Source organism: Salmo salar, chromosome ssa09 (assembly GCF_905237065.1).
Source record: "Salmo salar chromosome ssa09, Ssal_v3.1, whole genome shotgun sequence".
NCBI classification, from domain to species: domain Eukaryota; kingdom Metazoa; phylum Chordata; class Actinopteri; order Salmoniformes; family Salmonidae; genus Salmo; species Salmo salar.
In genome coordinates, this window is record NC_059450.1 from 21,827,994 (window position 1) to 21,972,172 (window position 144,179).

The 144,179-nt window shown below is 42.3% G+C and overlaps 3 protein-coding genes across 10 annotated transcripts; 1 reads left to right on the forward strand and 2 right to left on the reverse strand.

The window, feature by feature from the left end:
• Nucleotides 1-755: 755 nt before the first annotated feature.
• LOC106611026 (calcium permeable stress-gated cation channel 1) lies at nucleotides 756-86,001 on the reverse strand. 8 transcript variants are annotated; one of them, XM_014210834.2, is made up of 25 exons: nucleotides 85,828-86,001; nucleotides 74,347-74,511; nucleotides 72,967-73,112; nucleotides 20,171-20,428; nucleotides 17,532-17,611; nucleotides 15,162-15,249; nucleotides 14,600-14,637; nucleotides 13,790-13,932; nucleotides 12,964-13,015; nucleotides 12,729-12,837; nucleotides 12,529-12,602; nucleotides 12,335-12,415; nucleotides 12,135-12,255; nucleotides 11,787-11,920; nucleotides 11,469-11,591; nucleotides 7,061-7,214; nucleotides 6,817-6,923; nucleotides 6,060-6,146; nucleotides 5,865-5,930; nucleotides 5,593-5,755; nucleotides 5,395-5,500; nucleotides 4,003-4,109; nucleotides 3,683-3,795; nucleotides 3,291-3,380; nucleotides 756-3,172 (listed from the first exon to the last, which is right to left on the reverse strand). In XM_014210834.2, exons 2-25 carry the CDS (start codon nucleotides 74,441-74,443, stop codon nucleotides 3,136-3,138), a joined length of 2,574 nt encoding a protein of 857 aa, XP_014066309.1. In that variant the 5' UTR covers nucleotides 74,444-74,511; nucleotides 85,828-86,001; the 3' UTR covers nucleotides 756-3,135. The 8 variants fall into 8 exon arrangements, 7 of the variants coding, with proteins under 7 accessions (XP_014066309.1, XP_014066303.1, XP_014066304.1 ...); XM_014210828.2 differs by having other exon boundaries at nucleotides 3,942-4,109; XM_014210829.2 differs by lacking the exon at nucleotides 74,347-74,511 and having other exon boundaries at nucleotides 3,942-4,109.
• On the forward strand, nucleotides 61,518-64,512 carry zdhhc22 (zDHHC palmitoyltransferase 22). The gene is made up of 3 exons (XM_045723479.1): nucleotides 61,518-61,722; nucleotides 62,845-63,402; nucleotides 63,509-64,512. The coding sequence occupies exons 2-3, from the start codon at nucleotides 62,847-62,849 to the stop codon at nucleotides 63,790-63,792; spliced, it is 840 nt and encodes a 279-aa protein (XP_045579435.1). The 5' UTR covers nucleotides 61,518-61,722; nucleotides 62,845-62,846; the 3' UTR covers nucleotides 63,793-64,512.
• Nucleotides 86,002-86,611: 610 nt separating the features above from the next.
• Nucleotides 86,612-117,718, reverse strand: pgfb (placental growth factor b). Its single transcript, XM_045723480.1, has 7 exons — nucleotides 117,106-117,718; nucleotides 92,229-92,265; nucleotides 88,845-89,041; nucleotides 88,624-88,703; nucleotides 88,455-88,484; nucleotides 88,280-88,342; nucleotides 86,612-88,157 (listed from the first exon to the last, which is right to left on the reverse strand). Exons 1-7 carry the CDS (start codon nucleotides 117,172-117,174, stop codon nucleotides 88,136-88,138), a joined length of 498 nt encoding a protein of 165 aa, XP_045579436.1. The 5' UTR covers nucleotides 117,175-117,718; the 3' UTR covers nucleotides 86,612-88,135.
• Nucleotides 117,719-144,179: the final 26,461 nt, after the last annotated feature.

A 144,179-nucleotide genomic window follows, 5' to 3' on the forward strand; every position in this document is an offset into this window, starting at 1 on the left:
GGAAAAAACAAAAACCACAATATATGAATGATGACAAACATACAGTACCAGTCAAAAGTTTGGACACACCTACTCATTCAAGGGTTTTTCTATATTTTTATTATTTTCTACATTGTAGAATAATAGTGAAGACATCAAAACTGTGAAATAAATGGAATCATGCAGTAACCAAAAAAAAGGGTTAAACAAAATCAAAATATATTTCATATTTGAGATTCTTCAAAGTAGCCACCCTTTGCCTTGATGTCATGTGGTTCCCACCGTGAAGCATGGAAGTGGTGATGTGATGGTGCTTTGCTGGTGACACTGATTTATTTAGAATTTAAAGGCACAATTAAACCAGCATGGCTACCACAGCATTCTGCAGCGATACGCCATCCCATCTGGTTTGCGCTTTGTGGGACTATCATTTGTTTTTCAACAAGACAATGACCCAACACACCTCCAGTTTGTGTAAGGTCTATTTGAAGGAGTGATGGAGTTCTGCATCAGATGACCTGGCCTCCACAATCACCAGACCTCAACCCAATTGAGATGGTTTGGGATGAGTTGGACCACAGAGTGAAGGAAAAGCAGCCAACAAGTGCTCTGCATATATGGGAATTCCTTCAAGACTGTTGGAAAAGCATTCCTCATGAAGCTGGTTGAGAGAATGCCAAGATTGTGCAAAGCTGTCATCAAGGCAAAGGGTGGCTACTTTGAAGAATTTGTTTAACACTTATGGTTACTACATGATTCCATGTGTTATTTCATAGTTTTTATGTCTTCACTATTATTCTACAATGTAGAAAATAATAAAAACAAAGAAAAACTCTTGAATGAGTAGGTGTGTCCAAACTTGACGGGTACTGTAACTACAGGTAATCATCAAATCATAGGAAGGGAAAAGACAGAATCATCTTTCGAATCCCATTATATCATCTACAAAGAGCATGAATATATGATCACAGAATACAGCAGTTAGAAACGGCAAAGACACCGACAACAAGGCACCTTAAGCCACAATCCAAATGCTTCCATTGAAAAACCCCATCAGACTAGCAAATACAGTCTGCACATGAGTCAACATCATTAGCTCAGTGGTCTGTGGAGCACACTGCTCGTCAGACCTGGGTTCAAATACCATTTCAATTACTTTCAAAGACATTTTGAAGCAAGTATGTTGATGTGTTTTCCTTGAAAATAAGTAGTTCAATATTATAATGTATTTGGAAGTATTGGCATGTACTTGAAAATCCTTAAATACACAGACAAGTGCATTTAAATACTCCATGCATTCGAACCTTGTCCTGTAGGTTTACATTTTTTGTTGTTGAAATAAATGTATTTGGAAATAAGCATTTGAAAATAGTACGATATTTAGAGGAAACTAACAAAGAAAATACTTTCTAATACTTCAAATATATGTAGTTAAATTCTGCTACATTAGAAAATACTCAAACACAGAAAATAAGACTTTTACTAAATACTTACATGCATGTAATGTATTGAACCCAGGTCTGCTGCTTGTCTATTGGTTGAAGGAACTGTATGACACACAATACATAGGAAGATGGCTGCTCACACAAAGTAGGGACTAGGATAATAGCTATCCATTGCGTTGAATAGAACTATGGCCAGAATGTGTACATACAGTATGCGTGTTTGTTTTGAGTCTGTCTCCCGCTTTTCCCTGCTCTTCAGTTCAGTCCATGCAACATAGTGAGTTTTTCTTCAAGGCACAGCAAGAGAACACAATTACAAACCACAATCAATCAGTTTCCATTCAGTTTGGCATGGAAACCTCTCCCTCGAGCAGCAAAACACTCGCAATACAAAACTAGCAATGGTTACTGTATGACTGAGTCAAACAGTGAGATCAGCCGAGTCTTCAGTTTGATGGGTGGACATGGAGTATAACAATGTGTACGTTCGCAACATGCAGTGGAGCGGGCGACTGGTTTGGACTACTGAAACCATGATGCAATAGGGTACTACTAGTATCTTTTCAAGACTATTTTTGCGGCCGGACCTTTACGCACAACGTTTTAAAACCCAAGTAAATTGGAGATAATGTTCTGGTTCTACCTGAACTTGTCCAATAAGAGTACTCCTTTTTGTTTTCTGTTCTGAAATCTTTTTTTCCCCATTTCCTCCAACTGAACACAACTATGTTCTCTTCATAATAACAGTCATTGATAAACAATAAAAGGGATGGCACTATACATAAATTGTTATTAAACAATACACACAGCCCGCCCCTCAGCACAATAATATCCCATACAACTGACAGTACAGAAGGGCAAAAACAAGAACCTTGACAATAAATGCAATAGTATCAGACCCGTTGCACCTTCTCCTCCATAGGGTGTTAGAGCTCGGAGTTCCACTCTGCCTTCCCTCCGTCTGTCCTGTTCTCTCACTGCAGATGGCTCGATCCCGACCCGCTACCCTGCCTCGCAGAGCTCTACCACACCAGAGCCAGGTCCCCCAGAGCCAAGACCACTCTGTCTAGTAGGGTCATTGGGTTAAAACCCCCTGAACTGGTGAAATTCATCCCTACTCCTTTCCCAGTGGCACACAAAGATAGTGTCCTTCTTCGCTACACAGTCACTCCCAGTCAGGTCACATACAGTATGGTAAAGTTCATTCACTTATAGAGAGGAAAAAAGGGAGACATGAAGTAGTCAGAAAACTACAGATGACCTTTTGTTTGAAGTATCCTCCGTATTGTTTATTTATGATGACAGCTTTAAGATGAAGCCCCCACATCCCCGCCACTGGGCTGGGGAAGAACCTATTTCAGCCTTTGGTTCCAAACAACCTCCAAAGACAAAATCCAAAAGGGTCCCTCACACACATGGTCCAGTCAGAGGGGCTTGGATGTGGAAGAGGGTAAAACAAGGCTTTAAAAAAAAAACACATCTTTCTCTCTTATAAATAGGAGAAGGTATGGAGGTTAGGGAAGGGGGGTGAGTCACTGGTAGCCCACTGGGCTGTCCATGAGGGGGCTGGAGTAACAGGGGTTTGGAGGGTCCTGGAGCTCTGTCTCGACAGTCTCAACCTGGTCTTCCTCCTCCTCTTGCTCCTCCCGGTCCTGGGAGCTGGCCATGGTCCCGTAGCTCTGGTGAGCAGGGGAGGGCATGGGGGTCAGGCCTAGCTCCGGCTCCAGCAACACAGATGCCACAAACAGCTGAGGGGAGAGACACAGAGAAAGAAGTGACTAATACCTAAAACTGAAATGACTCATACATAGTTATGCGCTTATTGTACAGGGATTGAGAGCGGTGTGAATGAAGAAAGGCAGGTACATTGGAGGGGGTGGTGGAGGGGGTGGAGCTTCTCTCTGCATCAGCGAAGGCACCTTCTGCTGGCTGGTCAGCAGACATCTGGTCAAACATCTGAAACACATTGGGACAGTGATAATTAAGCCATTGAGGGCCAGTGCTCTACACCCAACGAGGGGGGAGGGGTCAATAATAATAATAATAATAACTCACTGTGAAATTATAGGGATTTATCTCAAGAGCATAGCTGCACTGCCACAGCAGATGCTTAAATACCACATCTCATAAAGACATAGCCCATGGTCGAGGTACTTAGGCTTAATAAATTACATTACATATAGTTTGTCAAAAACTACGGCTCTGCTAGCCCTAACACCAGTACAGCACTATGTCCCATTGTTCATACTATCGCTGACCTGGTAGCTTGATGACTTGTCAGGCTGTTTCCTAAGGCATAGGCCAAAGAGGGAGAAGACAAGGCAGGAGACCAGCGACACAAAGGTGAAGAGGGTGATGGGATGCATTGGGCCTGGAGCACAAGAGAAGAACCACAATCAAGGCCACATCACCATATATGACGACTCTAGCAGCCACTAAGTTATGTCTGACTAACAGTGGGTAACCCACATGTATCGGTCTGTTTGATAGGCTATGGTAACAGGAACCAGGAAGTACCCAGCCTGAGCACAGAGAAGAACAGGAGCCAGAACATGCAGAGGATGGGCGCCACGATGACCTGGCTGATGGCTGCAGTGTGGATGCGCTGGTTGAGGTTGGTGGGCACGTAGGCATAGTAGATGTTGTAACGGTCCACCATGTGTTTCAGGATCAGGTAGAGCAGCCCTGAGAGACAGACATACACAGAGCTGACTGATGAGGACATACGCAGCCAATCACCTATTGTAAAACGCTAACTTCAGTCTAAAGCACAGTTGAGGTCAATTAAACTCCCATTCCTGTCGGCTGACTTCGGAATTTACAAGAATTTAGATGGAATTGACCCCAACTCTGGGCTACAAAGTGAATAACAGGTTAAAGACAGCATGCAGCAGAGCCCAGGCCTGGTACAATGTGGAAGGCAGGTGTCAAGGCATGGAGAGTAGCAGTAAATAAAGGAGAGCAGCGGCAGCAGTAAATAAAGGAGAGCAGCGGCAGCAGTAAATAAAGGAGAGCAGCGGTAAATAAAGGAGAGCAGCGGTAAATAAAGGAGAGCAGCGGTAAATAAAGGAGAGCAGCGGCAGCAGTAAATAAAGGAGAGCAGCGGCAGCAGTAAATAAAGGAGAGCAGCGGCAGCAGTAAATAAAGGAGAGCAGCGGCAGCAGTAAATAAAGGAGAGCAGCGGCAGCGGTAAATAAAGGAGAGTAGCAGCGGTAAATAAAGGAGAGTAGCAGCGGTAAATAAAGGAGAGCAGCGGTAAATAAAGGAGAGCAGCGGTAAATAAAAGAGAGGAGCAGCGGTAAATAAAGGAAGGAGCAGCGGTAAATAAAAGAGAGTAGCAGCGGTAAATAAAGGAGAGTAGCAGCGGTAAATAAAGGAGAGTAGCAGCGGTAAATAAAGGAGAGTAGCAGCGGTAAATAAAGGAGAGTAGCAGCGGTAAATAAAGGAGAGTAGCAGCGGTAAATAAAGGAGAGTAGCAGCGGTAAATAAAGGAGAGTAGCAGCGGTAAATAAAGGAGAGTAGCAGCGGTAAATAAAGGAGAGTAGCAGCGGTAAATAAAGGAGAGTAGCAGCGGTAAATAAAGGAGAGTAGCAGCGGTAAATAAAGGAGAGTAGCAGCGGTAAATAAAGGAGAGTAGCAGCGGTAAATAAAGGAGAGTAGCAGCGGTAAATAAAGGAGAGTAGCAGCGGTAAATAAAGGAGAGTAGCGGCTCTGGGCAGAGACAGAAGTGGAGTGGGCGTCTGGCTCACAACTCGCTGTGCCTGAGCGTCTGGAACTACAGCACATACACTTCAGTCTGCACCAGGCTGGGAGCAGAGGTCACCAAGGTTACAGTAGCAGGAGAGAGGCTCCCACTGAGCACACACACAGGAAGCAGACACACACACACACACACACACACACACACACACAGGAAGGAGGTGAGAAGCAAAGACAAACGTGCTTCTTTAGCCTACACACACGCACTCACCAAAGGGCATGATGATGGGACAGGTGATACTGTAAGTCATGCTAACAGCATAGATGCACATGGTCCAGGCGTACTCCAGACCAAACTGGAACTCATAGGCCTGGCTCTGGAGATAAAAAAAAATATATATAAAAAAAATGGTTATTTGACAAATCAAAGATGCACACAAATAATACAGTCAAATACTGCTCCTGTCACCCGTTTGACGTGGATGCGCTCGGCCCCGGGCTTGGCCAAACAGAGACGCAGAGCATACACCATCAGAGCTGGGATACGCAGCAGCTCCATGGCCGTGCCGATCAGGCTGGACGTGATCACGTAGTTCACGAAGAACGCGCCGTTATCAGGCAGGAACACACACCTGTACACAGAGGAGACATATCTTAGAAGTGTGTTTGCCATGGTAGTTCTGTCAGAGCTAGCTAAGCAGATGGTACCATAGCAGTAGAGGGCTGGACAATTAGACTTACTCCAATTTAACATCCTTGTCTTCCAGGAAGTTGACATCAAACAGCCACCTGAAGAACAGATCCAGACTAGGGCAAAAAGAGAGGAAAGAAGCACAAGTACATTAGAGCAGAAGCACAGGATCATACGCAATCTCTGTAATGATCATAGCAGTGAGCGATAAGTGGTCTGTTACATGCATGTTCCTATATCCATACCTGGAGAGACCCAGCGAGGGCAGGATGATCACCATGAACACCAGCAGCACAAAGCACTTGTGCATGGTGATCTGGTTCTCACTGGATCTAAAGGAGACCACAACATGGACCACATCACAACAGAGGACATGCAGTTACAAAGCACATGTTTTGGACACTTAGTACATGTTAGAATATGAAATCATTTCAGGAGACAGAACACTAACGACAGAAGCTCACGCAAACACAATCACACACACGACATTCAAAAAGCAACATCTCACATAAATAATGATTCCATTTCAAATGCAAACAACTTAGTGGGCTCATTACCACGAGCAGCACCTTTCACAATAACAGTAAACATTTGATTTGAATTAAGTCCTTCACAATATATGGGTGGGTGGTGGGGGTGGTTATGTAAAGAGACGGTGCTCATAGGTGCAGTGTGAGGTTGTCTCCTCCGGATGCAGATCTATTCTGCTCCTCAGTGCATCGTGACCACTTTGCATGTCATTATCTCCACAGAAAATCGCTATGACAACCTGACTAGAGAAGTAATGCAGGCAAACAGAGCACACATACAGTGAGACAGAGAGAGCGACAGAGGGAGAACAAGAAAAACAGTGAGAGGTGTGTAATTGTGTCGAGAAGACAGACAAAAAACACATGAAGAGGGTCTGAGGAAGATGAATAAAGTGTTTTGTCTTTTCAGGGAGAGAAGTGGGCCTTGGGTTGAGCAGTATCTGCTCGGGCCTGCAGCAGTGCAATACTCTACCTGGTCCAGTGACACTCGAAGAAGGCTGAGTAATAGACTATGAAGGGCAGCAGGACAGAGAACGCCCAGAGCAAGAGAGTAGGGAAGAACTGAGTGATGATCGGGCTCTATGGGGAGAAACCAAAACCTCATGAGTTCCTCATGCTATACATGTCATTCTGGAAATACTGAGTTTATTTGCTTTTGTACAGCAAAACCACCCCATTAGGACCATTCAAGCACTGTAATTCAGGAATTAACTGACTCTCAGGCTGTCCACAGGCCGGGTGACGTTGAACTTGTCCATGGTGTTGACGATGATGGCGGGAGTGGTGAGGAAGAAGAGGATGAGGAAGAGGAGGATGTTGAGCAGGACGCAGCGGAGCCACCAGCGGGAGCCACACACTGAGAGGTTCTCCCTGTAGACACAAAGGTAAAAACATGGAGGTCACTGATCTATCCTGATGGACGGCTGACATGACAGACCTCTCCACGTCATGTCTCTGCTAATCTGTACTACTGTTTATATCCACAAAGTATAAATACAACAAAAACAACCCTTAACGTGGGAGGGAATAACAAACACCACACTGGAGTGGATAACAGGTTGGATACAGCACACTCGAGTGCTCCGTTTTAATGAAGGAAAACACAGTCAGTTAGTCAGTCAATCACTGGTCGACCCCACAGCCTGTGACACCACTAGGGAGCACTCCCTCCGCACAAACAGCCAATGCGGCATGAAGCACAGTGAGCACCGCTTGGCAGGGCTGTCTCATTGGCTAATCCCCCCATACATACAGTTGAAGTCGGAAGTTTACATACACCTTAGTCAAATACATTTAAACTTACTTTTTCACAATTCCTGACATTTAATCCTAGTAAAAATTGTCTTAGGTCAGTTAGGATCACCACTTCATTTTAAGAATGTGAAATGTCAGAATAATAGTAGAGTGATTTATTTCAGCTTTTATTTCTTTCATCACATTCCCAGTGGGTCAGAAGTTCACATAAACTCAATTAGTATTTGGTAGCATTGCCTTTAAATTGTTTAAATTGGGTCAAACGTTGTGGGTAACAAGCTTCCCACAATAAGTTGGGTGAATTTTGGCCAATTCCTCCTGACAGAGCTGGTGTAACAGTCAGGTTTGTAGGCCTCCTTGCTCGCACACACTTTTTCAGTTCTGCCCACAAATGTTCTATAGGATTGAGGTCTGGGCTTTGTGATGGCCACTCCAACACCTTGACTTTGTTGTCCTTAAGCCATTTTGCCATAACTTTGGAAGTATGCTGGTGTCATTGTCCATTTAGAAGACCCATTTGCGACCAAGCTTTAACTTCCTGACTGATGTCTTGAGATGTTGCTTCAATATAACCATATAATTTTCCTCCCTCATGATGCCATCTATTTTGTGAAGTGAAGTGCACCAGTCCCTCCTGCAGCAAAGCACCCCCACAACATGATGCTGCCACCACCGTGCTTCACGGTTGGAATGGTGTTCTTCGGCTTGCAAGCCTCCCCCTTTTTCCTCCAAACATAACGATGGTCATTAAGGCCAAACATTTCTATTTTTGTTTCATCAGACCAGAGGACATTTGTAAAGGAGAGTAGCAGCAGTAAATAAAGGAGAGTAGCAGCAGTGTGCAGTTGCAAGCCGTAGTCTGGCTTTTTTTGTGGCGGTTTTGGAGCAGTGGCTTCTTCCTTGCTGAGCGGCCTTTCAGGTTTTTTTAATTTCACCTTTATTTAACCAGGTAGGCTAGTTGAGAACAAGTTATCATTTGCAACTGCGACCTGGCCAAGATAAAGCATAGCAGTTCCACATATACAACAGCAGAGAGTTACACATGGAATAAACAAAACATACAGTTAATAATACAGAAGAAAAAAAAGAAAACAAAAAGTCTATATACAGTGAGTGCAAATGAAGTAAGGGAGTTAAGGCAATAAATAGGCCATGGTGGCAAAGTAATTACAATATAGCAATTAAACACTGGAATGGTAGATGTGCAAGTAGAGATACTGGAGTGCAAAGGAGCAAGATAAATACAGTATGGGGATGAGGTAGTTGGATGGGCTGTTTACAGATTGGCTATGTACAGGTGCAGTGATCTGTGAGCTGCTCTGACAGCTGGTGCTTAAAGCTAGTGAGGGAGATAGGAGTCTCCAGCTTCAGAGATTTTTGCAGTTCGTTCCAGTCATTGGCAGCAGAGAACTGGAAGGAAAGGCGGCCAAAGGATGAATTGGCTTTGGGAGTGACCAGTGAGATATACCTGCTGGAGTGCGTGCTACGAGTGGGTGCTGCTATGGTGACCAGTGAGCTGAGATAAGGCGGGGCTTTACCTAGCAGAGACTTGTAGATGACCTGAAGCCATTGGGTTTGGCGACGAGAGTGAAGCGAGGGCCAGCCAACGAGAGCGTACAGGTTGCAGTGGTAGGTAGTATATGGGGCTTTGGTGACAAAACGGATGGCACTGTGATAGACTGCATGCATCCAATTTGCTGAGTAGAGTGTTGGAGGCTGTTTAGTAAATGACATCGCCGAAGTCGAGGATCGGTAGGATGGTCAGTTTTACGAGGGTATGTTTGGCAGCATGAGTGAAGGATGCTCTGTTGCGAAATAGGAAGCCGAGTCTAGATTTAATTTTGGATTGGAGATGCTTAATGTGAGTCTGGAAGGAGAGTTTACAGTCTAACCAGACACCTAGGTATTTGTAGTTATCCACATATTCTAAGTCAGAGCCGTCCAGAGTATTGACGCTGGACGGGCGGGCAGGTGCAGGCAGTGATCGGTTGAATAGCATGCATTTAGTTTTACTTGCATTTAAGAGCAGTTGGAAGCCACGGAAGGAGAATTGTATGGCATTGAAGCTCGTCTGGAGGTTTGTTAACACAGTGTCCAACGAAGGGCCAGAAGTATACAGAATGGTGTCGTCTGCGTAGAGGTGGACCAGAGAATCACCAGCAGCAAGAGCGACATCATTGATGTATACAGAGAAGAGAATCGGCCCAAGAATTGAACCCTGTGGCACCCCCATAGAGACTGCCAGAGGTCCGGACAACAGGCCCTCCGATTTGACACACTGAACTCTATCAGAAAAGTAGTTGGTAAACCAGGCAAGGCAATCATTTGAGAAACCAAGGCTGTTGAGTCTGCCAATAAGAATGTGGTGATTGACAGAGTCGAAAGCCTTGGCACGGCTGCACAGTAATGTCCCTTATTGACGACGGTTATGATATCATTTAGGACCTTGAGCGTGGCTGAGATGCACCCATGACCAGCTCTGAAACCAGATTGCAAAGCGGAGAAGGTACGGTGGGATTCGAAATGGTCGGTAATCTGTTTGTTAACTTGGCTTTCGAAGACCTTAGAAGGTTATGTCGATATAGGACTCGTTTTACTGTGGATATAGATAGTTTCCTCCAGCATCTTCACAAGGTCCTTTGATGTTGTTCTGGGATTGATTTGCACTTTTTGCACCAAAGTATGTTATCTCTAGAAGACAGAACGCGTCTCCTTCCTGAGCGGTATGACGGCTGCGTGGTCCCATGGTAGTTATACTTCCATACTATTGTTTGTACAGATGAACGTGGTACCTTCAGGCGTTTGGAAATTGCTCCCAAGGATGAACCAAACTTGTGGAGGTCACCAATTTGTTTTTCTGAGGTCTTGGCTGATTTCTTTAGATTTTCCCATGATGTCACGCAAAGAGGCACTGAGTTTGAAGGTAGGCCTTGAAATACATCCACACCTCCAATTGACTCAAATTATGTAAATTAGCCTAACAGAAGCTTCTAAAGCCATGACATCATTTTCTGGAATTTTCCATGCTGTTTGAAGGCACAGTCAACTTAGTGTATGTAAACTTCTGACCCACTGGAATTGTGATACAGTGAATTATAAGTGAAATGATCTGTTTGTAAACATTTGTTGGAAAAATCACTTGTGTCATGCACCAAGTATATGTCCTAATCGACTTGCCAAAACTATAGTTTGTTAACAAGAAATTTGTGGAGTGGTTGAAAAATGAGTTTTAATGACTCCAACCTAAGTGTATGTAAACTTCTGACTTCAACTGTATGTGACCTCATAGGGGCTGATGGTTATCACTTCATTTTATATCTCGAATGGACTTTAAAACACGTTCTAAGACATCCCACACAACTATCATTCTAAAATCCATCTAATTGGTTAAATTGTTGAATGTCCCTCTTGTAAGAGTAAGTAAAGTAACACAGATTAACGACCTGCGCACTGCAATTGATTTTCAAAGGTGATTTACAGTATGCTTGAGCCGTCAAACGGTGAGCTCAATCTGTGCAAACGTCTTTGGAAGCCTGTTACTAGCGCTGACCTTACTGATAGCTACTTATTGAGGGAAAAAATAGCTTACTATGACTGGGATACGCCGTTGTCTCTCTTTGCTACTGACTGTAATACTAATTGCTAACGCACTAACTAAGTCGCTCTGGATAATAGTGTCTTCTAAATGACAAATATAAATATAAAAATGCAGGGCAATGCTCGTTAACATGCGTCAGTTTCAAATCCCGTACGGTATATTTTAACTCACCTATCAGGTAAGATAAAGCTACTAAATAGTTTGGTTAAGTTATCAATGGGAGGGAGTTTCTAGTCATTATCTGCTTTAGATAACCTCCCTCACTCACTCACCAGATGATGTCACTTGGTGCCGGGGCGTAGTCTACACCCCACCTGTGAGACTGAACTACCGTGGTGATGCTTGACTGCTGGGGTTTCTGACGGCAACGGACCCGGCTATAGTCCTTGACAATACTGCGGAGATAAACAACACACAGACACAAAGTCATCACACAAAACAGGCAGACACACACTCATGAACATATTCAATCAAACCCTGTAATGGGAAAGTAAAACATATAATTTGGCACTCCAGGCATGCACTGCAGGAAACTGCAGTACAGTGCATTACCATGGTCACTCAGAGGTCAGGGGTCATAGTTTACTCACACATCAGTCATCCTTTCATCCCGAAAGGTCACAAAGGCTATGCCCAGCCTCATGAGCGAGATGCGATGCTTCTCTGCATTAAACTCATCAGTCAGTTTCTCCTCTAACTCACTGTAGTACTGCTCTGCATCCACCTGCAAAGAGTTGAAAATATAGATTAGCTACATACCGGTATTATTAATCAAGTCTTGTTGTATCCCTTATTGTATTTCAATTCAGACAGACGAGGAATCCCGTTGCTACTCAAATCTAGTTTAGTTTTTTAGTGCCATCCAGTGGCAAAATGCAATCAATGCAACATAATTACTATGACCAAGATTCACTGTAATATTTCTGTTACAAATGCACCTGCTCAAAGCCACACACGTCACAGCAGAAGATGGTAGAACAGGGGTGGGTCTTAATCATGATCTTCCCCTCCTTCTGGGACATAGTGGCAAAATACAGCCTTCCTTTCATCGCCTTCCGTCTGAAACACAACAACTAAAATCTGCACAAAACCACAAAAAAAGGTAACTAATTTCTCCATATTGTCATAGTTACTGTACCTCTCAGAGTCCAGCCTCATCAGTTTGTGTACGTTGAAGCAGAAGCGGAGGTCGATGACAGTACAGCTGGGGTAGGCCTCACTAGAGTGGATCGAAGAGGGAACAGAGTTAAACCACCTATCCACACCAGGTGTATTAGTATCAGCTGTATCTTGAAAGAGTAAGGAAAGTGGGAAGTAAACATTTAAGATTACTGGAAGTGTTTGGTGATGAGGCCTGGGTCTGAGATCTCTCTGGGGATGCAGGTGATCATGAGAGTCCTGGCCACCTGACAAGATGGTAACAATAAAATGACAGACACCAAACGGTGTCTCTTTCAGTTTTCAGAGACAGTAACCTGACCATGCTGTAATCATTATACATTTGGCTAGGTTTGAGGAGCAGTCACACACACCTTCTCGTCCTCTCTGTACTCCAGGCGTGAGGAGTGGTGGGCCATACACAGCACTGTGATGATGAAGTAGAGCAGAGCAAAGATACTGTGGAGCCACAGGAAGCTGTCCCTAAGAGGAAAGAAAAGGTTTCCACATGACTGTTGGATAACCATGATGGTCTCAAGATATTCTTGAACATTTCCTGAATTATTATGAATCCTCCGCAAAAAGAGAAGCCATAGCCCTTTGACCTACTTCGCAGGAAGATTAGCCACAGTCGTTCTTCCAAAATTTTCAGGATTATCCCCTATAGAAAAGACAACATACGACAGTTGTGTGTGTAACAGTTACTTTTATAAAGTAAACACCCACACCACTAGAAATCCACTTTTTCCAATGGGGTTGCACAAAGTATGATATATCTGGGCTTGAAGTGACAAATCTGAACTGCCCATCTCGTGCAAATTCCTATGACATAGAAATGATTTTCATTCTACGTTTTGTTTCAGGGCTGGGTTTAATTTGAATGTTACCGTCCAGTAGCATGGCATTGCTTATTAAATCATAAACAACTGCTATATTCTTCCTCTTGGTGACTGAGATGAGCCAAACAGCCTCGAGCCGCCTGAGCTATGGAGCAAATAAAGATAGGGGGTGCACCTCTACTTTCATTTACCAGAAAATTAGCAAAATCACTTAGTTTTGCGCTAGTCTGTATTACAAATATATCTGACCATTTTATAAATGGTATCATTGCATGATATGATAGCATTTTGCAAACCCGCTCATGATCATGAACAAAGTCATTGTAGCCTATCATTTCACTTCCACAGTGTGTCATTTCACTCTGTCTGTGTTTGGATCTGTGGTGTGTGTGGCCTACATTTAAGATATCCCTGGGCAGACTTTGTCCATTTGTGTTTATAACTGGTGTGTGTGCATGCATGCTAGCCCACCCCTGTATGTGTTTGCATATGCATGTGTGGCCTGGTCTCTCCCAGCGAGGTGTCCCTCTACCTCCCCTGGCATCTAGGATATCCTTGGGTCTCCCAACATGGGCCAAGGCATCCTTCTAAATTACCTAGGAGGTTTCCGGAAAAGTTGACAGGCAGGATGATGGCCAAAGACAGCAGGCAGACCACAGTCATGAGCAGGATGATGTGGCGCTGGAAGGACAGGTAGGTCGTAGCATCGACACCACACTTACTCCTGATCTCATCATCCCTGGAGACGCAACACAGAGAGAGAGGTTCTGAAACTGGAAAGGGAAGAGAGGATCTTTCCAGGGTGGCAGGATTCAAACTAAGGAGACTAAGCACAGAGTTACAAAGCAGCAGTGTGCAGTTGAGAAGGGAAACAGCATGTACTAGACACATGGGTGTAATAGGAATGTAGTGGGAAGAGCAGAATCCTTCTCTTCTATGGGGAGACAGAGTCTGGTGCTCCGTGGTAGTGATATTGTGGGGCCTGCTCCTCATACCTCACTGCACTCCTGGAGGGTCAGAAAAACCACTTGTCTCATAAAAGAAAAGAAACAAGAGTTGCCTGCTGGTTCCATGGCAGGCAGGCCAGGCCACACAGAGAGCTTTCAGGGTGGGTTAGCACTTTCCCAGGGTGAGGTATTACAGTCAGCCACTAACACGAGAGCTAAAAACAGCATCCAGAAGAACCCAAACTCCACCATAATAATACAGATCTAAATCCATTGAGTGGAGTCAGACTCAAGCAAGTGCAAATACTCTATGGTAAACCAGGGCACAAACAATCCCATGAGCACACAGTCATTTGCTTTTCGCTGCTTAATGGGATGACAACATTGAAGAGAAGGGCAATAAAAATGATAGAAGTGAGGACAGGTAAAGGGTTAAACGGGCCACTGGTTTACACTTACTTCATATGGTAAAGTGTTGTAAGCCAAGAGCAGAAGCCCTAAAGGAGGAAAGACATAAAACATTCAGTGGATCATTTATCAAATACAAAATCGATACCACAAATGTGGTAGGCAGTGCCAAGCACGCCTGGCCCGCGGTGCATGTCATTTGCATAACATTAAGGCCTACACGCTGAGAGAGTGATGGGGTTTAAATAGATCTAGTCTGAGGCCTAAACCACTTCACTGCTGTCAAACTCTGGGAGAAGACTCCATCATAAACATAGTGTGTTACATCGATGGTGGTGTTCTTACCGAGTCACGCAGGTAGGTAGGTAGGTAGGTAGGTAGGTATATATATATATATATATATAAAAGTCATTCTCTAAATAATCTGCCTTTTCTTAATTTTTTGGTTTTTGTTTGTGCAGCTGGATGTTTCATCAACTCAATTAAGGAAAAGTGCTTTGATCAGGGTCACAAAAAAAGTGGAATCACACTCAAACAGTGTCACCCTTTATCAGCTATACCTCCAGACCTATCCTACTGTCTGGACTTGGATCCATAATAAAGTTGGACTTACCAAGTCCTTGGTGTCGGAGTCTGACGGGCTGGACTCTGACGGGGACTTCTCCTTCTCACTCTGCTCTCCGTAGAACAGGGACGTGAGGCTGAGCAACAGAAGACATACCAGGATTATCATTATGGTGCACGTGTCTCTTCCTACATAATAGGAAGGAAGGAAGCTCATCACATAGATCACATCACAAGAAGGAAGACGCTATACTGCACGAGCAACAAGACTGCACAATATGAGACTACAGCCGTTAAACACATTCTTGGAAGAATGATTTTTAGTGGCCTGGACAGCATCCTAAAATGATATAGCAACCGTGAACCCATTTTGCAATGAGTGACTGTGGGAAGTTAATATCCTCTCTTTCCAACAGACGATCAGACACAGAGCCTGCAGACAGCATGAGTGCTAATTGTGTTGTCTGGGTCTAATAGCTATTCCATGCAGGACGCTGTCCTCCCCTTAGAACTCCAGTCAATCTGAGATCATATCAATGATGGGAGGGATGGACAGTGTTCCTGGAATCCAATGAAGCATTGTGATGATTGAGTTTGGTGATGTTTCTTTCAAGTTGACGTTGCTGACAGCTCTACAGCGTGCCACTTTAAGCGTAATAATTGAATTAGCGCGATGGCCGCCCGCTCCGCAGAACAAACAGATGTCACTGCCCGGGGTGGCAGAGAGCCGCTGCTGGTCAGGCAGAACTAAATCAACCCCACACTCACACCGGAGTGGCTCCAGGTCAGGCAGAAGTAAGCTGTTGCAGAGCCTCACTCTGCAGACCCACACAGAGGACTGACTGGACCTCACGTCACTTTAAAAGCTAACGAGGTCCTAAGATTCAGGAAAATCAGAGCTACTATGAGTGTGCCATTATTGCCTTCTGCATATTATGGTATCAAGGCTTGAAAAAATATATATAAATTGTACTCACAGATTGTGATAGTGTAAAAAGTGATTAAATTGTATGCATGTATACAATACTGAATAAAAATAGTATGTAAAGTGTGTCCCATGTTTCAAAAGCTGACATAAAAGACCCCAGAAATGTTTCATATGCACAAAAAGCTTATTTCGCTCGAATTTTGTGCACAAATGTGTTTACATGATCATACCGTTTAATCAGCTTCTTGATATGCCACACCTGTCAGGTGGATGGATTATCTTGGCAAACAGCATGATCATTACACAGGTGCACCTTGTCCTGGGGACAATAAAAGGCCACTCTAAAGTGTGCAGTTGTCACACAACACAATGCCACAGACGTCTCATGGTTTGAGGGCGTGTGCAATTGGCATGCCCACCAGACCTGTTGCCAGATAATATACATTTCTCTACCATAAGCCGTTTTAGAGAATTTGTCAGTACATCCAACCGGCCTCACAACTGCTGACCACATGTATGGTGTTGTGTGGTGGGTGGTTTGCTGATGTCAACATTGTGAAGAGAGTGCCCCATGGTGGCGGTGGGATTATGGTATGGCCATGCATAAGCTACGGACAACGAACAATTGTATTTTATCAATGGCAATTTCAATGCACAGAGACACCGTGACGAGATCCTGAGGCCTGTTGTCGAGCCATTCATCCGTCGCCATCACCTCATATTTCAGCATTATAATGCACGGCCCTATGTCGCAAGGATCTGTCCACAATTCCTGGAAGCTGAAAATGTCCCGGTTCTTCCATGGCCTGCATACTCACCAGACATGTGACCCATTGAGCATGTTTGGGATGCTCTGGATAGACGTACTACAGCGTGTTCCAGTTCCTGCCAATATCCAGCAACTTCACACAGAAATTGAAGAGGAGTGGGACAACATTCCACAGCCCACAATCAAAAGCCTGATCAACTCTATGCGAAAGAGATGTGTCACGCTGCATGAGGCAAGTGGTACACACACCAGATACTAACCGGTTTTCTTCTCCACGCCCCTACCTTCTTTTTTAAAAAAGGGATCTGTGACCAACAGATGCATATCTGTATTCCCAGTCATGTGAAATCAATAGATTAGGGCCTAACTACTTTATTTAAATTGACTGATTTCCTTATATGAACTATAACTCTTCTTTTAAATTGTTGCATGTTGCGTTTATATTTTGTTAGGCATAGTTATATTAAAGCAATGTAATAGTGTAACACGAGCTCCATCAAAGCAAGAGAGACAGGAAAACAAAGTATTTCATGAGTATGAGAATGACTGGGCAGTACCATTTCTTCTCAGGAGGGGGAGCCAATCTCAAGTAGCACAGTGTCAATCAGTCATGAATTATGCTTTCGATACGGATTTCTCCATCTTGAGTGTTGCCTCTACTTCTAAACCAGACTTAAAATACAGTGAGTATGAAGAAGCTGTGGTGAAAGGCTTTACTGTACCTGTCATTCTCCATCAATAGAGCCAGACGGCCATAGTCCCATGCAGCCTTCCTCAAAAAGGAAAAGATCAGCAAAAAAAACTGCAATACAAAGAACGAGTTATAAGACACACAGAGCTCATCAACCACCACCTCCCTGCGCCTCCCTACTGGTCTAAAGCCATGCATGGGCAACCAGGACAATGTTTAACAAGGTATTGGACGAAGATGAATAATACATTCTGCTTTTATAGTCATGGCCTAATGCAATTCCTAAGCTCTCTGCATAAATAATATCCCCTTGTTGTATACCCTTTCTCTCTGCCTGTCTCGAATGTCTTCTATTTCTTGTCCCTGCGTGGGTGTCCACGTTCCGCTGATGCCCCACAGATGATTATTGTGTGTGATGTTAGGAATGGTGCAGAGGCGGTACGCTGTCACATGGGGGAAATCAAGGTTTAAACAGACTTGAACTCGTCATTAAGACACTGCTATTAACCTTCTGTGTTGTCCTGACTACCAGGGAACAATCGCAGTGAAACAATTAAACATGAGCTGGTAGACAGACATAACCAGAGAGGAAATCTAGTTTGACAAGACCTGACAGCGGAACAAAAGTGTACATTCCCAAATTTGGAGACAGATGGATTTCTATAATTATCCTGGAGTGGGAAGAGTAATCTTTCTGCATATTATTAAACACACCGTATGTTGTAGAGAAGAGGAGAATGGAGTAGTGTTTATCATAAAACAATGAATGTGAAGGCTTGTAAGCAGATCCAGTATTATGGGCGGGCCTTAGGGGGCCTAGCCTGCCCCACCTTCTTGCCCGTCCAAATAAAATATTGAAATATTGATCATTTATTTGACCGAGACGCACGCCGACGGAAAGACGCATCGATCTCAGTTAAAGCATCCGAGCGAGCAAAACAGCGCCCCTCTGTCTCAGTATGTGTACACCATGTATCTGATGCTGCCTGGACCAAAATAGTATGACATGTCATACTATTTCTGACCAGACAGCATCAGATACATGGGCTACATATAGAGGGGCGCTGTTTCGCTCACTCGGATGCTTTCTCCGGTGATATAATTTCAGCAGAGAGGAAGAGGCGAAACTAGAGGGCTGACTCTCGGCAAAATCTCTCCAGAATAAGCCCAATGCGTTTCTATGGGCCTAAGATGCAGACCTAAACTTGTCGCCTGCCTTTGGAACTCTTATTGTTAGGGCCGAGACATGACCATCTCGTCATTATACAGATCTCTGGTTTCAGCCTCTTGCGAATTGGAAAGGAAAATTGGCGGGTGCAGAGAGCACTGTTAGGATGCTGGATTCTCCTAAAGTAAATTGATGTTTTGCCAAAATTGGCTATAATTACGTGTCTAAATTAAATCATTCAAAATAATTCACCAGGGCGCATGACTTAGCCACAGAGGATCATTCGCTTATTTAAAAAAGGTTTTGCTGCGGATTGATTCAAATCACAAGCGTGTAGGCCTATGCCTATTTGGGAAGCCCGCAATTTGGGTAGTGCGAGTGGCAAAAGGTCTAGCTGACTGAGTCACGTCTGTCAGTAATAAGCATATAAAATGCATGAAGATAATGTGTTGAGTGTAATTTAAAATGTTGCAAGAAGAAGAAGGGAGGGGTGTCTGGTAAAGACATAGCATGTCTCTCTCCAGAATCCGTTCAGCTGTCTCCCGCCAATTCTTGTGCATTCATTGTTTAATTGTGTGAATTGTTTTCCCTTTGTTAATTTTCTATCAATTCCCCATTACAGGTCACCAGTAGGCCTAGTAAATGTACCATTAATTCCCCGTCATTTGGTTACATTCATTTATGTTAATGCCTGTACTGTATTAATTACAGTCATTTACTGCTCTCATTCTTGGACTGGAAACGTTGTTTGAGGAGGTTACAACCTGCTACACTTGTGAGAAACAAGTTTGTTTATTTCATAACCATGAGTTTTGTAAATGTTTTCATTGTCTTTTGTTTGGAGTAATCCATGTCAGCAATGAGCATGTGTCTGGTTTCTCTGTCCTGATAAAGTAGAGGGAGAGAGAGCACCTGAGTACACACAGAAGTAGGCCTACCTGGCCTGCTGAATGCAAAAGTAAGAAAGCGCCCATTTGGCAATGTCTGTCATAACTCACCACATCCACCACTAATAAGCTGAGCTTCTCGGTAATCTTTTCTTCACCTCACACAGTAAGTCAACAATGTCTGTTTTTTTAAAACATCCATTTCTAATGATAGTTCCTCAGTATTTGAAGTCTTTCCAACACTCCCAGCTTCGATAATCACCAAGCCTTGGTGTGAAAGAGCAAAATATCATGATCTGATGATTCCAAACAGCCAGTGGGATCGTCATTAAAAAACAACAACTGTCTGTCCCGAGCTCACTTGCTCAGGAAACACTGACAGCCCGGAATAAGCTAGTTGATATAATTTTACAAGTTCGCGAGGGACAGTTTTGGGTCGATTTGGTTGATGATTTGATACAATGTTGCACTTTACGTGAAGGATGTTTCTTTGGGGAAAATGTCTCACTGGTACCAGCGATAAGACGAGAGGTTGAGATTGCTGTAGCACTGTAGTGTGTGCGCTTGTGAGTGTGTATACATGCATGTATCTGTGCGTCTGTGTAAGCAACATACCAGCCACAGGCCAACATTGATGGCGAGGACCGTGGGCACCCCTCCAAAAGGCAGGCCCTGCAGGACACTGCTGCGGGAGTGGGAGCGGTAGCACCTCTCGGCTGCTGTGGTGTTGTCCTCTCCCAGAGAGTCCAGGAAGCCCAGCACATCCAGCTCCATATCCCTCCCATCCAGAGGGGGCACCCTCATCACAAACTCAGAATCCACCATGAGTGAGCCAAGGCCTAAGTCCCAGGGGCTGAAGTCATGCAACCATAACTGAGGAAATAGAAAAAGGAAGTGATTAATATTGAACAGTATGACATATCCCATGCCATGCTTTTTATGTCTGCACTCAATCGCTATCAAAGTATGTCACATCACTACTTCACAGGAGAGGCATTTGAACATTTTTACTTTCATCAAAATGCATTTTTGGGACAGAAATGCCTTCTGAAACATGTGAACTTTCATGTGCCTTAATAATAAACTTGTATGCCATCTGTAAATACAATTGTTAAATTACAAGCCTAGTTGGTTTAGCCATGGAAAAAGAGAGGAACCTTCTTGCTAGCTATGATTGGCTGAGATAATGGATGGGCTGGACATGCTGAGAGATGAGTTCAGATTGGTCTGCCATGTAGCACACTTCTGTCTATAACATGAGCTGCTTAGTATGTGTAGATAATCCTTGCTACCACAGCTTTTTTTGAAAGATATAACGTTAGCCATGGAGAACTCTGCTGAACAACATTGCTGCCCTGAATTTAGCAGGCGCTTTCGACAAACATCAATGGGAAGAAGTTGTGATGGACTACTTTCTGCACACAGTCAGTGTGAACCAGAGTGACTTGACGCCATGCCGGGCCAAACAAGCTGTACAGTAGCTAGCTATAAACTATCAAGAGAGTGGAATTGCAAGCATGTTATTCTTGCATTTCCAAATCAGTGAAAACTGCTAAATTATGGTTTACTATCCCTTGTCAAATATAGCATTGGTATCCGACCGTCCTTGGCATGCTACTATTTAGGACTAAGGGATGGATTCCCTATGGGCCACACTATGCCTTTTTCTGTACAGGCACAAAGAGGATCTCTCCAACGCCTTCAGGCCCAGGTGATATGGGCTTGATGGTATATCTACGCACAATACATTTCATCTGGAGGTCACAAAGGACCCAGTGAAATTCAAAACCTCCATCAATCCAACTGTTTGCTGAGATAATGTTTGCCATGTGCTTCCTTCATGTCGCCATATTACTTTGTCTTTTCCATTCACCCCAACACTGCAAAGTACAAAGGCATATTTGTAAGTCTGATTTCAGAGAATTTCCCCCCCAGTCCAATTATAATGGCTGCCATTGTCCTTAAAGTTGAGGATGAGGGAATGAATGCCATTTAAACAAGAAGTGACTCCTGTATCCCAATGCCCTCTCTAGAGTGATCTCTCTCTCCCTGGGGATATTGCAGGAAGTGTTAATATCCAATAGACTGGATTTTTAAATTTAACTAGGCAAGTCATTTAAGAACAAATTCTTATTTACAATGATGGCCTAACAAAAGGCCTCCTGCGGGGACGGAGGCTGGGATTAAAAATAAAAAAAAATACAATATAGGACAACACTATATAAAGAGAGACCATAGACAACAACATAGCTAGGCAGCAACACAGCATGGTAGCAACAGGATTGTAGCAGCACAAAACATGGTACAAACATTATTGGGCACAGACAACGGCACAAAGGACATTAAGATAGAGACAACAATACATCACTCAAAGCAGCCACAACTGTCGGTAAGTGTCTATGATTGAGTCTTTGAATGAAGAGATTGAGATAAAACTGTCCAGTTTGAGTGTTTGTTGCAGCTCGTTCCAGTCTCTAGCTGCAGCGAACTGAAAAGACGAGCGACCCAGGGATGTGTGAGCTTTGGGGACCTTTAACAGAATGTGACTGGCAGAATGGGTGCTGTATGTGGAGGATGAGGGCTGCAGTAGATATCTCAGAAAGGGGGGAGTGAGGCCTAAGAGGGTTTTATAAATAAGCATCAACCAGTGGGTCTTGCGATGGGTATACAAAGATGACCAGTTTACAGAGGAGTATTGAGTGCAGTGATGTGCCCTATCAGGAGCATTGGTGGCAAATCTGATGGCCGAATGGTAAAGAACATCTAGCCGCTCGAGAGCACACTTACCTGCCGATCTATAAATTAGGTCTCCTTAATCTAGCATGGGTAGGATGGTCATCTGAATCAGGGTTAGTTTGGCAGCTGCGGTGAAAGAGGATCGATTACGATAGAGGAAACCAAGTCTAGAATTAACTTTAACCTGCAGCTTTGATATGTGCTGAGAGAGGGACAGTCTAACGTCTAGCCATACTCCCAAGTACTTGTATGAGATGACTACCTCCAGCTCTAAACCCTCAGAGGTAGTACACGACACTGGTGGGGAGAGGGGCATTCTTCTTACCAAACCACATGACCTTTGTTTTGGAGGTGTTCAGAACAAGGTTAAGGGCAGCGAAAGCTTGTTGGACACTAAGAAAGCTTTGTTGTAGAGCGTTTAACACAAAATCCGGGGAGGGGCCAGCTGAGTATAAGACTGTATCATCTGCATATAAATGGATGAGAGAGCTTTCTACTGCCTGAGCTATGTTGTTGATGTAAATTGAGAAGAGCGTAGAGTCTAGGATTGAGCCTTGGGATACTCCCTTGGTGACAGGCAGTGGCTGAGACGGCAGATGTTCGGACTTTATAAACTGCACTCAGAGAGGTAGTTAGCAAACCAGGCCAAAGACCCCTCAGAGACACCAATACTCTTTAGCCGGCCCACAAGAATGGAATGGTCTACCGTATCAAAAGCTTTGGCCAAGTCAATAAAAATAGCAGCCCAACATTTCTTACAATCAAGGGCAATGGTGACACCATTGAACACCTTTAAGGTTGAAGTGACACATCCATAAACTGAGTGGAAACCAGATCGCATAGCAGAGAGAATACTGTAGTCATCAAGAAAGCCAGTCAGTTGCTTATTGACAGGTTTTTCCAATACTTTTGATAAACTTTGCAAAATAGAAATAGGCCTATAACAGTTAGGGTCAGTTTGATCTCTCCTTTAAATAAAGGATGAACTGTGGCTGCCTTCCAAGCAATGGGAACCTCCCCAGAAAGGAGAGACAGGTTAAAAAGGTTGGAGATAGGCTTGGCGATGATAGGGGCAGAAGCTTAAAGAAGAAAGGGTCCAGATGATCCAGATGGTTTTTTGGGGTCAAGTTTCAGGAGCTTCTTTAGCACCTCGGACTCAGTGACTGCATGTAGCGGGGCAGGGGAAAAAGAGGGAGAAGCATTGGGATAGTCACATTAGAAGGGGTGGGAGATGAGGAAGTGTTGGACGGCCAAGGCTGAGTCAAATAGGAATCCTGACATAATGAAGTGGTGATTAATAAGCTCAGCCATGTGCTTCTTGTAAGTAACAACCACATCATCAACATTAAGAGACATGGGCAGCTGTGAGTAGGAGGGTTTATTCTCCAGGTCTTTAACCGTTTTCCAGAACTTCTTGGGGTTAGACCCACATAGAGAGAACAACTCCTTAAAGTAACTAACTTCGGCCTTCCGGATAGCCGGAGACCACTTTTTTATTTTACCTTTATTTAACTAGGCAAGTCAGTTAAGAACAAATTCTTATTTTCAATGAACAGTGGGTTAACTGCCTTGTTCAGGGGCAGAACGACAGATTTTTACCTTGTCATCTTGGGGATTCGATCTGGCAACCTTTCGGTTACAAGTCCAACGCTCTAACCACTAGGCTACCTGCCGCCACTTATTTCTCATTTGCCTGAACGAGCGCCAGCCAGCCTGACTATGCGTGTGCCAAGCCTTTCGCCAAATGCAATTCTTGAGGTGGAGTAACTCTGCGAGATCCCGGCCGAACCAGAGGCTGAACCTGTTTTTAATTCTCATTTTTCTTTACGGGGGCGTGTTCGTTAACAATACCACTGAAAATATTTTAAAAAGAAGGTCCAAGCGTCTTCGACAGAGGGGATCAAGTTGATTCTATACAAATTTTACAGAGGCCAGTTAAAATGTTTTAGCAAGCGTCTATGATAAATTACAGTAAAACAGGTACAGCCATCTGAAGAATCTTCCCAGTGAAAAAAACAGATAGCTTACAGCCCATTGACCGGCTCTCATCTCATCATATCTAGGCCTATTATTTAAACATACTGGTTACAGTAGATCTTAACTAGGATAGGCGTTGTGTGCTCCTGCTATTTTTCACCCCATCAACACTCATTTATGTCTGGTGAAGCACCCACTGAGTGATATTCCCTGGTCTTGTCAGCATGGTATGGCAGAGTGAAGGCAGTCCTAGTAACAGGCTTCCCTCATTCACCATGAGCTGACAGGAGGAAGACATAGGTTTATTAAAAAGCCATGGCTGGCTTATATAAAGCCATGTGAATAACAGAGTAGCAGTGGACTGGAGCGCCATGTGGAGATAACGAGCGGCCGTCAATCTTCACTGGCCCACAGAGACAGGAAGTGGACTAGTTACGTGGCTTGGCTGCTATGAACAGTTAAGTGTGAGGTAGCATGCAGATAAAGCTATGTATTAAAGAAACGCAAATCATGATCAGGAGATTAAACGTTTGACCACAGGAGCAGGTCGTTATTGTAAAAGAGAATGTGTTCTCAATGACGTACCTGGTTAAATAAAACATTCAGAAAACATTACATAGCATGCACCTCTACCAATACTTGAGGTGATGTACAGTTAATTGGTATTGTAAAAGTTAAGCATATCATGATACTATGCATCTTAGAGGCTTTTCACTGTGTACTCAACTGATCCAAGAGCAGCTTGCTGAGGTTCAAAGTTTGTCGGTATACAATGCATTCGGAAAGTATTCAGACCCCTTCCCTTTTTCCACTTTGTTACGTTACAGCCTTATTCTAAAATGGATTAAATAAAAATCCTCAATCTACACACAATACCTCATAACGACAAAGTGAAAACCATTTTTTAGAAATGTTTGAAATGTTCAATTGATTGGACATGATTTGGAAAGGCACACACCAGTCTATATAAGGTCCCACAGTTGACAGTGCATGTCAAAGCAAAAACCAAGCAATGAGGTTGAAGGAATTGTCCGTAGAGCTTTGAGACAGGATTGTGTCAAGGCACAGATCTGGGGAAGGGTACCAAACAATTTCTGTAGCATTGAAGAGCCAAGAACACAGTGCCCTCCATCATTCTTAAATGGAAGAAGTTTGGAAGCACCAAGACTCTTCATAGAGCTGGCCGCCCGGCCAAACTGAGCAATCGGGGGAGAAGTGCCTTGGTCAGGGAGGTGACCAAGAACCCAATGGTCATTCGGACGGAACTCCAGAGTTCCTCTGTGGAAATGGGAGAACCTTCCAGAAGGACACCCATCTCTGCAGCACTCCACCAATCAGGCCTTTATGGTAGAGTGGCCAGATGGAAGCCACTCCTCAGTAAAAGGCATGACAGCCCACTTGGAGTTTGCCAAAAGGCACCTAAAGGACTCAGACCATAAGAAACAAGATTCTCTGGTCTGATGAAACCAAGATTGAACTCTTTGGCCTGAATGCCAAGCATCACGTCTGGAGGAAACCTGGCACCATCCCTATTGCGAAGCATGGTGGTGGCAGCAACATGATGTGGGGATGTTTTTCAGAGGTAGGGACTGGGAGACTAGTTAGGATCGAGGGAAAGTACAGAGAGATTCTTGATGAAAACCTGCTCCAGAGCGCTAAGCACACAGCCTGACAGAGTTTGAGAGGATCTGCAGAGAATAATTGGAGAAACTCCCCAAATACAGCTGTGCCAAGCTTGTAGCGTCATACCCAAGAAGACTCAAGGCTGTAATCGCTGCCAAAGGTGCTTCAACAAAGTTCTGAGTAAAGGATCTGAAATCTGATAGCAGTTTATTTTTAATACATTTGCAAAAATGTCTAAAAAAACTGTTTTTGCTTTGTCATTATGGGTTATTGTGTGTAGATTGATGAGGGGAAAAATGAAATGTAATCCATTTTAGAATAAGGCTGTAACATAATTTTGAAAAAGTAAAGGGGTCTGAATACTTTCCGAATGCACTGTTGTCCCCTGGGCCTGGATGAGAACACAGAGGGTATGAACACATCACTCACACTGCTGTGACCTCAGTCAGGGCCTGAGCAAAGCTAACTGCAGCTACGTACACTCCCAAGCTCTCTGACCAATCAATACAAGACCATTTCTTAGAACAACAGTATTTGTATACACTTTTCACTGAGCAAATTGCCACAGGAAAGTCAATATGATCTGAGCCCTATCTGAACCTTGCTGTACTGCAAACTAATACTAGTAGGAGACACGTTGAGCAAGGTCATGTTTTAATTTTAAGGTTCCTCAAACCTTGAGTCATTTTTTGCAGCAGCAACAGTAAAAGGCAGCCAAAACTCCATCACAATGCTGTCCAACAACTGCTGTCCAACTATTAGCTTTTAGGAGATAAGAAAGAGACAGCAACTAGAGTGATAGCGAGGTTAGAGAGAGATAAGAAAGAGAAAGCTATTAGGCATGCAAAATGTCAAACATTACTGGACTCCACTTTGGTGGGATTTCACTGCATCAATGATGTCACTTCTTGTGACTCTAGGGCACCTTACAGTATGTGATGTCAGAGGACACCATGAGGGGCTCACTGTGCAGCTGGAGAGCTGGTGCAACAACAGGATATTTCATGCAGGCATCAATGGGCGAGCTGATGAACTGATAGCAGTGGCAAACAGACTGGGACAATACATTTAAGCTATAAAACCATTAGGCCTATCTTTCACACTGGGCTAATCTTGTGAAGAGATTGGTTTTCAGATCATTGTGTTTCAACTGTCTGCTGCCAGCAGCATCTGGAAATTTCCCTGAGGACAACAGGAAGTCCCCATGGATCAAATCAGACCCAACATAGCTCTCTGAGGAGATGTTTCTTTCTATTCTACCCACCTAGCACATGCAGTTCTGAGAACCATATATTTCTTAGAGCTTGGTGAAAGCATGTTTGTAATGTTATTTAATTGGTCAGAGAACCTTAGGAAAAATTGTCCATAAAAAAACACGAAAAAGTTTAACGTTCAGAGAACGTTTAAAAACATATACATTCCGTTCTCAGTATCAACAAAAAAAACGGACTATCCTCCATCTTGTTAATTGTGTTCAGGTGTGTCGGCCGAGCCCGCTAATTGGCCACACCTGATCTTAATAGGTGCTTGCTTCCTTTGAAATGGGGTCTGTTTCAATAGACTAAAATGAACAGCTTTGTAGGAGTTAAAAAAAAACATAGCATGCTAGCTCAATCCTGGTGGCGCAGTGGACTAATTACATGGATAGAGAACAGAAGCTCAGGCTCGAATCTCACTGACAATAAACGTGTTTGCATGATTAATGCCTAAGCAAATTAATTTCCATGTTTCCTGTCTCTTAATGGAGTAGAAAACCGTTAACCCAAGCTAAGCTAGCCTCTATGGGCTAGGTGGGACCCGTGGTGCACTCCATCAACAGCAGGTGCATTTCAAGAGCGGCAAATTTGAATCCAAATAAATGTCAAAATTCAAATTTTTCAAACATACAACTATTTTACACCCTTTGAAAGATAAACATCTCCTTAATCTAACCACGTTTTACGATTTCAAAAAGGTTTTACGGCGAAAGCATAAATTTAGAGTATGTTAGGACAGTACATTTACAAGAGTTGTGTGTAATGTTTTGTCAATTCAAAGACAGGGTCACCAAAACCATAAAACCAGCTAAAATGATGCACTAACCTTTTACAATCTCCATCAGATGACACTCCTAGGACATTATGTTAGACAATGCATGCATTTTTAGTTCTATCAAGTTCATATTTATATCCAAAAACAGCGTTTTACTATGGCATTGATGTTGAGGAAATCGTTTCCCTCCAATAACCGGCAGTCAAGTCAACACCACAAATAAAATAATTAAAATTAGAAAACATTGGTAAAATATTATATTGTCATTTAAAGAATTATAGATTTACATCTCTTGAACGCAATCAACTTGCCAGATTTAAAAATAACCTTACTGGGAAATCACACTTTGCAATAATCTGAGCACTGCGCCCAGAAAAATACGGCGTTGCGATACAGACTAGACGTCATGTTGGGGAGATCTAAAATCGAAAATACTATGTAAATAATCCATTACCTTTGATTCTCTTCATCAGATGTCACTTCCAGGTATCACAGGTCCATAACGAATGTAGTTTTGTTCAAAAAAGATCATCATTTATGTCCAAAAATCTCCGTCTTGTTAGCACATGATCTAAGCCAGCCGGACTTCTCGTCATGAACGAGGGGAAAAAATATATTTACGTTCGTTCAAACATGTCAAACGTTGTATAGCATAAATCATTAGGGCCTTTTTAACCAGAACATGAATAATATTCAAGGTGGACGAATGCATACTCTTTTATAACGTATTGGAACGAGGGTACCCAACATGAACTCGCGCGCCAGGTGTCTAATGGGCCATCATCGTTCCATGGCTCTTGTTCGGTCAGATCTCCCTCCAGAAGACTCAAAACACTTTGTAAAGGCTGGTGACATCTAGTGGAAGCAATAGGAAGTGCCAAAATATTCCTCAGCCCCTGTGTTTTTCAATGGGATAGGTTTAAAGGTAATACAACACATCAGGTATCCACTTCCTGTCAGAAAATGTCTCAGGGTTTTGCCTGCCAAATGAGTTCTGTTATACTCACAGACACCATTCAAACAGTTTTAGAAAATGTAGGGTGTTTTCTATCCATATGTAATAAGTATATGCATATTCTAGTTACTGGGTAGGAGTGGTAACCAGATTAAATCGGGTATGTTTTTTATCCAGCCGTGTCAATACTGCCCCCTAGCCCTAACAGGCTAGCAGTGTTATTAAAAGCATGATTGAAACATGTTATCAGAACGTTATTTAATTACCTTCAAATAAGCTATAATTTCCATTCTCAGAACGTTAATAAAATCGCCCAGGAAAACTTAGGGAACCATTGTAAAACATTCTTAGAACCTCCCAGCAACCTAAAAATTAAGGTCCCCAGAACAGGCTAAATGTTCACTTCCATTCTTGGAATGTTTTAAAAAAAGGAAACATATGGCTTCCTTCCCAGGAATAATGGCAAACCAAAAACGTACGTTCCCACAACTTCCAAGGAACCAAATGTCCCAGCTGGGTAGTGATTGAGATTGCCCTCCTCACTGTCCCAGCATGCCATAGTACCTTCCTTATCTGTTAAATGAGGGTTCACTTTCCATAAGGGTTATTAACACTTAACTACAGTACAGCCTTGCACAGTACAAAAATAAGCTTACTGCAGAGTTTAAGGAAAAGCTCTCTACCAACAAGCAATACTGCCAGATGTACAGTAATGTGATAGAGGGTTATTAAGTTACCCAACCGTGAACACTGCTGTTTGTGAAAAAACAATGATGAAATAAAACAAATGCCCCACCTATCAGTAACAAAAAGCACAAGAGACTTGCATGACAACGCATTCAATTCTATGTCCTATTACTTTACTGTAGAATGGACATCTCTATATCATAGTAGTTCTAGATAAAATGATAAGGATGGAGAGGGGAGGGTGAATATTTCATAAATGAACCATAACCAAGAAGCATTCACTAACAGCAGCAATTACATCATTTAGTGAGCAAGCGTGGACAACAAAACTAAACATCTGTGCGCAGGGAGAACTATACAATAGTGCCCTATCACACAGGGAAACAGCCAGACAATCTATTGAGAGAGATACTTCCTCTCCAACTAATAAGAGCTTAACATAAGTAGTTCAGACAGACCTGCATCCGCTCAGAGTTGTCCGTCCATAGTCACTCCTCGCTAACTATAGCATCCCTCCACCATCAGAGGGCTGAGGTGGATCCTGCTCCTGATGTGAAGTGGGACTTTTCTACTGTACAGGAACTCCACACTGCAGGGCAGGACGCTGTGGGCTACCCACTCTGCCGGGTCATGAGGCACTACAACCAGTGCCACCGTCCCAAGCAACGTGACTCAACTGAATACTGTACTCTCTCTCTCTCTCACTCACACACACACTTATGATTCCCACCTCTAAAAAAGCAGCCTGGTATAAATAAGAGGCAATCAAATTAAATCTATAAACACTAATGTTTCTCATCCTCTTAAAAGTCCTGATTCTATTGACTGCTGTGGGAATATTAGAGCCTTGAACTGCCTTTCCCCCCCATGAGTGGCAGGAAGACATTACCAGGAGCAGAGAGTCCACTGGCCAGAGCATCAAAAAGCTGCTAAAGTGGATGGGCAAAGAGATGATCATGACGACACCTCAGCTTAAGGCAAATGGGCAGAAAAGTGGATATTTTGAAAAGAGCAAATTGTAGTTCAAGCCAGTTAATCTGCTCAACGCACCAGAAAAACAGCTGAGGTAGATGTGTGTGTGTGCGCCTGACTGAGGTTTTGCTGCCCTGAAAAATACTTTATATACAAACAAACTCTGAAAAAGGTAAATCTGTAACACTAAACCTGCAATGTAAACAGTTCAATGGATCTGCCTTGGCCCATTACTCACAACCAATTCAGTAAAATAATTCTCTGAAATTACATCTGGCTAAGGTGGTTACTACACAATCCGTTATCTGCATCCCTGACCAACAGCTGTGCCATCCCAGTTAGAGTACCCCTTCAATTAGAGGGTCAAATGTAGGTCATTGTGTAACACAATCAAGCCAGCAAACAGTACATTGTGTTACATAGGCCTATTGAGGAAGGCCTAGTCCATGTTATTACTAGGCTTGGGCGATATACCATTTACCCAGGTAATTCTTATTTTTTTGGATAAACATACACAAACCAAAACCACAACAGTCCATGAACACACAGTAGCCTCCCCTTTCAATACACAGTGTACATATCAAATTCAAAACATGATTATGTCTGTTGGCAAATGTCACACTCCTCAAGATGATCAATGTAAAGTTTCCAGAGTTGATTAAAAACATAGTTTAGCCCTCCAGTTTGTTATTTGTGGTGAGTAAGATGCTTTACAATTGATATCTATAAAAACTATTTGCAGTAATTAGACCCAAGTTACAAACGTATTTGATATTGGTCACCAATATTTCCATATTTCCAAGCAGACATAATTGTGGAGCTAGATGGATGTAAATTCCTAGACAATATGATAGCACAGACATTATCCCAAAATGATGTCAGTTTGTCACAAGACCAATATAACAATTTCAGATATTTTACTGAGTTACAGTTCATAGAAGGAACAGTCAATTAAAATAAATTCATTAGGCCCTCATCTATGGATTTTACATGACTGGGAATACAGATAAGCCTCTGTTTTTCACAGATACCTTAAAAGAAAAGTAGGGGCGTGGATCAGAACCAGTCAGTATCTGGTGTGCCCACCATTTGCCTCATGCAGCGCGACATCTCCTTTGCATAGGGTTGATCAGGCTGTTAATTAATGGAATGTGGAATGTTGTCACACTCCTCTTCAATTCCTGTGGATATTGGCGGGAACTGGAACACACGGTCATACACGTTGATCCAGAGCATCCCAAACATGCTCAATGGGTCACATGTCTGGTGAGTATGCAGGCCGTGGAAGAACAGTGATATTTTCAGCTTCCAGGAATTGTGTACAGATCCTTGTGACACGGGGGCCGTGCATTATCATGCTGAAACATGAGGTGATGGCAGCGAATGAATGGCACGACAATGGGCCTCAGGATTTCGTCATGGTATCTGTGTGCATTCAAATTGCCTTCGATAAAATGCAATCGTGTTCGTTGTCCGGAACCCATACTATAACCCCACCGCCATGGGCACTTTGTTCACATCAGCAAATCGCGTGCCCACACAACGCCATACACGCAGTCTGCCATCTGTCCAGTACAGTTGAAACCAGGATTAAATCGGTGAAGAGCACACTTGTCCAGCATGCCAGTGGCCATCGAAGTTGAGCATTTGCCCACTGAAGCCAGTTACAACGCAAAACTGCGGTCAGTTCAAGACCCTGGTGAGGACGATCAGAACACAAATGAGTTTCCCTGAGACAGTGACAGCTTGTGCAAAAATTATTTGGTTGTGCAAACCCACAGTTTATTCAGCTGTCCAGGTGACTGGTCTCAGACGATGCCGCCGGTGAAGAAGCCGGATGTGGAGGTCCTGGGCTGGCGGTTACACGTGGTCAGCGTTTGTGAGGCCGGTTGGACGTTCTGTCAAATTCTCAAAAACGACGTTGAATACGGCTTATGGTAATTAACAATCAATTATCTGGCAACAGCTCTGAGACATCTGTGGCATTGTCTAGTGTGAGAAAATGGCACATTTTAGAGTGGTCTTTTATTGTCCCAAGCACAAGGTGCACCTGTGTAATGATCATGTTTAAACAGCATCTTGATATACCACACCTGTCAGGTGGATGGATTATCTTGGCAAAGGAGAAATTCTCACTAACAGGGATGTACAGAAAACAAATTTGTGCACAAAATGAGAAATAAGCTTTTTGAGCATACGGAACATTTCTGGGACCTTTTCGGCTCATGAAACCAAGACTTTACATGTTGTGCTTATACACTGCTCAAAAAAATAAAGGGAACACTAAAATAACACATCCTAGATCTGAATGAAAGAAATAATCTTATTAAATACTTTTTTCTTTGCATAGTTGAATGTGCTGACAACAAAATCACACAAAAATAATTAATGGAAATCCAATGTATCAACCCATGGAGGTCTGGATTTGGAGTCACACTCAAAATGAAAGTGGAAAACCACACTACAGGCTGATCCAACTTTGATGTAATGTCCTTAAAACAAGTCAAAATGAGGCTCAGTAGTGTGTGTGGCCTCCACGTGCCTGTATGACCTCCCTACAACGCCTGGGCATGCTCCTGATGAGGTGGCGGATGGTCTCCTGAGGGATCTCCTCCCAGACCTGGACTAAAGCATCCGCCAACTCCTGGACAGTCTGTGGTGCAACGTGGCATTGGTGGATGGAGCGAGACATGATGTCCCAGATGTGCTCAATTGGATTCAGGTCTGGGTGTAACAGTGTAGGTTCCGTCCCTCTCTTCGCCCCAACCCGGGCTCGAACCAGTGACCCTTGCACACATCAACAACTGACACCCACGAAGCATCGTTACCCATCGCGCCACAAAAGCCACGGCCCTTGCAACGCAAGGGGAAACCCTACTTCAAGTCTCAGAGCGAGTGACGTCACTGATTGAAATGCTATTAGCGCGCACCACCGCTAACTAACTAGCCATTTCACATCGGTTACATGGGGAACGGGCAGGCCAGTCCATAGCATCAATGCCTTCCTCTTGCAGGAACTGCTGATACACACCAGCCACATGAGGTCTAGCATTGTCTTGCATTAGGAGGAACCCAGGGCCAACCGCACCAGCATATGGTCTCACAAGGGGTCTGAGGATCTCATCTCGGTACCTAATGGCAGTCAGGCTACCTCTGGCGAGCACATGGAGGGCTGTGTGGCCCCCCAAAGAAATGCCACCCCACACCATGACTGACCCACCGCCAAACCGGTCATGCTGGAGGATGTTGCAGGCAGCAGAACGTTCTCCACGGCGTCTCCAGACTGTCACGTCTGTCACATGTGCTCAGTGTGAACCTGCTTTCATCTGTGAAGAGCACAGGGCGCCAGTGGCGAATTTGCTAATCTTGGTGTTCTCTGGCAAATGCCAAACGTCCTGCACGGTGTTTTGCTGTAAGCACAACCCCCACCTGTGGACGTCGGGCCCTCATGCCACCCTCATGGAGTCTGTTTCTGACCGTTTGAGCAGACACATGCACATTTGTGGCCTGCTGGAGGTCATTTTGCAGGGCTCTGGCAGTGCTCCTCCTGCTCCTCCTTGCACAAAGGCGGAGGTAGCGGTCCTGCTGCTGGGTTGTTGCCCTCCTACGGCCTCCTCCACGTCTCCTGATGTACTGGCCTGTCTCCTGGTAGCGCCTCCATGCTCTGGACACTATGCTGACAGACACAGCAAACCTTCTTGCCACAGCTCGCATTGATGTGCCATCCTGGATGAGCTGCACTACCTGAGCCACTTGTGTGGGTTGTAGACTCCGTCTCATGCTACCACTAGAGTGAAAGCACCGCCAGCATTCAAAAGTGACCAAAACATCAGCCAGGAAGCATAGGAACTGAGAAGTGGTCTGTGGTCACCACCTGCAGAACCACTCCTTTATTGGGGGTGTCTTGCTAATTGCCTATAATTTCCACCTGTTGTCTATTCCATTTGCACAACAGCATGTGAAATTTATTGTCAATCAGTGTTGCTTCCTAAGTGGACAGTTTGATTTCACAGAAGTGTGGTTGACTTGGAGTTACATTGTGTTGTTTAAGTGTTCCCTTTATTTTTTTGAGCAGTGTATTTTGTTAAGTATAATAGGGTTCCTTTTTGGTTTTCGCATCTCCAACAGAGATATTACATTCATGGGTGCATTACATGCATTCTGGCAGGAGTGTAGTAATTGAATTTATATGTTGCAATAATGTATATGTTTAAGGTTGTAGTTGCAAACATTTCTCACATATCAGTGGCCAATAGTTCTCATCAATTTCTTGAGATTTGTTTCCCCATTTTTTGCTTTGTGTCGGACCCCAGTAAGACTAGCTGTCGCCATTGGCGTCGGCTAATGGGGATCCTAATCAATCAAATTTCCACTGAAATCTATTTTTCATATTTGAATTTTTTTGGGAAATTAGCATTATCAGTTGTTTTTTCCCGTTTCACTTTGAATCCTGATATAGCACCATAACAGTGCATTTGGAAAGTATTCAGACCCCTTGACCTTTTCCACATTTTGTTACGTTACAGCCTTATTCTAAAATTGATTCAATTGTTCCCCCCCATCAACACACACACACACACAATAATGACAAAGCAAAAACAAGTTTAGACATTTTTGCAAACGTATTAAAAAATAAAAATAAAATAAAAATATTCCAGTTACATAAGTACTCAGACCCTTTACTCAGTACTTTGTTGAAGCACCTTTGGCAGTGATTACAGCCTCGAGTCTTCTTGGGTATGACGCTACAAGCTTGGCACACCTGTACTCAGTGGTGGAAAAAGTATACAATTGTCAAACTTGAGTAAAAGTAAAAGGTACCTTAATAGAAAATGACAAGTAAAAATGAAAGTCACCCAGTAAAATACTACTTGAGCATGGTCTAAGTATTTGGTTTTAAATATTCTTAAGTATCAAAAGTAAAAAAAAAAAAAAAGAGTAAATCACTTCAAATTCCTTACATAAATGGTGCTGCCTGGTTTAATTTTCTTGTTTTTTTAGCCAGGGGAACACTCCAACACTCAGACATCATTTACCAACGTAGTATGTGTGTTTAGTGAGTCTGCCAGATCAGAGGCAGTAGGGATGTTATCTTGATAAGTGCATGAATTGGGCCAATTTCCTGTCCTGCTAATCATTCAAAATGTAACGAGTACTTTTGGGTGTCAGGGAAAATGTATGGAGTAAAAAGTACATTATTTTCTTTAGGAAAGTAGTGAAGTAAAAGTTGTCAAAATATAAAAAGTAAAGTACAGATAAATAAAAATACTTCAAAATACTAAAGTAGTTTAAGTACTTTACACCACTGCCTGTATTTGGAGAGTTTCTCCCATTCTTCTCTGCAGACCCTCAAGTTCTGTCAGGTTGGATGGGTAGCGTCGCCGCACAGCTATTTTCAGGTCTCTCCAGAGATGTTCGATCGGGTTCAAGTCCGGGCTCTGGCTGGGCCACTTAAAGACATTGAGACTTGTCCCAAAGCCACTCCTGCGCTGTCTTGGCTGTGTGCGTAGGGTCATTGTCCTGTTGGAAGGTGAACCTACGCCCCCAGTCGGAGGTCCTGAGTGCTCTGGTGCAGGTTTTCATCAAGGATCTCGCTGTACTTTGCCCCGTTCATCTTTTCCTCAAACCTGCCTAGTCTCCCAGTCCCTGCCGCTGAAAAACATCCCCACAGCACAATGCTGCCACCACCATGCTTCATCGTAGGGATGGTGCCAGGTTTCCTACAGACATGACGCTTGGCATTCAGGCCAAAGAGTTCAATCTTGGTTTCATCAGACCAGAGAATCTTGTTTCTCATGGTCAGAGTCCTATAGGTGCCTTTTGGCAAACTCCAAGCGGCCTTTTACTGAGGGGTGGCTTCCGTCTGGCCACTCTACCACAAAGGCCTGATTGGTGGAGTGCTGCAGAGATGGGAGAACCTTCCAGAAGGACAACCATCTCCACAGAGGAACTCTGGAGCTCTGTCAGAGTGACCATCGGATTTTTGGTCACGTCACTGACCAAGGACTTTCTCCCCCAATTGCTCAAGTAGGCCAAGCTGCCAGCTCTATGAAGAGTCTCAGGGGTTGCAAACTTCTTCCATTAACAATGATGGAGGCCACTGTTCTTGGGGACTTTCAATAATGCAGAAAGGGTCTGAATACTTGTAAATAAGGGGCCCGTTTTTTATTTTTTATCAAATGTTATATTTTATAAAAGTTTGTATCAATCTATATCAAGCCTAGCTTGGGGGACTCCATCGTTTATGCATCCTTTATTTAGCGTGTACTCCCTTTAGACACAGCGACATTTATCTCGCAACCGAGTATACCATAACCACCGCAATACAACATTTTAAAAAGGTAATTTTAGGTTTGGTAACACCAACTCAAATTTCTTATGACCCCTCATCCCTTCTATAAATATATTTTAGAATAATAAAACAAATTAAAATGCTTCACGAGATTACCCCCCCCCCAAAAGATTTGAGTTTGGCCTGATTTTTTATTTGTTACCTTTTAGACTCCATTGTCTTTAGTTCTCGCAAGGATTATCCAACCCCAAAAATCGGCTCCACTTCCTCCCATGTAAAATTATCCGGGTATTGTTACTGGTCCTATGTTTAAAGACAAATAGTAATCGTATCGCTTTCGATGCTACCCGTTACCTTGCTAATTGTGCCACTTTTCCCGGGCGTAAATGTAGCCTATTTCTCATCATAAGGAATCCGTGACATTTGATCCCAGGCATCTATTAGAACGTTGTGAGATGTTGCCTCCTACGTCTCCCTTCACATAGAAACTCATCACTATGAACCACTATCGATCGAACCAAGGCCATACACCGCTATATGAGCGTTTTCTGCCCCGCTGCTTACAAGTGTTCGCTGCTGGTTCTTTTGTCAAAAAATGCAGAGCAGCATTCCCTCCGAATGCAGTAGTCTTCATTATCATTCTACACTCATTCTTCCAATGACCAACGGCCCCACATCTAAACAGGGATCTGTCGCCATACTTTTCCCTCCCTGTTTCTGTGTATTACCTTGGCCATTGAAACCACTGTTAGTGACTTTCACTGTGGCAGTGTTAACGCCTCGCACGACCGCGAATTGAGCAGAGTTAAGATTCCACTCTCAAAGCATACTGCTCTATTTCATCCACAACCCCGCAATTGCCGTTTTGAAAAACAGGTTTCAAACCAGATGTACAAATTCTATCAATGTACTCACGTACCCAGTCTTCTTGCAGCGGAGTACATCTAATTTTGGCCTTATCGGTTTGTCTTTTTTGTTGATAGAATGCCGACATCAAAACGCTGGTGTATTGAGCGTTGATTCTTATTTCATGTCATTGTGCCAAGTCACAATTGCATCTCTGTATTCTCTATTAGATTGGAATTTTCCGTCAGCAGGGAAATGCTGACCAATTTGCTCAATGTTTCTCCATATTCGAGCCGATTTGGTCGAACGCTTGTGCGGCCCAATAACTTTTAGTAAAGTGTTCTTCCTCTAGCCCCTCTTTACTCCGAAGCCTCTCCCGACAGTGTTCAGAGTATTTAGATATCCTCACTCCTTAATACACGCCTTCTATTAACTATTTTCTAAGGTAGCGACACCCACTTCCCCAGAGTTGTTATGGTACAGTATGTGCCTATTAAATTGGTCACGGCACTTGGTACCTTGTCTGCAAATGTATTACTGGAGAATAAAGGTGACCTAATGTATTATTCCAGTGATGCGCCTCAAATAATCACTGTTGTTGATAACACACATTACCAAAATTATTCACAGTTGTCTTCCTATTTCCACATAATCTGTCACGGTTCAACCAACCTCTCTCCGTATTGCTACTGCCAATACACACAAATCATGATCACACGTTTGAATATCTTCTTGCTTAAAATAAATGAATGTGGCTTCCTTCTAGAATGTATAGGCAACCTTATCACCATCCACATTCCCCCCGGTTGTCCTTCTCCATGGACTACTTATTTACAACCTACGGTACTAGTACACAAGCATAACAATCCACACACCCTCAACGGCCTGGGCTTTCACCGCCTCTTTACGGGTCTAGTAGGGAACCAACCCCCTAGGACTTACCATCTGCAGGTACCAGCCTGCTCGGGCTTACCTTCCGGGACTATATACCATAAAACTAAGACCGGTCGTAATACAAAATGGGACTACTGAATAAGCTCAGGCTTTCTAGGTCCGTATCCTATAATTGGTTCAGCCTACGATGCTCATCTCCCCATGATGTCAGAATGAGTGATAAACAAGGTAGGCACAGTTCCGACACCTGCTTCACTGATTCGGAATCCCTAGTTCGACTGTAAATCGTGGTGAACCCTGCTCGCAGCGCCAACTGTTAGGTTCTAAATAAAGAGTAAAAACTCACGGACGATCAGTAAAGCTCAAACCAAGTTTATTCACCCAAATGGTCAGACAGATGAACAGACCAAGACATCTTCACACAAGCACTAGTACTTAAACCTTCCTCCTTACACATCTGAACAGCTAATACACCTCTGTTGCTAGACAAAACTTTCGTGATATCTGTTCTTCTTCACTTCATCTGACCCGACGTCTGCCCCAAATGTCTACACTTAAAGCACATCTTGATTGTTTCCTTTCAAATCCAAAAGGGACAAAATAATGCACATTGTGTCAAAGTCCAGATACTTATGAACGTGACTACATGTATATTATTTTATCCTTAAATTTTTTTTAAATTACAATTTATTTAAAAAAAAAATAGGTTTACTTTATTTATTCATTTGATTCAGTATGTGTAATCTCAGAAAGTAGAGGTCTGGGTCGGTGCATGTTCATCTCCCATACACAACCACTGCAGAGTAAGTGTCAGTACTGTATCCATGCTATGTGCAGTCAACTAGTTATTCTTCTTATCCGTATTTCTTGAAACTGCACTGTTGGTTAGGGGGCTCATAAGTAAGCATTTCACTGTAAGGTCTACCTGTGACTAATACACTGCTCAAAAAAATAAAGGGAACACTTAAACAACATCCTAGATCTGAATGAAAGAAAATCTTAAATACTTTTTTCTTTACATAGTTGAATGTGCTGACAACAAAATCACAAAAATAATCAATGGAAATCCAATTTATCAACCCATGGAGGTCTGGATTTGGAGTCACACTCAAAATTAAAGTGGAAAACCACACTACAGGCTGATCCAACTTTGATGTAATGTCCTTAAAACAAGTCAAAATGAGGCTCAGTAGTGTGTGTGGCCTCCACGTGCATGTATGACCTCCGTACAATGCCTGGGCATGCTCCTGATGAGGTGGCGGATGGTCTCCTGAGGGATCTCCTCCCAGACCTGGACTAAAGCATCCGCCAACTCCTGGACAGTCTGTGGTGCAACGTGGCGTTGGTGGATGGAGCGAGACATGATGTCCCAGATGTGCTCAATTGGATTCAGGTCTGGGGAACGGGCGGGCCAGTCTATAGCATCATTGCCTTCCTCTTGCAGGAACTGCTGACACACTCCAGCCACATGAGGTCTAGCATTGTCTTGCATTAGGAGGAACCCAGGGCCAACCGCACCAGCATATGGTCTCACAAGGGGTCTGAGGATCTCATCTCGGTACCTAATGGCAGTCAGGCTACCTCTGGCGAGCACATGGAGGGCTGTGCGGCCCCCCAAAGAAATGCCACCCCACACCATGACTGACCCACCGCCAAACCGGTCATGCTGGAGGATGTTGCAGGCAGCAGAACGTTCTCCACGGCGTCTCCAGACTCTGTCACGTCTGTCACGTGCTCAGTGTGAACCTGCTTTCATCTGTGAAGAGCACATGGCGCCAGTGGCGAATTTGCCAATCTTGGTGTTCTCTGGCAAATGCCAAACGTCCTGCACGGTGTTGGGCTGTAAGCACAACCCCCACCTGTGGACGTCGGGCCCTCATACCACCCTCATGGAGTCTGTTTCTGACCGTTTGAGCAGACACATGCACATTTGTGGCCTGCTGGAGGTCATTTTGCAGGTCTCTGGCAGTGCTCCTCCTGCCCCTCCTTGCACAAAGGCGGAGGTAGCGGTCCTGCTGCTGGATTGTTGCCCTCCTACGGCCTCCTCCACGTCGCCTGATGTACTGGCCTGTCTCCTGGTAGCGCCTCCATGCTCTGGACACTACGCTGACAGACACAGCAAACCTTCTTGCCACAGCTCGCATTGATGTGCCATCCTGGATGAGCTGCACTACCTGAGCCACTTGTGTGGGTTGTAGACTCCGTCTCATGCTACCACTAGAGTGAAAGCACCGCCAGCATTCAAAAGTGACCAAAACATCAGCCAGGAAGCATAGGAACTGAGAAGTGGTCTGTGGTTACCACGTGCAGAACCACTCCTTTATTGGGGGGTGTCTTGCTAATTGCCTATAATTTCCACCTGTTGTCTATTCCATTTGCACAACAGCATGTGAAATGTATTGTCAATCAGTGTTGCTTCCTAAGTGGACAGTTTGATTTCACAGAAGTGTGGTTGACTTGGAGTTACATTGTGTTGTTTAAGTGTTCCCTTTATTTTTTTGAGCAGTGTATATTTTGATTTGATTAGTATTTGTGAAGTAAATATAATGATTATTATTAAGGAGTCTTGTCTAGGGTTGGTTCTACCTTCTGAGATGTAGATGAGATACTTCTGAAGTATACATGAATAATTTGTCCTGGCCAGTGTAATACGCCTACCTAGTTTGTTTGTTTTTAAGCCAAAGGAAAGGAATAGGTTATTCCTCTCAGGGTCAATAAGAGAACAACAAAAAGCACTTGCCGTCACTGTGTTAATTGAGAATAAAATGAATTTGATCATTTAGGAATCATTATAGTATATTAAAGAGAGAACGTCATTCAACTCTCCATATAATTCTCCAATGAAGTAAATGCAAACCTATACAGGAGCGTGGGTAAAAATCACTGGGAAAGTCCTTCCAAAAAAGCTATATTACAACGTATGTGTTGTGATAGTTGCGTTGTTTGCTCTATACCCTGTTACTTCATTATGCCTTGACAATGTGATATATAGGCCTAAGGCCGAGACAATAAGAAGATACAGTGGCAGAATAAATTCAACCACACCTTTGTTTCATCACAAAACCGGAGAGCAACATCTGTCCGGTGAAGTCCACAAAACATTGCATGTAACAAAAAGTTACATTACCTACAGAATGGTCAAGCAAGTTAATGTTTCCAAAATTTTTGGACTACTAAACAACTTTTGATTTAGAACCACAGAGAGTTACCGCAAGTTTCAAAGAAAACAGGAGTTGCCTCCCCTATTCCAGCACCATTTTAATTTAAACATTATCCAACTCACCTATGCTTAGTCTAATAGTGACAACTAAAAGATACTAAAAACAATCTAATCTAAACGGTCTACGACTGTCATACAGTACACAGTTGTTGTCCTAGGCTACCTGGCTAAATTGCTTGCTCGCCTAACTTCATGGGCAACGATGCACCAGGCCAGCTAGTCAACATTAGCATACTACACGTTGAACTGCCATCCTCTCATGGTTGGATCAGAATCGCTATTATAATAATTGGTGAGTACGGAGAATTAAGTAAAACCACAAGTCCAAATCCCCATCTCCATCCATGGCTAATTTAGGAAAGGTCCGATTTTAGCAAGCTGGCCACTGGAGGACAACACAATTATTTTATTTTTTCCGTCAATGATGTTTGGCTTCTGATGTGATTGGTCTGAAGCCTAATCCAAACTGGCTTCCCTTGACACGTTTTCAGTGCGCCAGGACCATTTACAGCTGAGCGCACTCAGTTTAGCTCAACGCTGAATGGCTATTATATATTTTCAAAAATTATCAAGGGAGGGCAAATGCTCAGACACCCCTTGACTTTTCCCACATTGTTGTGTTAAAGCCTGCATTTAAAATGGCGATTTTTGTCGTCACTGGCCTACACACAATACCCCATAATGTCAAAGTAGAATTGTTTAGACATTTTTACACATTTATTTAAAAAAATGAAATTTCTAAGTATTCAACCCCTTTCTTAAAGCAAGCCTAAATAAGTTCAGTAGTAAAAATGTGCTTAACAAGTCACAGAATTTGCATGGACTCCCTGTGTGCAATAGTGTTTAACATGATTTTTGAATGACGACCTAATCTCTGTGTCCCACATATACAAGGATCTGTAAGGTCCCTCAGTCATGCAGTGCATTTCAAAAACAGATTCAACCACAAAGACCAGGGAGGTTTTTCCCAATGCCTCGCAAAGAAGGGCACCGATTGGTAGATGGGTAAAAAAAAGACATTGAATATCCCTTACAGGCATCCTTCCTAACTCAGTTGCCGGAGAGGAAGGAAACCACTCAGTGATTTCATCATGAGGCCAATGGTGACTTTAAAAAAAACAGTTAGAGTTTAATGGCTGTGATAGGAGAAAACTGAGGATGGATCAGCAACATTGTAGTTACTCCACAATACTAGACTAATTGACAGAAATAAAAGCCTTTACAAAATACAAACATTCCAAAACCTGTTTCCTTTTTGCAACAAGGAAAAATTAATACTGCAAAAAAAAAAATGTTTTTTTTAAAATGGCAACGCAATGAACTTTCTGTCCTTAATACAAAGTGTTATGTTTGGGGCAAATCCAATACAACACATTACTGAGTATCGCTCTCCATATTTTCAAGCGTAGTGGTGGCTGCATCATGTTATGGGTATGCTTGTAATCATTAAGGACTGGAGAGTTTCAGGATAAAAAAAAAAGAAAGAAGGCAGCAGGCACAGGCAAAGTCCTAGAGGAAAACCTGGTCCAGTCTGCTTTCCACCAGACACTGGGAGAGGTTATTGTCACCTTTCAGCAGGACAATAACCTAAAACACAAGGCCAAATATACACTGGAGTTGCTTACCAAGATGACATTGAAGTTTCCTGAGTGGCCAAGTTACAGTTCTGACTTAAATTGGCTTGAAAATCTATGTCAGGACATGAAAATGGTTGTCTAGCAATGATCAACAACCAATTTGGCAGAGCTTGAAGAATTTTAAAAAGACTGGGCAAATATTGTACAACTCAGGCGTGCAAAGCTCTTAGCTGTAAATCGTTGCCAAAATGTGATTTTAACATGTATTGACTCAGGGGTGTGAATACTTATGTAAATTCGATATTTCTGTATTTCATTTTCAAAAAATGTGCTAACATTTCTATTTGACATTAAGGGTATTGTATGTAAATGAGTGACAAAATCTATTTATCCATTTTGAATTCAGACAAAAAAAAAAAAAAAAAAAATGGAGTAAATCAGGGGTATGTGTACTTTCGGAAGGCACGATAAATGTCCCTGTTAGCATACCTTAATTCGGGCAAAATTAAATATAAAAATATATTTTTAAAAGGAGAGAGCGCAAAGGAAATAAAAGTACTGTGTGTACAATTTCAGCGTCTTAGGCTGTATGACATTTGAGCTCTTTTTCCCCCACATATGGGCCATTTAAACATTTTCCCACCCACTCAGGCCTTTATAGCAAATCGGCTGAGGAGCATTCAAAAATAAATTGGCCAGATCATAGCAATCATGTTGTCCTGTTTCCTGGTCAGTTTGTTACTTAAACAAATAGATAATGGCTATAGCTAATGGGTTGTCATTTAGGCTACATAGCCAACAGACAGTGTTATTCATTTAGATAATCACAGCACCACACAGGTGATCTGTCTTTTCAATTAGCGTGTAAATGAAGGGATTAACACAAACAGTGCATTTAGAAAGTATTCAGACCTCTTAACCTTTTCCACATTTTAGAATACAGCTGTAATGTATAAAATAAAATGTTCCTCTTCAATCAACAAACAATACCCCATGATGACAAAGCAAAAACAGGTTTTTAGAAACATTTACAAATGTACTAAATAAAAAAAACAAATATCTTTACATAAGTATTCTGACCATTTGCTGTATAAGTATTCTGACTCAAAATTGAGCTCAGGTGGATCCGGTTTCCATTGATCATCCTTGAGATGTTTCTACAGGTTGATTGGAGTCCCCCTGTGGTAAATTCAATTGATTGGACATGATTTGGAAAGGCACACACCTGTCTATATCAGGTCCCACAGTGCATGTCAGAAAAAAAACAAGCCAAGAGTTCCGAGACAGGATTGTGTCGAGGCACAGATCGGGTGAAGAATACCAAAATATTTCTGTAGCATTGAAGGTAGCCAAGAACACAATCAGTCTTAAACGGAAGAAGTTTAGAACCTCCAAGACTCTTTCTAGAGCTGGCCAACTGGGCAAACTGAGCAATCAGGGTAGAAGGGCCTGAGGAAACAGTCTGAATACTTATGTAAAATGTCATCTTTCCGTTTATATATATATATATATATATATATATATATATATAAACGTGTTTTTGCTGTGTCATTATGGGGTATTGTGTGTAGATTGATGAAAAAAAAACAATTGAATCAATTTTAGAATAAGGCTGTAATGTAAAGAAAATGTGGAAAAAGTCAAGACGTCTGAATACTTTCCGAAAGGCACTGGAATTCTGTCACTATCAACTGATTAAGCTATTCCCTTTCTGTATAATAGGAGATATTTAAACCCAGACAGCTTTTAGGGAAACACTTGTGACCTTCTCTCGTTGGGTTAAAACCTGTTGGGGCTACAGGTTAGCAATGAACCCCGAGTCGGGATTGCTAACAAGGCTGGAAATTCAAAACATCAAAAATCTAATAATTTCAATTTCTCAAACAATCAACTATTTTACACAATTTAAAAGATAAACATCTCCTTAATCTAACCACATTGTTCGATTTTCAAAGAGGCTTTACGGCAAAAGCATAAAGTTAGATTATGTTAGGACAGTACATAGCCACAAAAGTACAAACATCCATTTTCAATTCAAGGTCAGGCGTCACCAAAAGCAGAAACCAGCTAGAATTATGCACTAACCTTTGTCAATCTCCATCAGATGACACTCCTAGGACATTATGTTATACAATACATGCATTTTTTGTTCCATCAAGTTCATATTTATATCCAAAAACAGCATTTTACAGTAGCGTGAAATTCAGATTTTTTTCTTCTCTGAAATGCTTCCGGTGAACATAACAAAATTACTATTCGAAAACATTGGTAAATTATAATTTTGTCATTCAAAGAATAATATATTATCATCTCGTAATTGCTACCGAATGGCCAGATCTCAAAATAACTTTACTGGGAAATCACATTTTGCAATAAACGGGGTGCTATGCTAAGAACAATAAGCTATGCTATACAGTTAGCATCATCTAATATCGATAATAACATTGTAAATATCCCCTTACCTTTGATTATCTCCATCAGAAGGCACTGCCAGGAATCCCAGGTCCGGAACAAATGTGGTTTCTTTTGACAAAGTTCATAATTTATGTCCAAATAACACCAAGTAGTTAGCGTTCATTATGCTCCCACAAAACGTGGTGGGGGGTTGTAAAATCACGCCGAAAAGCTAAAAAAACCTAGTAAATAATCTATTTACGTTCGTTCAAACATGTCAAACGTTGTTTAGCATTAATCTTTTGGTCCATTTTTAACGTTAAACATCAGTAATATTTTCACACAACCTATCCTATGTCTAGATAAACAATAATGACAAACTCACGCTTCTCAGATTTATGCGCAGGCGCAAAAGAATGAAGTGAAGACATGTCAACTTCCTTGCATTCTAATTTGCTCTCTGTTTATCATAGACGCTTCAAACAACTTTATAAAGATCGTTGACATCTAGTGGAAGCCGTAGGTGTTGCGAAATGAATCCTTTCTCACTATGGTATCTATAAAACAATGACACTAAATAGTACAGTCACAAAATTCACATTTTTTTTGGATCTATTTTTCACAGGTTTTTGCCTGCAATATGAGTTTTGTTATACTTACAGACACCATTCAAACTGTTTTAGAAAATTCAGAGTGTTTTCTATCCGAATGTGTTAATAATATGCATATCCTAGCTTCTGAGTTGGTGTAGGAGGCAGTTAAAAATGGGCACATATTTTTTTCAAAATGTCTCAATACTGCCCCCGAGCCCCAACAGGTTTTAAGCCCCCGAAGAAGAGTAGCCAGCAGTTAAAGCTTACATTTTTCTGCATCGGTAGGCTTACTTTGTCTGGGGTAGAAAGTTAGGCCTAACTTTTGAAAGTACCGTACCATGCTCAGGTTCCTTATGACGCCTCAGATTTAATTATTTGCAAACTAGTGAGTTTCTTTGCAAACAAGACACACTGATTTGGCATTGGAGAAATATGATGAGATGAACACACAGACCTCTCGGTCCATTTTTTAGCCTGTAATTTTGGTAATTTGTGTGGTATTAAAAAAAGATTCTGCTAATATCTAAAATGACAAGGTCTCCTGAGTGGCACAGTGGTCTAAGGCACTGCAACGCAGTGCCACTAGAGATTCTGGGTTCAAGTCCAGGCTCTGTCGCAGCCGGCCGCAACCGGGAGACCCATGGGGCGGCGCACAATTGGCCCAGCATCGTCCGGGCTAGGGGAGGGTTTGGCCGGTAGGGATCTCCGCACACTAGTGACTCCTGTGGCGGGCCGGGCGTAGTGCACGCTGACACGGTTGCCAGGTGTACGGTGTTTCCTCCGACACATTGGTGCGGCTGGCTTCTGGGTTAAGTGGGCATTGTGTCAAGAAGCAGTCTGGCTTGGTTGGGTTGTGTTTCGGAGGATGCACGGCTCTCGACCTGCGCCTCTCGAGTCCGTACGGGAGTTGCAGCGATGAGACAATTGGATACCATGAAAAAGGGGTGAAAAAAAAACAAACACCTGTCTTTCTTTTTTTTTACAAAAAATTACATACAATTGCATGACATTTTTATACCTGCAAATATGATGATAAATTCATGCAATGCTTGAAACTATAAAGGAGATCTGTCCACCCCTACTCGTCTGCAAACCCACAACCTTCTGACCCACACTCCCGGTAATACCTATACCCCGGTATGGTACAGAAACAGTATGAACATCTGGCTGCCAAACCCTAGTTATTACAGCAGTATCCTGATTGAGTCACCAATTTTTAGTTGGGGTGGGTTGTAATCATAGCTGGTTCTGTGATCAAAGCTGCATGAGAGGAACACGCTGTAGGTGTCTCCAATCTGATTCACCCATGAGATGAAATAGAACAAGGAACAGACAGTAATGTTCAAGCATGTTCACACAAAGCAGCCAACGATTCTGAGGTTATGGAGATTCATTATATCTAATAAGTAAGGCACTGACATACGGTAGGACTTATGAAAGGCATGTCTCATTTCAAAAAGAGAAATACTAAAAAGAGATTTTCTTCCTAGAAAATACCTTTGGGATACAGTTTGTTCTTTCTAATAATTAACATGGTTCTACATGACAGTGATACCATGGAAAGGTTGCTAAGGGTCAGCCCCTGGGTAACAACCGTGCTGAAACATTTCTGGAGGGAGATATAGGGGGCAGATCAAAGACATACTGCACCCAAAGAATAAACTCATCACCTGACTCCATACAGTATGATGTATCTGACATTGCCTACTGTATTAAATACAAAGACAAATAAAGAGACAAGGATTCTTGCACAGTAAAACCTTCAGTTAGATCCAGATTCATTACCTGCTTCAGTGAGCAGATGACACCAGCGGAAGAGAGTCCTGCTATGGCACAGAAATTAACCTTAAAATCAAGTGTGAACTCAAATTGACTCAACCGCCATCGTCACCTCGACCACTGTTTGTCAGTCACTCACTCAGGGAAAAAGGACTTGCCAGTCTCTAAAGGATGACTGGCAATTACCATAAATAAAACAACGAACCTGCTAGATTTCCTGTGCTTGAATGAACCGACAGGAATCTGTGTGTTGTTTAACAAGCCGTCTCGCCCTGTCACTGTTTGTTTGTTTGTGTTGGCAGAGTTGTTTCCTTTGCCTGGAAAAGCCTACGTTTGGGAAAAGAGGGATGAATTCTCTATCATCAGCTTATTCTCCAAGTACCCAGAGCTTGCGGAATACGAATGAGCTTTTACATAACTCTCATACCTCATTCTCATGGCCGAGATATGCTACAATCGCGGAGGTGAAGTCAAACAGAGTACGTCCTTGCTGCAAGAAATACATTAAACTGAATGAATAGAGAAGGTTGAGGAATCTAGAAGGACTGTTCAGCATTTGGTTATATAGCTAAAATTCCGATAAATTGCCTCAGCATTTGATTATATATTAAAAAAAAAATACTTCCTTCAAATAGCCCCTCTGAAATAGCCCCTCTCAATCCACTTTCCTAAAGCTTCTCCAGTGCATTGGACTATTAACCAGCCAATGGACATCCCGCTGACATGAAAGCAGGGCACGCCGTCAGACCAGGACACACCACTTTCACCCTCTCCACAGGCTACTGACGTGGTCTGTAGGCCCCCTAATTGAAATGAAAGATTTTGAAGCCAACACCAGAAGACCACTGGGGTGGTTTCTGGTGTCTCTCAGTTGTCACAGGTCAGAGGAAAGCCCTGCAATAATCCTCCCTATAAGCGCTGAGATGAGTGAAAACTGCCGTATCTAAACAGAGCTCTGATAACAGAAGTCTGTGATATATCCATGAGCAGCGTCCCACAGCTAGTGATGAAGTGTGAATCTAGCCCCAACTGCTCCTATTACGTTTACGATATTTCAAATCAAAGTTCATTTGTCACATGCGCCGAATACAACAGGTGTAGACCTTACAATGAAATGCTTACTTACAGGCTCCAACCAATAGTGTGAAAAAAAAAAGGTGCGTGTGTGTGTGTCTAGGTAAGTAAAGAAATAAAACAGTAAAAAGACATTTGAAAATAAGAGAGTAGCAAGGTTATATACAGACACCGGTTAGTCAGGCTGATTGAGGTAGTATGTACATGTAGATATGGTTAAAGTGACTATGCATATATGATGAACAGAGAGTAGCAGTAGCGTAAAAAGAGGGGTTGGCGGGTGGGACACAATGCAGATAGCCCGGTTAGCCAATGTGCAGGAGCACTGGTTGGTCGGGCCAATTGAGGTAGTATGTACATGAATGTATAGTTAAAGTGACTATGCATATAAGATAAACAGAGAGTAGCAGCAGCGTAAAAGAGGGGTTGGGGGGGCACAATGCAAATAGTCAATAGACTTGGCACTCCGGTACCGCTTGCCATGTGGCAGTAGAGAGAACAGTCTATGACTGGGTGGCTGGGATCTTTGACAATTTTTAGGGCCTTCCTCTGACACCGCCTGGTGTAGAGGTCCTGGATGGCAGGCAGCTTTGCCCCAGTGATGTACTGGGTCGTATGCACTACCTTCTGAAGTGCCTTGCGGTCAGAGGCCGAGCAATTGCCGTACCAGGCAGTGATGAAACCAGTCAGGATGCTCTCGACGTTGCCGCTGTAGAACCTTTTGAGGATCTCAGGACCCGTGCCAAATCTTTTCAGTCTCCTGAGAGGGAATAGGCGTTGTCGTGCCCTCTTCACGACTGTCTTGGTGTGTTTGGACCATTCTAGTTTGTTGTTAATGTGGACACCAAAGAATTTGAAGTTCTCAACCTGCTCCACTACAGCCCTGTCGATGAGAATGGGGACGTGCTCGGTGCTCCTTTTCCTGTAGTCCACAATCATCTCCTTAGTCTTGGTTACATTGAGGGATAGGTTGTTATTCTGGCACCACACGGCCAGGTCTCTGACCTCCTCCCTATAGGCTGTCTCGTCGTTGTCGGTGATCAGGCCTACCACTGTTGTGTTGTCAGCAAACTTAATGATGGTGTTGGAGTCGTGCTTGGCCATACAGTCGTGGGTGAACAGGGAGTACAGGAGGGGACTGAGCACGCACCCCTGGGGAGCTCCAGTGTTGAGGATCAGCATGGCAGATGTGTTGCTACCTACCCTCACCAACTGGAGGCGGCCTGTCAGGAAGTCCAGGATCCAGTTGTAGAGGGAGGTGTTTAGTCCCAGGTTCCTTAGTGATGAGCTTTGAGGGTACTATGGTGTTGAACGCTGAGCTGTAGTCAATGAATAGCATTCTCACATGGGTGTTCCTTTTGTCCAGGTGGGAAAGGGCAGTGTGGAGTGCAATAGAGATTGCATCATCTGTGGATCTGTTTGGGCGGTATGCCCATTGGAGTGGGTCTAGGGTTTCTGGGATAATGGTGTTGATGTGAGCCATTACCAGCCTTTCAAAGCACTTCATGGCTACGGACGCGAGTGCTACGGGTCTGTAGTCATTTAGGCAGGTTGCCTTTGTGTTCTTGGGTACAGGGACTATGGTGGTCTGCTTGAAGCATGTTGGTATTACAGACTCAATCAGGGACATGTTGAAAATGTCACTGAAGACATCTGCGAGTTCGTCAGCACATGCCCAGAGCACATGTCCTGGTAATCCGTCTGGTCCTGCAGCCTTGTGTATGTTGACCTGTTTAAAGGTCTTACTCACGTCGGCTACGGAGAGCGTGATCACACAGTCGTCCGAACAGCTGATGCTCTCATGCATGCCTCAGTGTTGCTTGCCTCGAAGCGAGCATAAAAGCCATTTAGCTCGTCTGGTAGGCTCGTGTCACTGGGCAGCTCGCGGTTGTGCTTCCCTTTGTAGTCTAATGGTTTGCAAGCTCTTAGTTATGCAATTGGATTTAAAGCCATAAGACTGCATCTCTGCTAATAGGTTCTATTGGAATAGGCAAAAGACTAGTTTTTGTGTGTCAGGTTTATTTCAGTACCACAGTTTGTTTAGGCCTGAGCAGTTCTGGTAGTCCGCAGACCACAGGCTACTGAGGAACCTCCATCTGTCTATAGAGACAGGGGGAAGACAGTGGGTACTTAACTTCTCTAGGGCCGGCGGGACGAAATCGTCCCACCTACGTAACAGCCAGTGGAATCCTGTGGCGCGTTATTCAAATACCTTAGAAATGCTATTACTTCAATTTCTCAAACATATGACTATTTTACACCATTTTAAAGACAAGACTCTCGTTAATCTAACCACACTGTCCGATTTCAAAAAGGCTTTACAACGAAAGCAAAACATTAGATTATGTCAGCAGAGTACCCAGCCAGAAATAATCAGACACCCATTTTTCAAGCTAGCATATAATGTCACATAAACCCAAACCACAGCTAAATGCAGCACTAACCTTTGATGATCTTCATCAGATGACAACCCTAGGACATTATGTTATACAATACATGCATGTTTTGTTCAATCAAGTTCATATTTATATCAAAAACCAGCTTTTTACATTAGCATGTGACGTTCAGAACTAGCAAACTTCCGGTGAATTTACAAAAAAATTTACTAAATTACTCATGATAAACGTTCACAAAAAGCATAACAATTATTTTAAGAATTATAGATACAGAACTCCTCTATGCACTCGATATGTATGATTTTAAAATAGCTTTTCGGTGAAAGCACATTTTGCAATATTCTCAGTAGAAAGCCCGGCATCACAGGGCTAGCTATTTAGACACCCAGCAAGTTTAGCACTCACCAAAGTCAGATTTACTATTAGAAAAGTTTGATTACCTTTGGTGTTCTTCATCAGAATGCACTCCCAGGACTTCTACTTCAATAACAAATGTTGGTTTGGTCCCAAATAATCCATTGTTATATCCAAATAGCGGCGTTTTGTTCGTGCGTTCAAGACACTATCCGAAAGGGTAAATAAGGGTGACGAGCATGGCGCAATTCGTGACAAAAAAAATCTAAATATTTCATTACCGTACTTCGAAGCATGTCAACCGCTGTTTAAAATCAATTTTTATGCCATTTTTCTTGTAAAAAAGCGATAATATTCCGACCGGGAATCTGCGTTTAGGTAAAAAGAGGAAAGAAAATAAAGCACGGGGTCGACTCGTGCACGCGCCTAAGCCCATTGTCCTCTGATCGGCCACTTGCCAAAAGCATAAATGTGTTTCAGCCTGGGGCTGCCTCGATATCATTCAGCTTTTTCCCGGGCTCTGAGAGCCTATGGGAGCCGTAGGAAGTGTCACGTTACAGCAAAGATCCTCAGTCTTCAATAAAAAGAGCCAAGATGAACAACAACTTGTCAGACAGGCCACTTCCTGTAAGGACTCTTCTCAGGTTTTTGCCTGCCATATGAGTTCTGTTATACTCACAGACACCATTCAAACAGTTTTAGAAACTTTAGGGTGTTTTCTATCCAAAGCCAATAATTATATGCATATTCTAGTTACTGGGCAGGAGTAGTAACCAGATTAAATCGGGTACGTTTTTTATCCGGCCGTGTCAATACTGCCCCTACCCCCAACAGGTTAAAAGGAAAATTACACCCAAAAACTATTAGTCCATTGTTGACATAAGCAACACAATTTGGGACTGTCAGTAGGGTTGCACATTGTAGCGAAAATTCAGAGGTGGAAACTTTCCGTGGGAATAGATGGGAATTAACAGAAATATATGCAAATGAATATTAATAACATTTAAATGTTTTTTTGCATTGGACATATTTACCATATATGGAGACAGAAACAAACATTTTACCTTATAAGTAGACATAATAATTTGCAATTTAATCCTTCCAATAGAAATAAAAAAACAATTTAGTTACGAATTGAACTTTAATTAAATGAGTTGACTCTTCACATGGGATGATTTCACTGAACAACAAAAGGGAATATTGAATGATCCATCGCATCTCCCAAAAATGTTTTAAACATACATCTGTAAAATGATAGTCTAGAAACTAAAGCTTTGATTGTCTTCCTCTCAGGTTTCCATGTCTTCTCCCTGGACCTCCTCAATGTCCACCTCTTGAACATCAGACTGAGGCATCATCTTCACTGTCACTTTCCAACCTTGTTGAGGATGGCTTCTTGTCAGGCTCAAAAAGCCTCAAATTTGCCCACCAATTTTTCAACCCCTGTATTGGTCAGCCTGTTGCGTGCTTCGGTGTGTGTGTTCCCAACAAGGACCAGTTGCGCTCTGAGGCGGCTGATGTTGGTGGGATTTGGAGGATGATGGAGGAAACAGGGGAAAGAGCCTCTGATCCACAAAGTCCCTTCCACCAGGTGGCTGATGAGATATGTTGACACAACTGCCATATTGCATCTCCATCCCAAAGCCCTTGCTTGGAAGTGTACATCGCCAGACTGCCAAGAACCTTGCCCTCATCCAAGCCAAGGTGGCGAGACAAGGTAGTAATGACACCATAGGCCTGGTTGATCTCTGCACCAGACAGGATGCTCTTGCCTGCATACTTGGGGTCCAACATGTACGCTGCGGCATGTATGGGCTTCAGCCAGAAGTCTTCATGCTTTTTGATGTATTTCAGAACTGCAGTTTCCTCTCCTTGGGGCAACAGTGAAGTGGACAGGGCAATATGGATTTCTTCTCTTACATCTGCAAGCAGAGTCTGAACATCAGACAGGATGGCATCGTCTCCCTCAATCTGTGCAATGGCAACAGGTTTCAGGAGTTTCAGGCTGCTTACCACTCTATCCCCAAAATACATAATCCAGGAGGATCCTCTTGATGGGGCTTTCCATATCAGCAGACTGTGATAGGGCCATTTCTTGGAAAGACTCCTTCCCCTTCAGGAGACTGTCAAACATGATGACAACATCACCCCAACGGGTGTTGCTGGGCAGCTTCAATGTGGTGCTCTTATTCTTCTCACTTTGCTGCTACAACTTGATGACCCTTCACACACCTAACCATTTCCTTGGCTCTCTTGTAGAGTGTGTTCATTGTTTTCATTGCCATGATGTCCTTGGGGAGCAGATTCAATGCATGAGCAGCACAGCCAATGCGTGTGCTGTGAGGGTAGGACTCCTCCACTTTAGACCAAGCAGCCTTCATGTTCGCAGCATTGTCTGTCACCAGTGCAAATACCTTCTGTGGTCCAAGGTCATTGATCACTGCCTTCAGTTCATCTGCAATGTAGAGACCAGTGTGTCTGTTGTCCCTTGTGTCTGTTCTCTTGTAGAATACTGGTTGAGGGGTGGAAATGACGTAGTTAATTATTCCTTGCCCACGAACATTCGACCACCCATCAGCGATGATTGCAATACAGTCTGCATTCTCTCTGATTTGCTTGACCTTCACTTGAACTCTGCATCCAGCAAATAAGTTGATAAAGCATGTCTGGTTGGAGGGGTGTATGCTGGGCAAAGAACATTCAGAAATCTCTTCCAATACGCATTGCCTGTGAGCATTAGAAGTGAACCAGTTGCATACACAGCTCGTGCAAGACATTCATAAGCATTACTCTGACTACGTTCCTCCATTGAGTCAAAACAACTTCTGATTCCAGGAGGACCATGAGCGGTTGCTATCGATAAGGTGTTTGATTCATAATTTTCACCACGAATAGAAGTAGAGGGACTTTTGTCAGAGGTTGCTTGTTGTGAGCGCTGAGGGAACTTTATGCACTTGGCCAGCTGATTCTGCATCTTTGTTGCATTCTTCACATATGATTTGGCACAGTATTTGCAAAAGTACACAGCTTCTCCTTCTACATTAGCTGCAGTGAAATGTCTCCACATATCAGATAGTGCCCGTGGCATTTTCCTGTAAAGATTAGAAAAAAATAAGTACAAAAAAAACCAACAAAAAAAACTATACAATGCCATGTACAGATAAATAGTGAAGCAGTTAGATTAAACAACTCATTATGTAAGATAAATATTTTAAAATGAAATATGTATGAAACAGGTGAATTAACACTCCTTTGTTAGCAGGCTCAAGCAAGCTAAAACCCACATGGTAGCAAAAACTAACTCGCAGAAATTGTTAAGTTAGAAATTATTTAAACACTTTGCTGTAGGCTACTATTTAACAAAAAATGATGTCATAAAATATATTCACCCCACGCAGTATTGTTATCAAAATACCAGAAAGCATGTAGTCCTTGGCTCAGACAGTGTTGTAGTGTGGGCTCAATAACATCTCATTAGTGTGCAAGATCTTGAGAATCAGCTGTACATGTGACAGAAGAATGCACTGTGCATGCAGAGGGTTGCAATTCCATTAAATTGGGGATAGTTTAACTAAAACATGCCACAAGACCTAGAATTGCCTTGTGTATCCCACAAAAAAAGTTCACTGTTATAAGCTAACTTTGATGAATTTAAGCAAAATTCCCAGGCTTATTAACGTCCTATGGAAAATTTCCTGAAATTTACCAGAAAGTTTCCAACCCTATGTGTCAGTAATCAACTTAAGATATGCAAACTTTCAAAATACAGAAATCATCCCATATGATGCATTTTGCATCATATAATGCAAAACGCAGCATCATATGATGCAAAAATGCATCATATGGGGAGGATTTCTGTATTTTGAAAGCAAAATATGTTGGGACTAGGCCAACAATGGACAAATGAAACAAATACAAAAATATAGTTTTGGGGTGGAATTTTCCTTTAAGAGACCCAGCCTGGAGGAGGGGGACAGGACACAATCTGCTGCTCCCCACCTGTTCTAAAGCCGGGGTGGAGGGGGTCTTTCTCCTCTCTCACACACCCAGCTGAGAGGACTGTTGTCTGGCCAAGGTAGCATCATCGCTCTCAGCCCCTTACTGAAGGCCGAGTGATCCATAACGTGCCTAGGGTGATGTCTGCGCACACACACACACTCGCCTTGTTGAACAAACTGAACACCTGCTTCCTGTCTGCACTACACATGCTCAGTAGGCCCACTGAGGAGCACTGTCACCGTGTATATGCCTTGTTTGTGGAGTAGACTATGCCATTGATCATTGGGTCCAGTCTGGCAGTTTAAGTAGCTCTTGTTTTGTAGCCTACAAATGAAGATCATTCACGCTACTATACAAACTAGAGGCTAATCATTTAAGCGTCTAGGCAAACTGTAGAATAAGAAACAAGGGATCTACAACCACATCATAACACATTTGCCTTGAAAGATTTCTGTTCCCAGTCAGTAACTATGTTCCCATCCAGTTTATGCGAGCAAAGTCCAACCGTATAAAGAAAATATATCCCGGCAACTGTGATGGAAACAGGAAGTTTCGGTACAAATGTATAAATGCTGACAGATAATTTGTTTGTTCGACATGGTGGGATCTTTGTGTCATTAAAATTAATTACGTCAATGCACGGTGGTGGAAACGCCTTTATGCGTAAATATTGATATAATAACCATCAAATCACAGTAAACTTGAAGTCACACGATGATATGGGTGTGTGTGGTCCTCCTACAATTTGGGAAACTACACAGTTTATTAGGCTACAGATTAAATAACAGGTTGGTGAAAGTGCACGGTGATCTTGATGCTCCTTTCCAATAAATATCGAGGGTCTTAATCTGGTGACATGATAGTCGATGCTTGACTACCGTTTGACAAATAATCTAGCTCTTATCCATAATATTCTCATCATGGAGACTAGCCTACCCGCACTGCATCTTCGAGCTGTTGGCTAGAGCGCATGTGCCAAGCCCAGAGTAGGCACATTTGCTATTTAACACAACAGTTTGTGACAAAACTATCCGTAGAGTTGAACATGCAATGGGAACACACTGCATTTCAGATTTTTATTCACAACATGACAATTTAAGCAAAAAAGTACATTTTGTGTGCACTACATCAGGCATGGAAACCTAGCTAGTGATGTCTAAATAAAATCTGCCAGACATCAACAGATTGTGATCTATCAAATTAAGAAAAAATATTTTTTTAAAGGGCAGTGGCATACAAACACAACCCACATGGAATTACTTATGAGAATAAAAAAAACATTCATTACCCATGTAACAGGCAGAAAGATGAATGACATGGATGAAGCCAATTAGAGGCACTGAGTGCAACACGGTAAAACCCACAAATCACAGGCTTCTCCATGGGCTCCTGGGCTGTCAGACTGCACCTCTGTGAGTGGAGCAGTTCAGTAACAGACCAGGCCCCAGTAAGAGGCCTCACCGAGTCTGAGGGGTGAGTCCAATACAAACAGCATAGCCCTGGGCAGTAGGGAGTCCTGGATGGGGAGTCATGGGACTTATGAGAGGGTAAGGTCAGTATCCTGCCGAAGGAAGATGCAAGGTAGAGACATGACACTGTTGGTACATATCTATGGGGGAAAAAATGAACTGATGTGAGAGGAAGCTCAGTAAAAATAGGGCATTTAGCAGAAAAACACATTGCTGGTTTGTAGGCTTATAATATAGTGTTGTTGCTCTCCTCTGTCAGTAATCATGCCAACTATGAGTTAGGTTGTGTGGGAAGGAATCCCTGAGGACCCATGCCGAATGGCATGAAAATTCACAGCAGGCGTTCTACTGCAAAACATTACTCCCCCTTTCCCTACATTGCGACTAATCCAAACAAAGCAATAAGCACAGATATAGTAATAGCTATACCAAGAAGAACACAGGAGAAAGTTTCAAAACGCAGCCATATCAATAACAAACCAAAACGCAGCCATATCAATAACAAACCAAAACGCAGCCATATCAATAACAAACCAAAACGCAGCCATATCAATAACAAACCAAAACGCAGCCATATCAGTAACAAACCAAAACGCAGCCATATCAATAACAAACCAAAACGCAGCCATATCAATAACAAACCAAAACGCAGCCATATCAATAACAAACCAAAACGCAGCCATATCAGTAACAAACCAAAACGCAGCCATATCAGTAACAAACCAAAACGCAGCCATATCAGTAACAAACCAAAACGCAGCCATATCAGTAACAAACCAAAACGCAGCCATATCAGTAACAAACCAAAACGCAGCCATATCAGTAACAAACCAAAACGCAGCCATATCAGTAACAAACCAGAACGCAGCCATATCAGTAACAAACCAAAACGCAGCCATATCAATAAGATGTTTGCGGAAAATATTTTTGATTTCTACAGGTTAGTTTTGGTGGAGGGTTTCTGCTCACATGGATGGCTGAGTCATGCTCTTTGAAAACATGACTGGAGGAGATGAGTCACAGTAATACATATCACCATCTCACATCTGATGCAATTGACACACACACACTCCCTCCCTCTTTCACGCACGCATGCGCCTGCCTACACAAGCACCCTTTCTCTCTCTCTGAACAGAGGGGTTAATTATGCCTGCTTATTGCTCACCAGAACAGGTTGTTAGCCTCTTGTGAAATATTTTAATAGCTAGTTCTTCCCAGATCACATTACAGTTCAAAGCCTAGGCCGGGACTCAGGTGCAGGATGGCTACACCTCTCCCTGTCTGGCATGGCACTGATTAGCTGATCTCTAGATCATGATGTGCAGTTGTTGCCAAATTGATTGAAGCTGTCCAGTCATGTGTGGTGCTGAAATGACAGAAAGCATGTAAACCCAGAAGCATGAATGGGGACTCTCATGCTTCCAATGTGCTAGCTCACTTGTCATTTTCTGCCTACACAAAATACAGACAAACTCAGAAACATGAGGCAGGCAGACGCCCCCTTCCCTGTCGCTAACACAGGCTTCAGATCCCACACAACCAGGCCAGATGCAACATGCTGGGATAGGGGGAGATATCAACTTTCAATCTCAGCCAACAGTCTGATCAAATATTCATGACTCTGTTGTTTGGAAATGACAATGGCAACATTCATCATCTGCTCCTTCTCCATCAGAGACCTGGTTTGTGATGTTTGAATTGGCAAAACAATGGATAAGGTACTGCAGATAACACAGTCCTTCCGTTCAACACTCTAAATGAGCTCTCAGCTCCTCTACTAAGACATAAAATATTGTTTACCAATGCTATCAACAAGATCTCTCGCCATTTTGAATTATTGGGAAGGTCAATACATCTGAGATTATGCATATAGGCTACTGCCTACTGGCATCCAAAATAAATCAAACTGGTTGAAACATAAGCAGATAACCTTTCATTCAACATAAAGTCAAAAACAATTATAACTGGCATTTCAATGGCCTACTGGTGTTTGCTGCAGGCTGCCCTGAGTGTAATGGACCAACTGTAAATCATGAGCTTAAATTTAGTCAAAATAATAAAATAGCTTGAGTTTAGACTGAAAGTGAAGTAGTGCATATACTGCATTGTGCTCAATAGCACTGACAATAGAAACAAAACAGCTTCTGAACATTGATTCAACAGGTTCAACTGCTTACATTATGCAGAATCCACATATTTTTCAATACAGCATGGGTGTTCTTAGGCATCTTGATTTGGTTTAGAGATAGCATCTTCATTTGCTGGATTAGCCATGGATACAAGCCCCCATAAAAGACCAATGAATAGGCCTATCACATGTAGTAGAAAAAAATGGACCATGAATGATGCCTACCATGGACAGACTACAGACAAATACCTACAGTATATATTTATTTCAATAAGGCAGAACACTACACACTCCAGCTATAATCCACTAATTATGTAAACCACTGTGCCAGGTGTGTGACTGCAAGCATCAAATATTTTAAGGCATATAGAGATATCTAAACCACATTTAATCAGACATCTTAGAAGAACCAGCTGATGTAAACATGCTGGTTTTCTTCAAAAGGCTATAGCATTCAACCTAAATGTATCCAAAGAGCGCAAAGTGGTAAACTGTGCAGGCGGCGCATGGGCACTAATCAACTACACAATGCAGCCGCTGGTGTTGTATGGTGAGGAGTGTGTTTGTCAGGGCGTAAATCTCTGCCACGTACCTTCAGTGTCGCACTCACCGACGGATCGCTGCACAATAACTAATACTGATCTAACTAACACGCAACGTAACTAAATAGATCCTTTACGCTTTAAGATAAGAGAGCAGTCTGTTGACAGGCCAAGTCACTACAAGTTATTCGAATGAACCAATAGCCTACATATTAATGTATCCAACATCAATTCTCCAATGCTTCCCATCAAACATTTTAGGGTAACGACGGGTTTTTCGCCTTTCGGTGTGATTCACGTTGTTTTTATAGCGGTTTACTTAACTAACGTAGTGGCTGTTCACTGCAGTAGGGTACTATCAACACAGTAAATCCGCCCACTTTTTAAAGACAACTTCAAAATCAGCCGCCGCTAACCTCATAATTAGCGTGCACATTTTTCCATATTTAATCATATTAATAAACCGAGATTGGATTAAATTCCTAATGTTAACGTGGCTCACCTCTTAAATGCTCCTTAACGCTGGCGTCCGGTCGGGATGATGCTGCTTATTTTTGCATAAGAAACAAGAGGAACTCCCTGCACAGGCGCCGTCTGTAAATAAAACACCTGCCCAAGATAAGAGAACGAACGTGTTTCAGTATAGACCAGCTTTTAATGTTTTGACTGAATTTTTACATTAATGAATATTATTCAATATTATAGGCTATGGCGGTCCACTTCTTTCACACCTTCATGAACATGTGGAATCATTAGAGTACACACGTTTAAATGTGTTAATATGACATAACATTGGCCTGTACTTAACTCGGTTTTAATAATAGGAATTTAGAAATATTATATTCGTAGTATACTGTATGTTTGGAAGGTAAACGTTTTACAAGTGTAGATGCATCTAATCATGCTTAGACCACTGCCACACTCGGAAGTTGAATAGGACTGCTCATTGAAGAAGCATCATCGCCACCTGCTGGATAATCATTTTTGCGCCAGACCTGCGCTGGAAGTGACTTGCGCAGACAAAAGAATGTTTAGCCTAGTAGGCTAAAGACGTCCAGTAAAATTAGAAATCTGTCAAAATACTGTCAAAGGTTACATTGATAGAAACATCATGCGATAATTACTTATATCGAGAATAGGAAGTAGATCATATAATCTCATGGCCATTTAAACGCGGTATTGACAACAAAATGGTTCAACAGCATATGGTTGTCTTCATAGAGATAGATAGAGGACTCATCTTTTATGTGCTATTACAGCGTCTGGGACAACATGGGCAGTGCCATTGATGCTTCAACCCATAGGAATCCCCACACAGATGACTACTTTGACTACTGTAAAATGGTGGAAGCTCTCAATGGCGCTGCCCATGTTAGAATTTGGACCACTAGAGGCCTCTATCATTCTCTATGGTTGTCCTCTATCCTTATGACCGCATCCACGCCAACAGGCGGTGCTAGACAATCCAGAAACATCGCAGAATGAACGAACAATCTCATTATACCGTCTTGACAGCGCAAGAGTTCTTCGTTTTTTGAATGAGTTATCATTTGCCAGTGCCTGCGCACATGAGGATTCCGCTAAGGTGCTGAAAGGACAGCTCCTCGGAATCAACAGAGCCGACGACAGGTACAGTATGTCTCAGTAGGCCGGTAGCTCTTGCTTGGAAGGGAAAGGTGTTGTTGAATACTCTGTAGGCTACATTCATGTTACCTCGATTGTTCAGGTAACGGAACAAAACTAAGCTGCAATTTGTGTTTTCCATCTCTATAAATAACCATGGACCTTGTAGCCTATTCAAGGGTTCTATAACCACATAGGGAAAATAACAAGCAAAGTCCTTGCACATTATTTTAATGTGCCTCGGTTAGGTACAGTAGGTTACTGTACTGAACCACCGATTCTGCCAAACACTGAAAAAATATCACAGTATCTTCCATGTATAGACGGTAACCTTGTGATTTCAGGTCAGATTCATTAAGGAATTCTAACCATTCACAGTGACAACGGCAAGCAATCTTGGTCTTTTTTCTATATGGAGCATCAGTCACAATATCTCTCAGGTCAGACAGCACATGGGAACTAGGCTATCCCCTTCGTTATCTTTGATTTCATTGGTCAAAATATAACCACACAATAGGCTACAGGGGATGGATGCCACAATTGTGAACTGGGTTTCTGTTGTTTTTCTACAGAGAACAAGATCTTGTTGGTGGTATCATCTGTTTGTAGAGATTTGCAGATCCAGATTAGCTAATTTTGGAGTGCCAGCTGTTAATTTCGGCAAGATGCCTATGTAATTCTGTTTAATCCAAATCCTACCTTTTAATCTTATTTGTGTCATTGGCCCTCCATAATAATGATGTCATAGACTACATATATAGGCTATTTTTATGCATAGAGCTCCCTACAAAGGCAAAGTACAGTAACTATGTAATTGCAAAATCTGACTTAAGTCTCTTTCTTTCTAGACAGAAAGCAATTTCTGGAACTTCATAATATAATTTGATTGGCTGTCTGACTTATTGTGTCAAGAAACTAAATACCACATTAAATCAGATAATATACCTTGTCATTTCAACAGATGAAACGTGTTTTTTTACAAAATGTGTACTTACTGCACTTTGCATACAGGCCTATACACAGAGGAGCTGTCCTTTCCAGCACCACTGTCGCCTTGTAACCTACCCAGTTACACAATACTGTAGTCATGCTATAAGTAGCCTAACGCTCGTCTCTATTTTATCACAGGAATGATAATCAGGATGTTTAAATTAAGACTCCTCAACGCTGTCGCCCCAGCATACTTTTTCTCAGCCACAGCGGTAACCTTCATTTTTCACTTCTGCTTTTTCATCCCAACGATTTTTCAAAGCCCGGGCATCTCACTGAGAGCATCAACTGTGATTCACACCGCCGTTTTCCTATACCTGATGCTGAACGCTTTAGGTAACTATGTCATGACTATAAAGTACCCCGCTGAGAGTGCAAATGAGACCGTGATTCCTGCATGTTCGGTAGATTGCTCAGATAAAATAGACGCCCACTACCTCCTCAACGGTCGCCACTTCTGCAAACTCTGTAAGAAAGTCATACTCAGGAGGGACCACCACTGTTTTTTTACTGGAAACTGCATTGGCAACAAAAACATGCGATACTTCATCATGTTCTGCATATACACGTCATGCACTTGTTTGTACTCCTTGGTTCTTGGTGTGGCCTTTCTAACTGTGGAATACAACATCTCCTTTGAGAACCCATTGACTTTCCTCACCCTTCTGCCCCTCTCTACTGGTTACTTCTTCCTAGGTGAGTTTCACATATAGCACTTTAAAGTTTAGGCAAGGATATTGAGTTTATAAACTTACCAAGCGCTCTTCTTTCTCCTCCATTCCCCTCCCTATCTCCCCATCAGGAGTTATCTCAGGTCTGCAGTTCTTCCTGGTGCTGATGCTATATGTGTGGCTGGGCATCGGCTTGGTGTGTGCAGGGTTCTGCTGTCAGCAGGTGCTGCTGGTAGCGCGGGGGCAGACCTACTGCCAGATGAAGCGGGGCCAGCTGGTGGAGAGCTGCAGCTCCTGGAAGGACAACCTGAGTGATGTGTTTGGCTCCCACTGGGCGGTGGGGCTTTTCCTGCCAGTACAGACAGTGGAGGCCTTTTCAGGAGAGGTCGCTGCCCACCACCATAAACATGACTGAGGTTCACCAGGGTAGAGAGAACGTGGACATCATTCACATGAACTACCCCCAGTGGTTCACATAAGGAAGATCTCAATTACATACTCCTCGCGTCCTCTCTCTTCGTCTCCTTCTCAAAACCCATTGGAGGAGAAGGTCAAAGGGGCGGGACCTCTGGCTTTCTCATCCAATGGGTTTTGAGAAGGAGACGAAGAGAGAGGACGCGAGGAGTATGCAATTGAGATCTTCCCATTGACTCATCATCATGCTTCCTTGTTGGGCTTGTCAGGAGGATAGTTTAAAATGTACATCAAATGAGGGAAGCCCAGAACAAACATAATGTATCCATGATAGATAGATATGCCCACACATACCTGTTCTGACCTCTTCATCTTAGCTCATACACAGAAAACTGTGCTCAGCATATATATATATATCACTTATATATAACTTACTGATAATGGCTTTTAATGACATTGGTCTACTATTCACAGAATGCATACATGAATACATTCCTTGAAGGACAGGAACCATAGCAATCTGAGAAGTGTATGGAATGCAGGTGTAAAAAGCAATCAAAGAAGATGTATAAGTATTTACACTTCATTTGGAAATTATTCAGACCCCTTGACTTTTTCCACATTTTGTTATGTTACAGCTTTATTCTAAAATGGATGAAATAGCTTTTTTTCCCTCAACAATCTACAAACAATACCTCAATGACAAAGCAAAAACATATTTTTTGTGTGCAAATTTATAAAAAAATGGAAATATAACATTTACATAAGTATTCAGGCCCTTTACTCAGTACTTTGTTGAAGCACCGTTGGCAGCGATTACAGCCTCACGTCTTCTTGGGTATGACGCTACAAGCTTGGCACACCCGTATTTGGGGAGTTTCTCCCATTCTTCTCTGCAGATCCTCTCAAGCTCTATCAAATTGGATGGGGAGCGTCGCTGCACAGCTATTTTCAGGTCTCTCCAGAGATGTTCGATAAGGTTCAAATTTGGGCTCTGGCTGGGCCACTCAAGGACATTCAGAGACTTGTCCCAAAGCCTCTCATGCATTGTCTTGACTGTGTGCTTAGGGTTGTTGTACTGTTGGAAGGTGAACCTTCGCCCGTCTGAGGTCCTGAGCGCTGTGGAGCAGGTTTTCATCAAGGATCTCTCTGTACTTTGCCCCATTCATCTTTGCCTCAATCCTGACTAGTCTCCCAGTCGTTGCCGCTGAAAAACATCCCCACAGCATGATGCTGCCACCACCATGCTCCACTGTAGGGATGGTATTGGCCAGGTGATGAGCGGTGCTTAGTTTCCTCCAGATGTGACGCTTGGCATTCAGGCCAAAGAGTTCAATCTTCTTTTAATCAGTCCAGAGAATCTTGTTTCTCATGGTCTGAGAGTCCTTCAGGTGCCTTTTGGCAAAGTGTGGCTTTGAGTGGCTTCTGTCTGGCCACTCTACCATAAAGGCCTGATTGGTGGAGTGCTGCAGAGATGGTTGTCCTTCTGAAAAGTTCTCCCATCTCCACAGAGAAACTCTGGAGCTCTGTCAGAGTGACCATCGGGTTCTTGGTCACCTAACTGACCAAGGCCCTTATCCCCTGATTGCTCAGTTTGGCCTGGCGGCCAGCTCTAGAAAGAGTCTTGGTGGTTCCAAACTTCTTCCATGTAAGACTTGATGGAGGCCACTGTGTTCTTGGGAACCTTCAATGCTGCAGGAATGTTTTGGTACCCTTCACCAGATCTGTGCCTTGACACAATCTTGTTTCGGAGCTCTAAGGACAATTCCTTCAACCTCATTGCTTGGTTTTTGCTCTGACATGTACTGTCAACTGTGGGACCTTATATAGACAGGTGTGTGGCTTCCAAAATATGTCCAATCAATTGAATTTACCACAGGTGGACTCCAATCAAGTTGTAGAAACATCTCAAGATGATCAATGGAAACAGGATGTTCCTGAGCTCAATTTCGAGTCTCATAGCAAAGGATCTGAATACTTATGCAAATAAGATCTGTTTTTTATTTTTAGTACATTTGCAAAAAAAATTAAAAACCTGTTCTCGCTTTGTCATCATGGGATCTTGTGTGTAGATTGAGGAAAATAATTGTTTCAATCCATTTTAGAATTAGGCTGTAACGTAACAAAATGTGGAAAAAGTAAAGGTGTCTGAATACTTTCCGAATGCACTGTGTGTAGTTATTTTGGACTACATGATATCAATTCTAATTCATGTAGTGGCTACACTTAAATAACTGTAAGTGCATGCTTACCTTTCCTGTGCGGATTTTGTGGCAATATGTTGCTAGATAGCATTTAACACAAAATGCTGTGATAGAACATTTAAAATAAGGTATCCTGAGATTTAGAGTCTTTAGCTGATATGCACAGGTATGATACTCCAAACATTTAGACATTCAGGAAAACACAGTAGCATAAATGACTGTATTGGGGCAGATGTTGGGACCTACACAGAATGGGGGGAAGATGTTGTTATTGTCATCATCAACAAACTGATTTTCTTTTGTAGATTTCCCAGTTTTAACTTTCACCAAGGGCTACTGTCGCTAATAATATGTAACTCCCCTAGAGGGAAAACTCACTAAAATGGCTGTATAGCACAATTTGCCAGGCTTACAATGGTATCAGGAGTATGGAACATTCTATTGCACAACAACGTTTGAACTAGAACACCAATTGAAATACTTTTTGTTGTTAAGTGTTCTCTGAAAACAGGGGAAATGTGTTAGCAGTTTGTTGATACACATTCCCGTGTGGCTCAGTTGGTAGAGCATGGTGTTTGCAACACCAGGGTTGTGGGTTCGATTCCCACGGGGGACCAGTACAGGAAAAAAAAGAAATGTATGCATTTACTACTGTAAGTCGCTCTGGATAAGAGCGTCTGCTAAATGACTAAAATGTACATTCAGACAGTGCTTTACAAGGAGAAACAAAAATCTACAGCAGAGGAAAACAGGGTAAGAATTGAGGTTGCTGATCTTTATGTCCAAACTATTATGTCCATTGTTGTCGTATGGCCTGTACCTACAAATGACCCCAAAGATGATGAACCGTACAGTTTGGATTTGTTCATGGTGGGATCCTACAATAAGACTGTACGCTTGTTCCAAATTTGTTGAGCAAGCGATAGTGCCTTCAGAAAGTATTCATACCCCTTAACTTATTCCAAATTTGTTGTTACAGCCTGCATTTAAAATCGATTAAATTGATTTGTTTTCTCACCCATCTACACACTATACCCCATGATAACAAAGTAAAAACATTTTTTTAGAAATTTGGCAAATTTATTGAAAATGAAATAGCTCATTTCCATAAGTATTCACACCCCTGAGTCAATACATGTTATAATCTCCTTTGCCGCGGTTACAGCTGTGAGTCTTTCTGGGTAAGTCTCTAAGAGCTTTGCACACCTAGATTGTACAATATTTGCCCATTATTATTTTCTAAATTCTTCAAACTCTGTCAAATTGGTTGTTGATCATTGCTAGAAAATCATTTAAGTCTTGCCATAGTTTTTACTTAAATTGGCTTCAAAAATCTAACTATTGATTTTAGGTTATTGTCCTGCTGAAAAGTGAATTAATCTCCCAGTGTGTAGTGGAAAGAGGACTAAACCAGGTTCCCTCTAGGATTTTGCCTGTGCTTAGCGCCATTCTGTTTCTTTTTTATCCTGAAGAACTCCCCAGTCCTTACAAGCATACCCATAACATGAGGCACCCACCACTATGCTTGAAAATATGGAGAGTGGTACTCAGTAATGTGTTGTATTGGATTTGCCCCAAACATAAGTTTCTATTCAGGACAAAAATTATTGTTTTTGCAGCATTTTTTGCAGTATTACTTTAGTGCCTTGTAAACACGATGCATGTTCTTTTCACTCTTAGTGTAGTATTGTGGAGTAACTACAATGTTGTTGATCCATCCTCTGTTTTCTCCTATCACACTACACATATTTGTAATGACTGGATATATTGATACACAATCCAAAGTGTAATTAATAACTTTACTATGCTCAAAGAGATATTCAATGTCTGCTTTTTTTTTACTCATCTACCAATAGGTGCCCTTCTTTGCGAGGCATTTGAAAACCTCCCTGGTCTTTTTGGTTGAATCGGTTTAAAATGCACTGCTCGACTGAGGGACTTTACAAATAATTGTATGTGTACAGAGATGAGGTAGTCATCATTTCTTTTTAATGTTAAACACTATTATTGCACACAGAGTGATTCCATGCAACTTACAGTATAGTGACTTAAGCAAATGTTCACTTCTGAACTTATTTAGGCTTGCCATAACAAAGGGGTTGAATACTTGACTCAAGACATTTCAGCTTTTCATTTTTTATTAAAATTGTAAAATAAATATATAATTCCACTTTGACATTATGTGGTATTGTGTGTAGGCCTGTGACAAAAGAATCTAAATTGTATAAATGTTAAAATCAGGCTGTAACACAACAAAATATGGAAAAAGTCAAGGGGTGTGAATACTTTCTGAAGGCACTGTATAACATTTTACAGCCCATCTAACTGTTATGAATATTCTGGTATTTATTCTGGTATTAGATTCCATCTGGAGCAAAGAAATGCTCTTATGGAAAAACAAACTGCTTTGTAGAACTATTTAGTCTATTCCTGTTATATTACCAATAAAACTGTTCAATATGACAGTGGTCTTTTCTGGCTCAGATGGAATGAGCTCAAAAACACCAACAACAGAGTGTAAAATCATTTCAAAACCACTCTTTATTAAGCAACCATGTCAATGCTAACAATATTTCTTGAAAAAAATACAAAAAAGTGCACTTCAGTAAATGATGGTTAAAACAACATGTCTTTGTGCTATTCTCCAAAGCTAGAATTTTCCTGTACTTTACTTTGTACTGATGATCGCAGTATTTTGCCATACCAATTTTGATAACATATCAATACCTCCAAATCACTAAAAACACACAACACAAAAGCTAGTTACTGTATTACTAGAGAGCCAATAGTTTGAGAAGGCTAGCTTACCTAAACCTTTGAGAGCCATTGTAACATCTATACATTAATTATCAGTGCCTACAACAGTTGTAAGTCAAACAGACTTCTATTACCAAATGCTACATTCTAGTAAATAGATGTACAGTCAAGAAAATACTGAGAGCTAGTGTAACTAATATTGTAATCACACTGGACAAAACCAGAAGAGCATTGGGACTACATTTCAGTATTTTGTCATTCCCGGGACATACACATGCATGACTGACATTTGGCAGTACTTTCTCAGGTTAAAGTTGAAGAACAAAGAGAACTTTATAGGCACAATCAAATAATTGGCCAAAACACAAAGAAAGAAAAACTCAAATGAAATTATGTAACTTGCGTTTAGGAAACGCATTTAAAATACAAAATCTTTGAATAAGTATTCATTCCCAATAGCATTTAAATATATAAATATGATCACTTCCAAGCTATTTTTTACCACTCCCCTACATGAACGTTCCAGTAAAGTCCTTTAAAACAAGAACTGCTTCAGCTGAAGACACTTTAGCACAAAGAGTGGGATTCTAGTAAATTACAAATGAGCTGACTAGTAATAACTTCAAATATAAAAAATATTCAACAGTTCTTTCTGTGTTATGTACAATGCAGTATGTGAAGGACTAGTTCGAGTTAGAGAGAGATAATCCACACAATGCTACTTTTCATCAGCCATCTGGCTCCTCAGATCTGAATAAAAAACATTATCATTAAGAAATGTTTTATTAGCCAGCAACCACTGGGGTTTTTCCTCAACTCAAATATTGAATTAAATATTATGTCATATATAGTACAACCTATACTGAACAAAAATAACGCAGCAACGTAAATGATATGAACTGTAAATAGTTACAGGTCCTTGCGACATGGGGACGTGTATTATCATGCTGAGACATGAGGTGATGGCGGCGGATGAATGGCACGACAATGGGCCTCAGGACTTCGTCACGTATCTCTGTGCATTCAAATTGCCATCGATAAAATGCAATTGTGTTCGTTGTCCGTAGCTTAAGCCTGTCCATACCATAACCCAACCGCCACCATGGGGCACTCTGTTCACAACGCTGACATCAGCAAACTCCTCGCCCACACAACACCATACACGTCGTCTGCATTGTGAGGCCGATTGGACGTACTGCCAAATTCTATAAAACAATGTTGGAGGTGGCTTATGGTAGAGAAATTAACATTCAATTCTATGGCAAAAGCTCAGGTAGACATTCTTGCAGTCTGCATGCCAATTGCACACTCCCTCAAAAGACTTGAGACATCTGTGGCAACTGCGCATTTTAGAGTGGCCTTATTGTCCCCAGCACATGGTGCTGTGTAATGTAATGATCATGCTGTTAAATCAGCTTCTTGATATGCCACACCTGTCAGGTGGATGGATTATCTTGGCAAAGGAGAAATGTTCATTAACAGGGCTGGACATTTTTTTTTGAGAGAGAAAGAAGCTTTTTGTGTGTATGGAACATTTCTGGGATCTTTTATTTCAGCTCATGAAACATGGGACCAACACTTTACATGTTGCGTTTATATTTTTGTTCAGTGTATAATGCAAGACAGTATGTCAATAACATACATAAGAATGGGTGCCGTCACTTCAGTAGCTATCATTTTTTGCATTTAACAGACATTCATTTTTTGGTCTTTAATTAATAGAAGATGCATTGTAACTATGGTGTTTAACTGTACTCTATTCAGTTATTGATGTTGTCCTAATTCAAAGGCAGGTTTAAAAGAAATAGCAACATCAACGACAACAAGGCCATATTTCAGTAGATGTACATACCTAAAAAAAAATACATAATAATAATAATACAAAAGCTTTATGTACAGCCCTCTGAAGAATCACAATCAGTAATATACAGTTGAGCACTGCGCTAGTCTAGTACTGGCAAATACTGAAGAGGACATATTGCTAGGCTAGCTAAAATATTCTCTGACTAAATACGATCAACTGAAATATTCTTACAGCTCTTCCTAATCTCTCCTCATTGGTTAATGTTTTTAAAGCAATTTTTATATGTACACAAAACTGTAATGTCTGGTGTACTTAGATCAACTTTACAATTTGGTCCCAAAAATGATTATCGATGTCATAAAGTGTTTTTTTCCCCCCATAATAAAGCAGTTACTGTTCTGGCCAGGTACGGATGAAGTCATTGTATTATTATATCCATATCTATTCCCTGCATGTATTGATAGATGTATTAATCTAGAAGCCATAGCCCTATTGCAAGCAGTACTTGCTATTTAAACAGAACATTGATTATAGGCAAGGGTTAAGCGCATTTCTCCATTTGTACTGGTTCCATGCACCTCCTTCTGCTAGAGTCTTATGCCAGGATGCCCTGTGGATCCATGGCCTGACACTGCCCCTCCTCAGCCAAGGCTGAGTCTGTGTCTAGCTGCAGGGTCAGCTGGAGCCTAGTCCAGACAAGGGGGTCACCACTGCCCAGGGCCTCCACAAACAGATCTGTCTGCTCCTGCAGCTGCTTCAAATGGCCCTGGGTGCGCCGGTTCTGCCTGATCAGCTCCTTGATGCGTAGCGTTAGGCCCAGCAGGCCAGAGTTGCTGAGGATGTTGTAGGTGTTGCTGAAGCGTTTACCTTTGTTGTTGTCTGTGGACAGGCCGTCTTGGCAGCGGTCGTTGTCGCCCTGGCAACTGCTCGCCTCCAACACAGATGCAAATTTATTGGAGACTACAGCAGTTGCCTCAGTGCCCAGGGAGTGAGGCATGCCTAGGAACTGAGGTATTGGCAGCTTCTGAGAGCTGGCCAGCTGTGTTTGTTTGTCAACAACCTCTAAGGTGGCCACTGTTTGGAGGGGTGTCAGAGGCCTTGGCTGGGGGCTATGGGAGCTGTACAGTTTGTCGCCATGGTGACGACACCACCGGTTACGCCTCCCGTGATACCCAGGCGTTGAACTTCCCCTCTCAGCAGAAGAGGCCCCCTGCCTCCTGGAGGAGCTCTCCCCAGGGTGAGGGGCGATTTTGGGATAAGATTTCAGTATGGGCAGGTAATTATTCCTTGAGTCCCGGTGCATGTCTGAGGAACGCTTTGGAGAGATGTTGTTACTGATGTTGTTGCTGCCGTTGGGGACCATAGGATGGAGGAGGACCACCTGGGACTGGGGAAGAATCTCCAGGGAGGAAGGGAAGCCCCATGGCTTTACTACTGGAGACATTGGGCTTGGCTGGGGGCATCATAATACCATCTCACTCATTAGATCATACAAAAACGGAGTGCAAAACGATCGGAATTGACAAAGAAGAATACAGTACTGTAATTGTTCCCTGTTTTAAAGGAATATAGGGCTCTACAGTGATACCATTTAAGGGCATTTGCTCCTAAATATTTTGCTGTTCTGGATTTGTTTTATCTGGGAGCACCAGTGCCCCTAGATAAAACTAAAAGAATCACCAAGGTGACCATTGTTGTATTCTTGATTTCTTCGCTGTCCCTCAGCCTCAGTAGTATGCAAACATGTCGTGGCACAGACAGAAAGGACAAGGGAGAGCTTCTTCAGGAGATATAGGCCAAATGTAGGATATTATCTCAATCTTAAAAATCACATTTTCTGGTGCTCCTAACACTATGTTGTAATTGCTGGCAAGTCTTATAATTAAAGCACCAATCTGCACTTACTACATCCATTTTTGCACATATATTAATGATATAAACCCATTGATTCTTGAAGAGCATAAGTTATTAATGCCCCATTAGCTAAGTTCAACCGTCTTACCCCATTAGAAGCCAAAATATAAACGTGTTTTTCCAATGTTTGTAAACAAAGTAAAACTATCATTTTGATATCATGTATGGTCAGTCCTTGCATCCATAGCTCTTTCTATGATTTTGAGGGTTGTTACATTTCTCCAGCCTCGTCCCTCAACCTTTTACCAAAACACTGGTGGGGAAAATGCTTTGTTATTGTTTCAAATGCGTATTACCGCTTTAATAACTCAAATATTTTTCATTGTGCTACATTTTTTTTCCACTTAGGAGGACATGTACTCCTTGTAAAAAAGGTCACTGTAGAGCCCTGGAATATTAAAGCTAATAAACCCAACCACAGTACAACTGAACTACAAGCTGAGCAGAGAATAACAGCACATAGGTCACAAACAAGGCACAGTGTAGTGTACAGTACCAGATTCAGGACTATGTTGTTCATGATGATCATGGGGGAGAGGCCAGAGTAGGATCCTCCGCTTACAGCCACCTGGGGACCTGGAGCCCTCACCATGTCCTCAGAGTCAGTTTGGTCCATCGCACTCAGGTATCCATCGCAGGCATCTGGAGAGGAGAAAAAAACAGATTGTCACCATGGCCCCCTAGGGGGAGCAGCAGACCAACGCCCAACGTAAAGTTAATAGAAACAACACCAATAGCTTGTTTTCTTTTTGTGCCAAGATCTTGAAGAGCAATTTTGGAAACATTTGCAAGGGTAACAGAGAGATAACAGCTTGAGGTAATAACGCCACAGCCACAGTAAAGATTCCATGGGAATCATGCCCTGACCTAGTCATAGCTGAGTGAACCCACAGCCACAGTAAAGATTCCATGGGAATCATGCCCTGACCTAGTCATAGCTGAGTGAACCCACAGCCACAGTAAAGATTCCATGGGAATCATGCCCTGACCTAGTCATAGCTGAGTGAACCCACAGCCACAGTAAAGATTCCATGGGAATCATGCCCTGACCTAGTCATAGCTGAGCGAACCCACAGCCACAGTAAAGATTCCATGGGAATCATGCCCTGACCTAGTCATAGCTGAGTGAACCCACAGCCACAGTAAAGATTCCATGGGAATCATGCCCTGACCTAGTCATAGCTGAGCGAACCCACAGCCACAGTAAAGATTCCATGAGAATCATGCCCTGACCTAGTCATAGCTGAGCGAACCCACAGCCACAGTAAAGATTCCATGGGAATCATGCCCTGACCTAGTCATAGCTGAGTGAACCCACAGCCACAGTAAAGATTCCATGGGAATCATGCCCTGACCTAGTCATAGCTGAGTGAACCCACAGCCACAGTAAAGATTCCATGGGAATCATGCCCTGACCTAGTCATAGCTGAGTGAACCCACAGCCGCAGTAAAGATTCCATGGGAATCATGCCCTGACCTAGTCATAGCTGAGTGAACCCACAGCCACAGTAAAGATTCCATGGGAATCATGCCCTGACCTAGTCATAGCTGAGTGAACCCACAGCCACAGTAAAGATTCCATGAGAATCATGCCCTGACCTAGTCATAGCTGAGTGAACCCACAGCCACAGTAAAGATTCCATGGGAATCATGCCCTGACCTAGTCATAGCTGAGTGAACCCACAGCCACAGTAAAGATTCCATGGGAATCATGCCCTGACCTAGTCATAGCTGAGTGAACCCACAGCCACAGTAAAAAATAGGCCCCCACTCCTGGTGCTCAAAACAACCATTTTGCTGAGGAAATGGTGGTGGCCTAGATTTCTGGATTAGAGTTGATAGAGAGGCAGGGTGTACATTCGTGTGTTTGTAACACCTGAGAAACCGGAGTCCCTCTCAGACTCTGGCTTAGATGCTCTCAGGTGGTACATCATAGTGGATGAGAGCCTCCTGTGGCTCTGTGGTTTGCTCATCTTTGCTCTTCTTTGACAGGTGTAGGGTACCTCTCAAACCAAACCATCTACAATGGGGTTGAATCTTCCTAATCATAGAAATAAAAAAGGTTATAGTTAGAGCCGATAATCACAGTGTAGTAAGGCTACACATCACATGAAACATTTAATCACAGTTACAATCTAGCTAGATAGCCGCATATGGAGTAAAATTCACTAGGCAAGCTATCTAGCTAACGTTAGCAGACAGTAACAATCAACAAACAGTTAGCCACAATAATCACGCTTGCGTACTGTCGAGAGAGCAAGCCAATAACAGCTTTACCATGAGCTTACTAGCGATCCATCTCATTTTCAAACGTTGCTATGGGCAAAGCCAAACAACGGAAGTGATGCATTCGACTTCCACTCTACTGCAGCACGCCGGTGGCAAACTTGCCAAAGTAAATGATTTAAAGGAGTAAATTTATAGAGTATAAAAGTCAAGTAAACAAGTGTAATTTGATATTCATTTCATTCAAATTCACTAACTATAATGATAAACTATAGGCTATTAACTATAAAAACAAAGTTGGGCATCCACACTAGAGGAAAGTTTGTTTTACAGTCCTACACCTGTCAATCAACCTGATCAAGGCATGCTACTGCATGCTGCCTATTAATAAAGTGGCAACACAAGACCAATCATGAGGTCTCTAACGCACATACTGGTTCAGACCATTGAGTGCTTTCAGGGTGTGATCATTGTCATAGGGACAACTGCAAGTAATACTTCAATATACATGTAGGCCTAATGAAAAAAATATTAGGCCTAACTCGTATTTAAATTGATCAATTCAACAACAAATGCAGTTTAGCCTGCACGTCTTATACAACATGTCATTGTCTCATTGCTCAAGTGGTTTGTAAGTGATTTCAATGTTTCCATTATTCTTATTTTGTACTTATTATCCCTTTTTTCTTCCCAATTTTGTATGGACCGGGGAGAGGCAAAGGTCGAGAGCCATCCGTCGTCTGAAACACGACCCGCCAAGCCGCACTGCTTCTTGACACACTGCTCGCTTAACCCGGAAGCCAGCCGCACCAATGTGTCGGAGGAAACACCGTACAACTGGTGACCTGAAGTCAGCGTGCATGCGCCCGGCCGCCACAAGGAGTTGCTAGAGCGCGATGGGACAAGGACATCCCAGCCAACCAAACCCTCCCCTAACCCGGGCGACGCTGGGCAAATTGTGCGCCGTCTCATGGGTCTCCCAGTCGCAGCGAGTTGCGACACAGCCCGGGATCGAACCTGGATCTGTAGTGCCACCCTCTACCACCGTGATGCAAAGACTTAGACCGCTGTGCCACTCGGGAGGCCCAATTTCCATGTTTCTAATGGTTGTCAATTCCTTTCGGTCTTCTTTTTCACTGAGCTCATCTCTCTGTATGTCCTGTGCAACTATTTGCAACGCATCAGTACAACAATGTTATCATAACAGGCTAAAAGTGACCACACCAATGCACTTTCTATCCTAAAACTTAACCCCGACATGGATTTTCTACGCTGTAGGCCTGTTTTACATTCAGCAATTAGCAAGAGCAAGCCTGCTTCTTTCCCTGAATAGGATATTAGCCCTAACATTAAAAAAAAAAGTTCCCAATAGCTTCACTATTGATTACGCCTACATTTTTAGACAAGAAAAGTATTATACCTGGGCTACAAAAACCCAGTGCAATGAGTAATGTATTGTTATCACGTGAGTAAAAAATGATTGTCTAAAGGCTGTAAACTGCAGCGATTAAGACAAATTTGAATAACCGCTCAAACGTCCTATTTTATTTCATGCCTAAATAACCGCATAGTCCTACAGCCTAGGCATTTGTTATGCAACAATTTGGGTCTATTCTCAACAGTTTAGAAGGTCCAGAAAGGTACATTAGCAGGCTACTCATATCGTGTATTTTGTCAGGATGTAGCCCAGTGAAGATAGGACTGCTACTATAAGAAAATATGGACTTATCCAACTCTCCGCGTGTTGTTAATGCTGCAGCCTATTTTACATTCAGCAAGAAGAGCAAGCGTGCATCTCTCCTCCAATAGGCTCTTAATAGGCTAAAGAAAATCAGTCGAAATAAGTGTCCAACATGTTTTTGTAGACTGTATTTTCTTGAGAAGCCACAAGATTTAAGAGGAATAGCCATGGCAGCGGAGAGGCCAGGTGGGTAATTGCGCAACAGAAGAATGACGACAGACAGGCTCGAGATGTAGCCTAAGATGCGAAAGCATATTTGCCCATAATTCATAGTTCAACCCATAATTCATAGTTCAACACTAGGCTTAATACCACAGTGAATATATCCTGTCCATTTACACAGCGAAATAAAAAAGTTAAATCAGATAACGAAATCATAGGTAGCCTCTACACTACCTGCGCTCCCGAGGTTGGGCTGAGTGCACTGCCTCCCAGTAACCCTGGTGCACACCTAGCTAGAAAAGCTAACCTATTGTTCTAGGGACAAGACATGTATCGTACCTAGGCTACAACAACACAAAGTAATGAAGAACTTCATTAAGTTAGTACAAAACTCTAGTCTAGGCTGTAAACTGCAGTGTCATTAGTATAACCGCTCAAAAGCCTGGCGTTATTTCGACTGATATATATATATATATCTGTTTAGCAATATATATTTATATTGCTAAACAGATATATACACACACATACATTAATATATATATATTATTTTACAATGTAGAGAAACAAAATTAAGAAACCCTGGAATGTGTATGTGTTTTACATTTTACATTGTAAAATAATAGTGAAGACATCTAAACTATGAAATAAACACATATGGAATCATGTAGTAACCAAAAAAGTGTTAAACAAATCAAAATATATTTTATATTTAAAATTCTTCAAAGTAGCCACCCTTTGCCTTGATGACAGCTTTGCACACTCTCGGCATTCTCTCAACCAGCTTCATGAGATAGTCACCTGGAATGAATTTCGATGAACAGGTGTGCTTTGTTAACCTCTCTAGGCTAGGCGGGACGAATTCGTCCCACCTACGTAACAGCCACTTGCAGCCAGTTGCGCGATTTTCAAAACATTAAAAATCCTATTACTTCAATTTCTCAAACATATGACTATTTTACAGCTATTTAAAGACAAGACTCTCGTTAATCTAACCACACTGTCCGATTTCAAAAAGGCTTTACAACGAAAGCAAAACATTAGATTATGTCAGCAGAGTACCAAGCCAGAAATAATCAGACACCCATTTTTCAAGCCAGCATATAATGTCACCAAAACCCAGAAGACAGTTAAATGCAGCACTCACCTTTGATGATCTTCATCAGATGACAACCCTAGGACATTATGTTATACAATACATGCATGTTTTGTTCAATCAAGTTCATATTTATATCAAAAACCAGCTTTTTACATTAGCATGTGACGTTCAGAACTAGCATACCCCCCGCAAACTTCCGGGGAATTCGCTAACATTTTACTAAATTACTCACGATAAACGTTCACAAAAAGCATAACAATTATTTTAAGAATTATAGATACAGACCTCCTCTATGCACTCGATATGTCCGATTTTAAAATAGCTTTTTGGTGAAAGCACATTTTGCAATATTCTAAGTACATAGCCCAGGCATCACGGGCTCGCTATTTTGACACCCGGCAAGTTTAGCACTCACCATAATCATATTTACTATTATAAAAGTTTGATTACCTTTTGTTGTCTTCGTCAGAATGCACACCCAGGACTGCTACTTCATTAACAAATGTTGGTTTGGTCCAAAATAATCCATCGTTATATCCGAATAGCGGCGTTTTGTTCGTGCGTTCCAGACACTATCCGAAATAGTAAAGAAGGGTCGCGCGCATGGCGCAATTCGTGACAATAAAATTCTAAATATTCCATTACCGTACTTCGAAGCATGTCAACCGCTGTTTAAAATCAATTTTTACGCCATTTTTCTCGTAGAAAAGCGATAATATTCCGACAGGGAATCTCCTTTTCGGCAAACAGAGGAAAAAAATCCCAAAGGCGGGGGCGGTCGGGTCACGCGCCTAAGCCCAGTGTCCCTTGATCGGCCACTTGAGAAAGGCGATAATGTGTTTCAGCCTGGGGCTGGAATGACGACATTCTGTTTTTTCCCGGGCTCTGAGCGCCTATGGACGACGTGGGAAGTGTCACGTTAGAGCAGAGATCCTTAGTAAATGATAGAGATGGAAAAGAAGTTCAAGAAATGGTCAGACAGGCCACTTCCTGTAAAGGAATCTCTCAGGTTTTGACCTGCCATTTGAGTTCTGTTATACTCACAGACACCATTCAAACAGTTTTAGAAAATTTAGGGTGTTTTCTATCCATATGTAATAAGTATATGCATATTCTAGTTACTGGGTAGGAGTGGTAACCAGATTAAATCGGGTATGTTTTTTATCCAGCCGTGTCAATACTGCCCCCTAGCCCTAACAGGTTAAAAGTTAATTTGTGGAATTTTTTCCTTCTTAATGTGTTTGCCAATCAGTTGTGTTGTGACAAGGTAGGAGTGGTATACAGAAGATAGCTCCATTTGGTAAAAGACCAAGTCCATATTATGGCAAGAACAGATCAAATAAGCAAAGAAAAATCAAATCGATTTATATAGCCCTTCTTATATCAGCTGATATCTCAAAGTGCTGTACAGAAACCCAGCCTAAAACCCCAAACAGCAAGCACTGCAGGTGTAGAAGCATGGTGGCTAGGAAAAGCTCCCTAGAAAGGCCAAAACCTTGGAAGAAACCTAGAGAGGAACCAGGCTATGAGGGGTGACCAGTCCTCTTCTGACTGTGCCGGGTGGAGATTATAACAGAACATGGCCAAGATGTTCAAATGTTCATAAATGTTTCATGACAGTCCATCATTACTTTAAGACATGAAGGTAACTCAATGCAGACAACTTCAAGAACTTTGAAAGTTTCTTCAAGTGCAGTCGCAAAAACCATCAAGCGCTATGATGAAACTGGCTCTCATGAGGACCGCCACAGGAAAGGAAGAACCAGAGTTACCTCTGCTGCAGAGGATACGTTAGTTAGAATTACCAGCCACAGATTACAGCCAAAATAAATGCTTCACAGAGTTCAAGTAATAGACACATCTCAACATCAACTGTTCGGAGGAGACTGTGTAAATCAGGCATTCATGGTTGAATTGCTGCAAAGAAATCTCTACTAAAGGACACCAATAAGAAGAAGAGACTTGCTTGGACCAAGAAACACGAGCAATGGACATTAGACCGGTGGAAATCTGTTCTTTGATCCAAATTTGAGATTTTTGGTTCTAACCGCCGTGTCTTCGTGAGACGCAGAGTAGGTGAACGGATGATCTCCACATGTGTGACTCCCACCATGAAGCATGGAGGAGGAGGTGTGATGGTGTGGGAGTGCTTTGCTGGTGACGCCGTCTGTGATTTATTTAGAATTCAAGGCACACTTAACCAGCATGGCTACCACAGCATTCTGCAGCAATACGCCATTCCATTTGGTTCGCACTTAGTGGGACTTTCATTTGTTTTTCAACAGGACAATGACCCAAAACACACCTCCAGGCTGTGTAAGGGCTATTTGACTAAAAAGGAGAGTGATGGAGTGCTGCATCAGATGACCTGGCCTCCACAAGCACCCGACCTCAACCCAATTGAGATGGTTTGGGATGAGTTGGACCGCAGAGTGAAGGAAAAGCAGCCAACAAGTGCTCAGAAATTGTGGTAACTCCTTGAAGACTGTTGGAAAAGCATTCCTCATGAAGCTGGTTGAGAAAATGCCAAGAGTGTGCAAAGCTGTCATCAAGGCAAAGGGTGGCTACTTTGAAGAATCTGAAATATATACACCTTTTTGGTTACTACATGATTCCATATGTGTTATTTCATAGTTTTGATGTCTTCACTAATATTCTACGATGTAGAAAATAGTAAAAATAAAGAAAAACACTTGAATGAGTAGGTGTGTCCAAACTTGACTTAGTTAAAAATAAGTTGTCTTCCAGTAAACTTTGATTAAATTTCCAATATCCCCATCCACATGGAAATTCTATTAGAGTTATGTGAAGGCCAATTAGATGATGATCCAATCACATTCTGTCTCGTATTAAAACTTTTTTAACCTTTGATGCAAGAGAGAAAGAGACAAGAAAGTAGTCAAGACGACTAGACGACTAGCTTGATTAAGTCTCCTCCATGTATATCTCACTAGGTCGGGTTTTTTAAGTCTCCAAATATCTACTATTTCTAATGTGTCAATAATATTTGTGATTTCCTTAAGGGCACGGTGATGATAGTTTGTAGAGTGATTTCCTTTACGGTCAATTGAGGTACTTAACACTGTGTTATAGTCTCCCACCATAATGATTTGATCATTTGTTGCCTGTAAGTTCAATAAATTGGTATAAATATTTTAGAAGAAGATATCCTGATTTGGACCGTATAGATTAATGAGCCAAATCTCTTTTTCATCCACTTTCATATTCAAAAAGATCCACCTACCACGCGAATCATTCCTGACTATTACTAGAGGTTGACCGATTAAATCAGCATGGCCAATTTCAAGTTTTCATAACAATCGGTAATTGGCTTTTTTGGATGCCGATTATGGCCGATAACATTGCAATCCACAAGGAGACTGCGTGGCAGGCTGACCACCTGTTACGCAGTCCAGCATCAAAAGGATGCCCTGCAAAACGCTGCAAGGAGGTACTAGCTAGTATTAAACTTATCTTATAAAAACAATCAATCTTCACATAATCACTAGTTAACTACACATGGTTGATGATATTACTAGGTTAACTAGCTCATCCTGCGTTGTATATAATCAAAGCGGTGCCTGTTAATTTGTCATCGAATAACAGGCTACTTCAACTTCGCCAAACGGGTGATGATTTAACAAAAGTGCATTCGCTTAATTATGACATAACATTGAAGGTTGTGCAATGTAACAGCAATACTGTTATGTGTTTATTATATTATAATTAAGTATATGATTTTATATTTGATAGAGCAGTCTGACTGAGCAGCGGTAGGCAGCAGCAGGCTCGTAAGCATTTTATTCAACCAGCACTTTACTGCGTTTGCAAGCAGCTCTTAGCAATGCTTGAGGCACAGTGCTGTTTATGACTTCAAGCCTATCAACTCCCGAGATTAGGCTGGCAATAGTAAGGTGCCTATAAGAACATCCAATAGTCAAAGGTATAAGAAATACATAAAAATGGTATAGAGAGAAATAGTCAGTGCATCATCATTCCTATAACTACAACCTAAAACTTCTTACCTGGGAATATTGAAGACTCATGTTAAAAGGAACCACCAGCTTTCATATGTTCTCATGTTCTGAGCAAGGAACTTAAACATTAGCTTTTTTTACATGGCACATATTGCACTTTTACCTTCTTCTCCAACACTTTTTTTGCATTATTTAAACCAAATTGAACATGTTTCATTATTTATTTGAGACTAAATTGATTTTATTTATGTATTATGTTAAGTTAAAATAAAAGTGTTCATTGAGTATTGTTGTAATTGTCATTATTACAAATATATATATAATGAAAAACTAAATCGGCTGATTAATCGGTATCGGCTTTTTTTGGTCATCCAATAAAATCAGTATCGGCGTTGAAAAATCATAATTGGTTGACCTCTAAATTGCACATTCAGATCGACATTTTTGTTAATTAATATCAAATCACACCTTTCGAGTTCCTTTGTCCATGACAGAAAATTATTTCACCACCCTATTCCTTTTTCCACGCAACTTTATCTAAGGATGTTGACTGAGTTTCCTGTAAACAGAATATGTTATATTCCTTTTCTTTTAGCCATGTAAAGACTGATCTTTTTTTATAATCTGCCAAAGCATTACAATTATAACTGACTATACTTATTTCACCCCTTACCATAACTAGATACTATTCTCAGGCTAAATTGACCATAATTAGTGCTTGTAAAGATACTGCCATAAGAGGTATTGTAACGGTCAAAATTACACCATTCAAATGTCTGATATTTAGAATTCAAAAAATAGGTTCTAGCAATATTTGTTTTTATTCCCTTGCCTGTTTTCCTGTGAGCCAATGCCACAGATGTTAGAAAATTGAGACAAGCAAGATATTATGTGTGTAGTAAATCTGAGTAGGTTGATGTGTATGATATTGGATGTGATTTAGTGAGAGCGTGTACGATGTCTATATAAGAGGAAAACTATAATGTGTGATGTCCAAATAATTAATAACCCTGCCAATTTGCATGGTTGAGTGTCTATGTGTGTAAAATGTAGTGCGTACAGCCTAAATATTCAGGATGATAATTGTAATCCATATCGTATCACCATCATAGTTGCATCATAATTACCTTTAACATCATTGAAAAACACATCCCAGCATTTCCATATCAATGGACGTTTCACATGATCGAGAAAGAGACGGATTCACTACAGTACAAATTAGCGATGCACCAATTTGACATTTTTGGCCAATACTGATATCCAATATTTTCCTTGCCAAAAAACATGACACCGATAACCGATATTTAAAATTTTAGCTGCCTTTTAAACATTCTAGTACAGTTAAATAGTTAACACACACATTCAAGGACGCAGCGGTCTAAGGCACTGCATCTCAGTGCAAGAGGCGTCACTAATGTCCCTGGTTCGAATCATTTACATATTACATTTAAGTCATTTAGCAGACGCTCTTATCCAGAGCGACTTACAAATTCACTTAACCTTACCTAATTTGTAAAGAAATTACCATTGTGATAGCGTGAGAATAAGTTGTGATAGATTAAATGTACGGCTCATGTGAGTATATAGCTGTAATACTTTCATGCATTTTCTACATACAACAGGTTTAGCTCCATTTTACTTTTACATTTTAGTCATTTAGCAGACGCTCTTATCCAGAGCGACCCACAGTAGTGAGTGTATACATTTACATACTCCGGTGAATCTCTCCAGGATTTCACATGGATTTTTTTTATATTAGCTGATAAATATGCTAGATTTTGCAGCGACAATTATGACATTTTGCATAGCAATATGCAATTGTTTTGAATCCTGGCTGTATCACATCCGGTCATGATTGGGAGTCCCATAGGGCGGCGCACAATTGGCACAGCATCGTCCGGGCCATCATTGTAAATAAAACTTTGTTCTTAACTGACTTGCCTAGTTAAATAAAGGTTACACACACACACCACACTGACCAAAAAGTTATTTTGTTGGCATTTACGTATGTCTCCATTACCAGTAAAACATAATCAAAACCTGTTTATTTCACTTACTTGCTGTGCTGTTTCGTTGTTCATTTGTTCAGTCGTTTCATTCTCAACTAGGATTTCTATGGGTCTTTGCGTGTCAAAAAAGACATTTGACATGTCAAATAACACTATTTCACATGTCAAATAACACGACATAATCTGTTTCAGTAGCTGTATAGTTAGCTAGCTAACTATATTGCTATGTGTCGTCATCTAAAATATCCCTAATTTATAAGAGAGTTCTTATTTGATTAATGGTGCTCGGGCCCCATCTATGTGAAGCTAGCCACAATAAGGATTAGCCACAATAGTGGACTTTGCAGTTAGCCTTCAAAATACAAGTATGGCATAATTCTACTATTTGTATTCATTTGCATCACTGTCAATGACATACTTTTATTTTGAAGGCAAACTGCAAATTCCACTATTGTGCGTAATCCTTATTATGGCTAGCTTCACAACACATAACCACGTTCGGTTGAGCCTCCCTAGCCAGATGAAGCTATCTGGCTACTTATAATGTTATCTTTGGGCAACATGGTTAATTAGCTGGCTAGCTATTTACTTTCATGAACTGAAGTTCAATTTCAATAGGCGAACAACAAGTGGCAACCTAGCTAATACTTACTCACAAGGATCGCTGAGAATAATGAGAATGACTGCAGTTTCTACTGGTCATTGTTTTCAGGCTGGTTGTATTGGTGCTAGCTAGGTACCAAGCTAAAGCTAGCTACCCCAGTAGTTGCGATTGAACAAATTATGCTTTATTATGAACGCAGTATTGTAAACACATCGTTCGTGGCCGGTGTTTGTTTTTTGTACAGCTTTGACAGTGACACTATCTTTTTTTGACACGCAAAGACCCAAACGGCGTTCCATAGTATGTATGTCGTGAAGCTAATAGCAGTGACGCTATTACTGTGCAACTCTGGTAGTGCAACATCTGAACAATAACACACTTGGTATTGTGTACCGGTGCTCGACCAGTCGGCGAAAGCCAACATCAACCACGACAGAGAACGGTTGATTGTCAAGGGCAATGAATTCCATTATCTTGGCTTTAATGGATTTCACCTTTGAGTTGTCTCACTGAAATGTTCTTACTCTTTCAAATGACTCCTTGACTTGTTGACTGCTCGATCCACACAGCAGACATTGTGTGGGCTTGATTCGGAATGCTGTGTTGCACATGTAGTGCAACATTTTACACAGCGTTATTATGTGATGTACCTACTTTATATAAGGTATACATAGTAGCTTTGACATTGGTTTTAACATCGGTCTAGTTTAACAACTAGACATCGGCTGATACCTATGTTGGCATTTTTAGCTAATATCGGACGATTCTGATATGTTCACCGATATATCGCGCATCCCTAGTACAAATGTATCCCGTACAATGTTATTATTCCCCAATGCCCCTATTCTGATGTTCCCCTTGCTTGTTGTAAACATATATAAACATGTAGACAAAGACATTGAAAAGATAGACAAACAAGAAACATATTAGATTGTAGAACAGTTCTCGACAATAGAGAGAGGGGAGATCAAGTGTGTATGTGTAAGCGAGCATGTAATAGAGTAGTATGTGTTCATATCCACGTCATAGTGATCAGATATTTTTACAGTTCCCATACTTTCTTTTTTTCGTAACCTGAAGTCCCTTTAGAATTTAGTACAGCCATGGTGTTATGGAGCTGTCTCGGAATAGCTGTCCATCTATAAAAATAGTTTGTCCCTCTGCTGCCTCTGTACGGCTAACAGAAACAAGCTAATTCCAGGATTTCTAGTGGCACGCACATGAAGAGCGCGAGCGCAGGGGGAAGTTGTATCCATAGTTTCCCCGTTTGGCTTCAGTTTTTTAAAAGCGTTCGAAAATGAGGTGGATATTACTCTGTAAAGTTAGCTACCTAGCTAACTGCATTAGCCAGCTGTGTTTACTAGCTTGACGTTTACGCGGCGCCCCTTCGCCCGCCATGTCTGGACTGGTTGAACCGAGATTGTTGTTATCCGGCTCTGCTCAGTCAAAACACGGTACTGTGTGTGCTACGTCGGACTTTGATATTGGCGGAGCACTGCCAACAATGCGATCACAAAATCAAATATATCGTTTTGTACCTACTTTAAGTGTTGAGTCCTCTTGAAAATTCGACAACGTAGACGTGTTCACATTCGCAACTACTAAACTAAAAGAGTTCGCGTTGCTTTCGCTTCGATGAAAGACCAAAACTTTTAAACTTAAAACGGATTCAACACTCTAGTCTTTGCCGTATAACTGGGCAGCAGGCGTTGCTATGGAAACTGTGAATACGTCACTCCCTCTATTTTTTCAAGCGTTCCTATTGGTGTACAACATTGACATTGCGACCAGAGCGATGTATTTAGCAAACGTGACCCAAAATTAACATCATAAATGCGATGTGTAATAAAGTGTAATATAATATGGAACTGTCTGTGCCATTATTATCCTGTATACCGCTAGGTATAATCCAAAACAGATTGAGCTGTGATCAACATCTCTCTTTCTCACTCACACGCACGTACACACACCACCCTCCAAAAAATGGTTTCTCACACAAATTATGATATTTGAGCCACATAAGACAATTATATATTTCTTTATTAACTGTTGCACACTCTTCACAGATATAATATATCTATATCTATTTACAATATATAATACTCAGATGTTTGGGCATATCCTTTATCATATTTGATTACAACATCACAGATTGTATTTTTTTTATTTTATATATAAAATAGGCATACACTTCTCCCGAACAAATTTGTTCTTAGTCATATTAAAGGACACTGAAGATCTTAGTCATCAAGCTGTCTAATAAATACACAACAAGCACAAATGATAAAACAATTGTCTACTCTTAAGTGTAAAATGTCATTCATAGTTCTGTACATCAACCCACTGCTTTATTCAACAGATAATACACAAAAAGGCCAATATGAAAGTCATGTTAAAAACAGACCCACCACAGGTGGAGGGCATTGTGATAGTGTACTCGATTAGTTTGTAGATTGTAAAATGACTTGAGGTGAGTGGATGACAGAGGGGAATAGAAAACATTGAAACTAAGAGCAGCAACTCATTTTAATATTTGGTTCAGCTGTGAAAGAATCAGAAACACAAAGTAGTCTGGAAAAAACACAATAACGCCGTAAGTCATGAAACAGAAATGACAGCAGAAGTTATAGGCCTAGAAATGAAATAGAGAAACAAGGAGCACACCTAGTCTGAGGGTCTTGATCACCAAGTTAAAATGTTAACAGAGTTTATATGGTCCAATTAGCCATTTTCACAGCAACCAGTCAGTTCAAGTTCCATTAGCTTAAGTTGGTTAAACTCAGATCTTTCTAACGTAGCTCCTTAAATTGATACTGGGGTATAGGTCTACTTGCAGTGTAGGTCTACTTGCAGGTCTACTTGTAGGTCAACTTGCTTTGGAGTTATTGACTATTATGTTACATGGCCAGTGACTTGTCTGATTTTTTAACACTAAGATGAAAAATACAATGTGTATGTTACAATATATTGCATAGCCTACATGTATGTTGATATTGTGGTTATTTTATGATATTTTGTATTTAATTCCATAAAAGTACACCAACACCTTGTCCTATGAAAAAATTATGATGGACATAACTGTACCTATTATATCAATAAAATAATTCTATACTTCATCCGAAACAAACCACTTTAAAAAAATTACTATGAAAATGCCATTTGTAACCACTGGAGGGTGATATTCTACTAGTATAGTCCTGTTGCTGCTGCAGGGGCTCCTGAGCACTTAGTACGTCCTAGTCTCCACATAAGGCTGAAAACTCACTGACTGTACTAGTACATAGTCCATGTATGACAGTACAATGTTTTATACCACAACACAAAAAGTAAAATATAACTTATTCAGATAGTAGACTAGCAACTCCTTTCCCTAATGAACCCACAGATTTAATGAAACAACATTGCAATTTCATGAATGGAACATTTATGCATAAATAGGCCTATTCATGTTAAATGGGATAAGCAGCTAAAACAACCACAGCAATAAAATAAACAACACTAAACAATAATAATCATGTAATTATGCAAAACATATCCATCATGATTTTAAATGTAAAACCTTTAAATGTTTGGTCTTCAATTGCACTGCTTCACAGAAATGTCTGTCAGGTCAGTTGTCACCAAGGTATTTTTTTCACCAAGCAACATGTGCTTCCTGTGGAACCTAAGTTAGAAACACTCCCCTACAGCAAGAGGGCCTGTCACCATAACAACCCAGCTGCTTGAGTCTCTAGGTGCATGGAGACACACAGTATTGATGTGTTTGTTTTGAAGACTCTTGATACTGTTAGCGCTGGGCAGGGAATAAATAGAGATGCCGGTTGCAACAGGTGTAGGGCTGCTACTGCAGTTATCTGCGAGGTGGCTGACACCTTGGACACAAACGAGATAGATGATACATTAACATGTGGGGCATTTTTACTTCACATAGAAAGATGTAATGTATGGTCGATGGACAAATGTTTTGCTCAATTTTCCAGACGTCATTACTCACTTGTCACAATCTTTCACTCTCTGTCTCTCCTTTCTTTTCTTTCCTCTCCCTCTCTGTCTCCGTCTGCAGAAATTATCAGCGATATGAGCTCAACTATCAAGTATTATAGAGACAGCAACATTTCTGTCCCACTCTCTAACTTTACAATGGACATTATGGCAATTGATATGCTCACCTTTCACTTTTCACCACAGCCTTCCTGATTCTAGGAATGAAATATGAACACCACTGATTAAATATATAAAAATCAGTCATATCATTTTACATAATAGCATATTACAATGCAGCTGGTTTACAGTGACCAAACACATACTACCAAAGCAGGAAGTCTTTTTTTCTCTTACCTACATTCACATGTCTGGTGCTCCACAAACGTCATCTCAACGTATTCTTGACCCTGCTCCGCTGGCTTGATTTTCAACAGCTGAGAATGAACACGTTGTTGAACAAGTTGCAGGGGAAAAAGTAGAAAAAAGCATTTTTCCTTGTCTTGGCATACAAATATCAAATACACTGACGACCTCACAACATGGCAGCCATCCTCAGAAGGGATGTGTCCTATTACCTGCATGGTGACATTAGAGGTCCGAGTAGGATGACACTCCAGGTTCTCATCGCCACAGCAACCAGCGCAGCGCACCAGGGGCACACAGGAGGGGCTGTAGATGTGCTCCACCTCCCCAGGGTACTCTTGGACCACCTCCACCAGCTTCTCTATGGTCCGGCAGAAACTACGGCCCCACACATCCTGGAACATTAATACTGGGGAAGAGGAGAGAGGAAAGGAGAGGAGAGGAGGGGAGAGGAGAGGGAGTGAGACAGCTGTCCATCACAGGACATATAGCCTCATAAAGCCATTGTACAGTTCCCTGGATGCCCCAATCACATCCACCGATGCCTCCTGGCAGCTCCCCAGCCTGATGGATCGGGACTGGAGGAGAGATGGCTGGTGTGATGGCTGGTGCTGAACCTGCACGTAGAGGGGATTACCCGTTTCAACACTTCGGCCGATAGAGATGCACACTTGCACAATTACTGTGTGCCTCATTAGCCTAGTCTCATATCATCTGTCACACTGTGCAATTCAACGAGCAGAGTTTGACACCAACCGACTGAGGTTTGTGTGTGTGTGTGTGTTGTCTGTCAGCTTAATTCTGAGATGGCACAACATCCTTTCTTAATATTTCCCAGTCTGCCTTACTGTTTTTTCTCCATAATGTACTGTACTCACTGTCTATGTTATCACAACCACTAGGGCAAAAAACAGAGCCATCTGCAGATCGTTTCAAAAAGATTTAGGACACTCATCAAGTGTAGATGCTGAAACATAAAAAGAAACACTGTGATATGCTTGGTGTCTATCCTGGTATTCATTTTTAAGAAAAAAATGTTGTGTAATACGAGCTTTCCTGTGGGAGCATATGTGTGAAAGTGTCCCCATAACATCGTCAGTAAAGAAAAACAAGGACCAACTCTGCCCGAACAAACAGAGAGGAAAGAGAAAACAAACACTGGAAATTGTTTTCCATGAAGAGAACCTGCCCGGAGCAGAGCTGAGCTGAGCTGCCCCCCCAGGCACCTCTGGGATCTGGCTGACCCTGGGGTCACCGCATGGAGCCCGGCACCACAACAGCTGTTTATAAAAGCAGACAGGTCAGGGGGAGCCAGGCCAGGAGGAGAGGGGTGAAGGAGATGTTGTCTCAATCCTCCTAACAGGTTATAGGTGCACATTACATTAAGTCACACATTCCTTTTCTTTTTCACTGTTGTTGCAGTGATTTACAATATAGCGGGGAGAGAGGATGTGAGAGGAAGTGTGTCAAAGGGGTTTAAGGGAGTCCCCAGTACCTCATTCAGCAGCCCCTGTAATCCCTAGATGCTTGTACTCACTTACCCCTTCAACCCTGAAACCTCAACCTTCAGAGCTTATTAACAGACCTGACATCCTCCACCGTAATCAAGGACCATTCATTAACGCCTTTCAACCATATCTATAATTAAGCTGCTAATAGATTAATCAATTCTGATTCCGAGTGTTCAGAGAAAACAAGCTACAGAGAGTGTTGTAGTACTTTGTGTATTTCAACATGGAAATATCTCAGGAAGAGGAGGGAAAGCACCCCATGGTTTACGGCAGGAGGATGTAGACTAAAAACAGTGAGCGTCAGCCTCTCTTTCACCAATCTGTCTGTCTTTCAGCAAGACAAGCTGCATAGATGGGACTCCTTCAGTCGAGGCTCCTCATAGGAGGAAGGGGAGGGCCATCCTCCTCAGTGAATTTCATAAAAATGTAAACGGTAAAACATATAAAAAGTTACATTTTTTAGATGAAACGATATAAATATATTCACGTCACCAAACAATTGATTAAAATACACTGTTTTGCAATGACGGTCTACAGTAGCCTTAGCAGCACTCTGTAGGGTAGCACCATGGTGTAGCCGGAGGACAGCTAGCTTCCGTCCTCCTCTGGGTACATTGACTTCAATACAAAACCTAGGAGGCTCATGGTTCTCACCCCCTTCCATAGACTTAAACAGTAATTATGACAACTTCCGGAGGACGTCCTCCAACCTATCAGAGCTCTTACAGCATGAACTGACATGTTGTCCACCCAATCAAAAGGATCAGAGAATGAATCTATTACTGAAAGCTTAATCTACAGCTAGCTAGCACTGCAGTGCATAAAATGTGGTGAGAAGTTGACTCAAAGAGAGAGAAAGACAATAGTTGAACAGTTTTGAACAAATTAATTTCTTCAAAGTAAGGAGAAGCAAGACAGAGAGAGCGAGCGATTTCATCCTTTTTTTCACTTTCAGTTTCACTTTCTTAGCTAGCAAATGCAGCTAGCTAGTTTAGCCAACTCAAACACCCTGCTCAAACAGAGGGATGCTATGTTAGCTAGCTGGCTATGACTATCCAACACAACACTGGAACTCTTCCAAGTCAAGGTAAGCTTATGGTTTTACAAATTTATTGCCACCGGGGCCCGCCGATGTTTGTGTAAACTGCTTACTGACTGTACACTGTAACGTTACGGTATGATTGTAGCGGCTTTACTAACACATTAGTTCTATTAGCTATGCTGACTATGATGTTACTCTAGCTAATATGGTGACAACAATGTAGGCTGTGTGTAGCGGTTATGATATGGTTTGGAAAGTTTTTTTTTCACCTGGTCACATACAGCTGATGTGTTGTGCATTGAAGTCTATAAGCAAAGGGCAAAGGTGAGAGGAGGAGAGCACATATATGCAAGAAGGAATCAAATGTGGTTGCTATGAAAGTGAACTGTGTTTACGCGTGATCAGGGGTGTATTTATTCCGCCGATTCTGTTGAAAAATGTTTCTTAAACGGAAGCAAACGGAACAAAAACAGGGATAAACATACCTGCATTTGTCCAATAGAAACTCTTGTTTACAACTGTTCGACTAATGATTACACCCTAGATCAGCTAGATTCAAGACAGTATTGAATGCGTCACTGTCTGTTCATGTGTAACTGTCTGTCACCTCAACATTTTCTCTCAACCTGTGTGCACCTACATTGTAAACTTTCATTCATAGGCTGGGTTGTAGAAACTTCATGATGGGTATAGGGAAAATGTGAGTATCATGTTGTAGCTTAACCCTATTGCTGTTTCATTAAACTGGGTGAATGGAATGTGAATGACAGTCATCCAATATGCTGTAATAGAAATAAGGCCATGCTCATGAAAAAAAAGCTCTATTTTGCCATACAGTACAACAGTGAGCAGGACATCAGTGGTATTGGTATCCTAGAAATACAATTTCTGTGAAACAGAAATGGATATTCAGCATCACCTGTAGGCTAGCTACTCTTGTCTACAGAACACTCACACATAAATCTGGAAATGTATGTTGCTTTGAAATATATATGATCAACATTATCTCATTTGTGCAGTAAAAATGTAGAAAAGATTCTTACCTCCAGTTGTGCTGTTTGCGCTGGGTGAGGGAGTACTCTGCAAAATAAAACAGACAAGAACTTAACGGTTTAAAAAAGCACCTGGACAGGATCATTTATTTCAGACAAATAAAATGCTTTCCAGCCCTCTCAGACAGTATATAGGGACTTGGAAGATCTACTGCGCTGCCAGAAGTTACACATATTATATGCTTGTCTTGGACAGTTATAGTTCTTGGAAAAGAGTGTCATACAGTAACACGCTAAATGTATTGGCCTGACTTTACGCCAATACAGCTATGTCCTCTGGTGGTTAAGGTTGGAATTGCAAGGAGACGGAGACATCTTGCAGAAGGAGCAGTTTTTTTGTGATTCTTTCAATGGAAAACTCTCTTTGACAAACGCCAGATCCAGAGTCTCTTATATACCACATTCCTCTCGGTGCCCAACTGTTTAGGTTCAAAACCTGTTTCCTGTGGTGTAAGATTCAGCTCTCTATTTATTTTCCCGTTGGCGGCTTCCCCCTCTGTCTTGATTTTTCCCATCGTCCAATGATAAACAGTATGCGTTTCTCATTGGGCTGGAATAACACAAACCCTCTGGGTGACTCCATCGCATGAGCTCAGGAAGAGAAACCTCTATTTGTTCAAATATCCTCCAGCAGGACCATTGGACAGACAGGCGACGAACATCTTGCTTCCTCATTCTGTCATCTACACCAGTATTGAGTTTCACAGGCTGGTTGTCTGTGATGAGTACCTGATGACAAGTATTTTGATACACTGTCTGGGTATCCATCCAACTACTGTGTGTGTGTAACAATGCTGGTCCAACAGTTATAGAATGGAAAATAATGGCACACGAGCAAAGAGACAAAGGACAGTCAGAGTAAATCTGAGGTCTGTTTAATTCCCTGTTAAAACCATCTATTAGGGGCCTCCTGAGGTTCTTGAGGTGTCACTACAGACCCTGGCTCGATCCCAGGCTGTCACAACCAGCCGTGACCGTGAGTCCCATAGGGCGATGCACAATTGGCCCAGCGTCATCCAGGTTGGGGGAGGGTTTTGCCGGGGGGGGGGGGCTTTACTTGGCTCATTGTGGTCTAGTGACTTCTTGTGGCGGGCCTGCAGGCTGACTTCAGTCATCGGGTAAAAGGTGTTTCCTCTGACACATTGGTGCAGCTGGCTTCCGGGTTAAGTGGGAAGGTGTTAAGAAGGCAGGTCATGTTTCAGAGGACACATGACTCAACCTTTGCCTCTCCCGAGCCTGTTGGGAAGTTGCAGCGATGAGACAAAATCGCAATTAGATATCTTGGAGAAAAAAAAATATATATATATATATATATATATATATATATATATAAATAAAAGAAAACATATATTAGAAACACCTCGACCATACTTGCAAACATTCGTTTGAGGATCAGCCAATTAAAATTGTCAATGTAGTTCCATGTGACCATTTTGAGACAGGCTTGAATAAGCTACGTAGCCAATAGACAGAGGGTAGCATAATTTGTCTCATTCTTTGTAATAATTTATTTTGTAAAGTGGTTTCTTGCATCAAACAACATTTTCAGTCATCTCCTTGTCTGAAGGACAAGTGGATAAACAGGTTAATGTCAAGCCCTGCATGTTTTTTTCTGAAGTCTCATAGAATGTAGGTCTACATTGAACACCACACATTGGCTGCTACTGTAGGCTGAATGATAAAACAGCTATTTCCATGTTAAAATGTTAGGCCTCCCGAGTGGCGCAGCGGTCTATGGCACTGCATCGCCGTGCTTGAGTCGTCACTACAGACCTGGGTTCAATCCCAGGCTGTGTCACAGCCAACCAGGAGACTCATGAGGCAGTGCACAATCAACCCAGTGTCATCTGGGTTACATTTACATTTAAGTCATTTAGCAGACGCTCTTATCCAGAGCGACTTACAAATTGGTGCATTCACCTTATGATATCCAGTGGAACAACCACTTTACAATAGTGCATCTAAATCTTTTAAGGGGGGGGGGTTAGAAGGATTACTTTATCCTATCCCAGGTATTCCTTAAAGAGGGTTAGGGGAGGGTTTGGCTGGCTGGGATTTCCTTGTCCCGTCGCACTCATGCGACTCCTTGTGGAGGGCCGGGTGCCTGCATGAGGTGGCCAGCTGGACAGTGTTTCCTTCGACACATTGGTGCGGCTGGCTTCCGTGTTAAGTAAGCAGTGCGGCTTGGCAGCGTTGTGTTTTGGAGGATGCATGGCTCTTGACCTTTGCCTCTCCCAAGTCCGTAGGAGAGTTGCAGCGATGGGACTAGACTATAAGTACCATGGTAGGCCTACATTATGATCAAATAGCCACAGTAACCTACTTGACCATTGTTAAAACTAACTTAAAGTGGGTGCACCCTCAGTGTTGACAGTAAACGCAAGCCGGAAGTTACACAGAATTTTCACAACGTTAAAGTTTGCGCTCAGCAGACCTGAAATTTTCTCAGTGACTAAAATAGTTAGAGGGAACATTGATTGATCATTTTTCTTAAAAAAAAATAATAAATACATTCAAGTCTAATTGCATTCCGCGTGTTGTATTTATATTGGTTCATTCTGATTTCATGGGAGAACATTCTGAGAAAAAGTTGTCTAAGTCTTTATATAAAGTGCATTCAGAAAGTATTTACACCCCTTGACTTTTTCCAAATTTTTTAGTGTTACAGCCTGAATTTAAAATCGATTACATAGAGATTTTTTGGGTGCTGGCCTACACACAATAATGTCAAAGTGTAATTATGTTTTTAGACATTTTTACAAATTAATAAAAAATGTCTTGAGTCAATAAGTATTCAACCCCTTTGGTATGGCAAGCCTAAATAAGTGCAGGAGTAACAAGTCACATAAGTTGCACGGACTCACTTTGTGTGCAATAATAGTGTTTAACATGATTTTTGAATGACTAACTAATCTCTGTACCCCACACATACAATTATCTATCAGGTCCTTCAGTCGAGCAGTGAATTTCAAACACAGATTCAACCACAAAGACCAGGGAGGTTTTCCAATGCCTCGCTAAGAAGGGCACCCATTGGTAGATGGGTAAAAAAAGAAGACATTGAATATCCCTTTGAGCATGGGGAAGTTATTAATTACACTTTTGATGGTATATCAAAACACCCAGCAGTGGTGTGTATTCATGGATGCCAAGGGAAGCCAGGCTTCCCCAAAAAATGTAAAATAAAAAAAACATAAAATAATTCATCTTTTGTCTCTCTGTGTTTTCATAATTTTCCTTCAATTCGCAAAAGGCTGAATGTACTGTATCTTGCATTCGAGCGAGCGAAACAGCACCCCTCTGTCTCTGTATGTGTAAGCTATCTGTAATGATGTGCGCTGAGAGTCGGGAAGCAAGTTCAGGGAGTGAGTGTTTTAATAAATTAACACAACATAATACAAAAATAAGAAACACGAACAACGCACAGAACTGACACAGGAACAGAAACAATAACGCCTGGGGAAGGAACCAAAGGGAGTGACATATATAGGGTAGGTAATCAGGGAGGTGATGGAGTCCAGGTGAGTCTGAAAATGTGCAGGTGCGCGTAACGATGGTGACAGGTGTGCGCCAGAACGAGCAGCCTGGTGACCTAGAGGCCGGAGAGGGAGCACACGTGGCACCATCTATCTGATACTGTCTGGTCATAAAGAGTATGACATTTTTGCAGCCCGTAACATTGAATGCAAGGGAAGCCAGTGAGCATTTGGCCTCCCTTGATACAATTTTTAATAAAATAATAATCAATCAGCGTTGAGCTAAACTGAGTGAGTTCAACTCTGAATGGTCCTGGCGCACCAAAAAAAAAAGGGTCAAGCAAAGCCAGTTGAATTTGGCTTCACTCCAAATCACATCACATCAAGAGAAATAGGTCATTGTGTTGTTGTCCTCCGATGACTAGCTAGCTAGCTAAAATTGTCCCTTTCCTAAATTAGCCATGGTTGGAGATAGGTATTTGGACTTGTGGTTTTACTTAATTCTCTGTACTGGCCAATGATTATAACAGCGATTCTGATCCAACCATAAATTCATACATTGTGACCCTGGACTGAGAGGATGGAAGTTCAATATGTACCTACATGTAGAAGGCTAATGTCAACTAGCTAACGTTGCCCATGAAAGGAAGTTAGGATAGCGAGCAATCATTTTTGCCAGGTAGCCTGGGACAACAAAACATAAAAGCGTGTACTGTATGACAGAGTCATAGACCGTTTCATCAACAAGAAAGAGAGGAGGATGGCATTGGCGTTTTTCTGCAAGTAAGGTGAGTTATCATGTTTTTTCTACTTGCACGAACGCACGCATGCACGCACGCACACAAACACAAATCAGAACCATTGACAGTAACAGCCACATCATATTTAGCTTACGTTGATTGGACTAAATTGTGTTTGGTATCTTTTAGTTGTCACTGTATTAGACTAAACATAGGCGATTTGATGAAGTTGAAATGGTTCTGGAATAGTGGAAGCAGCTCCTGTTTTCTTTGTGACATGCGGTAACTCTCTGTGGTTCTAAATCAATAGTTATTTATTAGTCAAAAAATGTTGGAAACATTAACTTCTTTGGGCTAGGGGGCAGTATTTTTACATCCGGATAAAAAACGTACCCGATTTAATCTGGTTACGACTCCTGCCCAGTAACTAGAATATGCATATAATTATTGGCTTTGGATAGAAAACACCCTAAAGTTTCTAAAACTGTTTGAATGGTGTCTGTGAGTATAACAGAACTCCTATGGCAGGCAAAAACCTGAGAAGGTTTCATGCAGGAAGTGGCCTGTCTGACAAGGTGTTGTTGTTCTTGCTTCTGTGTATTGAAGAGTCAGGATCTTAGCTGTAACGTGACATTTCCTAGGGCTCCAATAGGCTCTCAGAGCCCGGGAAAAACCTGAACGATGACGAGGCAGCCTCAGGCTGAAACACATTATCGCCTTTTCCAAGTGGCCCATCAGAGGATAATGGAATTAGGCGCGTGCCCGATTCGACCCCGTGCAGTATTTTCCTTCGGCTGTTTAGCTAATTGCAGTTTCCCGGTCGGAATATTATCGCTTTTTTACGAGAATAATGGCATAAAAATTGATTTTAAACAGCGGTTGACATGCTTCGAAGTACGGTAATGGAATATTTAGAATTTTTTTGTCACGAAATGCGCCATTCTGAACGTCACATGCTAATGTGAAAAGCTGGTTTTTGATATAAATATGAACTTGATTGAACAAAAAATGCATGTTTTGTATAACGTAATGTCCTAGGTATGTCATTCTGATGAAGATCATCAAAGGTTAGTGCTGCATTTAGCTGTCTTCTGGGTTTTTGTGACATTATATGCTAGCTTGAAAAATGGGTGTCTGATTATTTCTGGCTGTGTACTCTGCTGACATAATCTAATGTTTTGCTTTCGTTGTAAAGCCTTTTTGAAATCGGACAGTGTGGTTAGATTAACGAGAGTCTTGTCTTTAAATAGCTGTAAAATAGTCATATGTTTGAGAAATTTAAGTAATAGCATTTCAAAGGTTTTGAAAATCGCGCCACAGGATTCAACTGGCTGTTACGTAGGTGGGACGAATTCGTCCCGCCGGTCCCATAGAGGTTAACTTGCTTGACCAAAAGTGTGGTTGAATTTATTCTGCCACTGTGTCTTCTTATTGCCTCAGCCTTAGGCCTATATATCATGGTCGCAAGGCAAATTAACTAACAGGTTATAGAGCAAACAACGCAATTATCACCACCGAGCACGCCCCCATTCTCATCCACGGGGCTGTAGTGGAGCAGGTTGAGAGCTTCAAGTTCCTTGGTGTCCACATCACCAACAAACTATCATGGTGCAAACACACCAAGACAGTCGTGAAGAGGGCACGACAACGCCTATTCCCTCTCAGGAGACTGAGAAGATTTGGCATGGGTCTTCAGATCCTCAAAAAGTTCTACAGCTTCACCATCGAGAGCATCCTGATTGGTTGCATCACCACCCGGTATGGCAACTACTCGGCCTCCGACCGCAAGGCGCTACAGAGGGTAGTGTGTACGGCCCAGTACATCACTGGGGCCAAGCTTCCTGTCAACCAGGACCTCTATACCAGGCGGTGTCAGAGGAAGGCCCTAAAAATGGCCAAAGACTCCAGCCACCCTAGTCATAGACTGTTCTCTCTTCTACCGCATGGCAAGTGCTACCAGAGTGCCAGGTCTAGGTCCAAAAGGCTTCTTAAAACCTCTCTAGGGTATGTGGGACGCCTGGCCAACATCCGGTGAAATTGCAGAGCGCCAAATTCAAAAACAGAAATACTCATAATAAAAATTCATAAAACATACAAGTATTATACATCGGTTTAAAGATTAACTTCTTGTTAATCCAGCCGCTGTGTCAGATTTCAAAAAGGCTTTACGGCGAAAGCATACCATGCGATTATCTGAGGACAGCGCCCAGCACACAAAAGCATACAAGCATTTTCCAGCCAGGTAGAGGAGTCACAAAGTCAGATATAGCAATAAAATTAATCACTGACCTTTGATGATCTTCATATGGTTGCACTCACAAGACTCCCACTTACACAGTAAATGTTCGTTTTGTTTGATAAAGTCCCTCTTTATGTCCCAAAAACTCAGTTTTGTTGGCGCGTTTTGTTCAGTAATCCAATGGCTCCAAGGCGGTCACAGCAGGCAGACGAATACATACTAAAAGTACCGGTAAAGTTCGTTGAAACATGTCAAACGATGTTAATAATTAATCCTCAGATTGTTTGTCTTTATAATCAATAATATTTCAACAGGACAATACCGTTTTCAATAGAAAGGAAAAATAACAAACGGCGCGCTGAATCAGGTCTGCAAAGTTTCTCTGTCCTCTGACCAAAATGGCTGTTTACTTGTCGTTTTTCAAAATAAAAGCCTGAAACCATGTCTAAAGACTGTTGACATGTAGTGGAAGCCATAGGAACTGCAATCTGATTCCTAACCCATTGGATTCTCTATAGGCATTGAGTTGAAAAACAGCCACATGAAAATAATTCCAACTTCCTGGATGGCTTTTTCTCAGGTTTTCGCCTGCCATATCAGTTCTGTTATACTCACAGACATTATTTTAACAGTTTTGGAAACTTTAGAGTGTTTTCTATCCAAATCTACCAATTATATGTATATCCTAGCTTCTGGACCTGAGTAACAGGCAGTTTACTTTGGGCACGCTTTTCATCCAGAGGTGAAAATACTGCCCCCTACCCAAGAGAGGTTAACAGCTTCTACCCCCAAGCCATAAGACTGCTGAACAGCTAATAGCTATCCGGACTATTTGCATTGCCCCCCCCTCCTTTTTTTACACTGCTGCTACTCGCTGTTTATTATCTATGCATAGTCACTTTATCCCTACTGTACGTACATGTACTTATTACCTCAATTACCTTAACTAACCTGTACCCCTGCACATTGACTTGGTATGTTTGTCATCGGCAAAGACTAGGGAGTTTTTTTGGGATAAAAAGAAAAGAGCTAAGCACAGGCAAAGTCCTAGAGGAAAACATGGTTGAGTCTGCTTTCCAACAGACACTGGGAGAAATATTCACCTTTCAGCAGGACAATAACTTAAAATACAAGGCCAAATATACTCTGGAGTTGCTTACCAAGACAACATTGAATGTTCCTGAGTGGCCTGGTTACAGTTTTTACTTAAAATCGGCTTGAAAATCTATGGCAAGACTTAAATGGCTGTCTAGCAATGATCAACAACCAACTTGACAGAGCTTGAAAGAGCTTGACAGGAATATTAAGAGAATAATGTGCAAATATTGTACAATCCAGGTGTGAAAAGCTCTTAGAGACTTACCCAGAAAGACTCACAGCTGTAATCGCTTACAAAGGTGATTCTAACATGTATGACTCAGGGGTGTGAATACTCACTGTACCATTCAAAAGTTTGGAAACACCTACTCATTCCAGGGTTTTTCTTTATTTTTTACTATTTTCTACATTGTAGAATAATAGTGAAGACATCAAAACTATGAAATAACACATTTTGGAATCATGTACTGTAGTATCCCAAAAAGTGTTAAACAAATCTAAATATATTTGAGATTCTTCAAAGTAGCCACCCTTTGCATTGATGACAGCTTTGCACACTCTTGGCATTCTCTCCACCAGCTTCATGAGGTAGTCACCTGGAATGTATTTCAAGTAGCAGGTGTGCCCTGTTAAAAGTTAATTTGTGGAATTTCTTTCCTTCTTAATGCGTTTGAGCCAATCAGTTGTGCTGTGACAAGGTAGGGGTGGTATACATAAGATAGCCCTATTTGGTAAAAGACCAAGTCCATATTGTAGCAAGAACAGCTCAAATAAGCAAAGAGAAATGACAGTCCATCATTACTTTAAGACATGAAGGTCAATCAATGCGAAATATTTCAAGAAATTTCAACGTTTCTTCAAGTGCAGTCAAAAAAAACATCAAGCACTATGATGAAACTGGCTCTCATGAGGACCGCCATAGGAAAGGAAGACCCAGAGTTACCTCTGCTGCAGAGAATATGTTCATCAGACTTAACAGCCTCAAATTGCAGCCCAAATAAATGCTTCACAGAGTTCAAGTAACAGACACATCTCAACATCAACTGTTCAGAGGAGACTGCGTGAATCAGGCCTTTATGATCGAATTGCTGCAAGAAACCACTACTAAATGACACCAATAAGAAGAAGAGACTTGCTTGGGCCAAGAAACACAAGCAATGGAGATTAGACCGGTGGAAATGTGTCCTTTGATCTGATGAGTCCAAATTTTAGATTTTTGGTTCCAACCGCTTTGTCTCTGTGAGACGCGGAGTAGTAGCATGGAGGAGGAGGTGTGATGGTGTGGGGGTGCTTTGCTGGTGACACTGTCTGTGATTTATTTAGAATTCAAGGCACACTTAACCAGCATGGCTACCACAGCATTCTGCAGCGATACACCATTCCATCTGGTTTGCACTTAGTGGAACTATCATTTGTTTTCAACAGGCCAATGACCCAAAACACACCTCCAGGCTGTGTAAGGGCTATTTGAACAAGAAGGAGAGTGATGGAGTGCTGCATCAGATGACCTGGCCTCCACAATCACCCGACCTCAATCCAATTGAGATGGTTTGAGATGAGTTGGACCGCAGAATGAAGGAAAAGCACCCAACAAGTGCTCAGCATATGTGGGAACACCTTCAAGAATGTTAGAAAAGCATTCCTCATGAAGCTGGTTGAGAGAATTCCAAGATTGTGCAAAGCTGTCATCAAGGGAAAGGGTGGCTACTTTGAAGAATCTCAAATTAAAATATATATTTTGATTTGTTTAACACTTTTTTGGTTACTACATGATTCCATATGTGTTATTTCATAGTTTTGATGTCTTCACTATTATTCTACAATATAGAAAGTAGTACAAATAAACAAAAACCCTTGAATGAGTAGGTGTGTCCAATCTTTTGACTGCTACTGTATGTAAATAAGATATTTCTATATTTTATTTTCAATACATTTGGAAACATTTCTAAAACTTTGTCATTATGGGGTATTGTGTGTAGATGGGTGTGAATTATTTATTTTTTAATCCATTTTGAATTCAGGCTGTAACACAACAAAATGTGCAATAAATGAACGGTTATGAGTACTTTCTGAAGGCACTGTATATATTATTAATATCCGTAGCCCCCCCCCCACTAACTGATCATCACAGAAATGGCTTCCTTCCTGTTGTGGACCAGAATAATTCAGATAGGGAGGATAATAGCTGTCAGAGGTTCGCTGCGGTCAGCTAAATATGTCCAAACAATGTGAATGAAGAGGAATGTCCAGCTTTCATAACGATGATCCATCTGTTATCGTGACAGCAGACGCCTGACACACACACTTCCTCCTAAGTGCCTTTCATTTTTCTGTGGCAGTCAGGCCTTGGCTGAAGAGGGTTCAGGATCTCTGTTCAACATCAGGAGACATTACAGAGATACAAGAGATATTACAAAGTCATAAGCAGGGAGCACAGAAACCACCAAACATGCAAGTCCTCCCAATATCTCCTGACATTCTGCACACAAGCACCAGGATAACCTGGCTGTCACTGGTCCTTGGGGTCTCCACCTACCCCCATCATAGGCCTGTGGGTAGTCCCCCTGTGGGCCTGTGTGTAGGCCTGTGGGTGGCTGTTGTGTGCTAACTGTGAAACTGCTACGCAATTCTCCTCTATGAAGGGATACATTTAACATCAGTTAACTACAGTGGCCACCAATAACACATCCCTCTTCATGCACAGCATGGTGAAGGCAGAGTTCACCAGCGTTATTGTTCAAGTAATTTCCCACTCAGCGGGGTATTGATTAATGTCTTCATATGCGGAGGTAAAAACATAAATCCTTTCCCAGGGTTAATTGGCATATGATTCGGGCCTCTTCTTTTCATGCGGTTTGGGAGGATCTCCACTCCACCACATCACAAGGGCTTTTTGGCCAAGGTCTGACATGCCTTTGGGTGTGTGATGGGGCGAGGAGGATTTGGTGTGGATTTTCCGAGCCTGGCGTAAGTCTGGCGTCTAGACAAGACAAGGCAGCCGAACCTTCTGAGGCCATGAGCAGGGGAGGTTTGGCAGATTAGCAAGGCTGCATGAAGATCCTCACGTAGCAACTCCTTACTCTTTGGGTGTGTGAGTATGTGAGAAAGAGCGAGGTTTGGGAGATAATTCAGGTCTGAGGAAAAACACTGGCCCACTGGTCTGATTCCAAAATGACTCAGTATAAACTGGGAAACTGTTCTTAGTTTTGTCCCACTCTAGACTTATCACAGTTTGTCTCATTCCTTCAGCTTGTCTGAGACACATATACAGACCCCCCTGGCATAGAATAAGACCATAGCCCACATTTTTATGTGCTGTATTAATAGGTATTGAACAGCTAACCTGTGTCCTATGCGGGTATCAGAAGAGAATTCAATATCAATTCCTTGGGGATTTCAGAAGCAGTAGGCCTAATACAGCACTAAGGGAGTTGGTCAATTGTCTGTCTGCCGGTCAATAGGCTGGTGTTGGGCCAGAGGGCTCCCAGAGAGAGGCAATTCTCCCTGTCTGGTTAGCATGCTGGAGGAGAAGCAGGGTTCAAGCTCCTCCATGCCTTTCCCTGTATTCTTTGGAGAGGTTTGCATGGTAATCTCTTCACATCCATTTCTCGAGGCCACTGTGCTGAGTGGTACTGTACTCAATACAAAACTGCTCCCTAAGACAGGACACGAGTGCTCTTCACACATTACATCTGCTCATTTCCTTTGTCTGAAAACTCAGGTTTCGCTCAGATATTGTCACCCATTAAAGAACAGGCTCGTATACAACTTTATAGTACATACAGATACTTTTAAATTACTCACAATCTCTTAGGGAAAAAATCTATAAACGACTGGAACCAAGACTTAAAAATAATTGACATTGGCACAAGATGGAGGGAATGTTGGAACATAACTAACGAAACTGAAAATGTTGCTTATATTATTTTTGCTTATGTATAGAATGTATTACACGAGACAAAATTCACAAATTCCACAGCCCAACAGTAGTCATGTCTTAAGTGTAAAACTAACAATGACTCAATAATCCATGCATTCTGGGAATGTCAGAAGTATTACAATGTATTACAATGTAAATGTACATTTAATCTGTCTGTCTGCATATGTCAAGACATTGGCATATGAGGGTGCAGTGAGATAATTGATGGGTTGGATGATACTGTTCGCGCCAATCATCTTGAAAAAAGGTATACTTAAAAACTGGAAATCAACCAGTTCTCCATTGTTAACACAATGGAAAGGTCAAATGCTTTATTATCCAAATGTTGAAAGTGGGTGGGCGAAGGAGAGAAACAAAATGATGCTGTTTGAGGCCATGCGGCATGGAGAGTGATACAGGCTCTAGAGATGGGGGTGTGAGCAAGTTGGTATGCTGTTGTTTGTACGTGTATATTTTGTATAAAAAAAAAATTGATCAGAAAATCTTACCCAAACAAATCTCCTGTGTCTGATTCACCCTCTCTCCTGTATCTGATCCACCCTCTCTCCTGTGTCTGATTCACCCTCTCTCCTGTGTCTGATTCACCCTCTCTCCTGTGTCTGATTCACCCTCTCTCCTGTGTCTGATTCACCCTCTCTCCTGTGTCTGATTCACCCTCTCTCCTGTGTCTGATTCACACTCTCTCCTGTGTCTGATTCACCCTCTCTCCTGTGTCTGATTCACCCTCTCTCCTGTGTCTGATTCACCCTCTCTCCTGTGTCTGATTCACACTCTCTCCTGTGTCTGATTCACACTCTCTCCTGTGTCTGATTCACCCTCTCTCCTGTGTCTGATTCACACTCTCTCCTGTGTCTGATTCACACTCTCTCCTGTGTCTGATTCACACTCTCTCCTGTGTCTGATTCACCCTCTCTCCTGTGTCTGATTCACCCTCTCTCCTGTATCTGATTCACCCTCTCTCCTGTATCTGATTCACCCTCTCTCCTGTGTCTGATTCACACTCTCTCCTGTGTCTGATTCACACTCTCTCCTGTGTCTGATTCACCCTCTCTCTCCTGTGTCTGATTCACCCTCTCTCTCCTGTGTCTGATTCACCCTCTCTCCCGTGTCTGATTCACCCTCTCTCCCGTGTCTGATTCACACTCTCTCCCGTATCTGATTCACCCCCTCTCCCGTATCTGATTCACCCTCTCTCTCCTGTGTCTGATTCCCTCTCTCTCTCCTGTGTCTTATTCACCCTCTCTCCCGTGTCTTATTCACCCTCTCTCCCGTGTCTGATTCACTCTCTCTCCCGTATCGGATTCACCTTCTCTCCTATATCTGATTCACCCTCTCTCCTGTATCTGATTCACCCTCTCTCCTGTATCTGATTCACCCTCTCTCCTGTATCTGATTCTCCCTCTCTCCTGCATTATGAAATAACTTTAACTGCTGGATGAGAGTGAGCTCCCTCCCTCCCTGGGTCAGATAGGAGGCCCTAGCTGGGCTGCATGCTCTGAGGCCCTGTGCTTGTGCTTCATGCTACTACAGGACTCCTCTCTCCTGACTCCCACACAGCTGAGCTGTGTCATTGTTAACCTCCTCTCTCTTGATGCCGTCTGTGGGAGGCAGGGCAGGAAGTTTAAGGAGCAAAAATAAAACAAAATGGAGACCAAACAAAAATTGTCCTTCAGGACTTCTTGGATGTGAGTCTGAAATGTCAGCTGAGAGGCCGAGACGACCTGTTCGTTTATTGCAATTGCTGTACTGCTAATTACCACCACACCAATCACAACACCCCAGTACATAATAGAGGACTACAGACAAACACTACTTATTTGCCTTCTTACCCTGAGAGGTCGAAGGGATGATGGGAGACTGTTACAATAACTATGAAATTGAAAGATGAAAAGTCCCATGAAATTAGGATAATATTGTTCAGGAACAGCCATGTGTATAACCTCTTATGAGTCCTGCAAGAGGTTTTGCCAAATCAAACATTCCTGTTCATAACACACATCAAAATCTTAAAGGGATACTTTGGGGATTTTGGCAATGAGGCCCTTTATCTACTTCCCAGAGTCAGATGAACTAGTGGATACCATTTTTATGTCTCTGCATGCAGTTTAAAGAAAGTTGCTAACTAGCGTTAGCGCAATTGCTAACTAGCATTAGTGCAATGACTGGAAGTCTATGGGTATCTGCTAGCATACCACTAGATACCCATAGACTTTCAGTTATTGCGCTAACGCTAGTTAGCATTGGCTCACAAAATGACCTCTAACTTCCTTCATACTAGACACAGAGACATAAATATGGTATCCATGAGTTCATCTGACTTTGGGGAAGTAGATAAAGGGCATTGCCAAAATCCTGAAGTATCCCTTTAATACCATAGCTGCATGGTCCAAATAGACAGTGCCTTTTCTTCCCCTGAGTGGTGGTATTGGTGGAGGTTACACTGCACTTGATTACATCATCTGTCTGTCTCCTCTCCTGTTGGACTGCCAAGCTGCTACAGTACAATGTGAGCTGGCCAGTTATTACCGGACAGAGGAGCCAGTTTTAGAAACTAGAAAGAGATAGTATAGTAATAGGCCCGTTTTAGACGATAAGGCCATCTTCAATTACTTGTTGATAGTGGAGTAAAACAAAAAGCCAGTTGATATCTGTTATAGTGTGGACACCATATAAATAATGACATGGTTATTATTAGCATTGACCGTGACCTTTCCCTTCTGTGCAAGGTGATTCTACCACCGTTGAGTGGGTTATATAGTTCTGCTATATTTGTACCGTTTGTACCTGGCAATACACCTTTAGGTTTGGGTTGAAAGTAAAGGAAAGTAATATCGAAATGCGTGTGGGCATTCCTTGTCAAGTTACTACAATATCCAACAGACACACACCAGCCCCAAAATATCACTGTGATAGTGTGTCTCATTACAGTGTAGAAAATACACAGGACAGAAAGCATAATGTTCTTTCTCTTGTCTTCTTCAGGGAAAGGGACAGGGAAGGGGGAAAACTCAGGCACAAATTAAGTTGGCCTGAATCTGCGGCAATACCATTGTGGGTTGGCAGGCCCTGGATGAGTTGCAGTGTATGAGTTAGGAGAGCTAAGGGAAAACCAGACACCATCCCACCCCCACCTCAGGATTCAGTCCAGTGGAGCACAGCAGCTCCCCTCCTGGGGTGCCCTGGCCCAAAACACAGGGTCCACTGGAACTGTGTCATGTTGTAGGTCTCCTGCTGAATGGTGAGTCTGGCTCTAAACTTGAGACCACACAGGTCAGTGGTCAGTCACTAGAAAAGACACACAACAGACGGACAATCAAATAATTGACATTTAATGGTCATGGATTCCAGCTCCACAAATCCATGACCATAACATGAATAACACGGTTTTCAATGAGCTGGTGTAACGCTGTATCGATCACCACTGTCTGAAAGGGAGAGCGCTGCTGTTTTGTATATATTAGGTGAACATAGCCCTAATGACAGCAGCCCCCCTGTGGGTCTGACAATGTCCATCTGGAGCTCCAGGGTGGTCATAGCTCCATGATCAGAGAGCATTCCCCAAATACCACCAATCCAACGCCCACTGAACACACATCTCATCAGTACACACAGCATATTCAAGATACATTTTAGTATACAGGTGAAATATAAACATTGTAGGATAATTTAAAAACTGGAGATAAAGCCAAAAATCTACTCATAAGAGCAGTACATATTGGGCTCGGGTTAATGGAAGAGTTAAAGTGTATTAATGGTGGTATAGCAGCTGTCTTACTGCGTGTCTCAGGAACATAAACATCCATTTAGGGAGAAACAGAAAACCCGACAGTAGGCTCTGCTGATGGGTTGTGATGTATTCATTTGATGAAGGGTGGGATTACTGTCTGGAAGAACACAGTCCTGAAAACCAAAACCTGTCAAATGAAGTCTACAGGTAGCACAGTACTTTACTGGGTGCAACTTCCATTTTTTTCTTATTTTTTTCCTTTTACCTTTATTTAACTAGGCAAGTCGGTTAAGAACAAATTCTTATTTTCAATGACGGCCTAGGAACACTGCCTTGTTCAGGGGCAGAACGACAGATTTTTACCTTGTCAGCTCAGGGATTCGATCTTGCAACCTTTCAGTTACTAGTCCAACGCTCTAACCACTAGTCTACCTGCATGAAAACTAGCTATGTAGGTAAGGGCCTATTTAAATTAGTTAAATGCTGTTTTAGATAGAGCTCATTTCCCCATATGTATATGCGAGCACACACACACACTAATAGGGCCCTGGATTACACTAATGGCTGCTGAGGCTAGCTTCTGACTAAAACGACATATACTGCAGTAACAAAGGACACACACACACACACACACACACATCTAAAAAATAAGGGTGATCGGTGGTAATTGTGGTCCTTGCTACAGTAAATGCTGTACACCCTGTGTAAACCACAGTAAATTACAGCCAGATGGGAGATTAAAGCCTGGTGAGTGGACCGTTGCCCCGAGCGCCACCGCTCCCTAGTCCCCACCCCCGTAGGAGGAAGGAGAAATCCATATTTCCTGATTGTGATTGCACCTCTCCCCTGGGCCGGGGAATTACAACTAAAGAGGAGTAAAGACCTAAAGACCTTTGTCAGTTTAACAACGTAACAACTACAACAAACATGACAGCCAGCAGGACCTTGCCACTGTCAGTCCAAACAGTCTGGCATGCTCATTCACCTCATCTGGATCACATAAGACCACCTCTGAAATAGAGCTTCCCTGAGCATGAGGAGGAAGTTAAAGATGGAATTGATCTGTGTGTGTGTGTGGGTGTGTGTGTGTGTGTGTGTGTGTGTGTTTTGTGATCATAGAGAGAGAGTGTGACCAGTCATCTGCTGTGTAACCTAATGTCAGGTGTTTACTTTGAGGCCTGGCTGGGTTGGCTGGGTTGGCTGGGTTGCCTACCACAGGGCCAGTGTATAAATAGATACATCTCTTCAGTATAGGCCAGGCCGGGGTAATTGGCTGTATGTGACACAGATGGTCAGACTCAAGTATTGTTTTGCTCTGAGTGTTGATGTAAAGGAAACACCTGTACAGAATCATCTCCTCACTCACACAAACACAGCACCGGGTGTTAGAGGCTTTCCTCTGTGCACCAGCTCAGGGACGCTCAGGAAATGAATCAATTGTGAAATGTTATGATAAAGACCTTCACCCATATCAGAGGATAGCACTCTCTCAGAGAGTCAAAGGAGGTAAACAAGGAGGGAAATTCTCATCAAACACAAACCCTATTCTTGGAACGGAGACAGAGGAACAGTGTTCTACCCGTTCATTCATCATAGAGGTTTTCAATGCATAGATAATCCGCTATAGAGGAGAACATTATGAGACAGCCACCACTGTTGTGAAATTCTTACTTACTCATCTTCATAGGGAATCTGTTATAAGGTAAGCAACATCATTGAGACACTTCCCATGGTTTTGGTAGCAGGTGTTGGAAGCTGTCTTACTGTCAGGGCAGTGGGCTGATTGGAGTGGAGTTAGTGAAGCTAGTGAAGACAGGATGTCAGTGCTAATACACACACGGTGCTACAGTCGTAATTTTACACACATGACCATCAGTACCCTCACACCTTTGTGCCCAGGGCAGGAAGTGCTAAAAATACGTAGAACAGGAAAGACAGAGCAGAAAATAAATGGAATGTGAGCAACACAACTGGTGAATGGCAAACATGGAGCATTTGTCTCTAATGTAAGATGGGGTTGGTGACTGGATGATCGTCAGACAGTGAGACAGCCAGGCCACCATTGTTCTAAAGGGAAACCCAGGTGCTTCCTATCCTGACTGTATGGAGATAACCCATCTACGACAGTGACTGTCTCTAATGAATGGAACGCTGACAAAAAAATACACACTCAGACGAATGCATGTCTGCAAACACAGAGATGCACAGACAGTCAGGCATGCACACACGTACACACGCACACGCATGCATTCACACACACGCTCTTAGATAAAAGGGTTCCGAAAGGGTTCTTTGGCTGTCCCCAGAGCAAAACCCTTTTTGGTTCTCCTATGTTTAAAGGGTTCTACGTGGAACCCTAAAGGGTTCTTCAAAGGGGACAGCCAAAGAACCCTTTAAGGTTCTAGATAGCACCTTTTTCTACGTGTACACACACACACACACACACACAGGTTCCTCCTTCAGTGTGCATTTGTTCCTGAGAAAGGAGCAGGATGGGTAATTGACACAGGTCTGAAAACACTTCCTTTCATGGTGCAGTCTGCCTAAACTTTCCTCTTGGACAAGAGTCATAAAAAAACGTGTCCACAGTGGCAGCAAAGACACTGACGAGAAATCATCATCATCAATTAAAGGTGGATATTTCAGAGAGGAGAAACACTCCACCCTAAAAGAGCCAGAGTAGGAGAGGGACATTTATAAATGGTATCCCCAACCGCATAGCCTATGCTTGCTTTTCCATTCTGGTTGGCCGGAATACAGAATGGTTTACTGTGGGCCCAGCAGGGTAGATACAGTTGAAGTCGGAAGTTTACATACACTTAGGTTGGAGTAATTAAAACTCATTCTTCAACCACTCCACAAATTTCTTGTTAACAAACTATAGTTTTTTGCAAGTCAGTTAGGACATCTACTTTGTGCATGACACAAGTAAATTTTCCACCAATTGTTTACAGACAGATTATTTCACTTATAATTCAGTGCATCACAATTCCAGTGGATCAGAAGTTTACGTACACTAAGTTGACTGTGGCTTTAAACAGCATGGAAAATTCCAGAAAATGATGTCATGGCTTTAGAAGCTTCTGATAGGCTAATTGACATAATTTGAGTCAATGGAGATATACCTGTGGATGCATTTCAAGGCTACCTTCAAATTGCCTCTTTGCTTGACATCATGGGAAAATCAAAAGAAATCAGCCAAGACCTCAGAAAAAAATGGTAGACCTCCACAAGTCTGGTTCATCCTTGGGAGCAATTTTAAAATAACTGAAGGTACTACGTTCATCTGTACAAACAATAGTAAGCAAGTATAAACACCATGGGACCACGCAGCATGCATACCACTCAGGAAGGAAACGCGTTCTGTCTCCTAGAGATGAACGTACTTTGGTACGGAAAGTGCAAATCAATCCCAGAACAACAGCTAAGGACCTTGTGAAGATGCTGGAGGAAACAGGTACAAAGTATCTATATCCACAGTAAAATGAGTCCAATATCGACATAACCTGAAAGGCCGCTCAGCAAGGAATAAGACACTGCTCCAAAACCGCCATAAAAAAGCCAGACTACGGTTTGCAACTGCACGTGGGGACAAAGATCGTATTTTTTGGAGAAATGTCCTCTGGCCTGATGAAACAAAAATAGAACTGTTTGGCCATAATGACCATTGTTATGTTTGGAGGAAAAAGGGGGAGGCTTGCAAGCTGAAGAACACCATCCCAACTGTGAAGCACGGGGTGGCAGTATCATGTTGTGGGGGTGCTTTGCTGCAGGAGGGACTGATGCACTTCACAAAATAGATAGCATCATGAGGCAGGAAAATTATGTGGATATATTGAAGCAACATCTCAAGACATCAGTCAGGAAGTTAAAGCTTGGTCGCAAATGGGTCTTCCAAATGAACAATGACCCCAAGCATACTTCCAAAGTTGTGGCAAAATGGCTTAAGGACAACAAAGTCAAGGTATTGGAGTGGCCATCACAAAGCCCTGACCTCAATCCAATAGAACATTTCTGTGCAGAACTGAAAAGCATGTGCGAGCAAGGAGGCCCACAAACCTGACTCAGTTACACCAGCTCTGTCAGGAGGAATGGGCCAAAATTCACCCAACTTATTGTGGGAAACTTGTGGAAGGCTACCCGAAACGTTTGACCCAAGTTAAACAATTTAAAGGCAATGCTACCAAATATTAATTCAGTGTATGTAAACTTCTGACCCACTGGGAATGTGATGAAAGAAATACAAGCTGAAATAAATAATTCTCTCTACAATTATTCTGACATTTCACATTCTTAAAATAAAGTGGTGATCCTAACTGAACTAAGACAGGGAATTGTTACTAAGATTAAATGTCAAGAATTGTGAAAAACTGAATATAAATGTATTTGGCTAAGGTGTATGTAAACTTCCGACTTCAACTGGACCAACATCCCAGGCCTCCTCCTCACATAAGCAGAATTACTCTGAGCACTCAGTGTCACCTAGGTAACCCTATTGAGGATGACCTCACACAGCATACTGCGTCCAAAGCAAAAGCACTTTGTTTAAGTTTCGGTACCTTGTTTAAGCTTGTTCAAATAGGCCATTACCCAAAGCCCATCCAGACCTGGTATTCAAGTACCACATCACATTCAGTAAGATTGAATGTTTCTGGTTAGATGTGAACGTGCAAAAAGATACATTCTGATCTGATTGCGATCCTCAAAAGTAACGCAGGGAGTGCCCCTGGAATGCTGCATATGATGAATTCATCATGAAGTGTGTGGGATTGGGAAAAAGTAGAAAACCCTGCATTGGATAAATCCTTTGGCTACTGTGTGAGACGTCTGTAAATGATTTACTGTTGCATATCAAGACTCCTAAAAGGGAAAGTAAAAATGTCTTATCTTGGAATAACTGTAGGAAGATGGATTTACTCATTTTACAATCTTACATTAATCTGGAAACATACCCTGGACCAACACTACAGCACTTAGGAAAGACATGCAGAATACCCTGGCAGCCCCAATAACAGCATTGAGTGTATATTCAGTTTTAGCAAGGCAGCAGATAAAGAGAAGCATTCCATCCAGGCTCTCGCCCAGAAGAACACTGTTATAAAGTTGTAAAAAGACAATGTGTGTGTCTATTTGTCAATATCTGCTGGTGCACGATGTCTAATATTAAAGAAGAGGTATTGCTCGCCTGAGGTAGAGTACCTCATGATAAGCTGTAGACCACACTATCTACTAAGAGAGTACTCATCTATATTATTCGTAGCTGTCTATTTACCACCACAAACCAATGCTGGCACTAAGACAGCACTCAATAAGCTGTATAAGATCATAAGCAAAAAAAGAAAATGCTCATCCAGAAGTGTCACTCCTAGTGCCCGGGAACTTTAATGCAGGCAAACTTAAATCCGTTTCACCTAATTTCTACCAGCATGTCACATGTGCAACCAGAGGGGGAAAAAAAAAAAAACTCTAGACCACCTTTACTCCACACACAGAGACGCATACAAAGCTCTCCCTCGCCCTCCATTTGGCAAATCTGACCATAATTCTATCCTCCTGATTCCTGCTTACAAGCGAAAACTAAAGCAGGAAGTACCAGTGACTCGCTCAATACGAAAGTGGTTAGATGAAGGGGATGCTGCACTACAGGACTGTTATGCTAGCACAGACTGGAAAATGTTCCGGGATTCATCCAATGGCATTGAGGAGTATACCACCTCAGTCACCGGCTTCATCAATAAGTACATCAACGACGTCGTCCCCACAGTGACCGTACATACATTACCCAACCAGAAGCCATGGATTACAGGAAACATCCGCACTGAGCTAAAGGCTAGAGCTGCCGCTTTCATGGAGCGGGACACTAATATAAGAAATCCCGCTATGCCCTCAGACGAACCATCAAACAGGCAAAGCATCAATACAGGACTAAGATTGAATCCTACACCTGCTCTGCCGCTCGTCGGATGTGGCAGGGCTTGAAAACTATTACAGACTACAAAGGGAAACCCAGCTACGAGCCTACCAGATGAGCTAATTGCCTTTTATGCTCGCTTTGAGGCAAGCAACACTGAAGCATGCATGAGAGCACCAGCTGTTCTGGACAACTGTGTGATCACGCTCTCCATAGCCGATGTGAGCAAGACCTTTAAACAGGTCAACATTCCTAAAGCTGTGGGGCCAGACGGATTACCAGGACGTGTACTCAAAGCATGCGCTGACCAACTGGCAAGTGTCTTCACTGACATTTTCAACCTCTCCCTGGCCGAGTCTGTAATACCTACATGTTTCAAACAAACCACCATAGTCCCTGTGCCCAAGAAAGCGAAGGTAACCTGCCTAAATGATTACCGCCCCATAGCACTCACGTCGGTAGCCATGAAGTGGTTTGAAAGGCGGGTCATGGCTCACATCAACACCATCATGCCAGAAACCCTAGACCCACTCCAATTCGCAAACCGCCCCAACAGATCCACAGATGACTCAATCTCAATCGCACTCCACACTGCCTTTTCCTACCTGGACAAAAGGAACACCAAAGTGAGAATGCTGTTCATTTCTCAGCGTTCAACACCACAGTGCCAACAAAGCTAAGGACCCTGGGACTAAACACCTCACTCTGCAACTGTATCCTGAACTTCCTGACAGGCCGCTCCCAGATGGTAAGGGTAGGAAACAACACATCTGCCACTCTGATCCTCAACATTGGGGCCCCTCAGGGGTGCATGGTTAGTCCCCTCCTGTACTACCTGTTCACCCACAACGGCATGGCCAAGCACGACACAACAGTGGTAGGCCTGATCACCGACAACGATGAGACAGCATATAGGGAGGATGTCAGAGACCTGGCAGTGTGGTGCCAGGACAATAACCTCTCTCTCAATGTGAGCAAGACAAAGGAGCTGATCGTGGACTATAGGAAAAGGAGGGGCCGAACAGGCCCCCACTAACATCGATGGGACTGAAGTGGAGGGGGTCGAGAGTTTCAAGTTCCTTGGTGTCCACATCAGCAACAAACTATCATGGTCTAAACACACCAAGAAAGTTGTAAAGAGGGCACGACAACACCTTTTCCCCCTCAGGAGACTGAAAAGATTTGACATGGGTCCCCAGATCCTCAAAAATGTATACAGCTGCACCATCAAAAGCATCCTGACTGGTTGCATCACCTGCTCGGCATCTGACCGTAAGGTGCTACAGAGGGTAGTGTGTACGGCCAAGCTTCCTGACATCCAGGACCTATATACTAGGCGGTGTCAGAGGAAAATGGTCAAAGACTCCAGTCACCCTAGTCATTGCCTGTTCTCTCTGCTACCGCACGGCAAGCGGTACCGGAGCGTCAAGTCTAGGACCAAAAGGCTTCTTAACAGCTTCTACCCCAAAGCCATAAGACTGCTGAACAACTAATCAAATGGCCACCCGGATTATCTACATTTACACCCCCCCCCCCCTTTGTTTTTACACTGCTGCTACCCGCTGTTTATTATCTATGCATAGTCACTTTACAAATTACCTTGACTATCCTGTATCCACACACATTGACTCAGTACCGGTACCCCCTGTATATAGCCTCATTATTGTTATGTACATTTCTTGTGTTACTTTTTGATCGATTTGATTTTTTTTACTCGAGTTTACTTGGTAAATATTTTATCAACTCTATTTTTTTTTAACTGCATTGCTGGTTAAGGGCTTGTAAGTAAATATTTTAAGTAAAGGTCTACACCTGTTGTATTCGGGGCATGTGACAAATAAAATTGGTTTTGATTTGATTTGATGTTGCAGCATATGAACGTGACATTTGAGAAGTGCGATATATATTTTAAAGGCCTCCTTTACTATATGTTGTAGCTCAGGGTTGTGTAGTTTACATTCCCCATCCGTCTACAAACTGCAGACACCAGCTTAACCTGATACGTGTTAAGAGCGCTGGATTTTCTCACCCCTCATGTTTTGACTAAGCAGGCCATGAGCTGATTATGTGGATTAGTATTAATGATGTGGCGGCCCCAGTCCCAGACCCTGCCTCTCCCCTCCTAGACTCCCACTCTCCTACTAACTCCTGTTCCTGTAGCAGCCAGCCAGCCAGCCAGCCTCTCCCTCTGAGCTCCGACCCAGGGCTCTGCTCTGCATGAAAAACCCAGAGGGGTGTGCAGCTCTTGTCCCTCCATCCTTAGAGCTCAGCTGAGCCTCAGAGAAGTGGAACTCAAGTCTCCTCATTCACACAATGCCTTTGGGCACATGGCAACAACTGCAGTGCCATTCCGACCAATAGGCAGAGTCAGTTTATGAACAGTGAGACAATGGTTGTGAATGGGCCCTGGGAGGAGACCTGCTCTACATTAAACATGAGTGGCAGGGACTAGCGGCAGTGTAGACAGAGCCAACAATTACTCACCTTAGAGAGAGACTGAGAAAGAGAGAGACTGAATGGATTCTCTCTGGTACTACACTCACAGCAGACACATTTGCCAATGTCCGGTCGGTGGCACAAGTGTTATTGCAGGATGGTACAAGACTTTGAATGGGGCCTACCTCTCATTTCCGGGCAAACGTATTGCAGGTACATTTTGTGACTAAGGCTGGCAATGACAAGGCACTGAGAACACAGACCAGCTTTGTCCTAATAGGGCCCTGGATTACACTAATGGCTTCTGAGGCTAGCTTCTGACTATAGTGACAGAGGACACACACACACACACACACACACACACACACACACACACACACACACACACACACACACACACACACACACACACACACACACACACACACACACACACACACACACACGTTTTAAAGGCAGGAGAAAAGACAGTGGAGAAAATTACAGCTTTTAGCAGGTGAGGTGAAAAGTGCAGCGATGTGAATTTCTCTTTACAGCACTTTCTTGCCAGTTTGACCAGAGTGACACTGCCAAATCTCTAAGCCTCTAGCAGAATTACAAGGCTCTGCTGCTCTCCTGCCTTCCAGGAGTAGGACGTTTGGAGACAATGGTTTTCTTCTGAAATTCGCATATTCAATTAGGCTTAGAGAAGGACTGAGTGGTCAGAGACAGGTCGAGTTTTACCTGAACAGTTCATAAAGAAATCAATCATTATATATATATGATGCTCATTTGTGCATATCATTCATAAAGTTTTTAAATCGCCCAAAATGTAGCCTGGAAACCCTATGAAAACTTTGAAAGGTCTGAGACAGAGAGATGCAGTTTGTCACGTTCCACCTCATAACGCAGCTGTTTCAGCATGGCACGCGTTCAAAAAGGGATCATAGTATCATCAAGCCACAATGAGAAATCGACATAGCGCTCTGAATGGCTTTTGCTGAGTCAGTTAGAAAGACGTCTTTATGGTCTAATCTGATATGTCAATACCAGTGTAATAAAAATATATGTTTACATGTATTTATAGTTATATTAGCTTATTAATAATACGAATCACAATAATCATAAGTGTCAGTGTAATCATACATATAATCATAATGATAATTTGTTTTAACATTAGACGTATCCTCAAATATTTAGGCCAATCATATGCCCTATTGGTATATCTCAATAAACTGGATATGAATTGTAGCTTGAATAAAAATGAAAATAAATATTTAATTTGCGCTGTGTTCTGTGTAGAATATTGAAACATAGCATACCTGAGCAGGTGAAAACTGAAGTTGGAGCGTCACTGCAATCTGGATGACGAACGAGGCAAAGGGTTTCATTTCGTGTTTCTTGTCAGAAGGCCAGATGATGAAGTTTTACAATGTAAGCGATATCCTCCAACGTGCAGATAAGCGGAGCAATGATTATTCTTCTCCAGTCCAGAGAAGAAATTGCAGCTGAGACACTTCTACCTCGTTCCTTCTTCAATAACGGCGAGGCAATGACCGCTCTCAAGAGTAATCTGATGAAGTTGACCGAGCTACAGAAAAAGCCTCTCAGAATGTAAATTGATATATATTTTTAGAATCTTATATGCAAAAATATATATATTTTTTATAATATTGTTTCCTTTTTGAAATAAGTTACAAAAATGTCAGTAATACTGCACATAAAATATCCCTCCTAAACCAAACAATACTTTTACCAGAACGTGTCCAACAAATCAGCAAGTCGAAAAAAAAATCTATAAATATTTTTCCAAAAGTTGACATATATGTTCCTTCCAAAAAGTGCACGAGGAGCTGCTGTCACACTTCGGTAACCTGGTTCATGTGAATGGTGGTATGTCGGTCTTGCTCTGTGCATTTCCTCGACAAAGTGACATTCTTGTCACTAATTGCCTCACTACCTCTCAACATGTTACCCATTTAAATCCCCTCCCCTCCAGTTTCCCTCAATCTCTCTCTAGCCCCTCCTTCTCTCCTCGGGAAATACTTCATGGAACGAACTGGTGGAGGTATATGCTGTGTGCTTAGGGTGTAGACTCTTTTCATCCATATACCCAGATTCTTGATAACTGTATGAACCCTTTGACATTTGTTGGACAGTTAAGGTTCTTCTCAACAATTTATCATTGTTTAGGCCTGGAGACCAAAATGGTCCCTAATTGTCAGGCTGTTAGTATTTAGACATTACAAATGTGCCAATTTACAGAATAATGAGTGTCACTGATGACATTGTCATTAGAAAGGATACTATGCTCTTTGGCAGTCACTGTCAAACTATATGATCCACTCCGATCCCCCCACCCCAACCCACCCCATGTGTGCAGGGCATCACATCTGATGCAAATAGTCTGATTTTGGGGAGACTGATTAGTACCACAATGCAAAAAAAAAATATCAGTGGTGCGCCACCAAAGCAGCTTCAGTAAGAGCATCTTATTGTTGCTGTTGTACAGTTGGTCCATTTGCAGACTCTTGTGTATGAGAATCCTATTACTTCTGTGAGATACAGAAGGTTCTTTTCTCCAACCATGACATCCTCTGGCTGAGAAAGCGTTCCTGAAAGTACTCAGGACGTACAAAGTCATTTGAGCAAAGCAAACATTTATATTCCCTTTTTAGCAGGAGCATTTAATACCCTTCTCCATGGGTAAAGTTCAGGATCCAGGATGCATGGAGATTTTCTCTTTAAGAGAGATGGACTTTTCTATTTAGTTAGGTCTGAGAGAAAGAGAGATTCCTTGACTGTTGACACACAGAGTTAATCTTCTGCATGGGACTCCTGTGTTTGCAGTAGCACAGGAATGCAAGGATTCTTCACTTGGCTTCCACACATTCCTCCAGCAGCCCTGAATGATTCCACCGCCGTCCACTATTGTACAGACCACACGTAGGATGATGGTGTTTGTAAACATTTCAGACACTCTGAGGAGTCCCAGCGATCGCCCCCAGCACCACCTACACACCCACCCCAGCTCTATGGACCATGGGTCAGTGCAAATGGACATGGATGATAAGCAACTCCTTCTCAAACAGTGCCATAGAATTACAACACAGATGTACTTACAATATATAATCATGTTAATATATGTATTTTTAATAACCTTTAAGGTAAAACACACATTTTGCTTCATATGGTTGTGCATATATGAGTCAGGTAGATTATATCATGGAAACCATAGGTATGCATTTACGTAAAGGGGAGATACATTCTACCCTCATGGCCACCACTGGCCACTCCTGTTCAGACTGCCATATTCTTTCTTCATAGCAATAATAATCTTTATCTGAAGTTTTCCAAATATCCTCCCTTCATTACCTAAACAGCACCCTGGACAGAATATACTCCCAGAATCCAATATCTGCCAGAACACAATTATGGAAAAATGTAACTCAGAGATCTTTTGTGCATCTTTAGTATTCACACATTCAAAATCAGAAACATAAATTATATTGGTGCCAAATGTGTCTGCATTTCTCTATGGGGGGTGTATCAAATTTAAGTGATTCGCTTTCTTTTTACATTTTATAAAAGTACAGACTCTGCACTTCAAAATGGTGTATCGTACACTTTAGTTGGATGCTGCTTTGAATGTTGCTAAATTTAGAATCCCATTCAGGAGAAAAGGGCTTTTTAAAATGTTCCACACGTGCTCCACGTTAATCCTTGGGAAACATGTATTTAGAAAAGGAATACTTTCACCAAACTGCCAAAATGGATTATCTGGACTGAACATTATCTCACCAAGTTCCGCCATTAGGCAAAACATTAACAGTGTCGGTGACTTGGAAGGAAGGGAACAAATATATTATTAATCAATGTCCTAAAATCATCCAATGCAGTCACATTTACAATATCACAAATATCAGCACCATCAACCATGACTGGGGACTTTGTGTGTGTTTTCACAGACGTTTTGCATAAAAGGAAAGAAAAATAAGTACAACCTGTGAAAATTGAGGGCTAAAAAACCCAAGTGGTCATCTCCTACAGCAACAGTGGGCATGGGCTGTGTTTGTTCAGAGGACAGACTCAAACACTCAGTACAGAGCTATGCCTCTGCTGGCTCACCATCTTGTCCAATGATATATGCCTGTTTTTAAAGGTGCACCGTCTGATAGGAGCTAATTAGCTCCCTCCGTATGTTTGCAGTATAAATATATGTTGACAGGACAAGCAAACGTGGTGAGAGTGACTGTGCTCTAAAGGCAGATTAATCTTTATGCTGTCCGTCGTCCCCTGAAACAACCCTGGGTCCTGCAGTGCTTTCGCTCAAAACATAGTGCTGGAGGTTCAATATTATTCTTATGCTCTCTTGTCCCATGTCAAACATTCTGACGCCTGTCTGTGTGAGAAAGTCTACTTCCTGCTCTGATCACACATTTGGTTTGAGTAAAATGGGACTGGGGTTTATTTTCAAGAACTATTCAAATAATGAATAGAAGTCAAGGACTGTCTGTAAGGACAAAACATATTTTAAGCCAAGTTCACAGGTCAAGTAATGAACCTTAACATGTTAAATTTGGGTGATAAACCTGTAAAACTGCCACAGTAGTCAATGGAAAATGAGCTGCTTCCTCCGCACTGTGTGGATAAGTGACAGATAATCTAGGAGACCATTAAGAGCAGAAAAGTTAATCACCATTCCCAATCTCAAAGATGAATTAAAGAAGATGTAACAAGTCCATGATTATTTTGTCAAGGAATTTGGGATAGTGATATTAAAAAAAATCCTAACTAAAACTCCATAGAACGTAGTGCAGGAGTGCTCCAGTAGAACGTAGTGCAGGAGTGCTCCAGTAGAACGTAGTGCAGGAGTGCTCCAGTAGAACGTAGTGCAGGAGTGCTCCAGTAGAACATAGTGCAGGAGTGCTCCAGTAGAACGTAGTGCAGGAGTGCTCCAGTAGAACGTAGTGCAGGAGTGCTCCAGTAGAACGTAGTGCAGGAGTGCTCCAGTAGAACGTAGTGCAGAAGACAGTCAGGTCAACGTGTAGTTAATGAGTCCCCTGCACACTCTGTAGTGGCTGTTGATGTTCTGAAGACCAAATGGGTGGCTTGCAGGAACTGGGGTGCCGAAGTAAGAACGTTTCCCTCTCGTTGTTGACCCCTCATTTTCCCAGATTCCAGAGAAAAAGGTAAACAGATTAACAACATTAATGATGTCCATTCATCATTGTTAGGGCAGCTCTGGTTTCCTCCATGGTGGGCCCTTTAGGGAGGAGGTGGCCAGGGAACCCCTCCTGCCATTTCAGAGGACTGATTGATAGTACAGAGATCTCCTCAGCTCCTGAGATATAGGACCAATCATGGGTAAGTCATTGCAGTAACTCCTATGGTACATTGTGGTCTTTTGTTGATGATATGGCCCGTCAACAACAAAAGGCTGAGGAATCCCTTATTATAGTATGGCGCACTGAAGTTCATGTTGGGTAAATGTGTTCTTCAGTTCCAAATACAGTATGAACTATAAAGAGAAGCAAAATTAAGGGAATGGTTACTCAAGATGACTCTCTGATGATTCAGAGTTGCATCATATCGGTGTGGCCTGACCGGGCCAACACTCGATCGCCTGGCCAGCAACTCACCAGGATATTACATCATCCTATCACCAGACCCTGTCTTCCTGCCATTAATTGGCCCAGACACTCTTGACATATTTTGTCCCCCACACAATGTTGATAAACCATGATATAGTGGCAGGGGGGGAAATGCGCTAGTCCTGAGTAAAAATCTGTTTATTGTTGCTTAAGGTGATTACCATTATTTCATTTGAACCACTTCAAATCCTGTTTACACTTCCGTGCCACATCTTCAAGGTTGTCAGGTGTCATCCTGTTTTCATGCATGGTCTATTCTGTCCGAGTATTGTTTCCTTCATAAGGATGTCCGGCACAACACTTGTTGTAGGAAGTTATTTTAGTCATAAGGTGTTATACAGCGTTAACTAAATAGAAAAATCAAAACAGGGTTTTGATGCAGCTGTGACTTGGACAACACAGCTCCAATCATCCACAGTGAACACAAGCCAAGAGGGAAGATGTTCAGTATTGTGGAAACATCCATAGAAGTCTTGGCTCTGTTCAGTCTTCATCTGAGAAGCAATTCTAGGGACCTGCAGCTGTGCAATGTCTGTGCTGAACTATCACTACTGGTGCGGGACACTGGCAAGATTCACCAAATTCTCTATGTGCAGCATACCACCCTGCATCCCACTGTTGACTTGCTTCTGAAGCTAAGCAGGGTTGGTCCTGGTCCATCCCCTAGATGGGAGACCAGATGCTGCTGGAAGTGGTGTTGGAGGGCCAGTAGGAGGCATGCTTTCCTCTGATCTAAAATAAATTATCCCCATTGGTAGTGATTGGGGACATTGCCCTGTGTAGGGTGCAGTCTTTTGGATGGGATGTTAAATGGGTGTTCTGACTCTCTGTGGTCACTAAAGATCCCATGGCACGTATTGTAAGAGTAGGGGTGTTAACCCTGGTGTCCTGGCTAAATTCCCAATCTGGCACTCATACCATCACAGTCACCTAATCATCCCCAGCTTACAATTGGCTCATTCAGCCCTCCTCTCCACTGTAACTATTCCCCAGGTTGTTGCTGTAAATGAGAATGTGTTCTCAGTCAACTTACCTGGTAAAATAAGGGTTAAAAAAAGAAATCATCTATGAGCAGTTCAGTTCCTCTGATAGCCCTCTCCACTCAAGCGAGCCCTCCTGTCTTTGTGAGGCTGTTCTCTCCAGCTGAGCCTGATGAGGACCTGCAACATAGCAGAGGAACTTTCAGAGGGAATCCCAAGTGTTTTTCTAAGATAGAGTTTCATGACTTGCACCAGCCAGCCATGGGGAAGAAAGCAACCTGTGGTTGGTCAGCCAGAGGAGGAAAAACAGCTTTAAGAGTGAGTTATCATGGCTCGTGTTGATGCGAGTGGTAAAAGCCGTTAGATTTATAAATGAGGAGCCAGTGGTGGATAGTTGCGGAAGCAATCCTAGTCTCCCACAGTCAAAGAGCAGGTTATAATTCTTCACGGCCATGATGATATGCTAAACTCCATGAAGAGGTAACACATGTCCAGGGACAGACAGGAGTCCATGTGGAGAAGAGGAACATGTTTAACTTCGAACTGGGTTGGGGCCGCTGCTGAGTAAATTAGATGTTCTGAACATCATTCTTCTGCTATAACAACATTATCAAAACATGTAATAAAAGACCAGGTGCTAAATCTATAAACATTGTATACACAGTGTTGTTTGTACAACAGCAGGTGTACTGAGGAATATAGAAGAAAGCTGTAGATTGCTTTATAAACATGATTCCTCATCAGCTCTATAACTTGAACGGAGGTCATTTTTGGAGGGCAGTATGAATGTGTTGACATACGATAAGGATATGAGGAAGTAAACGTTTTGATACTGTTGATTATACTGATTATACTTAGATTTATTTCTGAATGTGAGAGACACTTAAAAAAAACATGGAATTAATGAAAGAGCAGTTAGATTTAGTAGACCGCAGCCCCACTAGAGCACTGATGTTTATTTTTCCTGGGGAGAAAGTGTTGTTTTTACGCTCAAATGAGTTTATCCTCTAGGGTTAAATGGAAGAGTTTCCTCAGAAACACACACATCTACCACATCCACAAAATAAACCAGAATAAATTAAAGGGGTAATCTGCAGTTGCTACAGCCATTTCTGGACTTATTGATTCTTGAAAAATATAACCTAGAAATGACTCATGAGCTATAGTTCAACTGTTGTATCCCGGCAGAACCCAAAATGCAAGCTTGTTTTACTCCAATGTTTGTAAAAAAAATAATGTTTTAAAACACTCTATAGCCTCAAAACACTGTCAAAAAAAATATACACTACCATTCGAAAGAATAGAGATACTTATAAATGTCCTTGTTTTTGAAAGAAAAGCAATTTTTTTGGTCTATTAAAATAACATCAAATTGATCAGAAATACAGTGTAGACATTGTTAATGTTGTAAATGACTATTGTAGTTGGAAAAGGCTGATTTTTAATGGGATTTTTACATAGGCGTACAGAGGACCATTATCAGCAACCATCCCTCCTGTGTTCCAATGGCACGTTGTGTTAGCTAATCCAAGTTTATAATTTTAAAAAGCTAATTGATTATTAGAAAACCCTTTTTCAATTATGTTAGCACCGCTGAAAACAGTTGTACTGATTTAAAGAAGCACTAAAACTGGGCTTCTTTAGACTAGTTGAGTGTCTGGAGCATCCGCATTTGTGGGTTCGATTACAGGCTCAAAATGGCCAGAAACAAATAACTTTCTTCCGAAACTCGTCAGTCTATTCTTGTTCTGAGAAATGAAGGCTATACCATGCGAGAAATTGCCAAGAAACTGAAGATCTGGTACTTGTCCTCTTGCTCAGTTGTACATCGGGGCCTCCCACTCCGCTTTCTATTCTGGTTAGAGCCAGTTTGCACTGTTTTGTGAAGGGAGTAGTACACAGCGTTGTACAAGAGCTTCTGTTTCTTGACAATTTCTCAACAACAACATTAACAATGTCTACACAGTATTTCTGATCAATTTTATGTTATTTTAATGGACAAAAAAATTAGCTTTTCTTTCAAAAACAAGGACATTTCTAAGTGACCCCAAACTTTTGAATGGTAGTATATATATATATATATATATATATATATATATATATATATATATATATATATATGTGTCATGCATGGTCAGTCCTTGCATCTGAAACTAGAACATGTTACAATCCCTGACTAATGATGCTAATGTCTATTCATGGTTACAACATGTTCAACTGACCCTGTTCTAACTTCCTATTTTCACAAAACAGATAGCTGCACCAATAGCAGCGAATCTGACCTTAAAGATAATCATCACGATAAGTGGTAAAGGTCAGATGACTTAGAGAGAGCAGAAAGTAGGACATGGCCTGAGCAAGTGTGAGGTGAAATCCATCCCTGAACCAGTGTTTACACAAACTGAAGCCAAGAAAAATTGTGCCTTAACAGTTATTTATGTGTAGAGAAATACATTCCCTCAAATAGCTATAGCTTGTAGAACACGGCACAGCGGTTAAGGGAAGGGGAGCAGGGAGAGGGTGGACAGGGGTCAAAGCTGGGGAAGGTTAATAACTTAGAATGATAAACTATACAACCAGGCTGATGGGAATTTGGTAGTAGTGCCATCTATTATCAGGACTCGATTCACGTCCGCTTGCTGCTCCGCGGCTACTGTGCACTTGCTAGACAGTGGTTTTCATTACTCCTGACCATGTCTGTTTGTTGTTGTATGCCTGGTTGTAAGCGTCTGGTCGTGGAGCATGGAGCATGGCTGCCAGGCAGATAGTAGAGAAAAGCAGTCCCAGATGGCTGTGTGCCGGGAAGGGACAGCTAAGGGACAGCTAAATGAAGACCACCAGGGTGGATAAACAACAGGACAGCGACACAGGGCCGTTGAACCGATGGGATGCACATGGCAGTATATGAACCATGCTAAAGCAAATGCTAAGGGTAAAGATGGCAAATATTTGTGACTGCATGTCACGCCCTGATCTGTTTCACCTGTCCCTGTGATTGTCTCCACCCCTCCAGGTGTCGCTTATTTTCCCCAGTGTATTTATCCCTGTGTTTCCTGTCTCTCTGTGCCAGTTCATCTTGTATGTTTAGTCAAGTCAACCAGCATGTTTTTCCCCGTACCTCTTTTCTATTCCCTTTTGCTAGTCTTCCCGGTTTTGACCACTGCCTGACTCTGGACTACTTTCCCGCCTTCCTGATCATCCTGCCTGCCCTGACCTTGATTCTGCCTGCCCTTCGGTACCTATTGGACTCTGAACTGGTTTTGACCTTTTGCCTGTACACGACCATTCTCTTGCCTACCACTTTTTGGATTAATAAACATTGTAAGACTCCAACCATCTGCCTGAGGAAGGCTGGGCTCGTGAGAAAGGAGGGGCCTGTCCTGAGGTTCTCAGTGCCTCTCTGCTGGCCCAGCCTGGACTCCTCTCTGACCCTCTGTCTCTGTCTGACTCAGCTAAACAGGAAACACACATATAACACACATATTCATTATTAGAAATGAATCACATGTGAGTAAAATCACCCATGAAATTCAATATAAATCCAACATGAAATAGAATCTAAAGATTCATAAATCAAAACGATGCATGTTTCAAGGTGTGTTTGCCAAGAACGATCAAAAACGTGTCTGTTCTATATTGATCCGTCAAGGAAGTAATTGGATGAAAGTGATTTGCAGGCTGTGGGGAACAGAAGCTGATCAATGTCCAGGATATCACTCCCAATGCGCTATCAGAACCCTTCAGTTCCCTTATTACATTTTCAGAGATTTCAGTAATCCGCAGAGCTGAGGGATCCGATGCTGAGACGGGTCTCATTTCTTTGGCTGTGAGCGGACCAGCAGCCAACTGTGAGGTTGCTGCGCCGTCAGCCTGCTGTTATGTAGGCCTACACCTGGGCGGCCATCTTATCTGTAAAAGCAGAACATCCCAGTAATATCATGTGTTATCACAGATCATGAACTCCTTCGGACAGTGCAAGTCTGGGAGAGACACAGAGAATCACAAGCACTAGCAGTGGTGAGTGTTGAAATTGTATCACTGTTCTGTGCAACCTGGGCTGTCACTATGCTAAGAGAGAGCTTGTGGTTGATTGAAGCTAAGAAGGAGCTGTGTTTGACACTCCCTGCAGAGAGAGAGAGCGACAGGGAAACACTTGGGGCATGAGTGTGTGTTTTGGGGGCAGTCAGAATTTTGTTGGGGGGGGGTGATATGCTGGGGACCACAGGGGGAGTGGACGGCATTGAATGGACGCAGGCTACAGCCCCCCACATCCCGCTGCCTCTGACTCTTCCATGAGGAGTGTGTGAGAGAGTGAAAATAAGCAGTGCTAATCAGGGGAAAATAAACAGAGCAGCACCCCTGGGCGTCGTGGTAACAGGAGAGGGCTGAGGCCAAGTCAGGCAGAGTCAATGTGTCACACATGTTGAACACTACATGTGGCCACCTACCATACCACACAATCAGCCCATTTATTACTCAATTCACTGACCTGGATTGTATCCAGGGATGCGTAGAGGAAGAGAATGCACAATTCACAGTGCAAAGACATGATTGAAGACCAATTCAATAATGAATGGTGTGATGAAGTTATGGAAAATCTAAATCAAGCCACAAAACTGGTTTAAGAGTTGGAGTTAGGGTGTGAATAGCATAATAAGGCCTAAGTATGTCTGGCAATGTTAAATTCAGGCAGCAGACAAAGCAATAAAGGGTATGCATCATGCCGGCACGGTGCCTGCTGTCACCAATATCCAACTCACAATAAGAGCTCACAATCAGCCAAGACCTCAACACATTATTCCTTTGTGTCATTGTCTCGCCCATACAGTAACTATCCTAGGGAGTGTGTCACTACAGTTCTGGCTAGGGTTCTGTTCATCCTGGCGGAGGGGGTCACAGTGGAACTGGGCCAACAAGGCCAGAGGGAGCTCGCTTACGATGTCGGAGCCTCCGAGGAGCCAGGCTGCTATATCTGAGGGACTCCAGCCTAATCTCCAGGATCAGGGGAATTTTCCCATCGAGATGAGAAACAGATGTGTGTGTGTCTCTCTCTCCCTCTCTCTCCTCACAGCCGGACCTACTCTATCCTCCTCCTCCATCCCCCTCTGCCCCCCTCCATCCCTCCAGGCCCCAGGAGGGACATGGGAGGAACATGAGCACCATGGGAAGGATGGTTGTCCCCAGACCCCGGCACATGACGGTGGAGCCTTTCTGTGGGAGGCATGGACCTTAAGGTAGCTGTGAGCGCATGGAGCCGGGCCAAAAGCTTCCTACTTTCTCATGGAAAACGCAAACAAGGCTGTTATATTAAACGTCATGTTTTGCAGATTCCCACTTAAGATGAATAAATTCTGTCTGGTTCTAGGTAGACAGGGTTTCCAAAATGCATCCCTGACTTCATTATTCAGTTTCCAGTATTGATCTAGCACGTGAACTCTGACCTCTGGGGGAGTGAGGATGTATGGAGATCAGAGGGCCAGTGGCTTGGCCTCTGCTGTACCAATCCCCTCACCCCCCTGACTGCCCATCCCCAGGGCCTGTACCACCCCCTACCACCCACTTCTAGAGTCTGTGGCCCATTCCTGCACCTGCAGCCCCCCATGGGTCGCGCCCCCTGCTCCCCTAGAGTTCATCCCCTAGGCTACAGCCTCTGTGTGACTCAGCAGTGACGTGCATGGCCTGGCTCACAGCGTAAACAGACAGAGAGAGGGGCTGCTGTGGAGCCGTCATCTGTGCAGCGGTCACAGGGTGTTGGACCGGGGTTTGTAAACAGAGTTGGAAGAGGAACAGGATCTCCCTGTGGAGTACAGACTCTCAGACTCACAGACAGACAGAGAGACCGAAGTGATGGAGGGAAAACATAGGGATGAGATGCTCTATAAATCCAATAATCATAGCTGCTTAATCTCCAAATTGCCATGTTGAATCAGGATAAGGAGTTCCCCTCATGAAAATACTGCTTACAGATAACATGGGATTGTTTAAACAATAAGTATGGTTCATGTCCTGAGAATATATAAAAAAGGAGTAATCCATTTTTCAATGATTGATTCGTACCTATCATTACCACAACTCAATGTTATAGGGAACTGTTAGTTCTCATACAAGGCACAATAGAAGAGGTCAGAGGGTATTCTGGGGCATCTCCGTTAGTTTATATGGCCAGAGTTCTAACTGACGTATCAGGAAACAGATGTAACATCTGGCCCACATCTGCAACACAACCAAACTTTGGGAACTACGAGAATGTACTGCAATCTGGAACAGGTGCTTTATGGTTGACTCCCAATGAAATACATGGACATAACTGCACTGTTTAAAACACCAGGAGAATCATGTCCATTTCAATTCCAGACAATCAGGACAGGACTGAAAGTAGAGCCCTTTTTAACACAAATGTCAAATAATTTCATATTGACAAACATTCTTGAGCAGATTATTATGACGAATGAAAGTTCATAAATGCATCTGTTATACAAAAGGGCATAACTTAATCCACTGTTGATGTGAAATAACCACAATATTGATAGTGGGAATTAAACCAAATACACTCAATACTCCAAGTAATGTTGGCCAACTTTCTCCACTCCACTGGCTCCTCTTCTCAGAGCACTAGCTCCAAACAGGATGGGGTTGGGGTGATAAACTCCAAGTCATGGTTGAGGGTTACTGAGGATTCCCATCTAATGCCTTGCAGTGTGTTAATAAGGCTGTGCTGACACTGAGTCGCTCTGTGTTTAGGCAGAGTTGAATGGTCAGGATTAAGGAGAGGCTGGTGGTGTTAAGGTGTCGTCGTCCCCTCTCCTCCTCCTCCTCCTCCTCCTCCTCCTCCTCCTCCTCCTCCTCCTCCTCCTCTCATACTGGTGCTGATAAGATGAGGGTTTGAAGACAAGAGCCCTGTTAGGCCAGCCTGCAGGAAGTGCTCAAATGGCTTTCATGTCAACGTAACTGGCCGAGTATAAATGGCACAATCAGTTACATAGCAGAGCTGTGATTAAATAGGGGCCTGACAGACACTTCACAACGTCCACTTCCTCAAAGCCCCTGGCCCGTATGGATTATGGTCCTTTTAGCAGCAAAGAGGCCTAGATTACACTGGATCATATCAAACACTTAGAAACAAGTTGCAGTGAGATTTTTCAGTGAGATGCGAAAGTCACGTAGCTGTGCTTAGGAACAGGTTTGTGGAGCTGATAGGGAACAGGTGAACTTTGTGTACAAACGTCATCACACTGAAGCAAGGTAATTAGCAATCAAACCAACCACGGAAGAACAAGATGCAAAGCAAGGATAACAATTTCATTTACTGGAATATCAGAAAAAAACGATATATCACGATTAGTTGACCCTGCTCCTTGCTGGCAGAGAGTGAATTTAAGTCATCTGAAACCTACACCTAAGGACTAATGACCAATCAGAGTTAGCTGTGCTTCCATCAAAACACGCACTGAACATGTCGGATACTAATAGACCGTGTACATCTTTACCAAAGCTTCCCATGGTAACAATCTCCATCTCCCCACCAGTGACTGCTGGGTAAAGTAGTTCAGTGTAGTTCAGTGTAGTGTAGTAGCCTCCACACCAGGAGCATGTAGCAGCTGGAGATGGTCAGAGCCAGGCTGCAGTGTCCATGAGGACCATGTTAATGGGGCCTTAATCATCTTTACAGATGGGTCATAGAGGGACTTCCTCTGGGCTAACTCCACTCTCCAGCCTGTGGGCTCAGCACAAATGGTGGCACAGCACAGCTCTGAGAGAATCTACTACTGTACAGTATATAAGTCGTTTCAATGTATTAGTACTGTAAAAAAGCTTTAAATGTATGCAGGGTAGCAAGATAATGTTTACTATAAGTGCCATTCTTGCTGGGGATCTTATGTTGCACATGTGTGTGATAGTGTCAATCACCAGAGAATCGTTTGATCAGGGCCTTAGAGTTGACGATGGTGTTGTTTTTCTCTTACAGATAAAGACATTGCCCAAAGTGATGATGTCCAGATAAATGTCCAGCTGTGTTGAGTTACCAACAGAAGTATGAAAAAAGGGGAAACGTAGTGTTTTCTTCGTTTTTTTGACAATACAGACATCAGTTGGGATCAGAGAGGCACTTCCTTCATATAGCTCCTTGTACCTGATACTGTATCCATATCTCCAGCGAACAAAAGAGGGACATTTTACACAGGACTCATCGATCATTGTGACATATTTTGGAACAAGAAAATTGCCACTCTGATCTAATGTTTGGCTGGCCAACACTCTGGGGTCTTCCTGGTCCCAGCCTCACTCCTCTACTAGAGGTCGGCCGATTATGATTTTTCAATGCCGATACCGGTACCGATTATTGGAGGACCAACAAAACCCGATACCGATTAGTCGGCCAATTTATTTATTTATTTTTTGTTTTTATTTTTTTATAATAATGATAATTACAACAATACTGAATGAACACTTATTTTAACTTAATATAATACATCAATAAAATCAATTTAGCCTCAAATAAATAATGAAACATGTTCAATTTGGTTTAAATAATGCAAAAACACAGTGTTGGAGAAGAAAGTAAAAGTGCAATATGTGCCATATAAAAAAGCTAAGGTTTAAGTTCCTTGCTCAGAACATGGGAACATATGAAAGCTGGTGGTTCCTTTTAACATGAGTCTTCAATATTCCCAGGTAAGTTTTAGGTTGTAGTTATTAAAGGAATTATAGGACTATTTCTCTCTATACGATTTGTATTTCATATACCTTTGACTATTGGATGTTCGTATGGCACTTTAGTATTGCCAGTGTAACAGTATAGCTTCCGTCCCTCTCCTCGCTCCTACCTGGTTTTGAACCAGGAACACATCGACAACAGCCACCCTTGAAGCAGCGTTACCCATGCAGAGCAAGGGGAACAACTACTCCAAGTCTCAGAGTGAGTGACGTTTGAAACGCTATTAGCGCGCACCCCGCTAACTAGCTAGCCATTTCACATGGGTTACACCGGCCTAATCTTGGGAGTTGATAGGCTTGAAGGGGTGGGTATAATTTGTGGAACGTTCCAACAGGAATCTGTTCCAAAAAACGTAAAGTAAAAGGTTGCCAACCAACAACGCATACAAAGTAGCAACGCATACAAACCTAGCTAACTAGCTGCCGAATAGGCATCAACTCACCACGTAGCTTATTCTTAATGTTTGTCTATAGGCAACCAGAGTGAGGACAGACATTTTTCGGAATAAACGTGATGAGTGAAAAACGCAATGAAATAGATCACTCACTACCCGGTATCTTATTCTGCCGCTATACAACTTTGTATGTGTTGTTTTTTGGCAACCTTGTTATTTACGAAGTTTTTGGAATAGATTCCTGTTGGAACGTTCCACAAATTATACCCACCTGGTTTGAAGTCATAAACAGCTTGAAACACAGCGAAGAGCTGCTGGCAAAACGCACAAAAGTGCTGTCTGAATGAATGCTTACGAGTTATGTTATGTCAATGTTATGTCATAATTACGTAAAAGTCTGGCAAATTAGTTCGCAACGAGCCAGGCGGCCCAAACTGATGCATATACCCTGACTCTGCGTGCAATGAACGCTAGAGATGTGACACAATTTCATGTTAGCAGGCAATATTAACTATGCAGGTTTAAAAATATATACTTGTTTATTGATTTTAAAGAAAGGAATTGATGTTTATGGTTAGGTACATTGGTGCAACGACAGTGCTTTTTTTCGCAAATGTGCTTGTTAAATCAACACCCGTTTGGCAAAATAGGCTGTGATTCAATGATAAATTAACAGGCACCACATCGATTATATGCAACGCAGGACACGTTAGATAAACTAGTAATATCATCAACCATGTGTAGTTAACTAGTGATTATGTTAAGGTTGATAGTTTTTTATAAGATAAGTTTAATACTAGCTAGCAACTTACCTTGGCTTCTTGCTGCCCTCACGTAACAGGTAGTCAGCCTGCCATGCAGGCTCCTCGTGCGTTGGATTGGATTAGTAACCGGAAGGTTGCAAAAACGAATCCCCGAATCCCCCCTGAACAAGGCAGTTAACCCCCGTTCCTAGGCCGTCATTGAAAATAAGAATGTGTTCTTAATCTGACTTGCCTAGTTAAATAAAGGTGTAAAAAAAAAAAAATTCATTAAAAAAAAAAAAAAAAAGAAATCGGCAAATCGGCGGCCAAAAATACCGATTGGTATGAAAGCTTGAAATTGGCCCTAATTAATCGTCCATTACGATTAATCGGTCGACCTCTATCCTCTACACCTGGAACCCTAGTCTACTGGTGCCTCACTCCTCTACACCTGGAACCCTAGTCTACTGGGGCCTCACTCCTCTACACCTGGAACCCTAGTCTACTGGTGCCTCACTCCTCTACACCTGGAACCCTAGTCTAATGGGGCCTCACTCCTCTACACCTGGAACCCTAGTCTACTGGTACCTCACTCCTCTACACCTGGAATCCTAGTCTAATGGGGCCTCACTCCTCTACACCTGGAACCCTAGTCTACTGGGGCCTCACTCCTCTACACCTGGAACCCTAGTCTACTGGGGCCTCACTCCTCTACACCTGGAACCCTAGTCTACTGGGGCCTCACTCCTCTACACCTGGAATCCTAGTCTACTGGGGCCTCACTCCTCTACACCTGGAACCCTAGTCTACTGGGGCCTCACTCCTCTAAACCTGGAACCCTAGTCTACTGGGGCCTCACTCCTCTACACCTGGAACCCTAGTCTACTGGGGCCTCACTCCTCTACACCTGGAACCCTAGTCTACTGGGGCCTCACTCCTCTACACCTGGAATCCTAGTCTACTGGGGCCTCACTCCTCTACACCTGGAACCCTAGTCTACTGGGGCCTCACTCCTCTACACCTGGAACCCTAGTCTACTGGGGCCTCACTCCTCTACACCTGGAACCCTAGTCTACTGGTGCCTCACTCCTCTACACCTGGAACCCTAGTCTACTGGTACCTCACTCCTCTACACCTGGAATCCTAGTCTACTGGGGCCTCACTCCTCTACACCTGGCTGTAAAGGAACCCTAGTCTACTGGTACCTGTACTGTCAGGACAGCTCCAGATGGAGAGATTAATCATAGAGAGAATGAATGGGTGATTAATGGGAAACAGTGACAGCATGGTCATAACACACTGACATACATGTGGGATGGCCCTGGAGAGGACTAAATGGGCCATTATTTGAAATTCAACTCCAGGGACACCAACTAAGGAGGGTCGGCGGGAGGGTCGGCGGGATGTGGAGGGTCGGAGGGTCGGCGGGATGAGGAAGTGAAGTTGTCCCACATCTGCCCCTTTGATAGTACAGTACAGTAAGAAAAACAGTCATTTGTCCATCCCTCTTCCTCCTTCTCTATATACATGTACGTCTATTATTTACAATGACGACCTGTCAAACACATCAATAAACAACGATGCCCGATATGATAAACCGCGTCCAATGGCTTCAATACAGTGACAGCGGCATTCATATACAGTGTACAGTACTGTATTCCCACAGTGAGACTTAGGCTCTAGGACCTCTCTGTTGTGACTATGTCCACTTCCACCCCAGAGATAACCCAATGGGTTTATGACTCTGTAACGGCTGAGGAGGAAGGGACCCCCTGTCCCGCTCCTCACCTCTCTTCTGCATGCCACATTCTAATAGATAAGCCGTAACAAATTACTTCTGGGAAGTGCATTTGCACACTCACGTGACACATTCTCGGGCACTCACCCATTTTGCATCCCCTAGGTGCCTTCTGGGATGCCTCTTATCAATGTGGGAGAAGGCACAGGAGGAAATACCTCCTTAACTGGAGGAGTCTGCCCACTGCTGTTTGTGTTGTGGGCTTGGTGCTCCCTCTGTCCACAGTGCCAGAGGATGATGGGGGGTAGATGCTGTCTCGTAACTATTAGGCAGCGTGCTTGGTGGCACTCCACTCCAGGATCTGCATAGTGGAGTCCATTATCTCCAATAGAAGGATCAGATTACAGAGCTCTGGGAGAGGGGGAGAGGAGAGGGGAGAGGGGAGAGGAGAGGAGAGGGGGAGAGGAGAGGTGTACTAGGGTACATAACAGGGAAGCAACAGGATCCTGCTAAGCACGCGATCATGGGATCGACAGGCTCTTTTACTCAGGGCAGGAAACACATATCTGCAGATGTTCAACATCTGGGACACATCACTAACTATACCATGGGAACTAAATCAAATACACTATACTGTCTGTCTATATGCATCACTCTACTCTTTATCCACTTTTTCATATGCTTTAATCATGGAGATGAATAATTTCATGACGTGGACTAGCACATTAAACAGATACAAATAAATATAGATCTATGTACTGTACTGCTGATTTTGTTTTCGTTTACCCACATGGTACAGTAATTGTTTTATTGATTTAATGATTAATTCATAATTAATTTATTCACCAGGTAGAGTTGATTTTCAAGAGTTTTGATTGGTCGAGTAATATGCACATTTGAGCAATGCTTAAAAAAAGAGAAGGTTTGGTGCAATGTAAAGCAGAGTTCATCTGAATTTGTCTTAGTGGACATGAGATGAAAGCTGGGGAAAGTGGAGCAGAGGACAAGATGAGAACGCTACATAATTACCCAAATAAAGAGAGATAGTAACTGGCATACTGCACTCATTGTCCTGTCCAATGCTGATGGTATCAAAAACAATATACATACCAGCCAAAGGGAAGTGCCCTGAGGAAAGAGTGAAAAAGTTCAATTAAAGAAGGACATTCCCATGGACAGGCTGGAGAGAGACTAGATGATTTTATGCAATGCTGTGTTTTTTTTACCTGGCAGTTCTTGGCTCTAGCCATCACTCACAGCAACACGCCTTCTCCATTAATGCAAGTAAGTTTAGAGATTCCTGGCATCTATAAACTCTGTCAATACTTTCTTTATGAATGGAGTCAATTAATTTATGTGACAGCATTACAACAACAATCAATACCACTCAGTGAAAAGTTGTGTCAAGTTATCTTAAAGAGATTGCATCCTATAAGGAGAGCTTGTCAGTAAAGGTCCACTTTATTGGATGACAATGACTTGGAGTTTAACTGACCCTGTCTCAATCACAACTTGTTCAACTTACACCACTTTCTTTCTTCACATGAATCAAAAGACCTTTCATGGCCGATAACAGAAAACAACAACCTTAAAACAAAAAACATCTGAGATTTTGTTCTCCCTCTCGGCTAAATGGTTAGAACCTGCGATCAATTCTGCTGACCTGGAGCAGGGGTTCTCATGGTCATTGGAGTCTGACTGGGTTCTAGGACACTGTTAGTGCACGCTATGCTAGAGCATCAGAGACAATCTGTTTTGGCTTCCAATGTTAAAGTCTACTTGCTCTGTCTGTGGCCAATTAATAAATACTTGTTTCGCTGGCTCTGCAACACAATTGGACCTATTCTGTAGATTTAATTTAGATTTTTGTCATTTAGCAGACACTCTTATCCAAAGCAACTTACAGTATGAGTGCATACATTTTTATACTGATTTACTACTTGATTTCTATTTACAGTGCGTTCGGAAAGTATTCAGACACCTAGACTTTTTCAATATTTGGTTATATTACAGCATTATTCTAAAATTGCTTAAATTAATGTTTTTCCTCATCAATGTACACACCAATACCCCATAATGACAAAGCGAAAACAGGTTTATAGAAATGTTTGCTAATTTATTAAAAATAAAAAACAGAAATACCTTATTTACATAAGTATTCAGACCCTTTGCTATGAGACTCGAAATTGAGCTCAGGTGCATCCTGTTTCCATTCATCCTTGAGTCCACCTGTGGCAAATTCAATTGATTGGACATAATTTGGAAAGGCACACACCTGTCTATATAAAGTCCCCCAGTTGACAGTGCATGTCAGAGCAAAAACCAAGCCATAAGGTCGAAGGAATTGTCCGTAGAGCTCCAAAACAGGATTGTGTCGAGGCACAGATCTGGGGAAGGGTACCAAAACATTTCTGCAGCATTGAAGGTCCCAAGAACACAGTGGCCTCCATCATTCTTAAATGGAAAAAGTTTGGAACCACCAAGACTCTTCCTAGAGCTGGCCGCCCGGCCAAACTGAGCAATCGAGGGAGAAGTGCCTTGGTCAGTTAAGTGACCAAGAACCTGATGGTCACTCTGAAAGAATTCCAGACTTCCTCTGTGGAGATGGGAGAAACTTCCAGAAGGACAACCATCTCTGCAGCACTCCACCAATCAGGCCTTTATGGTAGAGTGGCCAGACGGAAGCCACTCCTCAGTAAAAGGCACATGACAGCCCGCTTGGAGTTTGCAAGGCCATGAGAAACAAGGTTCTCTGGTCTGATGAAACCAAGATTTGAACTCTTTGGCCTGAATGCCAACCGTCAAATCTGGCACCATCCCTACGGGGAAGCATGGTGGTGGCAGCATCATGCTGTGGGGATGTTTTTTAGCAGTAAGGACTGGGAGACTAGTCAGGATCGAGGGAAAGATGAACAGAGCAAAGTACAGAGAGATCCTTGATGAAAACCTGCTCCAGAGTGCTCACCTTCCAACATGACAACGACCCTAAGCACACAGTCAAGACAATGTAGGAGGTGCTTTGGGACAAGTCTCAGAATGTCCTTGAGTGTCCCAGCCCAAGCCTGGACTTGAAACCGATCGAACATCTCTGGAGAGACCTGAAAATAGCTGTGCAGTGACGCTCCCCATCTAACCTGACAGAGCTTGAGAGGATCTGCAGAGAAGAATGGGAGAAACTCCCCCAAATACAGGTGTGCCAAGCGTGTAGCGTCATACCCAAGAAGAATCGAGGCTGTAATCCCTGTCAAAGATGCTTCAATAAAGTCCTGAGTAAAGGGTCTGAATACTTTTTTATTTTTAATACATTTGCTAAAATGTCTAGAAACCTGTTTTTGCTTTGTCATTATGGAGTATTGTCTGTAAATGTCACGTCCTGACCAGTAAAGGGGTTATTTGTTATTGTAGTTTGGTCAGGACGTAGCAGGGGGTGTTTGTTTTATGTGGTTCGGGGTTTGTTGGGATATGTTCTTATGTAAGAGGGGTGTTTGTTTTATGTGTTCCGGGGTTTTGGGGTATTGTTCTGGTTTTGTATTTCTATGATTTTCTAGGTTGTGTATTTCTTTGTTGTCCTGGTATGGCTCTCAATCAGGAACAGCTGTACATCGTTGTTGCTGATTGGGAGTCATACTTAGGTAGCCCTTTTTTCCCCTGTGGTTTGTGGGAAGTTGTTTTTGCATAGCTGTGTGTGTAGCCTGCAATACTGTGCGTTTGTTCGTTTTCTTGTTTTGTTTCGCTAAGTGTTTAATAAAAGTTAAAATGAGCACTCAACCCGCTGCGCCTTGGTCCACTCCATACGACGACCGTTACAGTAAATTAATGAGGGGAAAAAATTATTGAGTCCATTTTAGAATATAATGCTGTAACGTAATAAAATGTGGAAAAAGTCAAGGGGTCTGAATACTTTCCGAATGCACTGCATGTAGTAATTTAAGTTGTAATGAGTGGTAAATTGGGACATTTCATTACTGGCGAACATGACATATTTCCTATTCAAATCACTACATAATTCTCCTTTAATGACTAATGTGTAGCTACTGAGCTTTTGGGTATCTACTACTAAAACCTACACAATTCCTACATGTTAATTTTTTAATTACCACATAATGCCTACACGTTACTGCTGTATGCCTACTCAATCCCTCGTGATTTACTACTGCCATTTGATTTGTGAGTGTAGTGTTGTGTCACTACTGATCACTACTGAATTGCTCCTGATCTTTTTCATTTCCTCATTTCTCATTACAGTATTCAGAGGTAGTTTACAAATGTCAATTGAAAAGGTGAACCGTCAGTTCTACTGTTAAACTAAACTACACTATTTCAGCCCCACCCGTTGCTGACAGGTGTATAAAATCGAGCACATAGCCATGCAATCTCCATAGACAAACAGTGACAGTAAAATGGCCTTACTGAAGAGCTCAGGGACTTTCAACGTGGCACCGTCAGGATGCCACCTTACCAACAGGTCAGTTTCTTCAAATTTCTGCCCTGCTAGAGCTGCCCCACTCAACTTGAAGTGCTGTTATTGTGAAGTGGAAAGTCTAGGAGCAGCAACAATGGCTCAGTGGTAGGCCACACAAACTCACAGAATGGGACCGCCGAGTGCTGAAGCGTGTAGTGCGTAAAAATCGTCTGTCCTCAGTTGCAACACTCACTACCGAGTTCCAAACTGCCTCTTGAAACAAAGTCAGCACAAGAACTGTTCGTCGGGTGCTTCATGAAATGGGTTTCCAGGGTCGAGCAGCTGCACACAAGTCTAAGCTAACTATGTGCAATGCCAAGTGTCGGCTGGTGTGGTGTAAAGCTCACTGCCATTGGACTCTGGAGCAGTGGAAACGTGTTCTCTGGAGTGATGAATTACGCTTCACCATCTGGCAGTCTGATGGACGAATCTGGGTTTGTGGATGCCAGGAGAATGCTACCTGCCCGAATGCATAGTGCCAAAAGTTTGGTGGAGGAGTAATAATGGTCTGGGACTGTTGGTTCAGGCTAGGCCTCTTTGTTCCAGTGAAGGGAAATCTTAACGCTACAGCATACAATGATATTCTAGACAATTTTGTGCTTCCAACTTCGGGGCAAAAGTTTGGGGAAGGCCCTTTGCTGTTTCAGTATGACAATCCCCCCGTGCACAAAGCGAGGTCCATACAGAAATGGTTTGTCGAGATCGGTGTTGAAGAACATGACATGCATAGAGCCCTGACCTTAACCCCATCGAACACCTTTGGGATGAATTGGAACACCGACAGTGAGCCAGGCCTAATCGCCCAACATCAGTTCTCGACCTTACTAATGTTCTTGTGGCTGAATGGATGCAAGTCCCCTCAGCAATGTTCCAACATCTAGTGGAAAGCCTTCCCAGAAGAGTGGAGGCTGTTATAGCAGCAAAGGGGGACCAACTCCATTTTAATGCCCATGATTTGGTCATGTAGTGTAGCTATTTACGAGGCTACTGTGAAGTGGGTACAATTACAATTATGAAAGATGGGATGAATGGTAGCCTATCCTAACTTGTTGTAGGTCTATAGTCTATTTCGCGGGAATGAAACCACCACAGTCAGAAAAGGTGAGGAATTTATTCTGCAATGATCATGGAAATAAATAATAGGAAATACACGCCCATTTCTAATTATTTTCAATGCAAGATAAAATAAATAGATTGTAGCTGTTCTCACTAATGGCAAATAATTGCATCTTGTTATGATATTTAGCTACCTGTTTTATTGTTATGAATAGAAGTGTCATCATACAGTACATTCCCCATTTCCACAAGGCTACTAGGGCCTACTAGGCTTTTGCTTTCTTGCAATGCGATACTTCAACCACTAGAAACAGTGCGTACACGTGGTCTAAAGTTTGTGGGAGGATCAGCACATTATCATGTCAAATTCCGTTTTTATGAATGCCATCTTTGGCGTGAAAACTGACTGCATGAATACATTTTGTGTAAAAATTCAATAGTTATTTTTCATAAGGGATATGACCCTGACACTTTCCATTCAGATAACTGATCAGGTTAGGAGAGTAATGCTGGTGTAATGCTGGAAGCCACACTCTGCCAAAGGATAAAATGCCCTGTAATGACAGATAGTCACATTGAGTCCCCGAGAATAGGATGGTTTAAATGGTTAAACGTTAACTAAATGTTAACTATCCCTTAAGTGAACTTAAAAATGTTTTAAAAGACTTTGTAATCTTAATTTTAAATTGTTTTAAATAGAGAGACAAGAGAAGGAGTTCCTAACATTATCCACTTCTCCATCACATTTCAAAAACATTTTTGAAAACGATCTTGAGATAGAAACCATCCTTAAAGTCAAGTGTAACTTTCAAGCACATAAACTGTGTGTGACCTGTACAACAAACGTTGGGTTTATATTGGCAGCCTGCTGCAGTATGCAAACCTGTTGCTGGCAAATCTGAACTAAAATGTATGGAGTTAAATGGGAGTAAGACCCAAACTACAACCTTTTGTTCCCACTGTTGAAGCCAGTTCAAGACTAGCAGTGCATAAAGTTGATATCTGCCTGTTTGATGCTGTTTCCACCATCCTAGGATACTTCCAAGATATGCTATCCAGTCATAATTGTTTTTTAATAATCCATGTGAGCTGTGGGCAAGCATTTAGGGTATAGAGTGCAGAATCAGCACTTCAAATGGCCATTTCATCTTTTGATGTTTTGAATGTCATACTAAGTGTATATGATATCAGAGTTGGCCATCTCCAGATCACGACCCATTTGTATATTACTGAAATCTCCGAATGGGAGCTAAACTGAAGTCAATTAGACTGGTAGTTACGCTTTGTACAATCTATCCCCAAAGTACACAATTCATAACCTAACAGGCCATTTTTGCCAACTGCGTATTGCTTTGTACGGTCAGAACTGATATTGATCATTCAGTACAGATTAGTCTCTCCAAGTAAGACCAAGTAATGGCTGTGGTGAAGTTACCTTATCTATGTGATTGACTTGGCTAGGCCTCGGACCTGACAGATTTGAGCTTTGGGAGAGCTGGCAGTAGGTTGTGTTCTACAAATTACTCACAATTTCCGGAAAACGATTGTGAAATATTATAATCTTATAGTAACTGAGTTCCCAGTCAGTGTCATCATTAGGTCATTCTTCCACAGAATGAAGTTTGTCTTTTATAAGATGCCAATGCATAACTTTTGACAAAGTCTATTCTGGTCTGTTCTGACTGAGCTCAGAGAGTAACACTGAGTGAGAGTGTCAGTGTTTATCATGTCTCTCTGCACTGACGTTGATAATATCTACCATACCAGCAGCATGGACGGACTACCGCATTTGGGGCCCCGGGACACATACCTCCAGGGGAAAACAGCTAACTTTTTAAGGAAAACAGCGAACTTCTTGCATTTCAACACATTTTGCCATGGGGCAGAGAGAAAAATGTGCAGTTTTATAATGCTATTCTACACATTTTGTCCTGAGGATAAGATATTTTTTTTATAGTTTTGAAGGTCATTTCCTGCTATTCTTCACATTTTGCCATGAGGATGAGAGTAAATGGTGTAGTTTTAACTTCTTAAGGATCGGTGTCCGGTGAAACTGGAGGCCGTGCAATTAAAATAAATAATCATAAATATTATGGATTTTAAACATTTATGTACATATAAGTGTCTTATATCGGTTGAAAGCTTAAATTCTTGTTAATCTAACTGCACTGTCCGATTTACAGTAGCTATTACAGCGAAAACATACCATGCGATTGTTTTAGGACGGCGCCCCATATCAAAATATTTTTCCACCGTCACAGGTTTCATAAATTCACATAAAGATGAAATATTCACTTACTTTTTGAAAATCTTCCTCTGATTTGTCATCCAAAGGGTACCAGCTATAACATGTAGTGTCGTTTTGTTCGATAAAATCCTTCTTTATATATCACAAAAAGTCAGTTTATTTGGCGCCATTGATTTTAGTAATCCACTCATTCAACTTGCAGAGAAAGGAATCCAAAAATCTACCCTTAAACTTTGTTTCAACAAGACAAAATACGTTTGTATTTACTCCTCAGATACCCTAAAATGTAATCAAACTATAATATTTCATTCGGAAAGAACTATGTTCAATAGGAAATCGATTTTAGCAGGTAAGTAATGACTTCATGGTGTGCGCAAACACACATTTCCAAGACTGTGTCCCTCTACTAAAACTGTTATTTCTTCTTCATTTTTGAAGTTACAAGCCTGAAACCTTGAACATAGACTGCTGACAGCCCGTGGAAGCCATAGGATTTGCATCCAGGGAGCTAATTTTCAATATGACCTTTGTCTTGCATTTCTAAGAGAATGGTCTCTCCCCAAAAATTATTTCCAGTTGGTTTTTCTTTGGATTTTCTCCTACCATATCTATTGTGTTATATACTCCTGCAATTTTTTTACATTTCTACAAACTTCAAAGTGTTTTCTTTCCAATGGTACCAATTACAGTTGAAGTCGGAAGTTTACATACACTTTAGCCGAATACATTTAAACTCAGTTTTTCACAATTCCTGACATTTAATCCTAGTAAAAATTCCCTGTCTTAGGTCAGTTAGGATCACCACTTTATTTTAAGAATGTGAAATGTCAGAATAATAGTAGAGAGAATTATTTACTTAATATTTTATTTCTTTCATCACATTCCCAGTGGGTCAGAGGTTTACATACTCTCAATTAGTATTTGGTAGCATTGCCTTTAAATTGTTTAACTTGGGTCAAACATTTCGGGTAGCCTTCCACAAGCTTCCCACAATAAGTTGGGTGAATTTTGGCCCATTCCTCCTGACAGAGCTGGTGTAAGTGAGTCAGGTTCGTAGGCCTCTGCTCGCACACGCTTTTTCAGTTCTGCCCACAAATGTTGTATAGGATTGAGGTCAGGGCTTTGTGATGGCCACTCCAATACCTGGACTTTGTTGTCCTTAAGCCCTTTTGCCACAACTTTGGAAGCATGCTTGGGGTCATTGTCCATATGGAAGACCATTTGCGACCAAGCTTTAACTTCCTGACTGATGTCTTGAGATGTTGCTTGAGCGTTGGACTAGTAACCGAAAGGTTGCAAGATCGAATCCCTGACCTGACAAGGTAAAAATCTGTTGTTCTGTCCCTGAACAAGGCAGTTAACCCACTGTTCCTAGGCCGTCATTGAAAATAATAATTTGTTCATAACTGACTTGCCTAGTTAAATAAAGGTAAAATAAAAAAATTGTTGCTTCAATATATCCACATAATTTTCCTCCCTCATGATGCCATCTATTTTGGGAAGTACACAGTCCCTCCTGCAGCAAAGCACCCCCACAACATGATGCTGCCACCCCTGTGCTTCATGGTTGGGATGCTGTTCTTCGGCTTGCAAGCCTCCCTATTTTTCCTCCAAACATAACGATGGTCATTATGGCCAAACAGTTTCATCAGACCAGAGGACATTTCTCCAAAAAGTACAATCTTTGTCCCCATGTGCAGTTGCAAACCGTAGTCTGGCTTTTTATGGCGGTTTTGGAGCAGTGGCTTCTTCCTTGCTGAGCGGCCTTTCAGGTTATGTCGAGATAGGACTCGTTTTACTGTGGATATAGATACTTTGTACCTGTTTCCTCCAGCATCTTCACAAGGTCCTTTGCTGTTGTTCTGGGATTGATTTGCACTTTTTGCACCAAAGTACATTCATCTCTAGGAAACAGAACGCGTCTCCTTCCTGAGCGGCATGATGGCTGCGTGGTCCCATGGTGTTTATACTTGCGCACTATTGTTTGTTCAGATAAACGTGGTACCTTCAGGCGTTTGGAAATTGCTCCCAAGGATGAACCAGACTTGTGAAGGTCTACAATTTTTTTTCTGAGGTCTTGGCTGATTTCTTTTGATTTTCCCATGATGTCAAGCAAAGAGGCACTGAGTTTGAAGGTAGGCCTTGAAATACATCCACAGGTACACTTCCAATTGACTCAAATGATGTCAATTAGCCTATCAGAAGCTTCTAAAGCCATGACATCATTTTTCTGGAATTTTCCAAGCTGTTTGAAGGCACAGTCAACTTAGTGTATGTAAACTTCTGACCAGAGTGAAATATTCTGTCTGTAAACAATTGTTGGAAAAATTACTTGTGTCATGCACAAAGTAGATGTCCTAACCGATTTGCCAAAACTATAGTTTGTTAACAAGAAATTTGTGGAG

Coding starts and splice junctions, on each gene's coding strand:
- zdhhc22 (XM_045723479.1), top strand. CDS start 62,847: ATGATAATCAGGATGTTTAAATTAAGACTCCTCAACGCTGTCGCCCCA. Junction 63,403..63,508: donor TACTGGTTACTTCTTCCTAG/GTGAGTTTCACA, acceptor TCTCCCCATCAG/GAGTTATCTCAGGTCTGCAG.
- LOC106611026 (XM_014210828.2), bottom strand. CDS start 74,443: ATGAGCAAACCACAGAGCCACAGGAGGCTCTCATCCACTATGATGTAC. Junction 13,933..14,599: donor ACAACACTTTACCATATGAA/GTAAGTGTAAAC, acceptor TTGCGTCTCCAG/GGATGATGAGATCAGGAGTA. Junction 3,173..3,290: donor CCTCCACCACCCCCTCCAAT/GTACCTGCCTTT, acceptor CTCTCCCCTCAG/CTGTTTGTGGCATCTGTGTT.
- pgfb (XM_045723480.1), bottom strand. CDS start 117,174: ATGAAACCCTTTGCCTCGTTCGTCATCCAGATTGCAGTGACGCTCCAA. Junction 89,042..92,228: donor CGCAAACAGCACAACTGGAG/GTAAGAATCTTT, acceptor CCTCTTCCCCAG/TATTAATGTTCCAGGATGTG. Junction 88,704..88,844: donor CCTCTAATGTCACCATGCAG/GTAATAGGACAC, acceptor GTTCATTCTCAG/CTGTTGAAAATCAAGCCAGC.